A 119,067-nucleotide genomic window follows, 5' to 3' on the forward strand; every position below is an offset into this window, starting at 1 on the left:
CCCCCCACACACACATCATAGCTTCTGATGAAGCCATCATAAGCAGGTTTCCCAAAGACGCCTTTCAAAATAGGCTCTCAGAAAGCTTTTTTCTCAAGCAAGTTTGTCCTCCAACCTCACAGAGCTCATGGGCCACAAGCCTCTGTGTAGAAAGCGTACACATTCTGCATTTTTGTAGTGGGGACACTAGCAGTGGCCAGTGGTAATGTCCTGGCCTGCGTGGCTATGGTCATCTGAATTTGTGCTCCCTTGGCATCACAGTGGCCCTGACATTTCCTAAAAGCACAGACCTATCCCTTCCTTCTTTGGCCTCCGGATGTTGAGTTTGTCAGGCAAGGTGGGCAGGAAACCTTGCCAGTTCATAAATCCTTGGACGGAGCGTGCCCACCAACAGGGGTTACATCTGCCCCCACCTGGAGAAGGCTGTACCTACCCACCCACATCCCCCATCACCGGTGGATTTTCCATGCTTCTTGGCTATTCAGGTAGGACCCTCGCACACCTATGAGAGCTTGGGTGTCTGGGTACGGAGCTCTGCCCAACAGGGGCCACCCAGCCTCTGGCCAAGGACTCCAGACATGAAGCTGCACCCAGCTGCCCTCTTTGTACTTCTGGGTCCCTGTGAGCATATGTTTCAGTTCCCTGTTCTGGGGGAACTCTTCAAGTAGATCCAATTCCCAAGGTTCACCCAAGGCTTTGGAGGTATACAGGGATTTGAGTGAATCTTGAAACTGGTCTAGGGTCACGGAGTACAAGCTTCCCAAGGTGACTTCAGACAGTGGAAATACCCCAAACTCTCCTTCCATATAGTCAGTTTGCTCTGGCTGAGGCGGGAGAGGGAAAGCCACCCCGAAAGCAGGCGGCCAACTGTGGGTTTTTTGTGATCCATCGGGCGGCTAAGTTGACAAGGGGGGCCGACTGTCCTAGTCCACCACCCTGAAGTCGTTCAGGGAGCTGGGGTTTTTGTGACGGAGACCAGGGTGACTGGGACTGGCGGCGAACAGTCACAGCGCCAAGGGCGGCCCGGCGGGGCGAGGGCGGAGCGGGCGCAGCTGCGCTGACGGCCGCGGCAGAAAGGGGGCGGCCGCGCCCATTTCCTCCGCTCAGCCGGGGCCGACAGGATCCGCGTCGGCGAGTGGCGCCTCCGGACTGTGCCGGGCTGGGGCGAGACGGCTCTGGCCGAGCCTGCGGCGGCTGCCACCCCTCCGGACGCTCCGAAGTCCGCCGCGCGGTTCGCGTTCCGGCTGCCCGTATGGACGCGGCGCTGAAGCGGAGCCGCTCGGAGGAGCCCGCGGAGCTCCCGCCGTCGGCCCGGGACTTGGAGGAGGAGGAGGAAGAGGGGATGGAACAGGGGCTGGAGGAAGAAGAAGAGGTGGACCCCCGGATCCAGGTAGGGCGCGCGGGGGGCGCCGCGGAGGCGGGCATCCACACCTACACCCGCCTCTCGGCTCCCAGTGCCTGCGGTCCCGGGCGGTGGTGGCCACGTAGGTCCGGGGGCGAGAAGAGAGGGTCCGGATTCCCAGTTTCACCAGGTTTACGCGGAGGCTGCGGTGCCCGCGTGGATGCGGCCTGACTGTATCGTGGGGAACCCCCGCAGACCCCCGGCAGGATCTGGGGGTCGCCGCAGCGTGCCCAGCGGTTCGGGCGGATGTGCAACAAAGGGAAAAAGGGGGCGGGGGCGCCATGCGGGTGTCGGGGTCCCCCCCGCCAGGCTCGCGGCGCGGCGGGCATCGCGCGGCCTCCGGGCTGGGGGCGGAGGGGGTCGGCCGGGCCGCGTGGGCGCTGGGCACCGTGGGCGTTGTCCGCCCCTGCAGCGTGGGCTGGCACCGGTGCCCGGGTGGCGAGCCCTCACCTGGCGGAGGTGCCCGGCCTGAGCCATCTTCCTCCTCTCGGATTCATTGTTAGCAAAGGGCTTATTGTCACCACTGTCTCAAACCTCCGCTTGGCTTCAGATGGTCGAAAACCCAGCTTTTCCTTGTTATGAGGTCGGGGTGTGAACAGAAACCAGGGACAACTGATGCGCAGAGCTCACGCGGGGAGAAGGCGAGGGGATTGGCCTGGCTTTCTGTGCCTCCATTTCTGAGGGAGATGATTAAAAAACAATTTCTAAGCCAAGATCTAGGAGTGACCCTCTAGGCAAAAAGCACAGCAAATCTCTTTCCAGGACCCGTTTTCCTACCCTTTCCATTAATCATTTTATATATATATATATATACATATATTGCTTTTATCGTGCTCTGCAATTTCTGGAGTCCTAATTGGTTTTTCAGTGCGCAGATCAATTAAAAGCCCGTTTAACTCAGTTGTTGCCATTTAAATGAATTGTTTTGGCAGATTAGCAAGATAAAGATCACGCGGAAAAATCTTTGCATTAGGAATTCTGTTAATTAAAATCACTACTTTAGACTACTAAATCTTGTTTTCCCGGTGCGGGAATTCTGTTTACCAGATCCTTTGTTTGCAGAGTAAAATGAGTTAACTTCTCGCTGGGTACTTTTTAAACAAAATGTCAGCTTATAAATGTTTATTTAAAAGATCAGGATTAGAGCTAGTTTTTGTTTTGTTAAAATAGCTAGGTAAGTTTAATGATGGACAGTTTGAAAGGAAAAGATTTTCATTTCTAGAAAAAGAACTCAACCACTAATGAGTTAATGACAGAATTCTGCCCTTGATTTAAATCATTTCGCTGGGTTTATAGTTTCGGCTTGGCCTTGTTTATTTCATTGTCTTTTCTGCAAAGTTCTTGCTCTAAGGCAGAAGATACTGCTTTAATGTGACTCCTAAACCATTTGTAACAGGTGGGTTTACCTGAAGGCACATACCTGCAATAAATACTTGACCTTCCAAGAAAAAAAATCCCTGGGACCCTAAGGCATTTTTGAAAGGGACACCATCAAGAAAAAATAACTGACATTCATTTGCTCTTCAAGCCAGGGCTCAGCTGTTTTCCTTGAGAATTAATAGTGACTCATCCCTCTGCCTTCAAATTGTGCTGGAGTACTTTTGCCGAGAATGAGCTCCGTCATACTGGAAACAAAAGACGAATCCCTTAAAAGTTTCTTCCCTCTCTCTTCTTCACTAGGGAGAACTGGAGAAGTTAAATCAATCCACGGATGACATCAACAGACGGGAGACTGAACTTGAGGTACTGGAGGCTGGGTCCCTGTTTGGGGAGGTGGTGTCAGTCCTGCTGACACCAGGCTGCTTGATCTTGCTTTAATAGCTGGAGGATGATTGCTGGCGTCCCCTCCATGGAGTTGAGCAACAGCCGCTCTCTGACAGAATGAAATACAGGGCTGAGCCCAGCATGTGGGTGGAACACATGTGGATCCTATTTCACATGTTTTTCATCATGAGTGCTTGGTGGGGCCAAAACCAAGGGCTGTGTGGAGCGAGCACTAAAGTTCATGCGGCTGTGAAAAAGCTTGAAAGGATTGAGGGGAGAATAAGCTGCACTCTATGATGGAGAAGAATGAATGAGTTTACAAAATCTCTCCAATATTTTAGGGTGGCTCCTTACATTTGTACTTGGAAACGTGTATTTGCTTAGACTTCTACCGTTTTTGACTTTCTGTCCTAAAAATTCACCCCCCTTCCGCTTCCCTGCTCATTTCCTTATTGCCTGTTTGCGTGTCATATATAATGATCTTAATGGTAGCAAAAAGCTGTTTAGACTGGAAGGGCTTTCCTACTGGGAAGAGTCTTGGGGGAGACTAGAACTTGATTTGAATTTCATAAGCATCTTCCAACGTGAGTGTAAACAGATGAGCATTCTTCGCAGCTACCAATTAGTCCCCCTCCCTTTTTAGTGGTGGTTGGTTTTACCTTCCATCAGCAAATTTGAACAAGCCCTGCATGGGTCTGAGAGCCTGTGAATGACTCTGTCCGAGAACCGAAGGGCTGCAGGGAGCTCTTGGGAGGACGTGTTTCTGTAGCAGGAGTAGTAGTAGGGAAGGTCACCAAAAAGGGCAGGAAACATCTGGTCCCTAAGAATGAGGGTGTGGGAGATAAGAATAATCTACCGGGAGGACACTGGCAGCCTTGATTTCTGACAGCATGGCTAGGACCTGGAGGCACCAGATCTGAGCGTGGCAAAAAAAAAAAAAAAGATTAAAAGCATGTTTTCTGAGTTGTGTGTGAAGGGTTATCGCTCAGCCCTCTGTTCTCATTGTTTATATCCATGAACACTGGCCGCCCTTCTCCCCCAGGTGAAGTAAAACCTGCATGTTTATTTAAAATTTTTTTTGACTTCTGATGAATCAAGTCTCTTGGGGCAATTGAAATTTCTCAGAATCTCACATTTCTAATATATTAAACAACAAAACCCCTGCCATTTCTATAGGGCTTAAGAGTTTACAAAGTGGGGCGCCTGGGTGGCTCAGTTGGTTAAGCGACTGCCTTCGGCTCAGGTCATGATCCTGGAGTCCCGGGATCGAGTCCCGCATCGGGCTTCCTGCTCAGCAGGGAGTCTGCTTCTCCCTCTGACCCTCTTCCCTCTCGTGCTCTCTATCTCTCATTCTCTCTCTCTCTCAAATAAATAAAATCTTAAAAAAAAAAAGTTTACAAAGTGATTTTTACAAGCTTTATCTCCTGTCAGGGCAGCCTGTGATAGATTGGATAGAACTGTGCTATCCAATATGACAGCCATTGGCCATGTGTGGCTCTTTACCTTTAAATTAATTGAAATAAGATGAGAAATTCAGTAGCCATATTTCAAGAGCCTAGTAGCCACCATGTTGGACAGAGCAGAGAACAGTTCCATCATTGGAGAAAGTTCTGGAGAGCATAGTCGTGGAAAGTAGGGTCTGCCTCTTCTCCAGATGAGGATGTTGGGAGTACAGGGTCTCATGGTTCAGTAATGTGGCAGAACCAGGTCATTTTCCACATCCCTTCTATTCTAGCTCCCGTATTCTGCCATTCCAAACTCTGTGTAGACAATTCAGAAATAGGCTTTTTTTTTCTCTTTGCAAAGGATTGCTTTATTTGACAAATATTTGTATGCCTATACTTGGCTTTTTAGGGCCAAGAAGGCTCCACAGGGTGCTTACCTTCTGAATCTAAAATTGGTTCACCTGATAAACTTTTAGCTTTGATTTCACAGTCTTCTTTCTGAATACACTTAAGTGTGTGTGTGTGTGTGTGTGTGTGTGTGTGTGTCACAGCTGCAGGACAGGTGTTTCTGGCCTTGCTCTGGAGAGCACTAGGCAGCAGTGAAGAGAGGTAGTCAGAGTAGATTTGTGTTGCTGGCTGACCTTTTCTTGGTATTATAACCAAGGTGGACTCACAGCAGGCTACCTAAGTCATGAAAACTTCCCTCATGGCCATATTAAAAAGTAAAAAAGAAACAGCTGAAATTAATTTTAATCTATTTTGTTTGGTCCAGAACGCCCAGCATCGTATAATTTCAACATGAAATGAACATACAAGTAGTTAATGAGATGTTTTATGCGTATTTTTTTACTAAGCCTTCAAATTCTTTTTTTTTTTTAAAGATTTTATTTATTTGACAAAGAGATACACAGTGAGAGAGGGAACACAAGCAGGGGGAGTGGGAGAGGGAGAAGCAGGCTTCCCGCAGAGCAGGGAGCCCGATGCGGGGCTCGATCCCAGGACCCTGGGATCATGACCTGAGCCAAAGGCAGACACTTAACGACTGAGCCACCCAGGCGCCCCTAAGCCCTCAAATTCTTGTGCATATTTTAGGCTTAGAGCACATCTCGACTTGGACCAGCCACGTTTGCGTGCTGAATAGCCACATGTGGCCCCAGGTCTGGTAGACATTTCGTGTCAGACTCGGGGGCAGTGGGATTTCACCCTCAGCGCCAGCGCTGCCCGGGCCCGAGGGGAGGAGGATGTGTGTGCGCCGTGGGCTGTGTTCCTTCCGTCAAGCCCCGGGCACCCACCTTGGGGTGGGCACTGTGTTGGCCACCGCAGATCCGCGGGTGAACAAGACAAAGGCCTTGCCCTCAGGGAGTCTAATTTTAGCTGAGGGTGAGGAACCGAGAGGTAGAGGATAATTGCTGACTGTCATCACGGCAGCCGGAGAGTGAGGTGACAGGGGCTCTGCGGGAGGGGTCACTGGAAGACGCCTGAGCAGAAGCCCGCTGAGCGAGCGAGCGGGAGAGCCCCCGTGCAAAGAGGAGCAGATGTGGTGGAGGGGAGTGTGCCAAAAGATGTGGGACAGAAAACAGCCATTTTAACATAGGGTCGGTTCTCTCGTTATTCGTGGTGACCGTTTTTCTGTGAAGTCGCTGTGAACATTGAATTAGGGAATACTGAACGATTGCAAGGCCTTATATTACGTGTTCCTGTGAGCCTCTGGTCACACTGTTTCCAGCTGCTGCGCAATCTAGTGCCTTGTTCTGTGTGTGTTTCTGTTTGAAAGCCAGTTTATTTCATAGATGTGGTTGATTCATTAGTGTTGGACTTGCAGGCAACAGCCTTGTGGCTCAGGCCCGAGCAAAGCTTGCCTCGCTGACCTGGCCCGTGCTTGGTGAGGCCCATCACAGCTTTCTTGGGCTCAGCAGCGCTGACCAGCACTTCAGCCCTGGGCGCCGCGTCAAACAGCCGACTCCCCAACACAAAGCACAAAAGTGCAAAAAGTGTGGCACTAGCTAGACCGTGAAAGGATACTAATTTACAGCAGAAGAGCTGAAACAAGAAGGCAGAGCATCTCTCTGTCCCACCTCACTGGGAACACGCAGGTCAGGCACTTCAAATTTTGGTCACTCCATGCCAGTCCGTGAGTGACTGGAGAAGCCCCGGGAGTATTGATTTTGGAGCTACACATAAATTTTAGTGAGTATGGAATCTGCAAATAATGAGAATTGACTGGCTGTAACGTCAGAGCCTCTAGGGGAGGGTCGTTTGCTTCTGTGTTTCTTTTCCCTTTGCTTTTTAGTTACGGTCTGGAGGGGCCAGCACCCCTCCTGACCTTGACTCTGATTAAAGCACGTTGGTGATTAGGTTTGTGTTAGCTGCTGCTTCCCTCGGAACGTGGTGCAGTTGGCTCTGGGCAGCCATAGGCCGAGGTGCAGGCCTGGATTCACCTTACGATCCCATCCTTTGTCTCAGTTCTTTAAATCGGAGTCTGCTGAAAGACCTCTGGATGCCAGCCACCTTCCACGTTGTCAGTTGGAATTCTGCCCCTTCCTGCAACCTCGCTTTGCCTCTGCTATTGTTTAAACAATGTCCTATTCCCTTTGCACTGATTTATATCAAGAGGGCCAGTCCTTTAAGACAGGCCGACTGGGGCAGGGGTGGGGGGACCTTTTAACCAGAGAAGCCCTTGGCTAGAAGCCTGATATTTCAAATCAAGAAAATAAATGTATTTTCTCACACATTTGTGGATTAGTCAGCTTTAATCATTGAGTATTTATTGAGCACCTACTGTGTGCTGAGAACCGCAAAGAGTAGAGAGCAGTGGAGAGAATGGGCAGAGAATTATATAATTAATTACACAGTAGGTTACATGGTGATATGCCCTAAGGAGAAAAGGCATGGAGGGGCTAGCGGTGTGCATATTTGGGAGCCAGGAGGATGCAGTGTTACTTGTAGTGGGTTTGAAAGGCTTCTCTGAACGCCTGTTTGGAGAGAGTGCACCTCAGGGCCATGTGGGGGACAAGCATTCCAGCCAGAGGGAATAGTCAGTGCTAAGCTGGGAGTAAGGCCTGGCCTGACTGAGCACCAGCACGGGGGGGCTCAGCATCCTGGGGTTGGGGTGAGCCATGGATAGAGGAGAGGAGAGAGAGAAATGTGTCATCCAGAGTGTAACAACTCTGCCAGATAAGGTAAATGTGCTGATATACTTTTACAATATATGTTCTATAGAGCTAGCTTTTTTTTTAAAGATTTTTTTTTTTTTAAAGATTTTACTTATTTATTTGATAGAGCACAAGCAGGGGAAGCAGCACAAGCAGAGGGAGAAGCTCCCCACGGAGCAGGGAGCCCGATGCGGGGCTCGATCCCAGGACCCTGGGACCATGACCTGAGCCGAAGGCAGACGCTTAACCGACTGAGCCACCCAGGCGCCCCTAGAGCTAGCTTTTTTCAAGTGTTTGTTAAAACGAGATGCGGCACAGAGGATTTCTAAAGCATTTGTAATCAAGATTACAATATTTCCACGCCAGTTACCTATTTTTTACCATGATATGTGGTGTTTTCCTGGTCTCCCTTGCTTGACCGGAAGGCGGGCTATTCCCCGGCCAGGAAATGGTCCAAGAGGAGGGGGAAGGACACGACCAGGGTTAGTTACCCCCATGGACAGCTTTTCTGGCTCCAAGTGGTCAGAAGCTGACTTTTTCAGCCTGCCCTTCCCCAGGGAGGGAAAAGCCGTTAATTGTCAACGCTCAAGCTCTTTCCCTCACTGCTTAGGTGGGGGTGGTGTGAAAAAGCATTTGATTCCGGAGCCAGCTGTGTTCCCCAACCTTGTGTAAGGCCTGCACCCAGAATCTGCCTTTCTCCCCCTCCAGAAAGCAGCAAACACTTTCTCTTTAAAAACAAAAAAAGCAAAAAAAATTGTTTTGTGCTCAGAATCTCAGGCGTGGGAGAGGAAAGGTGGGGGTGATTTGGAAGCCGCCTGGGTGACGTGAGCTGGAGCTGCAGCTACTGCTATCCTCACAATTTTGGCCTGAAGTTTGGCCATCAGAATGGTAGGGCTTAGGGCTTCCTGATTCAGTGATGGTCCCCGTCACTGCTGCTGGGATGTCAAGGGACGGTAACTTTTGACCCGGCAATTGCATGTGAAAAAATTTATCCAAAGGGAATAACTGGGCAAGGATTTAGGTCCAGTAATGTTCATGGCAGCATTGTTTAAAAATGTTGGAAAATTACTAATCCAAATGACTATCAATAGGGGATCTGTAAAATGAATACTGTGGCCAGGAAATGGCTGATAGCCTTGGCCTTAAAATGATGACATGGCTTGTTATTAACCTAGAAAGATGTCTGAATGGAAAACAGATTCCAAAAGAGCACACAGTATGGTCCTATCCTAAAAAAATATGTTTATGTGCATAAAAATGTCTGGAGAAGATTATACACGTTCTATCTGATGAGAGATGAGCAATATTTATTGCCTTTATACTTTCCTGTATTTTTTTTGTGTGTTATTTGCATTGAATTTGTATTACTTTATCATTAGAAGAAAAACCCCAAGCCGAAAGTCACGGGGAAGTAGTGGGTTGAGGGAAGACTTGTCTTGGTATCAGGTGACATGGGTAGAATCTGAGGTCTGCTGACTTTTAGGGGCACTTGGCCCTTTGGAACCTGAGTCAGCTCATCTGTGAATTGGGGTAGTGATTCTTGCCCATGTCCTGGGGTGGCCTGGAGGACAAGAGGGAGTGCTTTGATAGCCATGCAGCCTGGGTGAAGGAGAGGCCTCGTGCATGCAGGGCAGGCAGGGAGCGCCAAGGCCCAAGGGGTGCCAGAAGCAGAGAAGTCTCTGACAGGATGTCCATTGGAGCCAGGCCTCCCACAGTCTCTGGCCATGGCTCTGTTCTCCCCCACACCCCACCATGACATTTCTTTGTCAGGGACTGGCTCTGGGCAAGGGGCCAGAGAGCCGGCTTGTCTAGGTGGGATGGACTTTTTTTTTTTTTTTTAAAGATTTTATTGATTTCTTTGACAGAGAGAGAGTGAGCACAAGCAGGGGGAGCGGCAGGCAGAGGGGGAGGGAGAAGCAGACTCTTGGTCGAGCATAGAGCCTGACATGGTGCTTATTCCCAGAACCCTGGGATCATGAACTGAGCCGAAGGCAGACGCTTAACCGACTGAGCCACCCAGGTGCCCCTAGGTGGGATGGACTTTGAAGTCACTGGAGCAACAGGGCTTTGCCCTGTGGCTGGTCTGCTGGGGTGTGGAGATCAGTTTCCTGGGAAAGCCCTGCTTTGTTGGCGTGTGTCCTCTCCTGGCATCTGTCCGGTAGTTTGTGGTGCCCAGTAGCTGTTTGAGTGGATGAATAACAACAGATTGCCCCTTCATGGCTTTGGGCAAATTACTTAATGTCTCTGGGCCTTGGTTTTCCCATCCCAATGATGGTGCATAGTGAGCCCTTAATAAGTATTATTGCTGCCCCTAATGAAGACTGCAGTGTGGTTTGTACTTGTAGGGAAGACTTAGGTCCATGCTGGGATGTCTTCGCTGCCTGTTTTTGTCTCCTGACTGCTCTTCAGTCACAATGACAGCTAATAATAATAGTGCCTACGATGTGCCAGACCCTGTTCTAAGCACTTTGTGTACATAACTCACTGAGACTTCAGAACAACATTATGTAATAGATATTATCTCCATTTTGCTGATAAAAACGGAGGCATAGAGTTCAAGTGTCCTACTCTAGAGCAATTGCTCAACTTCAGCTCTGTTGACATGGTGGGCTGGAGAATTCTTTGTTGCAGGGGTGGGGGGCATGGGGGCTGCCCTGTGCATTGTAGTAGCATCTGCTCACTAGATGCGAGCAACGGCACCCCTCCCACCCCAAGTTGTGACAGCCTAGCTGCCTCCAGACTTGCAAAGGTCCCCTTGCGGTGCAGAATTGCTCCTGGTTGTGAACCACTCCGAGTATGGCCCTTGCTGCACCAGCTGCTTCAGTGTGACCTAGGACTTTGTTAGAATTGCCAAATCTTTTTCTTTCTTTCATTTTTTTTCTTTTTTAGTTTATTTTTTAGTAATCTCTACACCCAACGTGGCACTCGAACTCACGGTCCCGAGATCAAGAGTTGCATGCTCCTCTGACTGAGCTAGCCAGGTGCCCCAGAATTGCAGAATCTTGGGCCCTGCCCAGACCTAGGGAATCAGAATTTCTGGGGGTGGGGCCCAGGAGCCTGTCTTAATCTGTGCCTGTCTCATGCATATTCATCAGGCTGTATTCGGGGTCATTTATTTACTTGTGTGGCTCCCCCACTCACCTGGGCCCTGGGAGGGAGGGAGGGGCCAGGCCTCCCATCTTTTCCCCCAGCATCCCCTGCAGTGCCTGAACACAGGTACAATGCGTGTCGGGAATGGATGGATGTTAGTTTGTGGCTAGGATCAAACGTCCTTATGGACTCATAGCTCTTGGCATTGTCTTATACAGTGTCCTACAAAACAGGCAGGTCCCCTTTCTCGATTGTTGCCTGCTCTGGAATTGCATTTGTCCCCAGGCTGTCCCTAGGCTGACCCTGGGCGCAGTGTCAACAGTGGTAGCCCACAGCCTGTGTTCTCCTTCCCCTCCCCAAAGTCCCTCACTCAGAGAGGTCTGAGTTCATGAAGGTATAAGATTCTGCCCTACTTGGAGATGCTCCGGGTTGGTTTGTTTTTAATTGAGATACAGTTGATGAACAATATCCTGTTAGTTTTAGGTGGAAGAGTGGCCTTTCACATTAAAAAAGGATGGCATATGTGGATAGAGACAAGAGGCCATGGTCTGTTTAGTGGGAAGAAATTAGGTAATACGAATTAAAGTGTACGTAAAACTATCTGTAGACCATATGTAAAATGATATGTACATACAATAACAGAATCTGTGCATCTGAGAGAAAAAAGGTCTAGTGTGGTCCACAGACTACAAACTGCTTATTACCAATTAAGGTGAAGTAAATATAGAAATTGAGAGTAAGTCTTTGGAAACTTTTTTTAAAATGCAGCTTATTGGGGCACCTGGGTGGCTCAGACATTAAGTGTCTGCCTTCGGCTCACGTCATGATCCCAGGGCCCTGGGATGGAGCCCCACATCGGGCTCCCTGCTCCGCGGGAAGCCTGCTTCTCCCTCTCCCACTCCCCCTGCTTGTGTTCCGGCTCTCGCTTTGTCTCTCTCTGTCAAATAGATAAATAAAATCTTTAAAAAAATTTTAAAAATGCAGCTTATTTTTATTGTATTCTGCAGAAGCATTGATTTACAGCGGGTTGGGGGGGCTAGAAGATCCATTACCATATAGTTTGAGAAGCATGGCTTTAGAAAAATGTACCCACAGATGTGATTACTAATGTTAGTTGCTAAGAATGTGGGTGATTTTTATGTTTCATTTTTTGGTATTTTCTGAATTATTCACAATGACTGTATTTTATCATCACCATAAGCAAGGGATGGGGGTGGAGAATGAAGCACTATTATGAAGAGATGTCTTTATGAGTCCAAGAAATGAATTTCTATGGAAGGAATTTTAGCAACTATGAAGGCTGGTGGGAAAAAATGTTCAGATTGGTAGTCCCTGCCTTAATTGTAGATAAACCCTGATGTTAGTGGGTTTGCTTGGTGAATTACCATCTTGTTAAATGGTCATTGTGGTAATTCTTGGTGGCATGAAAAGCACCGTAAAGGCATTTTAGGATCGTCTATAGCCAAGAAACCCTCATTTATACACTTAACTATAAGACACAAAAATCCCCAAGATATAATAGTGGGAAACATTTCAAGTATTAGGAATATTTAGATATTGAAACTTAGTTATTACATGAATTTGAGTTACTATATGAATTTTAAGTGGATGAGGACTGCGGGCACAGAGAGGCTGTCTTGCACAGTCTCACTCACTGGCGCTCCATTAGCAAACTGCCATTAGTATGGGCTGTTGGCGAGAACACAGAAGTAGCTCATATTGGAATGGACTCTATTGCCTTAAAAAAATCAGATAGGTCTTCCTTTGAAGCTGTGAAGGCCAGTGAGATGATGCATAACTTTGCTGGCCCCTCAGCTGGAACCTGTCATAGGAACGTAGGCATTTGCTGTTATAGAACTTTTCCGTAGTGAATGTGACTGTATCCTCAGGTTTATCCAAGATGCCATCCCTCTGATCTGAGGTGCCACAGAGTGTCCCCACCTCAGAAGACAACAGGCTTTGGGGTTGATGGATTCTTTCCTGCCCCAGTGGTGGACAGAAGCTTCCGGTCACCGAGTTGGCAGAGCAGTGGTCCCCATGGGCTGTTGCCTCTTCATATAGAGCTGCTATTTTTCCCTCTGAGCATTTATTGTAGGGACTTTTAACATAGTGGGGTGTGTATGTGTTTTGGCTGGATGAATTAAACATCCACTGAACCTTATCGTTTGGCAAGTATTCCGGCCCTCTTTGCCCGGCCCTCCTCTTTGAGAGTTACTTAATCTGCTGATCCTCATGTAGCTGTTTCCAGCAGGAAAGACTGTATGGCTTTTATGTGGTGCATCTTCACCCAGGCTCTCGTGATAATTTGCAGAGCACCTCTTCGAGAGCTCAGAGCATCAGCCTCTTTCATTTCCTTAAAAGAAGATGGAAAAAAATTTGGTTCTATTCTTGCCTGATTTTTTTTTTCCTTTGCTGTGGTTTGCCGGATTATCCAAAAGATATTAATGTTTGCTCTGACAGAAAGAAACTGCTAATGGGGAGACAATGAGAGGAACATCCGCTGTTTGTTATAACCTCAGACAAGCCCACTTAATATAAACTCTTCCATTGTTTGGCATTAGACTCAGCTGAGGCATGATGAATGGGGTTTGGTTGTCTTCGTCTACCCTACCCTTTTAGCTAGCATGCAAGGATTCTGCTTCATCCTGCTCGATTTGAAGCCTACAGATTTGAGGTTCTCTTCCCCAGTTTTTGGCTTTCTTGGAAGAAGAGTATAATGGGGGTGTTGTCTGGCCTCATTGTTCTGGTTACTATTTCTACCCAACAAATTACCCCACAACTTCTTTGCTTAGAACAGCTGCTCTCTTTTGCCCATGGTTGTGGGTCAGGAACTTGCAGAAGGCTCAGCTGGGTGGTTCTCCCTTACTGGTTCTCATGCAGTGGCAGTCCAGTGTCAGGGGCTGTGATCATCTGAAGGCTTGACAGGACATCAGAGGAGACCCACTCCAGTATCTGGGAGCTCAGCTGGGGTCCTCAACCAGAGTGCTGAATCTGGCCTTTCTGGCACGATGTCTCAGGCCCTCTGACTTCCTTATGGCGTCTGGCTCCCCTGACTCAGAGCATCCCCACATGACCTGGTGGAAGCATCATGCGTGGCCTTTTCTGTCTAAGCCCTGGGAGTCCCATAGCAGCACTCTGTCACATTCTATGGCCCAAGCAGTCAAGAGCTCACCCTCATTCAAGAGGAGGGGACATAGATTCCATCTCTTGATGGGGAGCAGTGCCCAAGAATCTTGAGCCACATTTTAAAACTGCCATGCTCATGGTGGTGATGTACAGACAGGGACTCATTTTGAGGCCTGCAGGACATTCGTGTGCATTTACTTCATGAACAACCACATTACCTAATGCCTTGTCGAGTTGCTTTAATGGTTAACCAGCCAGCCAAGCAAGGACTTTGGTTAGCATTCTCAGTGACCCTTAAGCCAGCCAGCAACAATAAAACAAAAGGGAACAGTTTTTTTAGCAACGCTCTGGGTCTTGTTTTAGGGAATTCTTTGCCATTGTGCCCATTTCTTAAAAATTTTGTCTGAGAGAAAATGATATGGCTTCAAGTCCTATTAGAAAACATTAGTGGAGCCTAAAGCCAAAAGTGCAGTAGCTAGGCAGACATTTTATAAATTCGGGGATGTGGAGGGTTGGTTCTAGAGCTTCTTGGGCAGCTCTGGACATGGTGCTTTCTTTCCTTGCCCCTGGTTTTTGCTCATGTCCCCACTGGGGAAATAGAATCTCGGTATTGCATGCATTTGCTGGAAATTGGATCCACTCCCCAAGTTGGAACTTGTTAAAGCAAACCACACTTTAATGTAATAAACATAGGGTCAAAAATGAGTAGGAAAACTTGTTTTGGAGTCAATAGATGCTTACTACCTAGCACGTGATGGTGGAAAGCGTGGGCTCTGGAGTTCATGAGGGCTGGATTTGAGTTCTCCCTCTGCCTCTTCATAAGCTGAGCAGTCTTGGCAAGGTTTTTTTTTTGTTTTGTTTGCTTTTCTGGGTTTGATTTTCTTCTCTCTGAAATGGGAAGGGCAATACCTATCTTGCAGGGCTGTTAAGGATTAAATAAGGGATGTTTATAAAGTGCCTGGCTCGGTTCCCTAGCACGTAATATTCAACAAATGTTGGTTCTTTCTACCTTTTGTCATTTATTGAAATAATGGCACCTACATAAAAGGCATAATTTACTGGAAGCTTATTACATGCTCAGTATTGTGGTAAGTGCATTATATAGTTTACCCTAGTCTCGCAACAGCACCTGAGGACATTGAGAAATGGAGGCGCTGAAAGATTGAGCCCCTTCTCCCAGGTCACATGGCCAGTGGGTGGGGGAGCCAAGATTTAAATCCAGGAGTCTGAGGCTGGAGGCCATGCCCTTAAGTAGTTTGGGGATGTGTGTTGTGGATGTGGAGGATGCATATTCTGAGGTCCCCACCAAGACTGTGGGTGAAAGAATGCTGGTGTAGGACTTAGGGGACAAGGTGTTCACCCTCTCCTCTGATTCTCACCGGGTATACATCCTTGGGAGGGGAAACTTTACTTTCTGAGGCTTCAGTTACCTCATCTGTGAAATGGGAGCATCTGAGCCAAATGATCGGCAAAGTCCTGAGATTTTGACTTTAGCCATATGCCAAATGAATTATGAATCCCCCTTAGTCTAGATGATAGGGGAAATACAAAAGCTCTTTGGTCAATCTATGCTGTAATAGACCTAAAATTTTATTTTTATTGAAGCACTACTTGCATATAGGTAAGGAAAAGCCCCTGAGAAGTTTTACTGAGAAATGAAAGTCCTCAGCCTCATTCCTTCCCATCCCCGAGTTCTACTCCCAGAAACAACCACTTTTAATGTTTTTAGCTATTTCTTCTGGTGGATTCTTCTGTATCTCTAAAGTGATGGCAGTGGATTTTGACTTTGGTTCTTTTGCATCCTGTGCCCTCCTTTCTTTCCATTCTGATGAACTGCAGGCAGGAAGAAGGTTATCCAAAGGAGGCAGGATGGCAAGCTTGCCTGGAATGCTGTGGCGGGTGGAATTGTGCCTCCAACAGAGGCTGTACTCCATGATCTCTAGAGCTTTCCAAGGTTACGTGAATTTGCCATATTGCTCTGATTCTAAAACTCGTGCTAACTCTAAAATGGACCTAGTATTGCATTCCAACTTGGGTGTTTGTTGAAACACTACCCCGATACACCTGCATATCAATAGTATAATCCATCCAAAAGGTAATATTTGCAAATTTTTGGAAAAAAGTGGGTCTTGAAGTTGAGCAAATGTATTAAGCGTTTTGGTGTAAACATGGAAATAGTTGACTTGTGGTTGAACTCAAGAAAATGCCATGGTTTCAGCAATTCTGCCTCCTCTTACACCAAGAATCCTGTGGGTTTAAAAACTTATGTTTGGCCGTGAATGGAAAAGCACTGGGGCCTATCAGTCTTTCTAGTGTGTGTGTGTGAGAGAGAGAGAGAGAGAGAGAGAGAATGTAGGGTTGTTATGTAACTTTAATGTTTCCTCCAGGGCTAACTAGAACTGACCCTTGTACCCCAAGATTTGAAGGGCTATGGGTTTTTTTCCTTTGTGGTGCTTAGGACGTTGGGCTATTTAAACGTACTGTTTTATAATTGGTTAAATTCCATTCTGGTGGCTCATGCACATGTAACATCAACAAAAAAGATGAATTGAATGTGAGTCTTTTCCAAGCGGACATTCTACAAAGTAACTGGCTCATATTATTCAAAAATATCAAGGCCATGAAAGACAAACACTGAAGAACTGTTCCAGATTAAAGGAGACTAGAGAAATATGACAACTAACTGCAAGCTGGCAAGCCTGGATTGGATCCTGAAAGATTTTTTTCCTTCACTATGAAAGACAATAGTGAGACGGTTGATACAATTTGAATAACGTCAGAGACCAGATTAATTGGTTGTATCTGTGTTAACGTTCAGATTTTGATCATTGTACTGTGGTTAGTTAAGAGAATGTCCTCATCTTTAGGAACTATGTGCTGAACTCTGTTAGGGTTAAGGGACATCATGTCTGCATCTTAGCTTCCTTTTTTTCCAAATCGGAAATTATTTTAAATTAAAAATTTGAAAGGAAGAGACTTTTCCTCATTCCCAGATCTGCCAGCTGACTTAACTCTGCTTCCAAATGGCAGGACCTCCCTTGGGGATGGGATCTTGACGTTGGCCAGATCTTCAAGGGAAACCACTGGGTCCGGGCTTGTGGGACAGCTCTGGTGGGTTGTGATGTCCTGCAAGGGGGGACTGGGTGCTCACCTGCACGTTTGGAAATGTCGTAGAGTCATATCAGAGCTCTAGAACAGCCTTTCTGTGTAGGAGGAACTTGGTTTTCTTTGGGCCTAAAGAAAATTCTAAGACCTCTGTTAACCTCAGAAGAGGGGAACTTGCATCAGGAAACCATATTGACCACCATCTTTTCTTTCTTTACTTTCCCCCCCCCTCTCGGTGGAAGGAACCTCTTGATAATTCAGAACCAGGGCAGGTGGCGTGGTGCTATGAAAAGGGGAAACAGCACCTGGCCTTGTCACCGAGGCAGTCCAGCTGCATAGGGCCTGCCCCTGGGTCTGGAGCTGGGCAGCGCCCAAGCTGGGATTAGAATCCCCTACACTATGGCCCATAGCCACTCAGACAGCTTTAGTAAAAAGGAGGATTTTCTGAAAGGTTGAAGGAATCTTTCATGGAACCCAAGGGAGGGAAGCACCATAGAGCCTTAAGCATAGAGAGCCCAGACAGACATCCCCGTTGGCCCGACCGTCTTGGTTCACGCCTGTTGTTCTAGCCTAGTTATTAATAGTGCTCCACCTCATGGTCAGAAATGCTTTGGTTTGATGGATAATTTATCTGGCTGTGTAATTGCAAGGTTAGAGTCCGGGACCCAGCTGATCTTCCGCAAGCCTTCCTCCGCTGCCTCCTCTGTTCTCTCCTTGACCTTGGCTCACTCTCCGCCCTCACTTTGTGTCTCCCTGCTCTGGCTTCCTCTCTTGCCTGACAGAGGGTCTTGTAGCAGAAATGTGGCAAGGTCCTGCCGGATGCAGGGGGGAAGAGTCCCCACGGAAGGAACCGGTGGGTTTGGCAGACACCCCAGGAGGCCTCTGCGACTGAAGTCAGAGCTCGAGGTGAAAAAGAAAAGGAGTCAGAAGGGAGGGGTTATGCACCTGGTTCCCAGCAATGACTGACTCCTTCCAGTCGGAAGGCCCAGCCCTTTTCTTCCCCGTTCTCGCATGCATGTTGCCATTCCTTTAGAGCTGTTCTAACCAGGCTCTTCCAGTTGGGATGCCACTCGCTGATATGGAATTGGGCCTGCAGGACGATGGGGAATGTCTGGGGGTGGGATGGAGGGGGTGGGGTGGGGGCTGGCTCCAGCTCCCTGCTGCTCTCCTGCCCTTCCCCCTTCCTTCTCCACTTCTGCTTCCTCTGGGCTCCTGCGTGCTCAAGCCTTGACCTTGCTGGGCTGCCTCTCTAGGCCCTGGCTCTACCCTGGAGCCTTCTTTCCAGTACTGCCTCTACTGCAAAATTCCTGAAGGAAAAATGAGATTGTCCTGTCCCCCCCGCCGACCCCAAGGCTATGAAAGCCACTCCCCATGGAGGCTGGGACAGAGGGAAGGAAAACTGGACAGGGCAAGGAAAGCAGGCCGCTGGAGGGCCCGAGGAGCGCGGCGTGGTCTCTCAGAGTGGAAAAGTGGAGTGAAATCCAGGGTCAGGAGCTAGCCTTGTGCAGTCCCAGGTAGCAACCACGAGCCACATGTGGCTGTTTAAATTATAATTTAAACATTACAATGTAATTAGGAATTGAGGTAGTTGCACTACCCACCCTTCACGTTTTCATTTAGCCACATGTGGCTGGTGGCTTCTCTGTTGGACAGATACAGAACACTTCCTTTCTTGCAGAAAGTTCTGTCAGACGCCCTGGAGAGCTCGTACCCTTTTCACCCGAACACTGCTTCAAGTGTTTTCTTGGTGTGTTTTAATAGCTGCCACAAGTGCTCTTAAAGAATAGATTGGAGGGGTGGGGGAAAAAAAACATGGTATGTAGGAAACGTAAAAACATTCCTGGTACCTTATAACTGGTCAGTAAGTCAGACAGTTTCCAGTGGTGCCTTTTGTCATGGAATTCGAGAATAGTCCTGCCAACGGAGACTTTACATGTCTAACTCTGGTTATTCTTCTGCCACTGTCATAATTTTTGCCGTATCGTAGTTCTGCATGTACTGTTTATTCCATATTTTCCTTTACATTGACTCACATTTTTACTTCACCTTGTTTGAAATGGAGACTTCATGACTGTAAGCGGAAAGCCATCAAAGGGAAAAACGTTTTTTAAAACGAGCTTTTTATTTTATGAAGTTTTCACTTTTAATTCCAGTGTCGTTAACATACAGTGTTAGCTTCAGGTGTGCAATATAGTGCTTCAATAGTTCTATACATTTCTCCGTGCTTATGGTAGTGTACCTTTAAGAAAGCAAGCTTTTTATTGAAGAATTTTACTTACAACGTACGTACAAGTGCCCAACTCAGAAGGGCACAGCTTGGTGATTTGCAAAGCAGTGCTCTTTTGTTTCCAGTGGATTTGTTATTTTGCTTCTCAAATTTTAGCAGGTTCCCTTCTCTGTGGAAGGCTCTGAGCTGGACCAGCTCCCCCTTTCTTAAGGAGGAGATTGGCAAATGTAAAGATGTGGGAAGGTGCCACAGAGACAAGTAGCACCCAACAGGGCCTTCTCCTTGGACAAAAGCAGAAGGATTCAAGAAAGATCTGAGAAGGAACAACTGTTTCACTGGTACTGCAAATACAGTGGTGTTTCTAATTTGCGAGAGGTCTTTTCAGGGCAGGCCCAAGGAGGAAAGTGTGGCTTAGGCTACACAGCAGACTGATGCTTTTGGCCTCAGGTTCTCTTTACACACTTGTAATCCGATCATTGAGGACCCCAGAGAGCTCTGGATTTGTGGGTAATACCTATAATATTTGCTGTGTTAGAAAAGGTAAAAACTTGTTTTATAGTCTTAAAAACTTGTATTCATTAAAAATGAGAATAATAAACCAATTACATGTTGACAGGTATTTGATCAGCAGCAACTATTTTCCCAAACCAAAAAAATTCATAAAAGGAACTTAATCATTTAATAGTTTTTTTTTTTTTAAACAAGTCTCTTGCAAGTCTGGCTTAATAGAAGAGCTGAGTTCTCTGCTTCTGCATTCCATCTCTTGCGATGGCACATGCCAAGTAGTCTCTGGAGAACTCCACTGAACACTCATGAGAGAATGAAGGTGAAAAGGCAAATAAGTCCAGCGTGATAATGAACATGGTTTTGACCTTGCAGACTCCCAGTAAAGGCTCAGGGACCCCCCCCCCCCACTGTCCCCTGGGCCGCACTTTGGGAACCATAGGTGAAGCGAGCCACGTCAGACGAAAAGACTGAAGGTGTGTGCTTTAGTCTGAAGTCTGACACGCACTGGCATGTGGCCTGAGATACCTACAGACTGGGGACTGTCATTCTGCTAAGCCTGTCTTACAGGGTCTTTGTGAAGCTCAGTTAATGCCTGTGAAATCTTTCTACAAGCAGCAGTGTATTTATAAATGGCATTACTAAGGATCTTTTGAAGTATGGCAGCATCTTTAATTTGTAGGACAGGGTTTTTTTTTTGTTTTGTTTTTTTGATAGGAAGTAGGACTTATTGGTGAGCATGAATAGGGAGGCGGCAGCACGGAGGTTCTCATGAGAGCAGAGCCTGCCATTTGTCCAAGGGGCCATGATTAGGGATGTATTTGACCCCACAGCCATGTGGATGAGTCACTTTTCAGCCACCATGTCTTCAAATTCATCCACATTATACTTAGTAAAGCCCCACTTCTTGGAAATGTGGATCTTCCGGTGGCCAGGGAACTTGGCCCTGCATAGAGTCTTGATCACATGCTCCTTGTTCTGTGGCTTGGTACGGAGGGACATAACTTGGCCGATGTGCCCTGGGGCTTTCCAGGGGCACCTCGCATCCCTGTCTGGAGCCTAGATTGGAGATAGCATGAGGTCAGACGTGACTGTCCACTGAGAGGGGTTGTCTGCAAGGTCCCTTATGGCAACCCATACAGTCATCAGGCTGCATACACTACCAAGGAGGCTATTGTTTGCAGCCCTTGCACACTGGGTCCCCGCAGGGAAAGAAAAAGACCGTTATTTTAAAAAACTGATGCCCCGTCTTCAGCTTACTTGGTTCTAGAGGCACCTTTGTGAAGGGGACAGGCCGTCATTCTCAGCTTACAGGCGAGATAACTGAAGTCTAGATGAGTGGACTGGCCAGAGAATAGAGACTCGTCCCCACTGTGGGGACACCAGGCAGGCTGGCGCGGGCCGGTTTGCTTTAGCCGGAGTGCTGACCTGACCCTGGGTGTATTTCTGACACACTGACACATTCAGACAGGGCTCTGTGCCACCCACAGCAGTTCTTTGCTTGAAAAAAATTGCCCTCAGTCTGAGTCACCTGACGGAAATGACACGGTTTTCAGATTTGAAGAGCTGAGGGATCCAAGCAGAGGGAACTCTTAGAACTTCTTCACCTGCTGGTCTAAAAAATCAGCTGGTCAACAGCCCCAGATGGTAAATGACTTGTTTTTCTTGACTGGTGTAAGATCTGCTCGTTCTCAGAGAAGTTTATATGAAAGTGCACGGATTATTTACTGTAGGGCAAACAGCTCGCTCTCCTCCCTGGACGTTCCTGGAAGCAACCCTCCCCTCCGGTCTTGGGAAACACATTTTTCTGTAATTGTAGGTGATAGGACAATCACGGTCAGTTCTTTCCTTGAAGTAGGAACTGAGGCAAAAAGCACAAATTCACTTGTGGCAAGCAGTCTTTAAAGGTGTGGCCGACTGGCATTATGATGGTTTTAAAGAAATGCTTTCTACAGGTTAGGTTGAATTAAAGTTCCAGTTTCTGCTCCATATAAGCATGACTTTGTTGTCGGGGGAAAGAACCTTCAGCGGTTGACCATAGTACAGTGCTTTGCCATGGTATGGACTATAGATTGACCCTCCCCTCCCTGTCTACATTGATACGACTACCTTAAGGCCTCTTTCTCAATTTTTTTTTTAAAGGCTTCATGCAATTGCAAATGACAAATCTATTTTCTTTTCAAAGATTTGATTTATTTGACAAAGACACAGCAAGAGAGGGAACACAAGCAGGGGGAGTAGGAGAGGGAGAAGCAGACTCCCCACTGAGTGGGGAGCTGGATGTGGGGTTCGATCCCAGGACCCTGGGATCACGACCTGAGCCGAAGGCAGATGCTTAACGACTGAGCCACCCAGGCGCCCCGACAGAAATCTATTTTTCCAGCTAGCTTGAACAGATATAAAACAGTGGTGACAGCTGGGTGTGTGTGCGCCGTTTTGGCTCTGGGGAAGGTGGAATATAGGGTTAGACTGTGCAGCATTGCTGGGTCCAGAAGCTCAAAGTGTTGCTGGGACTTCCTACTCTCAGGCTCTTCTCTCACGGTGCCAAGATGGCTGCCATCTGCTCCATGCTTTCATTCCATTCTCGCAGCCATCTCAAAAGAAAACAGTTCCTCTAACAGTTTCAGAAAAGTCCCAGGATGAAGTCTCATTGGTTCTGACGGGTCACATGCCCTCCCTCCACAGTCACCGAGGCTAGGAGTATCCGAATCTGATTGGCCAGACCTGGGTCACATGACCACTTCTGGGCCCTGGGTGAGGCCCAAGAAAATCAGGGCTGTTAACATTGGGCAGGCAGGAGAGAGTTTGGTTTGTGGGCTCGCATGCTCCAATATTTGTGGAGAGTGGTTCCTCAAATGGCTATGATTCTCTGCGGAATGGTAAAACTGGGTCTGCTTTATCTTCTCAAGGAGAAGGCTGGCTTTGTGTTCAGCTTTTAATGCGTCCTGGATGAATAGGCTTGTTGGGGGTTGGACGTGAGCCAGTCGTGCGTCACCGTCCCCGCCAACACAGCCTCATTGATAGAGGGAAACGCTGGTGTCAAATCAAGTCTCTTGGGTGCGATACCCTTTGGTGGCCACACAGTTACCCAGGCTGGTGGTCCCTGAATCTGCCCGCCAGAATCACCTCAGGAGCCCTGTTCACTCTTCGGTAAAACCCAGATCTGATCCGGTCATGCCTCTGCTTAAAAATTCACCATGGTATTTTACCACAATTTTTAAAAAGGGAAAAACAAAACAACCAAAAAACCCCCTGCGTTAGTGACCCATCCTCCTACCCCACTCCTGTTTTTTTCCTCCTTTAGGGGCAGTCTAATCAGTTTAATGTATTTTAGCTGATTAGGTAGTAACTTTTATGACTCTGAATAGTGGGCTTTGTGTGGCTGCTTGTTGATTTGTCAGTTTTAGTTACCATCTGCCAGCATCCCACTTGGAAGATGAGATTTTAATCTCTTTCCTCCCTCTGTCACCCCAGGCGCCCCCCTTTCCAAACACTTCCTTTCCTCCCAACAGAACTATGGTGTAGTCAGTATTCAGTGTTCACGTGATCGCCTCCATGGAAGCGCTTCACAGTGGAGCCTTCCAGTAAACTATCATTACTTTCCTTTTTGTGGTAAAACACGTTCTTCTTCGGTCATTTCTGATGGGGGCATGGGAGGTCAATTGAGACTTACGTATAAATAAATCAATCCACCATGTCTGCCCACTGTGCATGGCATAAAGTTCCAATGCCTTAACTCCACACACCTGCCCCTCCTTGTTCCAACCCCCACCTGCCCCCTGGCCTGCTGTTCTTTGCTCATATGCTCCTCTCTCTGCGGCTAATGCCCCTGCAGCTCTGTCTGGGGAAATGCCCAAATCCCCTTTCTTAGTGGCCTGGCTTGGATGACACTTTGGGTGGCCTTCCCAGTTGTATGTCTGTTGCACCGTGTGTATATCGAGGTCTTAGTATTTCTCACGTGACATTATACTTATTTACTGCTTGAGTTTAAATCTTGGCTCTGTCATTTCCCAGCTCTGTGGCGTCAGGCAGGCTACCTCTGTGCCTCAGTTTTTCTCTTTGTAAAATGCAAATGACAGCAATAGCACCTGCCTGCTAAGGTTGTTAGTGATTGCACAAATTGATGGAATTAAAGCACTTCTAATAGTGTCTGCCACGTAATAAATTGCCATCTGCGCTCTACGTCCGTCTCCCTCACAAAGACAGACTTGGGTGGGTTCTAGTCACCAGAGCCCAGAATAGCTCTTTGGCAAATTAAGTCTCCAGGGGCTGGGCTGGGCACCTAAATAAGAGGTGCAGACCGGGTGTGATTCAAGCATGGGGGTTGTTGGGGCCTGGAAGGGGCAATCTCTTTCTGAAGGGGCATCTCATATTCTACTTCTAGGCGGGTGCCAGGTAGGAATGGGGGCCCAGGGTTGCCAGATTATCAGATTCTTTGCCTTTATGAGAAGTTTTGAGAGTCCACTTTTTTTTTTAATGGGTGTTCCTGGCATTTAGTACACAGTACAGACCAAAGGCACTAAGTTTACTGGCCCATAGGCCGCTGGTTTGGGGACCAATTCACATTTTACAAAAGAGCCCAGAGTGACGACGTGATCTGCCTTGGGTCACACGCCAACTGTTTGGGCCCTCAGTTTTCTCACTGGTCTGGACGGGGTTAGCACTGGTGCTGCCGCCCATGGTGGGGACTTTGAGAATTCAGTCATGCATGTGAGTGCACTTGCAAAGCATCTGCCTACACGGTATAACAGGTTGCTCCTTCTATCATGTCAGCCACGCCTGCCTCAGAGAGACCTCCTTGGTGTTTTTTAAATAGGACGTGGGTCTTTTTTTATGCCAGGTGGTGGGGGTGGATTGTGTGCATTTACCGAGCGTCTGCTGGGTGTCTAGGAACTATTAGTTGTTTTACATTTGCATTCTCCTTTATTCCTTCTAACCGCCCTCCCTATGAGATGTAAAGTAGCTATTGGTGATAAAAATGATTAATAAAGAAGTTAGCTGATTAGGGCCTCAGAGGTTTGGATGGGATTGGGTCTATTTCATATATATATATTTCATGTGAAATATATATATTTTATCTATATTTTATATGTTTATATTTACATGTTTATTTTATATGTATGTTTTATATGTATGTAAAATATATGGAAAAAATTATATATAAAAAATCCCAGGCTTCAGACAACATGCCGCCTCCTACATATTGGAAGTTAAGTCTGAGAGAAGCTCAGTGGGGCCTTGCTAGTCCCCGGGCTGCCTTATGCACCGGTGCCTGGAAGCCAAACCTAGTGGTGTTCTTCATCCTCAGAAGCTGTAGCAGGTGACTGTGGGCCTGGCTAGATAGACGAGAAGGGAGAGAAGAAGATGATGATGATGATGATGACAACAATACAGGACTGGGGCAGAGGACCAAGGCCAGTGTCAGAAGCAGTCTGGGGTTCAGGAGCTGAGAAACTGCCGTACAAGGCAAAGGCAGTATCCTCATATGCTGGGGTGCTGGCCTCATTTTCAAAGCCATCTAGCAAGCCCTGGCGCCATATGAGAGACAGGAATGAAATAGAAGTCAGCAGAGCCTCCTTCACCCCCCATGAGCCATCCCATTGGCCCAAGAGGCCCCTATGATTTGACATTTAGAGATTTCAGAGTGTTCCCTGTGAGGCAGGCCCTCTGCTGCCAGTGGAGCACACACGGGTTCTGCCAGCAGGATGGCTGCTTGGTCTTGGGGCAGCCCTGCGGCTGATGTTCATGTGTTGTTCCTCCTCTGAGTATCCATTTCCCCTCTCAAATGTGAGCCTCTCCCTTCACCCCCCCCCACCTCCCTGTGTGGCTGTGTCACGCAGATGCTAAAGGGAAAAGGAGTATAAAGGGGTGTAGGGTCTGTGTAGTCCTAACGCAGCTCTCCGATAGGTCTTCCTAGACATTGGACTAAAGTCCTTCTTTTTATTTATTTGTTTGTTTGTTTGACAGAGAGAGACTGCGAGAGAAGGAACACAAGCAGGGGGGAGTGGGAGAGGGAGAAGCAGGCTTCCCGCGGAGCAGGGAGCCTGATGCGGGGCTTGATCCCAGGACCCTGGGACCATGACCTGAGCCGAAGGCAGATGTCTAATGACTGAGCCACACAGGCGCCCCCCCCTTTTTTTATTTTTTATATATTTTTATCTGTAAAGTCCTTCTTAATTGTATTTCCTCCTTGGGAAGTCTGTGGATCTGGGTTTGTTGACTTTCACAGCATGGTTAACCCTGGAACGGCCCACCTGCCGGTTCCTCCCTTCCAAACTCTTATCGGAGGCCCAGGTTGCTCTAGCTGTCTCCAGCGTGGGTGGCCACCCTTATCTCTTGCCATTCTCCACATTCCAGACTTCTAGCTTCGTCCAGGTTTATTTTTTTGAAACCCCATGCCTCTCCCTCTCCCCTCTCTGCTGGACATGGCTCCTCCGCTCGGGGCTGGATATTTCCTCTCCCTCCCCCCAAGTGAGCATTTGCACTTCTGGCTTCTGTGTCGATGTTACCCACGAGGCTCCCTCTTGCCACCCCCTCCCACCTTACCTGGCCTGGTGAGGTTCTCTGCTGCTGGGTTCCATGACACTGGTGCCATTCTCATCCTGGCACAGACTTTTCTGGAATGGGCTATAGTGCATGCCTCTCCCACCAGACTGGAAGTGCCCTGGAGACAGGCACCAAGCCCGAGGCTCAGCAGGGTCTGGCATGTGGGAAGTTCCCACACAGTGTTTAGTGTAGACTACGTCATGTGGTTGAGCACTCCATGGGAGTGTAAGGAATGGTGCCACCATTATGGACTGGTGGCCAGGGGTAGCTGGTCTAGACGTCTTCCTCTGAGGACCCAGACAGAATTTTTTTTCTTTTTTTAAGATTTTATTTATTTATTTATTTGACACAGAGAGAGAGAGAGAGAGAGAGAGAGACAGCGAGAGAGGGAACACAGGGGGAGTGGGAGAGGGAGAAGCAGGCTTCCCGTGGAGCAGGGAGCCCGATGTGGAGCTTGATCCCAGGACCCCGGGACCATGACCCGAGCCGAAGGTAGACGCTTAACACCTGAGCCACCCAGGCGCCCCGCAAACAGAGCTTTTAAATCAAATCTAAGGGGGTAACTGGGTGGCTCAGTTGATTAAGCGTCTGCCTTCGGCTCAGGTCATGATCCCAGGATCTTGGGATCAAGCCCCACGTTGGGTTCCCTGCTCAGTGGGGAGCCTGCTTCTCCCTCTCCCTCTGCCTCCCCCCTGCTTGTGCTCTCTCTCTCTTTCTCTCTGTCAAATAAATAAAAAACATTTTAAAAAAACCTGAGTTGTCTACCTTCATATAGTAGTCACTAGCTGTACTTATTTTTAGAATATAAATATATTTAATTAAAATCAAATAAATTAGAAACACTTTTCCTCGGTCTCAGCCAATTTTAAGTGCTCAGTAGCCAAATGTGGCCAGTGGCTACCATACTGGGCAGTGCAGGCGATAGAACGTTTCCAGTATCACAGAATGTTTCGGACAGTGCCACTCTAGACACTGTCTTGTAAAAGTATTTATTTCGGGGCCTGTAGGTTTGTGTGCAGGCCCTCCTCGGTGCTTTTAAGTTAGGGAAAGTGGATTTTCCCGGATGCCTTCTCAAGCCGGAACTGTTTCCTTGTTTTCTCCTTGGTGCAGGATGCTCGTCAGAAATTCCGCTCTGTTCTGGTGGAAGCAACGGTGAGACTGGACGAACTGGTGAAGAAAATTGGCAAAGCCGTGGAAGACTCGAAGCCCTACTGGGAGGCACGCAGGGTGGCGAGGCAGGTAAGGTAGCCCCGCAGACCATCTGCCCTGCCTCTGCCTGCCACCCCAAACCGGGTCTGGGGTGCACCTTCTGACGGCTGTGCCTCCTGCCGAAGTGTAGAAGCATGGTTCCCCGGAGATGCAGAATGCCTGTGACTTTGTAAACAGCTGCATTTGAAGACAGCCTCTTATTTTCCCCTCCCCCCACAAGCTGCTCCATTCCAGCTCTTGATGCTATTAATAGAGTGTGGGTGCTGGCATTTGGATGACCCCGTGAGTGGGTGCCACCTGGACGACGCCGAGTTGGTGCCCAGATCCACTCCCCAGCAGCTGGGCCATCTTGTGTGACATGGGACCTAGTTCTGGCTTCACAGTGTGTCTTCTTTTGTCACCACTGATATGATGCAGTGTTGTGCTTGCATCCCCTCCCAGCCTCTCATAGCCAGGCCCCATGAATGGGGGGTCGGGGTGGGGGCAGGAAAAGAGCCCCCAACACTCAGCAGGCCCCGGAGCTGGGGGCTTTCACAAACCTCCATCCACTCTGGCTTCCCCGTCCGTGTCTCTTCAGTGTGACTTGCCACCCAAAGTAGGCCTAGGCGGGGCGGGGGGGGAGTCCAGAGTTTGGGTCCCGTCCCTCATGTGTGTTTATGTGATGGAAGCTGCGGTCTCTGCTGGTAAGAAAGTGTGAGCGACAGGTATTTGCACACCTACCATGTGCACAGGCAGGTGGAGGTGTGGAAGGGGAGATCATGGGAGGGTGAACCCTTAAGAGATGAAGCCCCAGAAATGGAGGAACATGTTCAGATCAGACCCATTGAGGGTCAGGGGCCAGGAGTTGGGCATTCTTCCCCTTTGCCCTGCCTCCATGCACCTCTCCAGTTTCTCATCAGGGGATCCCCTTGATGGCTGTGGTGGTTCTACCGAGATCCTAGGTATGTTTTTGGGTTTCACACTCTGAACCCTGAGCTGAGCTTTCTGTTTGGAGCCTGCCAGATATGTTGGCTTGTTCCTAGACAGAATAGCTGCCTGAACCCTGTCTCCTTCCCTGGCCAGCTGCATGGCGTTGTACATCAAAGTGCCAATTACTCACTGGTCTCCAGCAAGCTCTGAGCAGCCACCCCCTGCTTTCTACCTTTCTCTGGGCCCCGCCCAGGCCTCTGGCTTTCCAGGGAATGAAGCCTTCTCAAAAGGTGCTGGCCAGTGCCCGGGAGCTCCAGAACCCTGAGGTGCTGTCTCTCGAAAGTACCTGTGTCCCACAGTCTTTCAGGTGCACCCCAAGTTGGGGATGTCTTGTTCCCCCCCCACACCCCACCGCCATGTAGCCCAGAGTAGAAGTATTCTTGGTGTAAAATTGCAGCATGAAGGGTTTGAGAAGAAATTTCTGATAATTAAATGTAAGCACTGAGGAATGCTGAGGAGATTATGAAATCTCTTTTTCTGAAGGTCTTCAATGCTTGAATTTGTTGCCTTCTGCCTCTCTGGAGCCCACAAATATCCGTTAAAACCACCCACATGCCCGTGCCTCAGGATGATTAAGAGTGGTCTGTTAAACCAAGCTCTTGGAGTTATGGCAGACGTTTCCCCACCTGGTCCCTGGAGCTTGGGTTTCGGCACAGAGCTGGCTAAAGGAGCGTTTGTGGTTCAGGGACTGCTGGAGGTTGGTCCATTAGGTCACTGGCCCCAGCTGGTGGGAGGTGTCCACTGTTGGCTGTAGTCCTGTCACCTCAGAGTCTTTGAACTTCCCGGTCCCTCTGCTTGTCATTGATTTAACCCCAGAACTTGCGTGGTCCACTTCCTTGTCTTCAGGTTTCTGTTCCAATGCCACTTTATCAACAAGGCCTTCCTGGGCTACCATTGACGTAACTGCCACTCGCCATCTCTAGCACCCCCATCCCTCGTTCCTTGATTTGCCATTTCTCCGTAGCGCTCTGTCCAGCTGTCTTGTTATGGTTTACTTGTTTATAATAGTGCAGTTCTGCGATGAACGCCTGAACAGATGCATGAACGACGAGTTGGTAGGCCACCAGCAGAGCCCATGCTCTTCCTGGCCCGCCTTTGGCATTCTGAGTGTTTCTTCCATTGCCCTTGACTCCCAACTTACCTGCTACGTGGCCATGTGAGCAGAGGGGTAGGAACACAGCTGGTAAATCCAGCTTTGTCTGGGTTGGGTACATTTAAATCTCATGCTGGGTAGGTCCCCAGTTGTCTGTGACACATCTGGGGTAGGTTTCACACCACTCTCTTCTGTACCCAAATCCTCTCTGATGGGGAAAGTGGTAGGAGGGAGCTGGGTTGGCAGGGTCCCGCTGCTGGGCACCTGTGACCTATGGCATTGCTCCTTCCTCTCATCCCTTCTCTTGGCTGGTATGGACAATGATCGTGACAATTATGGAGTTCTGTGGGTGAGCCACTGAGTCATCAGGTCTCTTGAGATTTTACCCAGACCCTGGGGGTGACTGACTCACTGTCAGCCAGCAGAGGCCAAGATGATTGTTAAAGGAACCCCTGCCTTCTTGCAGGTGGGGCAGGAAGAAGGGTGGGGAAGGCCCAGAGTGACCCCTACCCTTCAACCCCAAGGGACTTTGTTGGTCTGTAGCCGAGGAACTGGAAGGACGCTCAAAGGCTGAGGCTGGGTGCGGATGTCACATTTCATCTGCGCACATGGTGGGCTGTCTGGGCTCGGGCCAGGTGGTGAGTCTGTTTGTGCACCCACATCCTCTGACCTTCCTGATGGTGAAGGGGGTGCGGCGCCCGTCCAGTGGCTGCCAAGTGGGGCTTCCTGTTTTCTTTCTCTCTCTCATCCCCACCCCTTTCCTTTCTATATTTATGGACCCTCTGGCTGTGTACAGCAGGGACGGTCTCAGGAATGCCTTCAAAACATCTGCTTCTAGTGTGTATCAGGAGGCACTATGTTCCCAGGGCCTCTGCATCTTTGTCTATGTGATAGGGTTGGTTACTGGAGCAGCCTTGGCTCTCTCGTGAGGTGGTCTTTAGGATTTAAGTGAGATAACGTGTGTGTTTGACCCCAGAAGCCCTGCATGAGCTTAGGTTTCAGCTCCATTAAAGAAACTTTTTGTTGTAGAAAACTTTGAAAATAAATGAAGAAAATAAGTCTCCATGTCTTCTGTTAATATTTGATGTATATCTCCTATTTTTATTTTTTTTGTGTAAGAGATTATTCTGTAGTGGTGGTTTTCTGCTGTCTGAATGCCCATGTGCATCCATCCAGAGTCCCAGTGGAAAGACTTAAAGAGCTTCGTTTTCCAGAGTTTACAAACGCTTGTAATTATTGGGCCAGCAGAAATTCTATTTGCTTATCAAAAATTTGCATTAACTTTATTGTTCCCGATGTCATGTCAGATCAGGAATGGGTCAGATCCAGTCCTGTGAGGGTGAAAACCCAGCCCAAATTCTGCAGAGAGGAGATAGAACACAGCCCCCCGACGCCCGGCTGGGGTGGGGGCAGGGAACTGGCTTTGATGGATTTGAGGGCTTTTGTCCTTGAGCTGGAGCTTGTCTGTAAGGCTGCTTTGACATATCTGTCAGCTCACGTGGCCTTCAGTGTTTGGCAGGGGATGTTCTGAGTAGAGGGCGGAGCTGTGTGACTCAGTAAAGCCTGAACAGCTGAGAGTGTTTCTGGCTTGCTTCGCTCCCTGGGCTCTAACTTGTCTAGCAGTGACCCTGGGCCTGTCATTTTTAGCGCTGCCGCTCCCCATGCTGCTGCGGCTGCTTATTTATTTATTTATTTTTAAGATTTTATTTATTTGACAGAGGCACAGCGAGAGAGGGAACACAAGCGGGGAATGAGAGAGGGAGAAGCAGGCTTCCTGCTGAGCAGGGAGCCTGATGCGGGGCTCGATCCCAGGACCCTGGGACCATGACCTGAACCAAAGGCAGAGGCTCAACGACTGAGCCACCCAGGCGCCCTTTCTTCTTATTTTTAAAGAGTGAGGAAACTATAGAACATACATTTTGCCATTTGGAAGTGTGTAATCCAGCAGCATTAAGTACATTCATATTGTGGGGCCACGCCCACCACCATCCATCTCCAGAACTTTTTCATCTTCCCAAACTGCAGCTCTGTGCTTATTAGATGCCAGTGCCCCGTTCCTTCCAATCCCCTGCCCTTGGCAACCAGGGTTCTACTTTCTGTCCCTATGAATAAGTACCTGATATAAATGGAATCATGCAGGATTTGTCCTGTGACTGGCTTATCTCTCTTTGCCTAACATCTTCAGGGTTCGTTCATGTTGTAGCATGTGTTAAAATTTCATTCCTTTTTAAGATTGAGTAATATTCTGTTGTATGGATACACCACATTTTGTTCCTTCATCCATTGATGAATACATTTGGGCAGCGCTCATTGTTTTTACATAGTTGCAGTGTGTCAGAAGACTTGGCAAACCTGAAGAGCAACAGACATGCAGAATAGTGAGGGTTATTCGGAAGTTCCCTGTTTTGTGTTTATGGGGCCATGTAAATCTGTGCCCCACACATAAGCTCCTTTGGGGAAGGTAGGCGAGTGGGAAGACATTTAAAGCTTGTGGAGTGACTTAGCTGTAGGACAACTGGCAAAGCCTGGCCTCTGAGCCAGACCTATTGGCTTTGAATCCCAACTTACCGTGGGACTTTGGTGGGTTCCTGAATCTCTGTGCCTCAGTTTCTTCATCTGTAGAATGGAGTCGTGTATGTTAGCATTTGTTGGGACACAAATCACCCCAAACTTAGTGGCCTAAAACACTTATTTAGCTCATGATTTTGCTGGTCAGTTTTTCTGATCTCAGGCTTGGCTGATGGCATGCGTATGTAATCAGCTGGTGGGTTGCCTTGGAGGCTGGCTGATCTCCGATGGCTTTATCTGTCAGGCACTTGGCGGGTGGTCAGCTAAGGCTTCCCTGGTTGACTGGACCACATGCATCTCATCCAGCAGGCCAGCAAGGGCTGCTGCTTGTGGTGTGGAGATTCCAGGAATAAAAAGAACAAGCCCTTTTCAAGCCTCTGCCTACATCGCACTGGTTTAATGTCCTGTTGGGTAGAGAAAGTTCAAACTCAAGAGGTGGGGGAAAAAACTCCACCGCAAAGCACCCGCAAAGTATTGTAGCCATTTATGCAACTTAACAACAGGGGTTGAACTAGTACATGTAAAGATTTGGATCAAAGAAAAAGAATCTAAGTTATTATTCCAGATGTATTTTGCTATCAAATGTTGTGTCTCTATGGTGAATCTGCTGCCTTAACAACAAAAGACCACCATGCTAGAAACTGCTGGATGGCAGAAAGAGTCCTGTGCTGGCTGAGAGGAGATATGTAAAATGTCAAGAATTTGAGGACTGGAGGGTGACCCCAGGTAACTGCTGAGTCGCCTGTGGGGGTAAAGTGTGCCAGAGGATCAAGAGTGATGAGGGGGAATATCTGACTGACTTTTTCACGGATGGCAAGTGCTGTAAGCCCTAGCAGACAATGTGGTGAGGGTCTTGAGTGATGGAGAGTTATGTTTCCCATGAAATGAAACAGCTCAAATGCATCAGATAATCCCTTTAATTCTTATGTTAATCATAGAGGAACAGAGCGTTGTAGTCTTTCTTTGTTGGGAAATTCTAGACATTGGTTTTGTTTGCAGAAGGCCCTCCATAAATGGAGAAGGAGAGGGCTAGGTTCCACAAAGTGGGGACTTAAACTCAAGGATATGTCAGGGATGGGTTATTACTCTTTACTTGTTCGGGTATTTTTTTCCTTTGAATTTATCATTTTCTTTTACTCAACAGATATTTACTAGGTTCCTACCAATGGTCAGGCCCTTGTTTTAGGGACAGAACAGAACAAAGAGCCTAACTGTGGAGCTGGTATTCATTCCACTCTTAGTCTCATAAAAGTATGTGGGGTGGGGTGTTTTGGGCAGAAGTAGAATCTTTTGATCAGACTTAAAGTGTGGGTTCCCCCCCCCCCATTTGAGAACTAGAGCGAGACTGGATTACAGTGGGCTAGTGGATTGGCGAGTAAAAGTGTTTCTCAAAGTATTTTCTCAGCATCTCCCCTTTGTGCTGGCCACTGTGGAGCATAAATGTGGTCCGTATCCTCCAGGAACCCCGTCAATACATATAAGCAAGGTGATTTTAAGGCATACGTTATTACAGTCCATTGTCATTATTTACAATAGTTAGGTTTTCCAAAGTCACTACCAATGCTGAATTAGAGAGGCATCCTATTGAAGCATTGCTCCTAGGGGAAATAGAGGGTCAGGGTCCTGAGAGCCTCTGGTCACATTTTCATCAACTGATCCATACATAACCTTCTTTCATGTATGTGTTTAAAGACACCTTATTTAGGGGCCCCTAGGTGGCTCAGTCGATTAAACGACATATTCTTTTTTATTTTTTTAAGACTTTTTATTTTTTATTAGAGAGCGAGTACAAGCAGGGGGAGCGGCAGGCAGAGGGAGAGGGAGAAACAGGTTCCCCACTGAGCAGGGAGCCCGATGCGGGACTCGATCCCAGGACCCTGGGATCATGACCGGAGTCGAAGGCAGACACTTAACCGTCTGAGCCACCCAGGCGCCCAAAGCGACATATTCTTGATTTCGGCTCAGTTCGTGATCCCAGGGTTGTGAGATCAAGCCCCGTGTCAGGCTCCGTTCCCAGCGTGGAGTCTGCTTCAGACTCTCTTTCCCTCTCCCCACTGTGTGCACATTCTCTCTCTCAAATAAATAAATAAATCTTAAAAAAAAAACAGAGACACCTTATTTAATATATATTTCTTCCAAGTAACTAATTATATACAGTACTTCCTTATAATACTAGCCAAGGAGGTTTGAACATTTTCCCGACCCTAGGTAACATGATCATATATTTATTTGGCTCTCAGCATCACAGTGTTGCTCGCTATGTTTTTTTTAATTGGTCATGATCTCCCATGCTTTGATACCAAATGGAGTCCACAGATTAGCCACTTTTCTGTAGCTTCCTCATGCACTGTGGACTTGACTTTAGCACTTACTGGAGCAGCTTCTTGTGGGGATCTGCAAATTTCCTCTTCCTTTTTCTGGATGTACCGTATTGTTGATTCATTAACATTAAACTCATGGCCAACAGCACCGTGACTCACGCCTGAATGAAGCTTATGTAAAAATGAAGCATATTTTTTCCATAAGGCATCTACGTCGTAGTCTTCTTGCACTTGGGAACACTAGGCAGCACTTCAGCACTAGGCTTGGGGGCCAATTTAAACAGCTGAATCCGACAAAAAGCACAAGTGTGAGAAATGTGGCACTGAGTAGACAGGGTGGACAGTTGTTTACAGCGTGAGAGCTGCAACAAGAAGGCCGAGTGTTGCCTTCCTGGTTAGGCTGCAGCCGGCAAGGCGCATGTGGAGTGACCGAACTGTTTTTGCTACCCTGTGTGCATCCAGATCCTGCAGGTGCTGTAAATATTGATTTTGGGATTACAAATAAGTTTTAGCGAGTAGGCAAATTTGCAAATGTGGAATCTGTGAATAACGGGGACCATTTGTACTCACCCAAGGGAGAGGCTCATTTGTTAGGTAACTGAACCCCACGGCCCAGGTGTAGATATTGTGTCGAAGAAGCCAGTGGGGTGAGGTGTCACTCTAGAGAGTGGGAGTGGGGGGGAAGCCTGAGCAGAAAGGCACACTGGAGCCCCAAAGTGCAAGAGAGAGTCTGGGTAGAAAAGACGAAAGAGTCGAGATCTGAGGGAGAGAAGCCCGTGTGGGCATAACCTGGGGTAAGTGTGTTAGCTGAAGGGCTGTGGAACGGGAGCCTATGGGAGCTGAAGGCCCAGATGGGGAAGGATGGTGGCCAACTGAGGGAGTACCTCCAGACTGGGTTGAGAAGCTGTAGAGAAGCCACCGTGGGCTCTTATGTGTGCGGAGTTAACATTGTTTGAGATGGTAATTAGACAGAGATACTAAATATTGTGTCTTAGGTTAATGGCGGCACCATCTTTTGAGATCTAACTATGTGTTAGGCACCATGTGTACTGCTCTGTGTGTGTGGGGGGGTGGGATGGGGGGGTTGTCATTTATCTTTCCTGTTTGTCCCTGTAGTACAGATGAGGAAACTGGTCTTGGAGCCCAAAGACCATTACTTGGGCCTTTGCATAAACCCTTCTGGTGTCGTGGCTTAATCTGAGAGAATGTGAAGGGAAGCTTTAACAGACTTAGTGGTTAACCAGCGGTCAAGAATGAGTCACAGGGAACTCCAGGGTTTTGACCTGAATAGCTTGAATGCCAGTAGGAAGTGGACAGTGGGGACCCAGCTTTGGGAGAAGGTGGTGAGCTCACCCTCCTGAACGTTACAGCTGTGATGGGGTGTGGCAGTAGGAACGTCACAGGCGAGGACATAGGGCCGGTTGGAGGTGGGGAGCTGGGAGTCAATATGGAGGTGGTGTGGAGTCAATATGGGAGCACGTGTGTGGAGAGAAGGGAGTCAGAGATTCAGGCTGGAGGGAAAGAGGGAGAGGAGAGGAATTTGAGCAGTCTTTGTATACCAGGCACTTTTCTAAATGCTTCACGTGTAGGAGGGAGGTACTTTTTTAAGTTCTGCAGGGCTGGAAAGTGAGGGAGAGAAGTTGAGTTATTCAGGGGGCCCTCTATGTCCTTTCGTATCGAGGATTTACTAGGTCCCCAGGCTTGTGGAGTCATAGGTCCCTTATGTACATTCTCTGGGTCTGCTCAGCAGACTTGAAGGTGGCATTACTGTCATGGTCAGACAGGGGGTACTGAGTGAGACTCGGGGAGGGGAAGCGGCACCCCAGATCACCCACCTGGTGAGGAGAGGAGCGGAGATTTGAACCCACGCATCTGCCTAGTTCTGGCTGCCGCCCAGTGCTTGGCCCTCCTGAGGCATTTCGTGACAATCGGAAAGCCTGAACGGCACACTGACACATCTTAGGGGGCAGGTTGGAGCAATAACAGACGTGGAGGGCTCAAAAGAAGAAGTTGAGCTCATCTGTGCAGTTGTTCCCCTGTCTTTTCTGCCCCGGGGTAACTGTGAGGCTCTTGTTCCAAGCAGTCTGGGGCCCTTTGAAACTCCTTCCCCTCGTGGCATGCCCTCCTAGTTCTGGGACTCGAGCGCAGCTTCATTGTGCCTCCCTTCTTCCCGGTCACTATCATTTCCGCTGGCCTGCCTGGGTGGCAGCTCTCATGTGGGACTCGGGTGAGGAGGTCTGGGTCAGTGACGTCCTTCCCCGTGGCCCTGATCGTGTTCCCACGGGGCGGCCCTAGGCCGGTTCCTGGGAAGCACGTCATCCCTGCTGCCCACGGTAAGGGCAGGCGGTAAACGATGGGGCACCTGTCCCAGAGCAGAGCCCCTGCTGATTTACAGCAAGAGAGGGGAATGGACTATTAACTCCCCCTTGCCTGTAAGACTGTATCCTGCCTTGCAGTCTTGCTTGGAGGTCCTGGCAAAGAAGCAGCTGCATTTTGGAAGCTTAGATGCTTGATCAAGATGGGGTCAGTGAGGGCCAGCGGGGGTGACGGTTTGTGGCAGCTTCTGACCTAGGTCAAAGGCTCCTGACATGGGGGAGGTCTTGAGGCTTAAGTCGGAAGGGCTCACCTCGCTGGAGCCTCTGCACCTCCTGCTTGGCTGGCTCTGCAGTAGGCATCCTCTACTGGGGCTGGAGCAGGAGTGTTGCTGATCTTGAGGTTTTCTCTTCGTGTGGTGCAATGGGCCACTTGCTTTGACCCTTTCCTGCCTGGCCATCTGTGGGGGACTGGTTGCAATAGGGTGTGAGCCAAGCAATATGAAGCTGGAGGTATTACCCCCCCATTACCTTGTAAGTTGGGGGTTTTGTCAGGGGCCGTGCCCTGTCCCTTGTCCCCTTTGCCTTTGATGCCCAGTAAGTGCCACTTCGTGGGCAGCATGCTGCCTGAAGCCGACAGAGGTGGTTTGTCAAGGCAGTTTAGCGGTTAGTGGGGGATGTGGAGTTTTGTACTGTATTTGAAATCATGAGGCTCCTTGGATATGTCTCTTCTTTTCTCTCCTTCCGTCTTCAATAAAATGATTGCGTTAAGAATCGTCCCTTCCTTCCCCCTCTGTAAACCAGTCGTGTTCCCTGGAAGGGGTGGCAGGGTGACCGATTTCTCAGCTGAAGGAGATTCGAGTATGGGATGTATTTTTGCCACGAGTGTTGTCAACATGGATAGGCCTTTTTATGCTGTCAGGTAACGAGGTTTGGTCCCGGACAGATGATGATGTTTCTCTTGAGCACTTTTGGCTTACGTCTCCATTCCCTTTCCTCACCTTGGGGATCCACCCTCTGCCCACTCTGCTTTCCTTCTTTTCTCTTCCATTTCCCCCTCCCCTGCCCTCCCAGGGTGACTTCATATTCTCACCCTTTCCCTCTGTGAACATCTACCCCGAAGAATCGGATGGCCTTATTCACACTAAGTAGATGTGTGATAAGGCTTAAGTATTTATGGACTCTGGACCTTTGAGTACTTCTGCTTTAGAAACCTTCCGCTGTCTTGGGATAATCTGCTTCCCATTGTGGAGTGCGGATTCCCAGCTCGGTGTTTGTGGCCCAGTAGGAGCTTCTCGACAGGTGTGTGAAGGGACCACATTCATCCCCGTAAGGGAAGTGCAGGCTGTAGCCAGGGTGTTCATGTGTGTGTGGTGGGATGTCCTTGTGGGGTGTAAAGCAGAGGTAGGGGCAGCAGATGGAATACAGGATGTTCAGTGAAATTTGAATTTCCAATCCCTTTTTTTTTTTTTTTAGGATATCTCTTGTTTCATGTGATATTTGGGACTTATGTAAAACTAAAAAAATTGTCATGCACCTGAAAATCAAATTTAACTGGGAGTCCTATATTTTTATTTGCTAAATCTAGCAGCCCTACAAAGGAGGGGAGCTGTGTTGAGTCATCAGCCAGATGGATAAAGTTGTTTTGGAGTCAGCCACCCCCTCTCAGGTTCCTGAATTTATAGCATGTGTTGTTGTGGAGGGAAGGATTCTGGTCCCGCTGTGCTGTTCTGTTCCTTAGCCTGCAGCCTTGGGCAGGTACAAGTGAATGAATATGCAGGAGTGTTCAGTACAACTGAGAGTATCAACATCTCACACTACAGTTCTATACTCCTAAGCCTAGTGTTTCCAGGAAGAAATGGAATTTCTTTTTCTTTTTCTTTTTTTTTTTTTTTAAGATTTTACTTATTTTAGAAAGCGCAAGAAGGGGAGGGGCAGAGCGGGGAGGGAGAAGAAGACGGAAAGAATCTCAAGCAGACTCGTGCCGAGTGTGGAGCCCGACGCCAGGCTTGATCGCACGACCCCGAGACCATGACCTGAGTGTAAACCAGGAGTCAGACGCTCAACCGACTGAGCCACCCAGGCGCTGAAATGGGGTTTCTGAGAAAAGTGGCTGAGTCTATGAACACTGCCCCCCTTGACCTTACCATCTTGATGGCAAAGAGCTGGTCGGCTCCAGACAGAACTCTGAACGGCTCCATGGACAGTCCACATGAACTAGGTCTCTTCTGAAGGATCTTCCCGAATGTGGGTCCCTCAGCCACTCTTTGCCCTGACTTATCCAGGCACTACCTGGTGTCTGCCTCCCTCGAACTTCTCCTCTTCCCCCCATTCTTGAGTGTCTTTATTAGTTACTTTGATCATTTACTCATGTTTGTTTATTTAGTTTTCAGTTTCAGGCTTTGCCAGGCACCAGGGAGCTTGCATTCTCCCAGGGGAAAGAGTGCCTCTTTGCTGCACTTAGGGCAATGATCAGCTTTGTTTAGGAAGCCTCACTTTGTATACTTCACTTTGAAGAAGTGGGGTAAATGGAAGTACAACGAGGATACCATTTGTTTATTAGTTCGTACCAGCCTCAAGCGCCTTCCCCAGCCCTTTGGCAAAGCACCATAGTGCAGAGAAGATGCTGGACCTTTTTTATTTCTAAAAGTCATGGTGCATCGATCTCCTAAGGTTCTCTCATTCTTTGAATTTAAGTCTCTTGATCTCAGAGTCAGGCTAAGTGAAGATTCACTTTACACAGAGGACACGGGGAGGTCTGTTTTTATACTGACCTGAGCACTCAACCAAGGTGGTTGAAGGTATCTGTAGTGGGTTCTTAAAGAGCAGTTGGAAGGAAATCATAAGATGAAGGCACTATATTGAGTTTCTGTACATTCCTCTTCTGTCTGGCCTCATGCCAGCCCCTAAGTTCTATAGCCTGAAATCATGAAATTTACATCGCCTTATGCACAGAAAGCGGCCTCTTCTTACAAGAACCAGGAATTGCATTTGGTTGCAAACAATCAAGGACTCAAAAACAATGGCCTGCACACACTAGGATATGTTCTCTCACCTGGAAGAAGACCTGAAGCAAGCAGTCTAGTGTAGTCTGGTGCTGTGACTCCATGGTTATCTGAGACCCAGTGACCTATGTATTGCTCAGTCCTATGTGTCCATCTCAAATCCACCTCATGGCCCAAGATAGCTCCGGGAGCTCCAGCTGTCACATCTGCATTTCGGAACAAAAGGGATAAAAGAGGAATGGGGAAGGGAAGTATTCCCCTTCTATTTTAAAGAGTCTACTGAGAATTCTCAGACAACACCCTGCTTCCGTTTCATTGCTGGAACCTAGTCACATAGTCGTGGGTAGCTGCACGGGTGGCTTGGCTTAGTTTTTTTGGCTAGCAGGGTTGTTTCTAAGGATGGAGGGGAGGGTAGATATTGGGAGGCAGCTAACTGTGCCATGTCTGGGCTCTAGTTTACCTATCTTCCAGTAAGGCTCTGGGTTGGACAGAGTTAGAGGAGGGCAGGTGTGACCCACAGAGCAGGCCAAGGACTCCTCAGAGTAGGGAAATGCAGTCAACCCTGTTTCTCTCTGCTGGGTCACTTCCCTCCCTTTATGGTGTGTGAAAAAACTTCCTGTCCTTTATATTGTGTTGGAGACCTATGAGGAAATTGTAGCTTCCCATGAAGGTGTAATTGTGTTTTGTGTGTTGTGTCAAGTCACAGAATCCATTCATACTTTCTTTTAACAAATGCTAATTAAATGACTCATTTCCCATTTCCACCTCTCTGGTAGAAGCCCTGACGTCTGACCTGGATGACTGAAATGGCCTTCCACTCGTATTCCTGCCTTCTAGTGCCCTGGTCATCTGTCCCCACTGCCCCCCAACTGAATCTTGCCAGATTCAGTTCTGATAGTTCTCCGAAAACTTTAGTGCATGTGATAGTTAATTTTATGTGTCAGCTTAGCTGGGTCACACAGTGCCCGGGTGTGTGGTCAAATATTATTCTGAATGTTTCTGTGGGGGCTTTTATTGGATGAGACTTACGTTTAAACCGGTGGGATCTGAGGAAAGCAGATTGCCCTCCATAATGTGGGTGGGCCTCATACAGTCAGTTGAAGGCCTGAATGGAGCAAAAGAGTGACATCCTCCGAACAAGAGGGAATTCTTTTTTTTTTTTCCTAAAGATTTATTTATTTATCTGAAAGAGCAAGTGAGTGGGAGGAGGGGGTAGAGGGAGAGGGAGAGAATCTCAAGCAGACTCCCCGATGAGCATGGAGCTTGGCATGGGGCTTGATCTCACGACCCTGAGATCATGACCTGCTTGACCCGAAACCGAGGGTTGGACGCTCAACTGACTGAGCCACCCAGGTGCCCCTCACAGAGAATTCTGTAGCAGATGGCCTTTGGACTTGGAAGTATCAGCTGTTCTCTGAGTCTTGGGCCTATTGGCCCACCCTTGCAGATCTTGGACTTGCCAGCCCCATGACTGCATGAGCTGATTACTTAACATAAATCTCTTCCTCTGTAAACAGACCTACCTTGGGGATATTGCAGGTTTGGTTCCAGACCACTGCAGTAAAGCGAATGTCACAATAAAGTAAGTCAAGTGAATTCTTTTGTTTCCCTCTGCATATAAAATCTGTTTACCATAAACTGTAGTCTATTAAATGTGCAATAGCATTATGTCTAAAAAGGTACATGCCATAATTAAGGAATACTTCATTGCTAAAAAAAAAAAAAAGTGCTCACTATCATCTGAGCTTTGAGCAAGTGGTAATCTTTTTGCTGGGAGGGTCTTGCCTTGATGATGATGGCTGCTGACTGATCAGGGTGGTGGTTGCCGGCGGCTGGGGCAATTTCTTAAAAAAGGACAACAGTGAAGTTTGCCACATTGGTTGACTCTTCCTTTCATGAACAGTTTCTCTGCAGCATGTGATGCTGTTTGATAGCATTTTACCCACAGTAGAACTTCTTTCAAATTGGAGTTGATTTCTCTCAAACCCTGCCGCTGTTTTATCAACTAAGTTTATGAAATATTCCAAATCCTTTGTCATCATATCAGCCATGTTCCTAGCCTTTGCACCAGGAGTAGATGCCATCTCAAGAAACTGCTGTCTTTGCTCATCCCTAAGAAGCAACTCCTCACTGGTTCAAATTTGATCATGAGATTGTAGCAATTCAATATAATAAAAATGAAAACGTTTGAAATATGGAGAATTAACAAAATGTGATAGAGTCATGGAGTGAACAGATGCTGTGGAAAAATGGCACCAGTGGACTTGCTTGATGCAGGGTTGGCACAAACCTTCAATTTGTAAAAAAACAACAAAAACAAAAACGCAGTATCTTTGAAGCGCAGTAAAGTGCAGCGCCATAGAACGAGATCTGCCTGAGTACACGTCCTTTGGGCTCTGTTTTCTCTGGAGAACCCTGACACAGCACGTCTGTGTCCAGTGTCCAGCCCAGATCTAAGTGCAGCTCGCAGGGCTTTTCCATCTGGCCTGGCGCTCATTCTCTGGCCCCTGTGTGTTCTGTACTGTGCCACTGCGCGCCCCCTCCCTCGCCCCACCGCCACCCCCAGGTGCTGGGTACATGTTATTGCTGTGCTCCCAGCTTCTGGATACGTCATGGAGTGTTTTGCGTTGTTGCACATTCTGTTCTCTGTTCTCTGCCTGCAATGTTTCCCTCCCCACCCTGACTAGCTCTGTGATGTTCAGAATGGCAGCCATTGGCCACATGGGGCTACTTAGAGACCAAGTTCTAAAATCGATAAAATTAAAAGTTCTTCCGTCTCCCTAGCCACAGCTTCAAGTGCCCAGTAGCCACACGTGGCTGATGGCTATATTTTGGGACAGCGTACATAGAGAACATTTCTGTCATTGCAGGGAGTTCTCTTGGGCAGGGCTACTTGGCTCTTACCCTTTGCTTGGTTAAAGTGAGGGCACGGGGCCGTGTAACTCCTGCACTTGCCCTGTGGTCCCCCCACCTCACTGAGCTTTCCTTCAGCTTTGCTTCTGGGAGAATTTGAGGAAAGCTATGGACATCATCCTCTGAAAACCTGGGCGCGTGGGTGCATAAATCATAAACACAATCCGAAGGTATTCATCAGCTTCCCTTCAAGGTCACCCATGTCCTGTGGGTTAATAACTATGAGCGAATAATGCTTGTACTGCTTGCTTATGGAACAGCTAACCCTTCTGTACGGCCTACTATGTGCCTGGTCTAAGCACTTTGCCTGTGTTAGCTCGCTCCTCAGAGTAACCCCACAAGGTACCTTGCAGACATTGTCTGCATTTTGCAGATGAGGAAACTGAGGCACAGAGAATTAAAGTGCTTAGGGTCACCCAGCCAGTGAGTGGCCTGGCCAGGATTTGACCCAGGCTGTCCGAGTTCCAAGTCTGTGTTTCTCACCTCTATACCAAGGGCTAAGAACCCTGCCCTAGAAACCTGAGCTCCTTGAGGACAGAAAATGCTTATCCTTTGCAGATCTTCATGGCTCACAATAAAGGTGAAATGAATGCTTGATGGAGGGAGGGATGCTTGGGATTGAGTTACACAGGCTTAAGGCATAATCGTCTTGGCTCCTGGGGACGTTTGGATCCTTCAACTGGGTGTCTTATGCTTTTTCTTTCTTATTTTTATTGGCCACAATTTGTTCCTGGCCCCTTAGAGCTGGGAGAGGTCCCTAGTCCTCCGAGAAGGTTTGCTTGGCAATACCGGGTGGGAAGGGGAGGGGGTTTGCCAGAGCCCTGGCTCCCTTGGAGCACCCCTGCCATGCCAGTGGGTGCTGCCCTTGCCTCCTTGGGCTGGGCACCCAGCTGCTGCTGAGGCCCTGTCACAAGACCATCCCTGTCTTTTCCAGAGATCCCTAGGTGACTCGAAGTGACACGGGCTCCAGTGGCCCGAGGGGTCACTCTTCCTGACAGCCTGCTCCTGCAGGGTCTGCTGGCCGTGGCCTCATGAACATCTTTGCCTTGTTTCGCAGCGGACCCCAGCTTTTTCAAATACTGAGCTAAGCAGGGAGCCATGTTGTGCTAACTCTTATTTATGTGACGCCCTCCTTCCCGTCTGTGTCCCCCTGACCTTGAATTCCTTGGAAGATCTTACTGCAGGTAGAAGTTAAGATTAAGCCAAGTCATGTGGCCCCAGAGACAGAAGATGGGCTGGAGGAGGGGGTTTGACATTTCAGTGAATCCGTTGTTCCTCCGGCTGTGCTTACATGGGCCTGGCAGCGAATAGTGCCAAGTGACCCAGGGAAGCCTGGAACTCAAAGAAGGTGGGAAGGGGCAGCCAAGGTCTTTGGCTCAAGGAGGGCTTGGAATTGTCCCCGTTTCTAAGTGCACATTCTTCCCTGTCCTGGTGGTAGTGACTCCCAGATGTACAGAACGTGGTCGCCGTCTTCAGGGAGTTTGTAATCTCATCGAGAAGACCAAGTGAAGAGCAAAATAATTCAAGACACGTGTCATCCATATGTTCAAATGTTGGGCAGGTTTCAAAGTGTTTTTCCACATCCATTATCTTATAATGTGGCAGACGGCTGAAATAAGTATAGAAACTTGGTTCTGTGAATTCAGAGAGGGTAAAATTTCACCCAGGAACACATTTTCTGAAGACCTTCTGGGACCTGGGTTATATATCTTTTAGCTTGGAGGAGACAAGGTAGAGTGGAAGGGGCATTATTTAGGTCTTGAGAGAATGGCATTCATGCCACACAATTTAGTGTCGACAGTAGACAGGTCATTATTCAAGTGAGTTTTCACATCATGTAAACGGGCATTTCCAAGGACAGTTGTGCCCAGAGAGAGATTAATCTGTGTGAGCCACAGAAGAAAAAAAAAAATCACAGGGCGCATTAAAAAAATTGACCACAGGGGAGTTGTTTGTAGCTTATCATCGGTACCCCAGCTTGTGTACCTTAAACACATATTCCTTAAACAACTGCAGTCACGGGCCACTAGGCTAGGTTTTGGGAATTGAAAAATTGAGTAACACAGTCTCCGCTCTTCTAAGGCTTCCTGGGTCACTGGTGATGCTGCTGTCGAGGTCATAGAAATCCCCTGCACTGTGCAGAAAGGAGACGCCGCGGTTCCTGGCTCTTTTCTGCTGTCGCACCGACTCCAGGGGCCCTGGGTCTGGAGGACTGGCCAGGTGTCTCTCATCACGTAGCACGTGGTGGTGGCTCTGTGCTGACCTGTCCTGCTCTTTGCTCGCCTCCCTCATGTCCCTTCAGGGCCCCTCGCTGGGTTTCTCCCAGGCTTCCAGACCAAGAGCAGAAAGCTCTGAGGACCTTTTTCCCAAGCATCCATTCCAGGTTGCCGAGTGAGTTAGTGTTAACGGAGGTCAATTCATCTCGAATGAGTGTGTCTTCTGCCTGGGTTCACTCATGGGAGTGTGTGGGGTGCTGGCTGATGGGAGACCAGTGCTGGCCGATAGAAGGAAGCTCTTCAACTGGGAACTTCTTTTTATGGATCCCAGCTGGGGGTGGGGGGGGAAGGGGCCATCAACAGATGCTCCCATTTCTTTTATTTCGTGTCTCGGGGGTAGGAGGGATGTTAAGGACTTTGAACCCATTTATGTTAGTGGTTTTAGAAAGCAGCCTCCACGTGGAGACAGGCGGAGCACAGGTAGCCTGTGGAAGTTTGGCCCGTGGTATGCGCAGCAGGCAGGCAGGTGGTGAGGAGGACGGGTGAAGCTCTGGCCAGCTCTGGAATCCAGAGTTCGCCTCCCTGTGGTGAGCTAACGGTGTCTCTCTGTCATAGGTTGTGCACGTCACCTTAGATTCGCTTCTGAATGTCATTTGAATTAGTTCTGAATGTGATTTGCAGGAATTGGAGCCATTATTGTTTTGGGGATGGTAGGTATTTCCTGAACCAATCAACCGGAGACTTGAGAAAATGGGGGAAACCTGTAAGTCCTAGAAGAATAGAACTGTTCACTCCAAGGAGGAGGCTCAGGGATGACAAGAACTTTTTTTTTTTTTTTTGGACCTATGAAGTGTCCTAAGAAAGAAGGTCTGATTGTTTAACAAATGGGTCCAGCATGCTGTAGGGAAAAAAGAATTCACAGAAGATGGGGTATTTGAGATGGGTTTTAAGGGATGTGTAGGAGTTCCCTTGGTGGAGACAAGGAGGAAGGGCGTGTGTTGCTGGCAGAGGGAATGGGACATAAAAAAGTGAGGAGTGTTGAAGGAACGGTGAGGGGTTGGGCCTCACTGGGTGGGTGGGAAGTGAGAACGTGGGCTGTGGCCTGATTTTGTTGGGGGTGGGGAGAGTGTTAGGGAGTGATGTCATCAGCTGTGCACTTCAGAAAGATTACCGGGTGTCCTAAATGCAATTGTGTGAGACTAAATCAGTACCAGGTGGAGTTTCAGTTGGCTCTGTGATATTGGAAGCTAGGAGACGAGTTGGAAAGTTTGTAAAATAATCTGGGTAAGAACCGAAGCTGGAAGCGTCTGCCGAGGTTTCCTTAGGGCACATTTGTTCCTCGGTGCAGAACTGGGGGTGCTGGGGGGGCGGTGCCTGGGCAGGGCTTGTCAAGCCTTTGGATGCTCTACAGAGAAAACCTCTTGGCCACAGGGCTTGGCAGAGTGGGTGTGCAGATGGCGTGGTGGAGATTGTTTACCAAACGGAGGGTGGCCCAGAGGGTCCTGTAATTTCTCATCCAGATCTAGGGAATCTGTTTTGTAAGCTTTACCACTGGAGAAGTGGAACGGTATGGGACTCTCTGTGTGTGCTTTTCCTCCCCAGGTCACTGGAATCAGAGGGCTTGGGTTTGAGTCTCCTAACCTTTCTTTCTAGCGTGTGGCCTTGGACCAGTTCCTTAACCTCCATTTCTTTGGATGTAAAATGGGTACAATAATAACTTAACCCAGCAGGGCTGTGGGCTATAGTCCTGGGTGTGGGGGCACCTGGAACACCGTAGGATTTAATAAACACGCCTGCCCCAGTTCCTTTGTCCTTCCTCTCTCGAGGCAGTGGAAGTGGGGGGCAGGGAGGGGCAGGATTTAGCCAGGTCCCTGCAGTTGGGTTTCAGCCCGCCTTGCAAGTGCTTTGTGGCAAGTTAGTATATGTATTTTTTTCTTCTCTGTCTCTGCCAGAAACTGAGAAAGAGCTGAGGGCGTTAAGTCATAGCGGAAAAAGATGTGGAACTTGTGGACAGCTGGAGTGGTTTGGCCACTAACAGGGTGTTGGGACCCCCCACGTTTTGATGCAGCTCAAATATGGGCAGGGTGGGCTCTGAGAGCTTGGGCACCCTTCCAGTCTTGGAGACCTGTTCTTGCTTAGACAGCATGCTGACTCTTAACTTTCCCTCCTCGGCAATCTCACTGGTATTTCTTTGATTTATTATTTTGCTTAAATTCTGCCTTTAGTGAGGACAACTTTTGACAGATACCTTTGGTTTCTCCGTGTTTTCAGTGAGTAGCATTTTCTTGAGTTTTGTGATTTTGCGGCAGGTAAATAGGTCCTTCAAAAAACATTTCTTGGCCACTTTATATGATGGAATTTTGCAAGTATATAGCAAGGCAGAGAGAATAATCAGCGACCTCTCTGTACCCATCACCAGCATCAGCAACCAACATCTTGCCAATCACATCTTCTCTCCTCTCTTGTGTTCTTATTTTAAAACTATTCAGATACCATATAACTTCAACCATAAATACTTAGTATTTTATCTCTCATAGATAAAAACCTCTAAGAGATCACATTTTCACACCTGAGAAAATTAAAGTTCTTGTAATATCCTCCAGTACCCAATCCTCCTTCAGATTTGCCCAGCTGTATTAAAAATGTGTTTCTTACTATTGGTTTAAAGCATTTGACCTGACACAGCTGTTCTATGTTGACTTGACAGTGTGGGCTTCCCCTTTGCCCTTGCATTATGCTATTGCCCAACCCAGGGATATGGTTTTGAGTTTACAGAAAGAACTCTGGTAGACAAAGAGCAAAATGATAGCTGACTGAGAAGCGCCTCAAGAAGCAATTTTATTAACTTCATATTTTGGAAGGTTTGCAAACATACACAATAAAAATGCTGATGGCAGAAGCGAAATAGCTCAGTGGTTAACTCGTCTGCTGCCTGACTGCACCTGTTGAAGCCAGACACCACGTTCCGGAATGACCTTGTGAGCCCTGCTATAATTATGTATCCTCAGTGCTGAAAGCAAGGCTCCCTGGGAGTTAGCAGAGGCCTTGGCATTCCAGTCTGAGAAGTCTAATGACTTATTCAAGGTTGTAGACCCAAGACAGTGGCCATGGTGGGTGCTAGGAATAGACCCTGTTGCTCCCCGTTCTCTGGACGTAGTGCGCTGCTTCGCTGTGGCCCAGCTGTGCTGTGCAATCAGCTCCGGACTGTGCAGGACTCCGCAGGGTTTCTTTTGTTGGCAGTGTGGTCTGTTAAGAGCTGGGGTCCCCGGAGGTTGGAGAGCTGCAAGGGCAGACCTGGTTGTGCACCTGGTGTTGGAGGCGCATCTCTGGGCAGAGCGGCCCCTGGAGTTGCTGGTGGCTCTGCGCATGGTTGCCGGTAGAGAGGGCGGTGCCTGCAGGGGCAGAGTGCGGCGGCGCGAGGGCGAGGGCCAGCCATCGGCTCCTCCCCTGGAGGGGAAGGCGAGAAGTTGGAGATCAGAGTTTTGCTCCAGGGGCGCCTCATGGCTGCTGGCCTTTGACTCCCCGGCTGTAGCCGAGGGGAGGGAGATGCTGTCCCCGGTTCGGGCAGCCCCGTTCCTCCGCCCACCTCTTGGCTTCCCCATCCTCCCCACAGGAAACAGCGGCTCCTGACTGACGCAAAGAACTGTCAAGAGAGGGGTGCCTGGGTGGCTCAGTCGCTAAGCCTCTGCCTTCGGCTTGGGTCATGGTCCCAGGGTCCTGGGATCGAGCCCTGCATGGAGCCCCGCATCGGGCTCCCTACTCGGCAGGAAGCCTGCTTCTCCCTCTCCCACTCCCCCTGCTTGTGTTCCCTCTCTCGCTGTGTCTCTCTCTGTCAAATAAATAAAATCTTAAAAAAAAAAAAAAAAACTGTCGAGAGATGTAGTTACAGAGTCCGTGGGTTCCCCCCAGGTGCGCTCTTCTGGCCCCCTTGCCTCCCCACCGCCCTGCAGCGTGAAGCAGCACTCTCCACCCGCTCAAGATGCAGGGCGATGATCGGGCCCTGTGTCGTGGCCTGTCGGGCCCGGGTCCACCTTGTGTTTCCCTGGAAAGGATGCACTGGCTTCCGTGGTTGGTGTGTGTGTCTCTCTCGCCTTCAGACTGGGCGATGTCGATGCTTTGTGTGTCCTGGGAATGACGGTGGGGTGGGGGGGACAAGGCAGAGAGGGAGATACATTTGGATGAACTTGCAGAGAGGAAGGTTGAGCCGTGCTGAATTTGGGGAAACCCTCCACAGCAGAGGAACTCCGCATTCGCACATGTTCAAAGAATTTAAGAGATGGGGTATGTGTCTTATGCCCTTGAGCGGGCCATCTTACTTGTTAGGCTCTTGATTTTTCTTGCACGAAGGAACACAATTGGTTTACGTTGCTTCCATCTCCTTGGGCCCGAAGACTCGGTGACTTGATTCTGTGGAGCAGGGATCCAGGTGTGGTGGTGGCGCCTGGGATCTGTTGGGTCACACGGGCCTCAACATTGGGCATTGCTGCTATCCCCTGCCTCAGGCTCTGCCTCAAGCCCGGCCCCAAACTCCTGCCCGCTGGTTGTTCTGTAGCCAGCAGATGCTGCGCCCAGCCAGCATGTGTATGTGAGAACAAGAGGAAGCCCAAGGAGGAAGTGGGTGTTATCCTTCTAGCTGGGGTGGGTGGGGAAGGCTGGACACCTGTCGCGTCCCTGCAGCAACAGAAAGGATTTGATTTGGGGGCCTGCCAGGGTGTGCCGTTCATGGCTGACAGGCCGTGTAGGCCACTGATAGTTGAATGGGGTAGGACTGTGTGGCGGGATTAAACACCTGCCCTTGGGGACAGGCTCTGACATGCTGATTTGGACTAAGTAGCCCCTGGTGCCCTGGGGAGGTACAAGGCCTGTGCCTTTCTCCTGCCAGAAGCTTTGGCCGAACTGGGGAGATTTGGTAGGGTGACAAATGTGCCAACCTAAAGCAGGGGGACAAGTGGCCCATGAGTGGATCGGGACACCCTTGGGTCTGATGCGGATGTGTATGCTTGCGTCCAGAGGTGAGTTACAGGCTGATGTCTGGCACGGAAGACAAGCCAAGGTGGACTCCATCCTGGATGAACCTCCCCAAAGCCCCCAGCTGAAACCCTGGAGTTAGACCCCTGGTCAGTGTGAGGCCCTGGATGACCATGGGGAGTGGGAGGTGGTCCTGCCAGAAACAGGGTCACAGCATCCTATTGGGTGCCTGGGCCTTCCTCACATCCAAGGTCTTGCCACAGTGTATCTTCCAGGTTCCTTTATGATGGGTTTTTAAATGTATGATTATTAATCATCTAAGCAGGAATGCAGATGCTGTTTTAAGGAGCACAGCAAGTTCAAGACTATGGGTGGTAGCTGAGATCTTTTGTTGCCCTTCATTTCAGGGTTGCACGGTATCTAGGCCACTGCTGTCCAGTAGGACTTTCCGTGACGTTGGAAACATTCTGTATCCGCACTGTCCAGTACGGGAGCCACGAGCCACATGTGGCCACGGAGCACTTGAAATGTGGCTAAGGTGACTGAGAAACTGACATTTTAATTTATTGCATTGTAATGAATTTAAATGTAAATAAACACATGTGGTTAGTGCCTCCTGTATTAGACAGTGCAGTTCTAGAAAACCCTGAGTGGGTACTTGCAAATGATAACATTTGTTTTCTTTTTTACTTTGTATTATAGAAGCTTTCAAATACAAAGCTGGAGTGAATAATGTAACAGAGCCCCGTATATTCTTCGTCCATCTTCGTCCAGCTTCTACGGTGATTAAGCCTTGGCCAATCTTACCCCCCACCCTCCCAGCTCTCCTCTCTGGCTATGTTGTTTTGAACATAGATAATAGCTTTTTAATTTTATATTTTTAAACAGCTCATATTTAACCTCAGGACAGAGCTTGATCTGATCTTGATTTTTCTAATCCTTTGAGGCTCCTTTGACCCCGGGATCTCTTAAAGAGCTTTGTGGCCTGTCCTCTGAAACAGCCTTGGGCCCTACGTTCTGTCTCAGAACCACGCCCAGTCTTCTCATGATTTTCACGGATACACACCATGGACCTTTTATTTAATTAGAATCTGTATCATTTACTCTATCCTGTATTCAGCTTACTGTTAACTGATAACGGCTCATCCTGTACATGGTACCAGTTGGGACTGAATGAAAATTGTCCCGTATGCTCAGCAGATTTTTAGGTGTGTACAGAATTGCTCCAGGAAAATTGAGTTTGAGAGAAATAATGAAAAGCTCCATGGCACGAGCTGTAATTAGTAAAGTGTGATATGGATGCAACTGTTCAGTGAATCAAATCTATTGAAGTAGAAAAGAACGGATTCTAATAAAAATAACTTTGACTAAAGAAAAATGAAAAAAAATTAGAAACGCTGGAGATGAAAAATGATCAAGGAACTGAATGGGCCTAATGGAATTTTCTGTAGAAAATGCTTTCAAATGAAAATGTATCTACTCTGGGGTGATTTTGATTAAAATATTTGTATCCAAAACATTCTCGGGAGCCAAACGGCCTTGTCAAAATGGCTGGCTCCTATCTCCAGCCACCCTTCGGTTAACCTCAGACAGAAGTTTGAAGGGGGTGTGGGAGGATTGGAAGCGTTCAGTATCGAGAGGCTCAGGCTGTCTGGCGGTGGCTGATGATTGGATTGCCCCGAATACACGCAAAAAACTAGAGCTTGAGTCACACGGAGAACGGATACCCCTGTCTGTTGTCCCCTTTGATGTTCATCCCGGACATGCCTCCCTCATGGAGCCCAGCGGGGGGTTTGAGCGTGCCTGAAAGGTTTTGGTTTCCTCGGATGGCCCAGAGAGGAGTCTGGGCCTTTTCTTCATGAGCTTCTGGCTGGAAGATGCATTCTTTCCAGCAGCACAGTCAACATTCCCTTTATTATAAAGAGGCAAGGACAAAATTGTATCCAGTTTACAAAGAGAAAAGCGAAAAAGCAAGGACAGAGGGTTCCCTGCCAACAGTTGCTCAGTGCGGGGACCGTGTCCTGACGCCCATGGGTTTCGGGGCCAGCCCAGCCCGAGCACTGACCCAGCAGGAGAAGTCGGGCCTCCCTTTCCTCAGTTCCCTGCAGCCCCATGTTCGTGGAAGGGTTGTCGCTGACCTCCTGCTCTGGGCAGCCTCTGCTTCCCCCCAGGCAGGCGTCTTTCCCACCGTCTTTAGAAGAAAGTGGGGCACCCCCATGTCTTCCTTTTCACACACGAGCATCCAGGGGTTTCTGGAAGACCGGTTGCTCTCTAATTGCTTCCACTCCCAGGAGGGCCTGCACCTGGAATGGGTGTGTGATTTTGACAGATGCTTCCCTATGTCTCTTTCATCCTCCTCGCTCCTCTATGAGAGGGACCCAAGTTGTTCCCAAGAGTAGATAAGGAAACAGTGTTGGGCTGTAGGAGAAGCTGAGCTCGGAAGCCTTCAGGATCAGCTTCGGGATCCTGCTGTCCTCACGCTGGCTCCTCACTGTGAGTGCCCTGCTCGGATGGCAGTGGCCCGCTCCTTGCATGCGCTCCGCGAGGAGCCGCTGGTGTCCTTGTGGTTGACCTCTCTTCTCCCTGCACGCCCCCTGCCTATTTGGATCTGTGTAGCAGTGGCCCGCGTGGCCTTGATTCGGGTGCAGGGGTAAGACCGAACTTAGCTTGACCTCTTTGTGAGGAGTTTGTAGCCCCAGCAGGTGGTATTTAATAGAAATCGACAACGAAGTCTCAGGCTTTGAGCCTCGACTTCACCTTTGTTAACTGTGTGATTGGGGGCAATTTATTTAACCTTTCTGAGTGTTGGTCTCCTTTATAAAGTAGGGATGATAATTGGACTGAGCTCATAGCGGAATTTTGAGATTGAAATGAAATGAGGCACTGTACTCAGAACACCTCTCATAACGTTATCTGACTCTGGATAAATGCTCAAACGGTAACTGCTATCATTACTGTCTTATAACCATCTGTCTCCATCCTTAGGGGTTTGCTAGTATCCAGGTACAAGACTGGTCTCATCGTGGGGCTGTTCTCCATGACCTGGAGCCACCCCCAGCTGGAGCATGGCTTTGGGAAGCCATGTGTGACAAGACTCCTTTCCAGTTTCCTTAGCTGCCTAGCTGGTATGTCAGTGCCCCCTGCATGAGCCACAGGTGGGAGGCAGCAGTCCCACACACACTTTTTGAATTCGCATCTCATCTTTGGCCCTCCAGGCAGCTCTTCTTGCTGTGTAGTAGTTACAGGTAGACTGTCCAATCGCCCAGTGCTTATGTCCTTGCCAAAGTTATGCAGGTTGGAGGTAGAGTGGTGGTAAGTGATGGAGAGATACCATCTGGTTTCCATGGGTCAGAGGTAGACTGAAGCCTCATATTAGAGGTAGAGCAGAAATAGCCACGTTTAGGGGTCAGCGGCTCTGGTTTCCTGGCTGTGGCCAGGCACTAAATAGCTGGGTGACATTCAGCAAGTTGTCTTGCGTTTCTGCGTCACCTTTTGAAAAATGAAGGCCTTGAACTGGTTGGTCTGGAAAGTTCTGGAAAGTTCCTTTTACCCCGACCCTTTGTTGCAACCAGTGCAAATGTCCAGATACTCTTCCTTCCTGAGCCCAAACATGGGCTGGGCCGGAAGTCTAGTGGACAGCCGGGATTGTGGCCTCTCCTTTCTGGCAGCCTTGACAATGGCGGACCTCTCCATTCCATTCCCCCCTCCCCTCGTTGATGACACTGTGGAACAGTCACACGTGTGAGGCCTTCATAGTCACAGCTGGCCGCAGGCCAGAGTCTAATGAAAGTCACTTAACAAATTCATTCATGAACAGCCTTTTAAAATTCTTTCCAGAGAGCTGTTTCCATGAAAGTCGTTAGTATCCATGAGTCATGAAGATGTTCGAAGTTTTTCTGTGTTGCTAAAAGTAGAGCTAAAACCCAGCTCCCCCAACATTTACCTCGTCAATACTCTTCTAAGCAGACCCTCAGCCCTTCAGTTTGCTAACTGGGTTTCTCTGCCTGATTTGTGCACGCCAGGAGTAATATATTAATACTAGGGCTTGGGTCCTTTTTTAGAGTTTGAGGGTAAAACTTGTTGGCATTGGTTGTGCCCAAGATTTCTGGGTGTCCTCCTTCATGCAGCAGTGAGACCCGGCTAGCCAGCCCCTGTTGGAATTGCTAAGTCAGCTTCTGATTTTGGGGTCACGCGTCCCATTATGACACTGAGAAGCAATCTCGGAGTTAACCCTCCCCAGTTAGATGTGTGTGTAAACTCACAGATGCCTCCTGTGTTTCCATGACCTAGCCTGGTGCTGACATCCTCTCCTTTGCCAGGTCTTCCCTGGGAAAACTTTGACAAATCATTCTCTCTTCCCTACAGTCCCACAGCACTTTACACCTCTGTTGCTGTCAGAATCTATCTCGTATCGAACATGTCTATTCTCCCGACTGAATTGGAACCCCTAATTTTGGGGTGGGCCCCTCCCCTCCAGAGATTAGTCTCCAGGAAGTTCCTGGAGCAAGGGTACAATAGAATGCTCCCTCCCCTGTGTGTACACCAGCCTGGTCCTTCCTTGTGAGGGACCAGGTTTTAGAAAACGTTTGATGAAATGCCTTACGAAGAGGCCATGAGCTCTGGGATTATTTAGGAATCTCCAAAAGGTTGGTTCCTCAGGTTTATTAGTAGTAAAACGGGCTGAGAGCAGCCAGAAAGAAGTTGAGGGAGATTCAGGGCACCTGGGTGGCTCAGTTGTTGGGTGTCTGCCTTCGGTTTGGGTCATGATCCTGGGGTCCTGGGATTGGGCCCCTCGTTGGGCTCCCTGCTCGGCAGGAGGCCTGCTTCTCCCCCTCCCACTTCCCCTGCTTGTGTTCCCTCTCCTGCTCTCTCTCTCTATCAAATAAATAAAATCTTAAAAAAAAAAAAAAAAAAGTTGAGGGAGATTCGACCAGTCTGTGCTAGTCGCTGTAGTCACTTCTGTCAGGTTTGTAGAATAGTTCAGCTGTAGAGAGGGGAAGATGTATTATCATTTAGGTTTAGATTTGGCTGAATTTAACAGGAAACTGGCTTAAACGTGAGCCTTTATTTTTTCTGTCATTTAAAAATTCCAGAGGTAGACAATCCTAACTTACTTTTCCTCTATCCTTAGGAGGGTTGCCTCATGACCCAAAATGGCTGTTGAAGCACCAGCCATTGTGTTAATACCACAGATGGAAAGACAAAGGAGTCTTCTTGGAAGGCTCACTCAATGTCCATTTATATCTCATTAGCTGGAAGTTAGAAGGGCACTAGCTATCTTCACAGCTGGGAAGTAGGGTCTTTAGCTCGCACATTGCCTCACCCTGAAACATACAGGCTCTCTTCCCAGGAAAGATGAAGAGAACAGACAGTAGTGCTGAAGAGCCCCCAACACTTACTTGAATGAATGAGTACATGGGCAAGTGATGGAGAGATGCCATCTGGTTTCTGTGGGTCAAAGGTTGACCAAAGCCTCATATTATATCTTGATATGACAAGGCAGGCACCTTTCTGATACTACCATACAGGAGTGAAGGAGCCTTGTGGAAAATTCAGAAACTCAACAGACCTGACAGAGAGCATGTTCTTCTAAAGGCCCCTTCAGATTGGCCTCCTTTACCCCCCTCTTTGTAGAAACCTCTGGCTTCCTTATATGAACTCATCAGGCAGAGGTAGCAGGTGAAAAGGTGCTGGGTCTGTGGTAGAGCAACCACATCTCAGCTCTTTCTTTCGTTTGAAGAAAGAAAAGCTTCCTAATTCAAGTGGGGAGACCTGGGGGTAGAGAGTTTACCCTTAAATGTTGCTGAATTGAAATACTAAAATTTTCTAAAAAACATAAATACACACCCCACCTTGGGAAATGTTAGAATCCTGTGGGATTAATTGTTTATTGTCTGCTGGTGTCGGTTCGAAGCTGGTAAGTGGTCTGTGGGGCAGGTAGGGGGCAGCTTAGAAGTGACAAGTGCCCATGCCGCCCCACTTGCCCCGGGGAGTGCAGCCGGGCAGACAGAGGGCCCCACTTGGGCTGTCCTCTTACGGGACATCCACAGGCTGGCCTGGAGGCCTGGGGACTGGAGCGGCATGTCGTGCTGTCTTGTTACCGCGCGGCGGGGTGGCAGTTCTGTAGGGCCAGGCTCCATGTCATGGAGGTGCATTTGCATGGCCCTGTGGCCCGGGGCCACAGAGCGGTCCACTGCAGGCAGGCAGGACCTTGGGCTGCTGGTTGAAGCATTAGCCTGGTGTTCATTCAGCCCCCCACTCTTGATTCTTTTTTTTTTAATGGCAATATACATATTTTTATTTTTTATTTTATTCTATTTTTAATTCTAGTGTAGTTAACCTACAGTGTTATTTTAGTTTCAGGTGTACAATATAAAGATTCAACAATTCCATGCATTACTCAGTGCTCATCCTCTATCTTTTTGGAAACTTTGATCCTCGTCTTTGTCAAGGTCTCCTGCAGATACTGCGGTTCTCGAGGCTGCTTCCTCCTGGCCCCCCACCAGCCCTGCATTTTTCAGGTCATCTTGTCCTTCAGTCCTCCATTCCAGATCATCCCCTTTTCAGAAGTAGCCCTGGATTCCCTCTCCTGGAAATAATCTGTCCTGCACACCCTCCTACTGTCCGTATCTCCCTCTCTCCTACGGCGCTCTGGGGCACAGCTCTGTGGGACAGACTCTGGATGTCCTCTCCATGCCTGTGTCTGTTCCCTGAGCAGATTGTCCTCCCCGAGGGTTGGACGCAGCATGTGTCCGCTGTTCCCGAGGGTGGAGAGTGGCACCCATGCTGTTCCTTGCCTTGGGGGCTGGTGTGTTCCGAGTCTGTTTTGTTCCCCTTAACCGTCTTTGGTGGTTCTCCAAGACTTCCTGTAAGTCATGTGAGACTCACTCGGGCAGGGTGGGGCTCCTGTTGTTCCCCTCTCTCCTGAGTCCCAGGGGCTACCCCGTGAATGTCCCTGGGGCTGTGTGACTGCTCTGCTTGACCGAGGGTGGGTGGGTGGGAAGATGCAGCGGGCCAGCGCTGTGCTCTGCTGGGAAGTTCAGAGTGGGGGCCGGAGGGTTTTGTTGCGGGTTCCTGATGCAATCTCATAGGCCACTCTTGGGGGAGATGTGTTTACTGTCCAGAAGAAGTAGAATGTGAGCCAGCTATGTCATTTTAAATTTTCTGGTAGTTACAGTAAAAAAAAAAAAAAAAAAAAAAAATCAAAAGAAACAGGTGAAATTAATTTTATTAAGATGGTCTCTTTAACCAAGTACATCCAAAATCCTATCATTTCCTCATGTAATGTTATGAAAATTGAGATTGTTAACAGTTCTACTAAGTCTTTAAAATCTGGGGTGCTCTACACTCAGTGTGGATTAAGGACCTTTCCAATGCTTGCTAGCCACACGTGACTGGTGGCAGTCTAACGTATGGTCTGCTTTGATTTCTGGGCCTTCTCCCACTTGACATTCCTCGAAAGCGGGGGCTGTGTCATGACTGTTCAGTCCTTCCCCATCGCTGTTGGTGAGTGTGAATTGGGCGAGGGCCTGGCTGGCAGAGTGATAGCACGCTTAGTGGGACTTGCAGCGCCTGGTGTCCGGTCACAGCTCGGCTTCTCGCCAGCTCTGTGTGGCCTGGCTGGGTCCCTCAGAGCCACTTGTAGAATGAAGCCGTTGGACTGATCTCCGGGGGCCCTTCTGGTTCTGACATGCTTGCACTGAGCCATGGATCCAGGCAGGGACGGCATTGGGGACCACTGTATCTGTCCACCATAGCCTCATTAGCAAATTAGAGCTCTGTGAAAGGCCACGGGTGGCCATAGCTGTGGCTTGCCGTCTCCAGCTCTGACCAAGAGCTGGTATATTTATCTGGGCTCTTGGGTCCTGGACTGTGAAAATTATCTACTCGCCTACCTGGCGTGTGTCCCCTTGTCCAGCATTTACAAGGCCCTGCAGGTACCAGGCCTGTTCCCACTTGGAAAGGCAGAGATGGAATGGGCAGGTCCGCACCCTCAGGAAGCTCATCTTTTGGAGGGTGTGATGGGCCCAGAGGGGGCCCCTGTCATTTCCTGAGGCCTCACCAGGGTTCTTTCTTGCACAGGCTCAGCTGGAAGCTCAGAAAGCCACTCAGGACTTTCAGAGGGCCACGGAGGTGCTCCGTGCCGCCAAGGAAACCATCTCTCTGGCTGAGCAGCGGCTGCTGGAGGATGACAAGCGGCAGTTCGACTCAGCCTGGCAGGAGATGCTGAATCACGCCACCCAGAGGGTATGAGTCACTCCCTGGCGGGCCTGTGCGGGGGGCAGTGTGCCTGGGTCTCGAGCATGCGTCTGTGTCTGCAGGTGTCTGCGTGTGTGTGGGCATCGACACTGGGGGCCTCCCCCTTGTGGGTGGGGTGTGGGAGCCTCCTTCACACTTCCCCTTGTCCGTGTGATCCAGACTACCCTCCTGGTCCTGATGAGCTCTGGGTGCCGTCCCCAAGCAGAGGAGACAGATTCCCAGGCTTGTTGCCTAGAAACGCTCGCTGAGTGTCGCAGGTTGTCTCTCCATGCGGTCTCTGCTGGCCTGGTACTAAGCCGTACTCAGAGTGACAGTCCCCCTCAAACCCCATTTGAGGTTTGTCTGGTTCAGATCATCCCTGAAGGTCTTGACTGTGGATTGGGCTTCCCGGAGGGATCAGGTTATTTTCCAGTGCCTGTTCCCACTGAGTTCCAGGCGGAATGGCTGAGTTTAGAATCCCAGATGGAAGACCTTGATTAACAACCCCAAACCACGTGCGGCCTGGACTCAGGGAAAGTGTGCTGTTAGTGGGAGGGTAGGGGCCATGATAGATGAGACCAGAATCCAGTGGGCACTCAAGTCTGGCCTTCGGGCTGGGCTGGGATTCAAGTAGCCAGCATGGGAACGGGAAGTGGGCCGTGTATGATCTTTACCCCGATTTGACTTCTAGGTTTTGTGCCATTATTGTTTGGCTTTTTACCAGCTCCCATGACCTGCTCTCTGACCACATTGTTCAGAATCAAGACAGCTGCTTGACTCAGCTGGAGTTGTTACCTCTACCTAACTCCACTGGGTTCTAGGAGTCACACAGAATATTCTTGATACCTATCCCCTTCTGCAGGCTGATTTGCTGCAGGGTGATTGGGAGAGCTGACACGTGGCTTCGGCAGCTCCAACGAAGGCCTTAGATGGAGAGTTTGCAACCCCCCGGGTCTTGCCACCTGTGGGGCTAGAATAGAAAAGTCAGGAGTTAATGCCAGCAGCCTCTCCCTTTTCAGAGTCACCTGCCACAGTGGCTCAAGTCCTAGGGGATCTGATAATTAAAGATGGCCTTATGCTTCCCTAAATAGAAAGCCTGACACACAAATGACTGAAGTCAAATCTTTGTACCACCTTCCCCTGAAGCCTGAGATACGTGGCCTGGCTCTGTGTGGCTTTGGGCCTCCTGCCCCCTAGTGGACGTGATGCTCAGAGAGTCAAACATGGGGGGGGAAATAGCTTCTCTGGGTCACCCAGTGAAAAACCAAAGTAGAAGCTGGAAATTTACAAGCCACAATTTGACAGATGTGGAAAGGACCCCCCCCCACCAAAAAAAGTACATCCTTCCAAGAAATTAAGTCCTGCTCTTCCTTTTTTCCTCCCTCCACCACAACTGGAGATCTAAATCAGCCTTAAGAAATCATTTCAGGGGCGCCTGGGTGGCTCAGTTGGTTAAGCGACTGCCTTCGGCTCAGGTCATAATCCTGGAGTCCCGGGATCGAGTCCCGCATCGGGCTCCCTGCTCAGCAAGGAGTCTGCTTCTCCCTCTGACTCTCTTCCCTCTCATGCTCTCTCTCTATCTCATTCTCTCTCTCAAATAAATAAAATAAAATCTATAAAAAAAAAATAAAAATAAAAAAATCATTTCAGAAACTCTTTATTCTTTTTTTTTAAGATTTAATTTATTAGAGAAAGAGAAAGCACGAGCAGGGGGAGGGGCAGAGGGAGAAGCAGGCTCCCCACTGAGCAGGGAGCCCGATGTGGGGCTCCATCCCAGGACCCCTGGATCATGACCCCAGCTGAAGGCAGATGCTTAACATCTTAACACCCAGGCTCCCCTGATCTATTCTTTAAAAAAGAACAAAACATGTCTATGCCTTTTTTTAATCTATTTTGTAAGTTCCAGGGCCCTAGTGTGGCTGGTGAGTGGTTGGTCAAGAAGAGGTTGTCCCCGGGACCTCCACACTGTACAACTCTTAGGAGCACCATTCATACCATCCTCTTTGAGAGAGATGCTTTTTGGGGTGGTGCAGTGCACAACTTGTGGGGCTGTGCAAGATGGCCCTGGGCCTCCTGAGATCACATGGGCTCCAAAGGGCCTGGGGAGGGTCTTCTGATGTGTGCCCTCACTGAGGTCACAGGAGGTTTCTTGGTCGTGGGCATAACCACGTGTTCTGGGTCACAGGCCAGGATTTCCACCCTGGGGCTCCTGTTCTCTTCCCCACATTCCTGCATGGTTGCATAGGTTTGAACTGTTGAGGGAGAAGCAAAGTTGGAAACAGACACCAGCAAGAGACAGAGCTGGTGGCAGAGCCTTCCCCAGCCTTGTCCCGGCATTATTGAGAAACTTAGCCCAGAAGGGGGCGCACTGAATCTGATGGATGGTACAGACCCTCCTTTTGGGCTTGGCCGTGGATCTTCCTCTGGATTTAGCGTTTCCCCAAATGGGGCTCATGTTGCCTGCTCCCCACACCTCATGGGGCTGGCACACTCAGCCAGCTGAGTGCTGGCTGATGAAGACAAGGAGGGGTACAGACACTCTCTCCTGCCTTGTCTGACAACTGGATACTCCAGGAAGCACGTTTCTTCAGAAGGGAGCTAGCTTCATCTCACCCTCTTCTTCCATAAAAAGCACCGCTTAACGATCTGGTCAGAGACCCAGAGCTCAGGAAGGTCCAGGCCGTCTTAAGGAAGCAGCAGTGGTTTGGGCTGCGAGATTCCCTCCCCCACCCCCCACCCCCCACGCCCCGCCCCCGGAGACGGTTGAGGAATACTGCAGTGAGTACCCTTGTTCCTTGCCCAAGGCTGTTGGTGTGTCCCCTTTGTTGCCTTCAGGCTTCTTATGGGGACGTTGGGCAGCCACACCCTAAATCCATGGCTGACGCCAGCATTCAAGGAAACGGAAAGCAATGCCAGGAGTCCCAGTGTCCTCTGTCAGGCCACATGTAATGCCACAGACAGGGACAAAGGGACAGTTCTCCACTCGGTGCTGGGGTCAAGGAGGGCCTTAGAAGCCGCAGGACGTGAGGCAGAGTGGCCGAGCAGGCTGAGCCTGCACTTGAGGGGCCTCCAGGGTACACAGGGCCTGGGGTCCCTGCTGCTCACTGCTTGGGGGCTTGGGCAGCAGAGGCCCCTCCAGCCTCGGCCATTTTGGCCTTGAAGCAGCCTTTGTGGGAAGGTGATCGCTTTTCATCAGATGGGAGAGGAGACGTGGCATCTGAGGGGAGAGGAATCAGCTCTTCTGATACCTGCTGAAGGAGAGCAGAGGGAGAAGGAACTGGGGCTTGGAAATGGGGAGGCGTTACCTGTTCACGAACAGGCAGCAGGCGGCCTCTGGAGAGGAAAGGGCACGGAGCCAGCCTCTCGTCCTGGGTGCGGGGATCCAAGGCCTGCTGCCGAGGCCAGCTTCCCTGACACTGCTGGCTATGTGCCACCTGCCTCCCGCATGGCGGTGAGAAACCACCTCGGGGGGCCCCCTCGCCCAGGTGCAGCAGACTCCGAAAACAGCCTGAGCCAGTGACTGAGGTTCTGAGGAGACCACGAAACCGCCTTCCCTGGGGACAGGAGGGCCCCGATCTCGGCTCTGGGACATTGAGGATGGTGGAGCAAGCGGGGAATGCCTCGGGGTTTGCAGAGGAGTTGGGAAAGCTGGAACCCAAGGCTGCAAGGAGCCATGCCGGGTGGATGTGTTCTGGCCAGTGCCGGTGATTCTGCTGGCCTGGGGCCCGGCCAGGAGGTTGTGCCAGCCCAACCGGCACGCCCCTTCAGTGCCTGCGCATATCCAGGCAGGACAGCCCCACTGTTGGGGCATCTACTGTATGCTGCTGAGAGCAGGGTCCCCTGGGCTTTCAGGAGGTGGCTGGGCTGGCACTCCTGGACCCACATTTCTCTCTGTCCTGCTGACCCAGGAGGAGGGGCAGAGACCTGTGTCTTTCCCCGGATCCTGAGTACAGGCTGCTGCTGGCCTGCATGTGCCTCCTCCAGGGCCCACTGCCCACTTGCTGGCCTGGGCTTGATGCCGTGGCTATCCTGCGGCCGACCCCTCCGGTGCTGCCACTGGCTGCTCAGGTCAGGCAGGCCTCAAACCTTGCCATCGGGCCCCGGCCGGCAGGTCAGCTCCAGGATGGGGCCCTCTCTGGGGAGAAGGTTCTCAGCCATCCTGACGGAGTCCAGGACTCTGTTCCTGTTGGACGTGGTCATCTCCTTTGGGAGCCCTCTAGCTCCAGGGAAGGAGGCGGGAAGCTGAGCCCTGCCGGTCTTCCTTTGTTGAGTCCTGCACGCTCATCCCACCAAGGGTGGCAGATGGGGCTCTGGGACGCACGGATGCAGGGAAGGCCTGCAGCCTCTGCAGATAAAGCCCCTTTCAGCCAGCCATGCTTCCTCCCTTCATGTCTGTTACTCTGGCTGCCCACCCTGAAGAGCCCGCCCACGTGCCACCTCTGCTGTCAAGCCCTCCCAACAGCCCCAACCCCATGCCGCCTTGAGTGGCGACCACGGATGCTGGCTACCTCTGTGCCCGGGGGCATCACCAGGGTGCCCTGTGCACACCGCAGGTGCTCACTGTGGGTGACGATGATGGTGGGGACAAAGAAAAGCCCGTTGCAGAGATTGGAGTCTGGACCAGACAGCAATCAAGCCAGGCCTGGAGGAGGGCAGGGGTGGCCCCGGGAGGCCCAGGGTGATGGCACTGTGTACCCAGTTCTGAGTTGCTCCTGCCGGTTTGGCTGCTTAGCCCAGCCTGTGGCTACCCTGAGGCACTACAGGGACTTCCTTGTTGCTTTCTTCTGTGGCCTACCGGTGTTCTTTGTAGCTTTAGCCTTTCTGGGCTGCCCTGCCCTCCCTGCTCTCCCTTTCCCCACTACTGCTTGTGCCTGATGCTGGGCTTCAGATGGGGGTGCTCCCTGGTTACCATGCAACCACGGTGGCAGCCTCAGTGACTTTCTCCCTGCAGGAGGAAAGAGGGATTGGGGGTTGAGGAGGGGGTTTCTTTTCCAAGAGCTGGGAGTTGTGTATATGTGGGGGTGCAGATTGAGATGGGAGATGGCCAACGTGGCCTGATAGGGGTGAAGCAGGGGACAGTGACAGGTGCGCCGCTGCCTCCTGGGTCTTCACTGGCAAGATTGCCAAGTGCTTGGAGCTTCCTGAGTGTTAATTTCAGACAGACTTGGCTTCTTTCTGCAGACTAGGGGCTGAGATAGACGAGGGCCTTTGTGCAGCTGGTGTGGATCCTGCTTCTTGTGGGGACTCTTCCTGTTCCGTAGTCACGAATCACAGCTTTTTATGAACCGGTCTATTTAAAATGCTTTCACACCACTCCTTAAAGAGGAGCCCTGTGTCACATCCGATCGTAATGCAACAGTTCACCAATAGGCAGCTTTCGTCAGTCCCATAAAGGGGTTTTGAGTTTTCAGGGTCACGCCAGCAAATCCTTAATGCTTAAGATTTAAGACACAACTGAAGAGTTACTGCTGTTTCCCTAAGTGTCCAAGTATGGGATGGTTTTTGTATACTTCATTTCAAAATTGTGAAATCTTCTGTGTTTGAAGCAGAGGGAGAGGGTTTCTTAGCCCCTTGGGCTTGGCTGAGAAGTCACTTCAGCAAGCACGTCACCTCACATCGGCTTAGATCCATTCTGTCATACTTCCCTTCTGTGACACGGTTTTAATTCTGTTGTTTAAAAGTATCTCAGGCATCGAAGCCTTTGCTGAGATATATATATTCTTAAAAAGGTAAAAGCATAACTGATACAAATAACATTTGGAATGTTTTATATTTATATTTATATATTTAACTCCCTAATTAAGGAGGAGACTAGTAAGATGTTGTAATTATTTCAAAGGAGAGTTAAAGCAGAGAATGAGGAATGCGACATGAATTTGCAAGCCTGTAGAATTGGTCAGTGTTTACAGGGCAGTCATTCACAGAACCCCTCTCCGCTGGGGTGCAGTTTCTCGTCACTTCTAGAAGAATCATCATCTGCAGTACTGCTTGTGTTCTAACACATACAGGCTTGTAAAACAGCTCCAAGACAGTGAAAGCCCAAGATGACCAGAAAGGGCACACTAGCCAGGACACCCAGCAGGTTTTGATGCTCATTTGAGTCTTTCACCATTTTCCCTGACACTTCAAAAAAAAAAAAAATCCTTCTTACAAGTAAGTGCATAAATAAGTTCTCTCAGGGCCAACTGGCTATTGACTGGAGGGAACGGGAAGGCATCAGCTGCCCCAAGCTAAAGGCATGGCAGTGCCTCCTGTTGGCGTCTGAGGGAGTGACCTCTGAGCTGGGGACCCTCAGGGCTCCTCCCTGGTGCTAGCCCGGCCTCGCCCCTGCCTCTCCAGTTCATCTGGTAACACGAGTGTGAGCTGTCACTAGAAGACGGGAAAGAACTGGTGAGCTGGTTACGTGGCCCAAACTGTCGTTTGTCTCCTTCCTCCTCTCTCCTCAATGCAGGCCTTTTTCTGCTACTTTCTTTACATGAGGGACGAAAGGACCATGATTTCCATGTGTCAGGGAACGCGCCTTTCAGCTGCCCCATCGATGGCCCCTGATTGTTGGTTATAAACTCATTTTTATCAACAGGCTCAACAAAATGTGCCCACCAGAATTTCCTTCCAGAACGCTGATGGGCCTCCTGGTCACGCATGTCTGTGAACCTCAGAATCTGATCCGAATGACTTGATATTCATGTGTTTAAATGGAAAGTTTGCCCTTCTGGATCCTGGATTCTTTTGTGTCCCCCTGGCTAATGCAGGGTGTTTGGGAAAAGGCCAACAAGCTGACGTGGGGATTGCCTTGCCTTTCCGATGCAGTCAGGCCTGGTTGTGCTAACTAGGTCTCCCCATTCCTCGATGTCCCTGCTGGTGCTGTTGGCCCATTTACGTGCCCATCAGCCCCTGTGCCAAGTCAGGAGCCAAGGAGCCCACAGTGGCTACTTCATGCCAGGAGGCCTGAGCAGAAGGAAGTGGACATCGATTGGAATCAGAGAATGTTTAATTTTCTCTGATTTTTGCTTTTCCTTGTTTTCCTTCCCAGGCATCGCCACGGGAGGCTTGGCGGTTTCCTCTCACCTGACGAGACTTTTCCAAAACAGCTTAACAGAGAAAAGTGCTCCTCTTCTAGTTGGAATTTAGTCTAATTTTAGTCTGTCCTCTGATTTTTCTCAAAGAGTATTTTTTTTTTTAAGATCTTATTTATTTGTTTGACAGACACAGCGAGAGAGGGAACACAAGCAGGGGGAGTGGGAGAGGGAGAAGGAGGCCTCCCGCCGAGCAGGGAGCCCAATGAGGGGTTCGATCCCAGGACCCTGGGACCATGACCTGAGCCGAAGGCAGACGCTTAACGACTGAGCCACCCAGGTGCCCCACAAAGAGTATTTTTAAAAGTGATATAAGAAATACCCCAGGGTACCTGGGTGGCTCAGTCGGTTAAGGGACTGCCTTCAGCTCGGGTCATGATCCTGGAGTCCCGGGATCGAGTCCCACATCGGGCTCCCTGCTCGGCGGAGAGTCTGCTTCTCCCTCTGACTCTCCCCCGTCTTGTGCTCTTTCTCATTCTCTCTCTCAAATAAATAATCTTTAAAAAGAAAAAAAGAAAGAAAGAAAGAAATACCCCAGCAAGGGACTGTCCAGCCAGGCTGACGTCTGCTGTTGTTTGAAGGTCATGGAGGCGGAGCAGACCAAGACGAGGAGCGAGCTGGTGCACAAGGAGACAGCGGCTGGGTACACCGCGGCCATGGGCCGCATGCGGCAGCTGGAGAAGAAACTCAAGAGAGCCATCAGCAAGTCCAAGTGAGTCTGGGCGTGTGGGCCCCCAGGGCCCTGTGTGATGGTTCCCCTCTGGCGCATCTGCTCCACCCCTTATGTGCCATGCGCTCAGGGACCCGCCTCCTCAGAGGCCCCCACGTTGTGTATAACCCCCAGATGCAGGAAGGGTGGCTCCAGCTGTGCCGGACCTGGGAGACACAGAAAAAGGAATTTCAAAAGCACACCATCAGCTTGGCTCGTTGGCTGGGGCCTGGGGCTGGGCTTTGGGAAACTCTGTGCCCTTGGCTCTGTGGTGGACAGGATGGATGAGCCGTGTCCTTCAGCTTAGCTGTCAGCATAATGGGGATGAGCTGTGTGCACAGTACACATTCTCTGTGGACCAAGAGCCGATGAAATGGTGCAAGACTGGTTTTAATGGAGGTTTTTGCAAGCTTTTCTCACGACTGGTATATATTTTTACACAGTAATGATCTTGGGGACAAGCCCCCTGCTTCATTCACAGTTGCTGGGCCTCCGAGCTTTCGAAGAGCTTCACAGGGAGTGAACAGCCCAAGACTGAAGCACTGGTCTATTCTTAATGCTCGACACCAAGGTTCCTAAAAAGAGCCAGGGGCTTTTGACTGCCCCGGAACGCGGGGACCAGTACAATGTTGGCATTTGTCCTCTTTCTTGCCCATGACCTGGCTGGGTCTGCAGACTGATAGCTGTGGTCCTGGACAGAATCCAAGAGGACCAGTCTGAGCCCCCATCCTTTCGGTGAGGGAGGAATGGTGCTTCGCCCTTCCCCAGGTGACCCCAGCAGAGGAGGGTGTGTCTGGAGGCAGCCCCTTCTCCAGCCTCCTCTGTTCTTCATTCTTGAGGGAGCCGATCTCCTCCTTGGGAGAAGGGGATCCGGGCTGCCTTGGCTGCTGGCCTTGAACAGCCTCCTAGAGAGGAAAGTGAACCAGGGTACAAGGACACCGGAATAAGTGTTCACGTGTGTGGGTTCTGCAGATCTTGAGATGGGCTGCCCTTTGTCAGCTCAGCTCTGACTGGCACCGGTATCCATCAGGCTCCAGAGCTTCGGGTATCCGCTTCATCTCATGGCCTTGTCAGACCTTACTGCCTCCTGGACGGATGGCCTGCCAGCCATACCTTGTGCCCCTGGTACGCCCTGTGGTGTCCACTGGGGTCATTGTATTCGATCACCCTTACCGTTTTTCCTTGTGTCTTCCACAGGCCTTATTTTGAACTCAAGGCAAAGTACTACGTGCAGCTTGAGGTATGTGTGGCTTTCTGTGGCTTTGCTGTTGGTGGGATTTTTCTGCAAAGTCCCACTTTATGTGGTAGCGGGCTTGCACATGGCATATTTGTACAAGAAGAGAATGGAGAGAGAAACACATTCTTTACTGAGTTTTCAGGCCTCAAAATGGTCTTGGTGGGGTCTTCAGTGGTCTCTGCAGTACAGAAAGTTCAGCCCCTTTCTGTGCTGTACTGGGGCAGTGGTTCTTGGGGGTTCCTAAGACCAGCATCAGCATCGCCTAGGAAGTGCAGATTCCCCAAGCCTCCCCCCCGCCCCCGCCCCAATCTACTGAATTAGAAACTGCAGGTGCAAGCCCAGCCATCTGTTTTCAAGAGGCCTCCAGGGGATTCTGATGCACGGTCATGTTTGAGAACCACAGTACAAGGGACCAAATGGCTAGAAAGTGGGACTTGTTTGTGAGTTTGACACCCGTTCTTGTTTCTCTGATGGGGTTTATTCTGCCAGTGGTAGTTTCTGGTTGTTAGCTTCAGTTTGTCACCTGGATGGGAGTTGGGGCTGGTGGTGGCTGCTTTTTTTATCTGGTGTGTGGATAGCGGATAAGAGAAATCAGGCCATCGGTCATGTCTTGGGGAAGTCTTTGGAGTGGAGTGATGGGCAGAAACTGTGCTTGGACTTGTCATTCAAAAGCCTTGCAAGGCCGGTAGGGGTTGCCTCCACTTACGGGCCTCTTGTTCTCCTGACCAGCAACTGAAGAAGACCGTGGATGACCTGCAGGCCAAACTGGCCCTGGCGAAAGGCGAGTACAAGACGGCCCTGAAGAACCTGGAGATGATCTCAGACGAGATCCACGAGCGGCGGCGCTCCAGCGCCATGGGGCCTCGGGGCTGCGGTGTGGGGGCTGAGGGCAGTGGCACATCTGTGGAGGACCTGTCAGGGAGCAAGCCTGAGCCAGATGCTGTTTCTGGTGAGTTCTGGGGGTTGGTGTGCAAGTGGGAGATGACGCAGCTTGTGTGCTTTGCTTCCAGGGCTGTCTCGCCATCATGGAAGGGTCTCAGAGTTGGGCAGGCCAGATAGGTGGCTATTTTCTCGTGGCTTCCCACATTTTGTGGAACACTGTATTCATCAAGGTGCTAGTTGAGTGTTCCTCAGAGTCAGGATTCTGTGGTGGATGAGTTTGGAAAATGTTACACTTCCATCCTGGCATTCAGAGTACATATGAGAACATTCAGGGCTCTGAGAAGTACTGCAGGAAGGGAGAGTTGCCTATGAATAGGGACTGTGCACACAGATTTGATTCAAATCCTGGCTCCCCCATAGTACATGATGTGGGCAAGGGCTCAGCTGCTTCTTCACCTGTAAAGTGGGGAGTATGAGCACGTAATATCCACTGTGTAGAGGGGAGGTTGAGATTAAATGAAATAATGGCAGGCACCCAGAAGGTCCGAAAATGGTGGCGCTCTCTGGTGTCTAACTGTGGAGACCTTTTTTCCCAGGGCCACCCCTTGGGAAATGGCTATGTTTGCTGTGAGCCCTGCCTTTATAATTTTATTTTTTTCATCATGGTAAATATACTCTTTAATCCCCACCCCCTATGTCCTCTATCCCCCCACCCCCTCCCCTCTGGTCACCATCAGTTCTCTGTAGTTAAGTCTGTTTTTTGGGGTTTTGTTTTTTTTCCTTTGCTTATTTGTTTCTTAAATTCCACATGAGGGAAATCATATGGTATTTGTCTTTCTCTGACTTATTTTGCTTAGCATAATACTCTCTAGCTCCGTCCACGTCATTGCCAATGGCAGGATTTCATTCTTTTTGATGGCTGTGTAATATTCCATTATATATATAATATCTCACATCTTCTTTATCCATTCATCCATTGGTGGACACTCGGGCTGCTTCCATATCTTGGCTGCTGTAAATAATGCTGCTATAAACATAGGGGTGCATATATCCCTTTGAATTAGTGTTTTTGTGTTTGGGGGGATAAATACCCAGCAGTATAATTCTTGGATCATAGAGTAGGTCTGTTTTTAATTTTTTGAGGAACCTCCATACTGTTTTCCACAGTGGCCGCACCAGTTTGCATTCCCACCAACAGTGCACGAGTGCTCCTTTTTCTCCACATCCTTGACAACACTTGTTTTTTGTGTTTTTGATTTTAGCCATTCTGACAGGTGTGAGATGATACCTCATTACGGTTTTCATTCATTATTTCCCTGGTGATGAGTGACATTGAGCATCTTTTCATGTGTCTGTTGGCCATCTGTCTTTGCATGTCTTTGACCCATTTTTAATTGGACTATTTGTTTTTGTGTTGACTTGTATAAATTCTTTATATATTTTGGATACTAACCCTTAATTGGTTATTTCATTTGCAAATATCTTCTCCCATTCTGTAGGTTGCCTTAGTTTTGTTGACTGTTTCCTTCACTGGGCAGGAGCTTTTTATTTTGATGTAGTCCCAATAGTTTATTGCTTTGGTTTTCTTTGCCTCAGGAGACCTATCTCGAAAAATGCTGCTTTAATCGATGTCAGAGAATTACTGCCTGTGCTCTCACCTAGGATTTTTATGGTTTCAGGTCTCACATTTAGGTCTTTAATCCATTTTGAGTTTTTCTTTGTGTATGGTGAAAGAAAATGGTCCAGTTTTCCCTTTAGGTTAATCAAAACCTTTCTAGCACTGTCTTTGCATACTTCCTTTATTCCCTTTTCTGTGGAATAATCCCTGTTGGTGCTCTCCCAAGGTCCTTCCTCCGGAGTTTTGAAATTCACTCAACAAATGTTTAAGTGCCAGGCCCAAAGTAAAGGAAACTAAAATTTGTCAGTAATGTGTGAGGTACTCTAATATCCATCCTCTCATATGCAGGGGAACATGAAGCTCAGAGAGGTTAAGTAACCTGACCAAGGCTGCACAGATAGTGGAGACAGGATCTGAATTCAGATATGAGCCCGTTTTCTGTCTTCAACATTCCAGTACTTTTTACTTACGGTAGTCCTCTAGGGGACGCTACCAAGGCTGTTTTAAAGATGAGGGAGGAGGGAAGGAGAGTAGAATAGGGAAGGTCTAATAAGCCGTCTTGTGTGCAGGCTGAGGGGGACATAAAGTGGCTTTCCAACCACAAGAATGACCTGTCCTCTGGGCCTTGGTTATTCTGATCCACAAGCTAAGAGTATTGTAAAGGAATTTTGTCCTTTTGCAGCAAATGGTGTGTCTTTCATGTGATCGAAAGTTACCTGGAGATCACAGAATGCCAACAGATATTGCACACAGGACTGTTTCTTCTAGCACCTCCTGCTTCTGCATGGAAGCAGCTGTTACATCTGATTGGCTTTGTTCAGTGTGCATCACAAAGGGCCACTCTCTTCCTTTGTACCAGTGGATCTGCCTGGAGGCCTGGGGTGCAGAAAAGCCCCTGACTTGGGGCGGATTCATCCTCCACCTTTAGGTAGTCGAACACCGCCTTCTGGGGCAGGAGTTAGAAAGTTATCGTAAGGACACTGCATATCCGTGGGACCAACTGCTTCCCTTCAGGTTGCTGGCCAGTGTGGCCATGCAGACTTGAGAGGGTCAGAGTCCTTGTATCGGGTGCACATGGTGGCAAGCCTGCAGTCCCCAGGCCGTGTCCCCCTGCTGGCCAGCAGCACACACTTCCGGACAGGCGTAAGGGACGGGGGCTGCTCCCCGTCAGAACCTCTGACCGGTGTTTTCTCTCCTCCTAGTGGCCTCCGAGGCCTTTGAAGACGACAACTGCAGCAACTTCGTCTCTGAAGACGACTCGGAAACCCAGTCGGTGTCCAGCTTTAGTTCGGGGCCAACGAGCCCATCCGAGATGCCTGACCAGTTCCCCACCGCTGTGAGGCCTGGCAGCCTGGACCTGCCCAGCCCCGTGTCTCTGTCGGAGTTTGGGCTGATGTTCCCGGTATTGGGCCCTCGCAGTGAATGCAGTGGAGCCTCCTCCCCCGAATGTGAGGTAGAACGAGGTGAGTTACAGCCCTCTCACCAGTAGTGCCTGGGCCAGATGACTCACGGCAGGTCCGACATACAGCCGGAGCTCTGCGCCATTCTGGACCTTCGCTGGGTCTCGGCACCCCCGGGGCTGCGTCACTGGGCCTCTGTGCATGTGCGGTCAGTGTTGATCACGGAGACGCCGGCTGCTGTGCATGGGGCTCCTGGCTCCGCTCCTGAACGTGTCTTCAAAGGGCAGCTTGGCTTCTGGGTCTTTCATCACCAGCAGTCCTCTTGACAAGCCTGTGCTAGCGAGGCTGGCTTCCCGGCTCTGAGGGCAGGAGCAGTCCTCTCTACAGATGGGGAATATGTAAAATGCCTTGACCAGTAAAAGCAGTGTGTCCTCATGTGCTGGAGCAGGCTCTGTGACAGGCACGGTCGGGCAACACGGGGAGCTTCTGGAGGCCTGCGTTGGCTTGGGGGCCCAGGGACTCACTTAATGATCTTTACGTTTCTCTAGGAGACAGGGCAGAAGGGGCAGAGAATAAAACGAGTGACAAAGCCAACAACAACCGAGGCCTCGGCAGCGGCGGCGGCAAGAGCCAGGGTAGCACCGCCCGTGAGGGCCAGGCCCTGGAGAACAGGATGAAGCAGCTCTCCCTGCAATGCTCAAAGGGAAGAGACGGGGTTATTGCTGACATACAGATGGTGCAGATTGGTTGATCCCTGCAAAGCCCTGGCCCAAGTGCAGAGCAGTATTTATACACGAAGCTGTATGGAGAACATTGTGCCAATAATCAGTTACTATATGCCAAATCTTAAGCGTTTACTCTAAACTGCACTAATGACGTTGTGACCTGGAGGGCTGAAGAGCTTTCTTCTGGGAAAGAGCTCATGGGCTGGTTTGTTTTTCAGAGCAGAGGCGTTGTTGGAGCGGACTGTGACCAGGGTCACAGCCTTTGTGGAATATTCCCCATAACAGTGTTATGGAAGCAATAACTAGTTCCTGTGAAAGAACCCGAGCCAGGAAAGGGGCTGGGAAGCTGAGCCAAACGGGGGTCAACAGCTTGCTTCTCTTTCCCTTCTCTTAACCTCAATTTGGGAAAATGGAGATGGTGTCTCCTTTATATCCCAGGGGATCGACATGAAAAAACACAAGAACAAACTCGAATATTCAGAACACACCTATTTGACCCAGTGAAGGCTTAAAAAAAAAAAAAAAAAAAAAAACCCAAGAACACAGTTCCTTTTCATCAATTCTGGTATTCAGAAGGGGCTTTTTTTAAAAAAGCCTATATGCTGGAATACCCATTAGAACCATTTTCTATGAAGGTTGCCATGAACTGCACTTTTTGGGGTGGGAAAGGTGAATGCCAACGTGGGGATGGGAGGGATGGAGGGTAGCAGGGACGTACCATAGAAAGTGGATTTATGGCTGTGGGGGAGGAGAAGTCTGTAGCATAAACCTTATCCCACCAGCCACGGGACTTAAAAATTAAAAGTGCATGTGAAGAATGGTTGCCATTGTTCTATCTAGATTGACAAGGTGTCAATTTCTCTGTAGGTTGTGACTTTAAAAATAACTTATTTAAGGGTTATGCTGCATTAGTATTTCTTAGAGGGAATTGTTCCTTAAAGCTAGGAAAGGGAGTAGGCATGTGTCGGCACAGGCTGTTAAATAGAAGCAATGAAATCTGTTATGCTAATAGTAGTACGTGTTAAGATTGCTTTTCTTTAACGTTTTCATGGTTACACATATTTAGAGCACTGTATTTTATTTGTCCTTTTTTGTTAAGAAAACTTAGCATTTCTAAAAGAAAAGCAACCCCATTTCAAGTCGTCTGTTAATTCCGACACAGCTTGTATATTTTAGTCATTTGTAAATCTCTTCAGACTGTAGTGTTTTCTCCTTTTTTAAGGACTGATACAGTATCCTAATTACAAGGTTATTTTGTACTTGTCTTAATTCCTTGAGTGTAATAAAAATGGCTTAAGAAAATGTTTACCCTTGTGTGTCTTCAAATAAGAAACCCTGATGTTGCCTAAATCTTCCATTCTAGGCAACCTTGCCACAAGGAAGAGCCTGGAATGCAGTGGTCGGTCATCTGTTCTAACTTCCAGTTAAGGTCCTGGATCCCAGTAATTTAAGCCCCAAATTACCAGAGTTGAGTTAGAATTCGGCTGCCGCCACTAACGCTGAGCAGTAAGGAGACACAGCATAAGGAAAATGAAGACAAGGTGATTATGTCGGAGGAGTGTTTCCCAACCTCTGCTGTACTGGAATCTCCGGGGAAGCTTGCTTGAAGAATGCGGCTGTTCTCTGGTCCTAGAGCCTGAGATCATTTGGGGTACACTTGAGGTACTAAACTTTTAAAAGCTCCCCCAGGTGATTCTAATGTGCACCTAGCTGACATTCAGACTGTTGTTTTTCTATCCGTAGCACCGTATCTGGAGCTCTGTTGTAATAGAATTCATATTAAACTGTTCATATGTAGGTCTCCATTGGGTTTTTGAGGGCAGAAATTAGGTCTTACTTGTTTGCATCCTGTACAGTATCTTTAATATAAAAGGTTCCAATCATGTGTTTAAATTTTTCTTTAAAGGGCCACAGAAAATCCACCTAAAAGGGAAAGCACTAAATATTTACCAAAGTGGAATCACTATCCTGAATATGAAACAGATTTGCTGAAGCCTGAATTGTCATGTAAATAATGAGTTCTTTTAGATGCAACATACTAGATGAAGCCCTTTAATAATCTCTCTAGGTTAAACTATGCAGTTTCCATAAGTATAAAGATTTTATTTCAAATAAAGGTAGCAGAAATACAAAAGCTGTGGTAATTATAAAGTAGAGACAATGAAAAATTCCACCTTATTTTTGGATGTTTAAAATCCTGAGCGTCATTCTGCTCTCATCATTCTCTCTCCAGAAATCTCTGGATTTCTATGTAAACTGGGAATTTATACATGGCAATAGTCTCTTGGCAGTTTCTCCAAATACAACCCCAATTACATCTGAAAATTTAATATATGGTATTTTGTTTTTCAGTGTTACCAGAAGAGCAATTTTTAAAAGACTAAACAAACGACTCTGTCTTCAGTGTCTCAGATTACTACCTTCATTGAGCCTGATAAATAAGAATTGCAATAGTGAATATATCTCAGTTCTCTTTACATGAGTTAATGGGAGACAGGTACCTAAGTTCAACAACCTTCATTGTTAACTAAGTTAAAATATTTCTTAAAGCTTTATTCTTTCATAACATCTGGGCAACAAACATTAAAAATCATAACGCAATTAAAAATCTGTTATGGTGACATGATTCATTTGGTAATTAGCTGCCCAAGATGTACAGTAGAATCACAATACAAGCAGGTTTAACTTACAACATGCTCTGCCAAAAGACAAATATAAATATTTCAGAATATTATGCCAGCCTACTGTTCCACCCAGTGAGTGGATGAGTCATGTCCCCTATCTGGTCTCTATTCTCTTTTAGCAAAGGCTTCGTACTGAGCCTAGCCTTTAATCCTCCACAATCTGTTTATACGATGTGGCCCCTCAACGCACACCAACTCCTTATACACACAAAACCGTGTAAATAGTACTTGAGTGATTTAGGGTAATTCTGACTATATACACTTCTAAACACTCTGACTTGAGCACCAGATCCCACAGTAACCTTTTTAGAGATTTAATTCTGTTCAGTGTCCTGAGGATTTCCGTCCTCATTCGAAGAGCTGATGTCTGGTAAGGGTAAAATCCAGTAAATGCTGAAAAGCTGCATCACTGAAGTTGTGTTGTCTTGAGGGGGATAATACTATTGAAGTCCAAGAAAAAAGGTCCTTCTTGTTTAGGCAAAAAAGTACTAGGAATGATATTGTAGATCCCCGCAGGTATATTTTCTAATTCCAGGTAGCAAAACCCACACCTATATGCAGGAAAAATGAGAACAAAGTTTACAGAAAATGATGCCACAAAAAGTAAAGTATAAATTAGATGTAGTCAAAATGCTAACATTACCTATAGTCACCACTAGACTTCCTCTGAAAGCCATGGGGACCGGGATCTCCCACCATGGACACTGTTACAACCTCAAATCCAACACTATATTGCCTAACAAAAAAAAAACACAAAACCAATTATTGTCGTTCTTAAGTAGACTCAAAAGTGCAGTCTTTAAAGTGCAGATACCCTATTAAACCAAGTATATTGCTTTCTAAAGCTTTAGGAGGAAAACACTCTGAAACACATGCATATACTATTTTTACTCTTAATTATACAAGATGTACCATTTATATTTTTAAATTGAAGCTATGAAGATTTAGTACTAAACTTACTTTAGAAGAAATTATATTTTTACCACAGGCTCTCAGAGAATACTGTTACATTTAAATGATAAAATACTGTCTTTACAGAAAAAGTGGAAGGAGAGAGAAAACCCTGAAATAAAATCTGAATTTATAGAAGTAATTAGCATATGGTAGACATGACATTCCAAATTAGTAGGGAAAGGATTATTTAAGATGGTGATGAGGTGACAAATTTAGGAAAAAGAACTTACACTGTAGTCACACCAAATATAAAAATACATTCCATATAGATATAAAAAGTAAACCACAAAAGAACTAGAAAAAAATATGGTACAAATTTGATACTGGGGTGAGATTTCCTGCCCATAGCAAAATAAACCTGAAAAGACAGATTTGATTACTTTAAAATGAAAATTTTTCTCTGTGGAAAAAAAAAATTGATCTGGGAAAAATGCTTGGAAATATGTGATACAGATCCCTATTCATGCTTACAGTTAAGAAAACCATGACAATTCCAAGAGAAAAATGGGCAAAAGACATGAATAGGCAAAGCAAAAGCTACACATTGTCAAACATTTTTACATCAAATACTTTTACTTCAATCTACGAATTAAATACAAAAGAGCAACTAGATACCTTATTTCACCTATCAAACTGTAGAAAACTAGCTTAACCGTATCTAAAGGATTCTTAGTTTTTGAAAGTTTGTAAAAAGGCAAAACTAAGTCTAGTTTTATTTAAAAGTACTATTTTTAAGTTGAGAAACAGAACACCATGTACACAGAACATACAGCCTACATGTAAAGTGAACACAAGGGTTGTCACTACCTAGACCAACACAACTCTCAGCGCCGTAGAAGTCCCTGTTTGTGCCTTTCTTATTACAGCTCCCGTCCCCACAGAGCTAACATTTAACGTTTTCTTGCCTTTCTTTAAAAAGTGTATTGACATACGACGTTATGTTAGTTTCACCGTGATAACGACAGTTCTCTACGTTATGCTCACCACAGTGAGTGCACCCACCGTACGTTGCAACAATATTATTGACTGTATTTTCTGTTGTACTTTTCATCCTTCTGACTTACAACTGGAAGTTTGTACCTCTTAATCCCCTTCACCTATTTCACCCACTTCCCAAACCCCTCCCCTACTTTCTTGCTTTTATATAGTCTGACAACCTAAGCATGCATCTTTAAATAATAGTTTCATTTTGCCTGCTCCTCACTTCGTATAAGTGGAATCACACAGTTGACGTTATGGCTTCTGCTCAGCATTAAGACTTATCCATCATGTTCCGGGTAGTTCTAATTTACTTTCATTGTTATGCAGGACTCAATGACTATTTTATAATCTTCAATGCCGCTGATGAACACTTGGGTTGTTATAAATATTTGGCTCTTACAATAGTTTATTAGCCATTTTGGATTGTCCCTCTCATGACATGCCTATCCAAGCTTTTATTTTTTAAATGGTGGACTCTTTTTTTTATATAACTAACGTAGCATATTTACAAATCTTTCTATGTGCTTTGTGTCTTAAACTTTTCTTTATCCTGAAGTCATTAAGATATTTCTTTTATTAGTAACCCAACTGCAAAGTTTTTTAGATTTGATGTGAGACAGTGGTCTAATTACCTTTTTGGCTCATGGATACTCAATTATTCCAGCACATTTATTCGACAGACTATCCTTTCCCCGCTCCTCTGCAATGCCATCTTTTTCATTAATCAAGTGCCTGTACATGCATAGGTCTGTTTCAAAACCCTATTCTGTTCCATTAAACTCATTTTTAATATATTAATTTAAGAAAGTTACTTAATCACAAACCTTGGTCCTCTTAGCTCTATCAGTAATGGCCCGGTCTTTTCTATATGGAATTGGTAGATGGGGTTATTTTTGTGAGTTTCTTGGAAATTTCCACATCCTCCAGCACTCTGGCCACTCCACTTTCCATTAATCTTTAATAAAACAAAGTTTTTGTATTAACAAAACTTCCCATTCTCCAATTCTACTTTAAAGACTTAAAAAGGGAATGGCGTCACCAAGGTGGCAACAGGTTTCTCCTGCTTTGCTCCCGTTCACAAGGCCAATTATAATAGCTATTCCAGAAGAGGATAGCACTGAGAAAATCCTAAACATGGGGGTGAGGCAGAAGCACCCTCCTGCACCATAGAGACCAAGAGAGATGGCATCAGAAGGACAAGCGAGGCAGCGACATGTTGACCGCACTGTCTCTAGGCCAGCAAAGCACCAAGTGGAGATGTCTCCCCTGAGGTTCTGATTCTTCCAGTAAACAACAAGCTTCCCCCAAGCATTGTGGCTTGTTTTGCAGAAACCCCTACCTGATCTCGCAACATGAGGATTACAGGGGAATCTGTGACAGAGAAGAGGGTGGAGCTTGCGACAACCAGCACATGGACCTCGGCAGACTGAATTCATACCTGCAGTGCCCAAGTAGTAATCCCAACCAGTGGCTTTGCTTATCTGCAGAACCAAGATAGGGCACGCTTTGACCCAGGAACTTGGCAGGATGCAGATCTGCCTGATTTGGATACTCAAATGAGTTTTGCCAGCCCTACAGCCTGGATTGCCCACACCCAGGCAAGAAGCTGAGTCACAGCCCCAACTGCTGTAGAGAGTGCCTTTCAGCCCCATCTGACCAGAGGGCTGGTGACAACTACTGGATGCTGTGCATTCCAGTGGCACTTTAGCCAAGAGGCAAGCAGAACCAATAGTTTACAGAGCAAAGCCAGTGGCCGTTTGGTTACAGAACTTGGGGTGTAGGTGGGCTTGTGTCAAGACAACGAAGAGATGCGTCTCCTGCTGAGCCCAAGTAGGGAATCTGATTTGTAGGCCTGCTCATCACTGAATACTAGCCTTCAGCCTCTCTGACCAGGGAACCAAACCACAGCACATGGGAAGCTGCATAACCTAACAGGCCTTTTATAGTGGCGCTTGAACGAAAAGCACAGCTTGTGGGTTTGCCCCGTCAGCAGAGCAAAACTGGTGCCCCACCTGACTAGGGAATTCAGTGCAGGCCCCCACATAGTGAGTTGCACAATCCCTGGGTCCTATCCTGTTGCCCTACCAAAGCAGGGAAACTAGTTCATAGCCCCATCTGCTACTGGTCATAGTACCATGTCCTGACCACGTAGTAAGTCTGACCAGAGAATCTAAGCAACTGTGGAGCCTGTTCCACAGCTTCATTTGGGTAGGACTGAGCCGGCAGTCCTCCCCAACTGCTCTCAGCTCATGGCACAACCACCATCTCCAACCTCAGAGTCTAACAGTTGCCTTGCCCAAAAACAGACCATCATGGCAGGCCCCGTCTGCCCAAAGACACATCCAGAAACCCGAACTAAGCTAACTGGTGGAAAACTGGCCCCGCCACAGTGAAGCTGGAAAGTGAGCCTCATCACTCAAATGTGCAGATTTACAAACCTAAAAAAACTAAGGATCACAAAAAATCAGGTAAACAACATCACCAAAAAAAACAAAAAACAAAAACGAATTAACACTCCAATAACCCTAACAAAAATGGAGACCTATGAACTGTCAAAGAATGCAGAACAATCCTTAAGGAAGCTTAATAAACTATATGAAAACACAGACATCCCCAGGGATGCAAGGACGGTTCAACATATGCTAATCAGTGATATGTCAAAATAGAATGAAAGAATCTTACAATCATCTCACAGACAGAAAAAGCATCTGACAAAATCCAACATCCATTCATGATAGAAACTCTTCCCTAAGAAATGAGGGAAATTATGTATCTCAACATAACAAAGGCCACATATGACAAGCTTACAGTTAACATCATACACAGTGATGAAAGGTTGAAAGCTTCTTCTCTAAGATCAGGAACAAGACAAGGATGTCCACTCTCAGCACTCTTATTCAACATATTCTGGGAAGTCCTAGCTAGTGTAATCAGACAAGAGAAAGAAAATGTATTGAATTGGAAAGGAAGAAATAAAATTGTCTTTATCTGCAGATGACATGATTTTATATATAGAAAAACCCTAAAGACTCAACCAAAAAAGTGTTAGATCTAATCAAAAAATTCAGTTAAGCTGCAGGATACAAAATTAACATACAGATATCAGTAGCATTTCTCTGTTAACAATGAGTTTTCTGAAAACCCATTTATAGTAACATCAAAAACAGATACTTAGGAATAAATTTAAGGGGGTAAAAGAGCTGTCATCTGAAAACTTATTACACACTAATCAAAGAAATTGAAAATGACACAATAAATGGAAAGATATCCTATGTTCATGGGCTGAGTTAATATTGTTAAAATGTCAATACATCAAAAGCCATCTATAAATTCAATCCCTATCAGGACTCCAATGACTTTTTTTTTTTTTCTTTTTAACACAAGAAGAAAAAAACTCTTAAAATTTACATGGACCCACAGAAGACCCTGAATAGCCAAAGAATTCCTGAGAAAGAACAAAGCAGGAGATAACACTTCCTGATTTCAAGCTGTAGTTATCAAAACAATACAGTACTAACATAAAAACAACATATAGGCCAACAGAATAAAGAGCCCAGAAATAAACCCAAGCATATATGGTCAATTAATATTTGACAAGGGAGCCAAGAATTTTCCCTCAAATCTTCCTCTACACATCTAGCCCACCCTGCAAAACCAGTCTCTAATTCTACTTTCAAAGTTCATCTACGGGGCGCCTAGGTGGCTCAGTCGGTTAAGCTTCTGCTTTCAGTTTGGGTCATTATCCCAGGGTCCTGGGATGGAGCCCCGTGGCAGGCTCCCTGCTCAGCAGGGAGTCTACTTCTCTCTCTGCCACTGCCCCCCCCTCATGCTTGTGCGCTCTCTCTGAAATAATCTTTTAAAAAAATAAATAAAAAATAAAGGTTCATCTACATGACGAACCCTTCCCTAATGACCAAAGTCTGCATAATCTTCTTTCTTTGAGTTTTATTTCTTCCCACAGAATCACTAAATGTTGTTCATTGAAGATCTTGTATTCCAACACAGACTGGAGACCACTTATATTTTCCTTGTATTACTGTCAAGTCCAGAATGTTTTTATTTTGTAAAAAGTTGTTAAATGTGAATAAAATAAGGAGAAAAAAACCAAGAGAATTCTAAGATTTCTCTGATATTATAACCCAGAGAATTCTTACCTGTTTTGATAAGGTGTACGGTGAAGGAATCTTTGAAAAAGTAAAGCTGCAGGCTGAATATACCTAGATTTAAAACAAAATTTATTGTACTGATAAAAGTTTATGATTATAAAAACTCCAAAGTGATAAAAGAATATACTGGAAGACTAAAAAGTTAGTTGGCATACATAAAAGTCATTATTCTGTACACAGGTTTAATGAACTGGGAATTGAGCAGCTAGGGATCTTGTTCTGGCTTTCTCTGCTACTGTGTGTGACTCAGGGCAATCTCCCTAGGCCTTGGTTTCTGCATCTGAAGAATAAAGGGGGTGGAAGCAGCCTCCCAATGTCCCTTTCAACACTAAAAATCTATTCAAATTGAGCTCCCTTACTGATGGGAAAAAAACCTATGCAGAACAAAATTACAATAACCTCCCCCCACCCACCCAACCTGCCCAGCTTATAAGAGAGCAATATGTTTACAGGCAATTGATTTCCTTTCAGAGTTCAAAGTTGTGTTAAGTCAATTAAAGTATTACATAGGATAAAGGAGTTCTTAACTGCTTGTTCTGAAATAGAATTTATTAGTCCAACATATCACATTACCTCAGGACTAAACTATTATTCTGAAAACTAAAATGGTCATTCAATATGTCATTCAAAATAAAAACATTACTTTTCAAAAGCATTACTTTCTGTGGGAAGCATAATACTGAATTAATATAAACACACACACAAAATATAGAGAACAATTTTCAGAAATAAATTTTTTCCATAGCTAATCCCACTTATGAAGCAGAGTACATTATGTACTTTATATTATTGTGTTCTGTCACTATATGTTGGTTTACTCACCCGGACAGTATAATGGATTGTATTCTGTTTTTCATACTGAGAAACCACTAATGTAAAGGTATGGGTCCCAGGTGTGGTCAGCTTTATCTTAGTCAAATAATGAGGGCTGTTAATTCGAATGCCATCAATGTATGGAGGCGGGTCACCTACAAACAAGTAGGTTTACAAAAAAGGATAGTTTAGTTTCTGTAGTTTTTAAGTTTTATAGGTCGTGACAGGAAAAAAAATTGATGGACATCCTTACCCCCCTTGATTCTATCTTTAAAATATAACAGTACTAAGGAATTTCAATTTCAACTTAAAACTTTATAATTAAGCAAAAAATTTAAATAATTTCTAATAAGTAAATGCAATCTTTTGGAATACATTCAATGAGGTATAATTCCTATTAGCCCTATGTTGAATTTTCTCCAACAGAGGATTTTAAAATCAAGATTGACGTTTTTTTATTTTGAGGAAATTTTTTAAGATACAAAGTAGTATATAAAAATGTATCTATATTCCCCACCATTCAGAACTAAATTAACATTTCTGGGAGTCATACTCTCTTCCTTATAAAATAAAGTCCCTTTTAACACCACCCTTAGTCTTATTCATTTCCACTCTGATGGATTAATGGGCATCTTTCCAGAATTTCACACACACACATCCCTAAAAATGAATGGTTATTTCTATGGGCATTTATCTAAAAAAAGGACAGCATATGTCTTATTTTAAAGCTTTTTTCACTCAACATGTTTTTAAGATTCACGTTCTATATCGATATGGTTTATTCCTTTTAAAACTGCCTATATGATATTCCATCACATGAATATGACTTATTTATACCCCCATTGTCTGAATAACTATTCAATCTGACAGATTATTTCCAATATTTTGCTATTACAAACAATGCTACGTGAATATATTATCTGATGTCTCATTGCAATCAAGGCCAATACAATAAAATTATTTCATGCATGTCAATTACTACATGTCATTTAAAATCAATGCTATATCATTTAGCTTATTTAGGAACACCGAATACTTATATCTATTGAAAAAACTAAACATTTCAGTATCTCAAACAGGTAATAAGTCTCTAATGCTTAGAGTGGTGTCATCTAGTGTGAAGAGAAAAAGGGCATATCTGTGATCTTGGACAAGATTTTTAAACTTTCTGTGCCTCCGTTTTACTCTCCTGTCAAATAGGGAATGATAGAAGAGTGTTTTTTAAATTCACCTCAGAGTGTTGTGATGAAAATAAAACTGTAAACCAGAAAGTACTTTTTTCTGAAAAGGCATTATCATTATATGTAAGAGGGAGCATCATTTAAAAAAAAAAATCCAAATAAAAAGTGTAACAAAAATATTGTTGAAGTTCAAAAGCCATATAAACATCTTAATGCTAGGAATATATACTCACAATATTTGTGTTTTTTTGGTTGTATAGTGGCCAACATATGAAAAATGGGAAATTTGGCTAATTTATCTTTAATCCTTGGAATACTATGTGCCATGCCCATTCTGGAGTATCAAGGGATACTGACCGATAGGAATCAGGGCCTGTTGTCTCCCTGTGCTCGCCACCCCCCCGCCCCGGTTTAAGGGGGATGAATACCATATTTTCCTCTGATTAAATAAAACAAGTCTTAATGAAACCACTTTCTTTGCACAGCCGTCTTGAAAGAACTGTCAATAATTGATTCCTTACCTCCTAGTCTTTCCTCAATCCAACCCAACTGGGCTTCTAGGCCCACCTCTCCACCAACTCTGTTCTTGTTAAGGTCAACAATGACTGCAGGACACTAAATCCAATTGTTTCTTCTCTAACCTAATCTTACCTCTAAAATAGCAACAGATGCAGCTGCCCACTCTCTCCCTCATGAAACACTGTCTTCCCTTTGGTCATGTAAATCTTACTCTATTTCCTCAGGTACTCTGTTCTAATTTTTCTGCAGTAACTTTCCTCTGCTCAACCTTAAGATGTCTGAATCCAAGGGTCAGTTTCTGGGTGTTCATCTCTGTACCTATAACTCTCTCCACCAGCAGTATATACAGTCCTATCTTCAAAAGGCATCTATATGCCCCTGATTCTTCAATTTGTATCTATAATCCTAACCGTATCTCAGAGCTCTACCCAAAAACCCAACTGTTTCCTTGGTTTCTACACTTGGATATCTAATAGGTATTTTAAATAACTAACAAAACCAAAAATTAACTTTGTGCTTTTACTCCACAACAAAACTGCTCCCCCCGCCAACTCTTACCCATCTCAGTAAATGTCATAGCAGCTTTTTATGAAGTAAGCCAAAAAGACAGAAATCATCCTTGATCCCTCTTTGCCCCCTACATCAACTCAGGTCCTGACAATCCTACTGAAACCCAAATGTGCCCACTCTTCCTCATCTCTACTCCACTACTACTATGCTAAGTTCTTTGTCAAAACCACTGATTTGGTTCTCTTCCATATTTTGCCCCTGCCAATATAATTCTTCAAATAGTCTTTTTTTTTTTTTTTAAGATTTTATTTTAGAGAGAGAGAGAGAGAAAGCATATGAGAGGGGGGAGGGTCAGAGGGAGAAGCAGACTCCCTGCTGAGCAGGGAGCCCTATGCGGTACTCGATCCTGGGACTCCATCCTGGGACTCCAGGATCATGACCTGAGCCAAAGGCAGTCACTTAACCAAGTGAGCCACCCAGACGCCCCAAAGAATGGTCTTTAAAAAAAAATTTGTATCGTCATTTTCCTGATCAAGGCTCTCTAAAGATTTCCTGTCACACTTAGAACAAAATCCAAACCCTGGTGTGGCTTACAGGACATCATGTAATCTGAGCCTACATACCTTCTGACCTCTTGATACCATACCACCAAGGCCTACTGGCCTTTTTTCTGTTTCTAAGAAACACTCTTTTTTCTCATTTTAGAGTCCTTGCACTTGTTCCCTCTGCCTGTAATGCTTTTCCCTCTATTTCTTTGCAGGACTGGTTCCTTTTTGTCATTCAGAGTTCCTCTTATCCCTTCTCAAAGAGGCCTTCCATGGCCACCCAACCAAAGCAACCCATCAGTCACAAACACGTGACCTTACTTATTTCTTTACACATACATCACTATCTGGTATTTTCCTTATTTCTGTCTCTCCCAACAAGAACATAAACTAACAGTTCCTATCGCTTAATATGTGATAAACTTTTTTTTTTTTAATGTGAAAGCAAAGTGATTTCAATATAGTATGTTAAATGCCTCAGGAGCCCTGCAGAAGGAAAGATTCTCTTTGCCTGGCAGAAAGGTTATCACAGAGGAAATAACATATAAGCTGGATCTTAACCATGTTCATTACACAGAATAGGGTAAGAGGAGTAAGTGGGTAGAGGACAGGGATGAGAGAGATACTTGGGAGAAGAAACTGTATGGAAAGAGGGGAAGGAAGGGCATGGGGTGTTCAGTAGTCAGTACCTCACTGAGGGTAATATGAAAAGCTGGGGCCTGAGATAAAAGGCAACAGGAAGGTTAAGGTCAGAATATCAAAAGTCTTACAAATCATGCCAAAGAGCTTAGCTTTTATCCAGGAGTCCACAGAAAACCATAGAATTTTTGATGAGAGAAAAAGGATTTAAGTTTTAGAAATAAAACTCTGACAGCAATATGCAAGAATATAGGAATCCCAAATTCCTGAGGTCTCTAAATTAAAAACAAATCAAAACAACACAAAAGTAGCAAAAATACCAGCATGTCTGTTCGAATGGTTCTTTATTAGCCTATCAGCATTATTTCTGCATATATCTACATTAAGCTTGTCATTTTAATCAGGCAAATAAAATTTTAATGTTTGTTTGAATGTATACTAAACATACCTGGGTAATAAACTTTTTTCCCATCAGTCTTATATACAACCATTGTGATAAATTCTCGATTATTTGCAAAATCATCCTGAAAGTACAAAGAATCCAATGTAGTTAGGAAAATGGGCTCAAAATGCTCTTAAGTAGGGAAAAAAATTCCAATTTTAAGAGCATTTCAGCTACTTAGTACTATAAAAACCGCTTTTCTGAATTAAATTCATTTCAATGGATGACCACATTGTATAAAATAATACATTAAATAAGACCCTGAGGCTATTAAGATTATGGTTATGCTTTACAGAATCAGGCCTAATGATTTAACATCTCCAAACCCCCTTCAGAGTATTTTAATGTTAATATTCTTAAGACCTAAAGCATATATAATCAAGCTCAAAACCCTCACTGACAAGCATAAATTCACATTTTTCTTCAGGATTTTAAGTATATAAATTTCCTTAGAGGAAAATACTCATTTATGTAATACAAAACTATCTTCAAGCCACCTGTATAAATGAAACAGGCTGGTAACCAAATTAAGTATCTTCTTCACAATGGTCTAACTGTATTTTTTAAAGTTTCTGTATGGGATATATAAGAGATCAGTACCTTGTCTGTTATGTGTCTACTAAGCAAAACCCAAACTGCAGCGCCCCCTTGTGGACACTGCACCTCCAGTTTGTACTGGGGGTTGTTGGCCAGGCTATAGGCATCTTTCACAGGTCCTTGCTTAGCATCCCAAGTACTAAAAGATAAAGTCAACAAAGAAAGCAGTAATTAAGTGTCTCATTGAGCTAAAATAGAAGACTATTTTTAAAAGTTTTGTGTTTCTAATATAACTAAGTTATCAGGATTTTTGTTTTATTGCTTAAAAAATTTCTGGCATAACCAGAATAGCATATAAACAAAATAACTATTACATGGCAGTCATCTGTGGGCATGACAAAAAGAATGCTAGTCTTCATAAATTAATTCTTATATTTTACATGAAAAAAGTGGAGACTACTATAAAGCATATTCTGAAATATGCAAAAAGTTACCTGTGAATACATGTTGATTCTTTAAAAAGACCTGGATTCCAACTCAAATAAATCACATCATAATACTGACAGAGATCATCCCATGAAATCCAAAATATTCCTGAAAATTAGATGTCTGTTAATCTATAAAATATCTTAATGACAAATGACTTCAGTTAATACATTTCATAATATTATGTTATTTAAAGATCGAATGGTATTAAAATTAAAAAGATATATTTACCATTGTCTATTTTCTGAGCTGTTCGAGGATCAAAGTTTAAATATTTTTGTAACTCCGGGGTCCAGTTTTTTACATCATTTTCACTGTATCTTCCTTTCCAACGTAAATGACTCCAAGGATTTTTCAGTTGGATAAATCGCAGCCCCTATTAAAAAAAAAAAACAGAAGATAAAGTTGCAAAAACAGTTTTACCAAATTTTTATGTTATATCATGCATTTTCTAAGAGAGGATGCATTTTGAATACTGATCAATACTTTTCCTTCCAAATCAAGTTACAATATTCTTTAATCAACATTTTCACTAGGTCACATATCTGATCAAAAACTAAATGCCTACCTATTCCCAAGAGCTATGCTGTCCATGGTAGTCACTACCCACAGGTGATAATTAAAATTAAAATATTTTAAAATAAAAAATTAAAAATCAGTTCCTTAGTCACACTAGCAACATTTCAAGCGTTCAAGGACCACGTATAGCTAGCAGCTAATGCACAGCACAGCACAGCCATGGAACATTTCCATTACAGTAGGAAGTTCTTTTGGACAGTGCTGCCTTAGAGCATCAAGAATTTCCCACCTTTTTTCTTCTTTTTTTTCCCAAAGATTTTATTTATTTGAGAGAGAGAGAGAGAGAGCACAAGAGGGGGGAGGGTCAGAGGGAGAAGCAGACTCCCTGCTAAGCAGGGAGCCCGACGTGGGACTCGATCCCCGGACTCCAGGATCATGACCTGAGCCGAAGGCAGTCGCTTAACCAACTGAGCCACCCAGGTGCCCAAGAATTTCCCACCCTTTCAAAGCCTACTCTGCTCTGGCCCCACTTTATTTTCCAGTACTCATACTGCAAGTATCTTTGGCTCTAATTTAGTCTTTTCTCTCATCATCCCCACAAATAATCCTTATTCAGTTTTACCTCTAACAGCATTTACCCAGGCTGTCCCCCTTTCCTGGAAAGCCCTCTCTGATCCCTTTTAAGCACGCTCCTCCCTTCAGATCCTTTCAGATCCTCCTTAGCTCTTTCCTCCACTCATCTCTCAGTGAAGACTGAAGCAGTGAAGAAGAGAAACAGAACATGAACTTTAGAGTCAGAAATGAAATGTGACCAAATGCCAGCTCTACTATTAATTAGCTTTATGGACCTTGGGTGGGTCATTTACTCTCTGATCATTTGTTTACTCACACATAAAATGAAGATCATAATGTCTCCTAGAACACTGTTGTGAAGATTAAATGAAGTAATATGTGCAAAATATTTAGCAATTAATAATTGTCTTCTTTTAATTACTACCTCTTCTCTAAACTTTATAGTGCTAACATTCTGTATTACTTTAGTTCAAAACAAATATCCTATCTTGTTTCCTACTTGTGCAAATGTATGAGTCTTGTCACCCCAATGAGACTGTAAACTCCTTGAAATGGTAACACTACTGTCCTTTCTCAGAAGTCTCCACTGAGTTTATAAAACAGAGTGTTAAGGTTACTAAGTGCTCACTAAGTGTGTCTATAGAACTCATTACTCGGACTCAGAAAACCAAAAGAGCTTGTAAATACAAGTATTTGTCTTATCTCAAGCAGTCAAATTAGGAAATTGTATTCATTTTCTAATGTCAAACTGTCAAAATGATGTCTTTTCTGAAAGACACATTCCTCAGCTATTTTAAATGTGGCAAATCATGGCCTGGGAAAGATGTGATTTCTGGACATAAGACTCATTCCTCTCAGGAATCTTCAAATTCCTTTTTTCAATTTCTTCTTACCAGTTATCCACTCCTACCCCTGCCACACAGATATTTAACTCTATTTTTTTTTTTTTTCATAAAACCTAGCTCTACATAAGCAGGAAATCTGCCTTATTTCAGAACTCTTAACACTTCTTAAAGAAGGACTATAAAGGCGAGAAAATTGCTAAGTTCTTTTGGGGCAGGTTCCAGGCATCACTGACATTTAAGGACACTAAGAAGGAGCTGTAGATTTTGTTTGGATAGAGAGCCTGTAATTCAGAGGCCCTGAATAGGCGAAGAAATGTTAGACTAAAAAAGGATCTGGTTTATGATGAAACATCCCATTTTCAAAGTTATTTCCAAGTGGCAGCAAATGAAAAGACTTGAATAGATTCAAAAATCCCTTGGTAAGACTTGCTGGACTTAGAGACAGCAACTTGAAACTGAGATGTGGCTTCACAATAGACTATGGAATATAACCTCAAGGAGGAGACAACAAAATGACCCAAAAGGACTGCTGAGACTAAAAGTGAAGATCTTAGAATACGCAAGGTGGTTAGAGGCAAACAAAAAAGATAACATTTTCACATAAGTATTAATAAAATCTTATTAAGTGAAGAAATTCACAAATGTAGAAGACTGGCAGTACCTTTAGTCTAAGATTAGGTCTATCTGCACAACAGAGGTTCTACAGATAAAAGCCTAATAAGATAAATATTTTTGGAAATATTTTTAAATTCAAGTCAGAACTAAGGAACTCTCTCAAAATACAGACAGCAAAAATAAGATAAAAAATGAACCCGGGGCACCTAGGTGGCTCAGTCGGTTAAGCGTCTGCTTTCAGCTCAGATCATGATCCTAGGGTCCTGGGATTGAGCCCCACAGCCATCAAGCTCCCTGCTCAGCGGAGAGCCTGCAAACCTGCTTCTCCCTCTCCCTTGTGCTTCCCCCTCGCTTGTGCTCTCTCTCTCAAAATAAAATCTTTAAGAAAAGAATGATGAACCCAGGGAACTCCTCAAGTATATAACTAATCAAAGATACTGGTGAAAACCCTTATAAATTTTAACACATGAAGAAGCCTTTAGATAAAGATCAACCCTGACTACAAAGTTCGGGTAAGCAAAAGGAAACTGGGGTCAGCTCCACAATGTGAGATGTCTGCTCAAGCTGGATAATGCTGCTTCAGTGACTTGCACAGAATTAAGATAGGAACAGAAAGCATACATATGAACAGAGAGCATTACACCACAGTGAAGAAACCTGTCTCGGGGTCACAGTTTACTTCAACTATACATGCTCTAAAATGCCTTCATCTCTACAGAATAACTCCCATGTGGAATTAAAACTACGTAAATAGTGCTTTCTGATTTTTAACTAAAATGGCTGTTATTTAAAATTCTTAATTTACTGACATTCAGCAAATTTTTAAATGTTTTGTTTTTAGGTCAAACCACAGGTGCCTATTTCTCTCATAAACATGTTATTTGTATAGTTTCCTCTGAACATCAGAACAAATAGCATTATTCAAAGTAAATGATACAATCTTCACAGAAAATTTCCTCAAATTCAAGCTTACTTTTATACTGACTTTATCTAAATTTAATTATCTTGTTATTAACTCACTTGATCACCTCCCAGGATGGTTTTTAATTAACATTTTTTTTTTTTTAAGATTTTATTTGTCAGAGAGAGAGAGACAAAGAGAGAGAGTGAGCACAAGCAGAGCGAGTGGCAGGCAGAGGGAGAAGCAGGTTCCCTGCTGAGCAAGGAGACCGATGTGGGACTCAATCCCAGGACCCTGGGATCATGACCTGAGCCGAAGGCAGACGCTTAACCAACTGAGCCACCCAGGCATCCTGGTCACCTACCAGGATATTTTAACAATAAAATAACATACACATAGTACTAAATAACAGCAACTGTTATGGCCAATGTTTTGACTCATGTTTGTGGAAAATCACATTTCTAAAACAAACAAATCTCTCAGCTTATTCAATTTTACGTATGTTTTTATTTTTTTGCTTTAAGTAATCAATTTTTATGCTTTTTTTTAAGGTTTTATTTATTTATTTGAGAGAGAGAGAGTGAGAAAGAGTGCACGAGAGGGGATAGGGTCAGAGGGAGAAGCAGACTCCCCACCGAGCAGGGAGTCCGACGCAGGACGAGATCCCAGGACTCCAGGATCATGACCTGAGCCAAAGGCAGTCGCTTAACCAACTGAGCCACCCAGGCGCCCTTTATGCTACTTTTAAAGGAACACACTATTCTATACACAATGGTGAGGGATACAATAGTGGTTGATTTAGAAAGCCTTGAGACATATAAATTGATGTTGCAGCAGGTCCCTACTGCCTTCATAATTCATATAATTCTACGTGCCATATAAGAAAATCAATCTAGTTAATACACAGTGGAACATTGTCATTGCTGATTGATCACTACTTCCTTCTGTAAGTTTAAGCAGAGGAAACTGGAACATGTGGCTAAACTTTCCAGTGACTACACAGCTTAGGTACTCTATATCATTAGAGAAAAAGAATCCTACCGTAACAATCTCTGTATTTTCTAATCCATAGAACAGATCTATTTTTCAGTTAAAAAGAGCTAATCAATAACCTGAGAAGTAGTAAGTCAACCATTCCAACACCTGAGCAGAGAAAGAGTCTGAAATGTCTAACAGCATGTGAGGGCTGCTAGGAAGAGAAACATTTGCAAACCCACCGGCATGTTTCTTATTCACAGATATTCTCTTATTTTTTGTCCTTTCATAAATATTTACTGAATGTCTACCATGCTCTAGAGCCTAACACTATGATTGCCCCCAACACCAGCAAATAGCCCAGAACCTTGAGGGCTGTGTGTTTACCTCAACCCTTTACTTTTATGAAAAAGAGGCAAAAGCCATTTCTGTTTTGTCATCAACATCTGCACGTCACTGTCATTACATTTCCCATCTTTTTATTTCATAATTTCCAATGGTTGAGGTCACATTATTTAATGTAATAGGTAGAATGATTTTTAAAACTTCATCTAAAACTGACTTGTCAGTATTCTGAAGACTATTACACTACTGATGAGCACTGGGTGTTTTATGTAAGTGATGAATCACTGAATTCTACTCCAGAAACCAATACTGCACCTAAAATTTAAATTAAAAAAAAAAAAAAAGGTCTATTATACTATTTGGGATCCTTGCAATGTCTTACTATCAGATATGAGAAAGAAAAAAACGTAAAGCAAAACCTTAAACTCTCTAATATCCAAAACAGCATATGCATGTGTGGGAACCAGACCCCACTTCTCTCCTTCAGCTTCAGTCATCATTCCAGTTGATGCAGTGATGAGGACATCCCCTTTGTGAAACCTGGAATGACCCCAACAGACAAATAATTAAAAGAAAACACATTTATACCATCAGATCACACTATCTTTCCTTTAGTCTCAAGAGTTAATATGAAAATTTCCACAAATTTGACAACTTTTCTAAAACGGGCTATTCTCAACACTCCTCAGAGAACAAGGTACATTTCTGTTTCACAATGCATCAGATAAATTATCACATTACCCCACCCTCCTCCAGTTTTAGATAATCAGGTAGAAACTTATCAGTGAAGGAAAGCAAATGCTAAGTTTTCAAATGATTTACAAATAAAGTTGAAGATGTCAAATACATTTTGTCAAATCTTTGAAATTTTCTAGTTTCACTACTGAATGTGTATTATTGCACAATTTTCCCATCTCTACCTGTGGATTATTCATTTAAGGCTTAAAAGCTACCTTCCTCTTTATATTCTCAGATTTCTCTTTTTCCACCTTCCCTCAAATTGGTAAGTACTTGGGAAGTATAAAACAATTTGTCCATATGACATATTCCAAATTCCAATGTTTTGGATTATTTACAATCTGGATTAATTGTAACAAGCAGTGAGGATAACTGAGGGCCGGCCATAGCAAGTACATAAAGTGAAGTCCATTTTAAAAACACAATTTCCTGGGGGTGCCTAGCTGACTAAGTGGGTGGAGCACGTGGGGGTCATGGAGTTTGAGCCCCGTGTTGGGCACAGAGATTACTTATACAAAAACAAAACTGAAAACAAAATAAATGAAACCAGAATTTCTCTAAATAACTAAAAATGCAGGCTTTGCAATTTCTTCTAAATAGACATGAATTTTAAAAGCCTCTTTTACTACCAAAGAGAGAGAGAGAGAGAGAGAGAGAGAGAGAGAGAGAGAGAGAGAGAGAAAATGTTTACCTTTGATAAAGCATTCTGAAAGAATTATCCTTACTGAAAGTTTGGCTATCTGAATGCATAGCTATCCTTTCTGGTATCCACCCAGTCAGTGCATGAAGATCAATATTCTGCAACATAAACACATTTTCAGGACTGTCAATATTGTTTTCAAGCTCTTTAATGAATCCACATGGTAGCTATTAAATCTCATTGATTTGATGTAATGATTGATAGAATAAATCACAGGGTAGTAAGCTGTTTTCGACCAGTAATAGATTTCATTTTAAATTCAAATTCCTACCTGGATTTGAGTACAAGTTTATCTATTCCTTATAATCTCCGTTGTTTTTCCTGAATGCAACAATTGTTTTACTGGTAAATATGATGAAAACTCAAAACATCTTACAGATAAAAGCTGCTTTAATAATGATGATGACAGTCACCATTTAGTGAGTTCTTAGGACAGCCACTTTTCTAAAGTCTTACATATATTCTCATTCCTTCTCTACGTTGCACTAGGTAAATTAAAAGGCACTGAATTAGAAACTAAACTATAAAAATATTTGAGGAACAGAACAATTGAGCACGTAGGCCAAGAAGAAATTTTAATATCCTACTGCACTTAACTATGACCTATACATTCTTTGCCTAACATAAGAACCAGAAGAGTGAAGGAGGCCTGGTATTAGGTGGGAAAACTAACCAGCTATGAACCATGGATGACTTGCATACATTACTTCATTTAATCTTTGCAACTCTGAGAGGTGGGTATTATCCTCATATTACAGACAAGCAAAGAGGTTAAGAATGGCTACATACCTTTTTTAAGGCCACAGGCTGGTTATTGTCATAATTCAAAGTTATACTAATCTAATTTCTGGCATAAGCCCAGTCTACCTCATCCAACTAAAGGACACTGGCACACACCTTGAGTTTGTAGGTTAAGCAGTGTTAAGATGGGGAAAAACTAAAAAACAAACTCCTTGAACCTTTATTTACGAATCAAAAAACATACATAAGGATGACAATAATGACACATCCCTCTGATCTGAAGAGACTTCTTTGGAAAGGTACATGGTATCTAACTGGTCTTGTATCTCAGCATGACAGCAGACATACATTTTAGGCTTCCCTGATTCCTTTACAATGCACTATCCGTAAAAGAAAACAGTTTTCCTTAACAAGGTGACCGATCAACATTTTTCAGGGGTTCATACTGTTTTATTTTCCTTTAAACAAAAATATCATCTATAATCTCTCAAATTTAAAATAGTCATTAGATAGCATAAGTCTGTGTGTCTGGATCATCCTGATACTTGCCGAATTGGATCCTGGGAAATCATATCCTCCCATGACCTTCATATATGCTTTTTCTATGAGAGAAACCCATAATTCACTTTTGTTGTTAGAGTAAGAACAGAGCAATTCTCCCTTATGATCAACAGGTAATTGATCATCAATTATCACCTGGAGAAAGAAAACATTAATTACCTTAGGTGGTACAAAATATCTTAAAATCCTTCCTATCAAGGAAAAAAATACCTTTCATACAGATGAAATAAAAGGCACAATGTGACTATTATTAAGGTAATGATAGCTTCGTATTTCTAGAATCTGATCAATTATAAAATATTATACAATGTCTTTATTCCATTTAATAGGCTAATCTCCCTGTCACCTGATAACCTTGAGCCAACTGGTTAAATGGATCTATACCATCAAAATTATTACAGATTCTAGAAATGTACATTATATCTAAAATAATTATAAAAGGGCCTCACTATTAAGGTAAATAACAATATTACTACATGTAATTTTAACCTAAACCTGCAAAAAGACTCATGTTATGTACAGTTGAGAAGTAGAACATTATGGCCAAAAGATATATTTAAGTAACAGAGGAAGTGATCACCACAAAGACACAGTTTCTAAGTCGCATTTATAAAGTGATCTGGGAATCGAGGACAGGAAAATTTCTGATCTAACACTATTAGGAGGATCATGCAACTACATTTTCAAAGATTCTTTAAACAAGGGGTTATTTAAAGACTACAGTTCAGAAAAACCATTCTCAATGATTTTGCTCAATTTTTAAGTAATTAGCTAGAGCAGCGGTTCTCAAAGGGTTTTCTTAGCAGCACCAGCATTATCTGGGAACTTGTTAGAAATGCAAATCATGGCCCCACCCCACAAATTCTAAACCGGAAACTCTGGGGGGGGGGGCGGTGCAGGGCAGCAATTTGTGTTTTAAGCCCTCCACGTGATTTTATACATAACCAAAATTTGAGTATTACTGAGCCACTGAGCAACTTCTCAGACTGAAAGCATCAGGGAATTTGTTTAAATGCAGATTCTGATTCAGTAGGTTCAGGGTAAGGCCTAAAATTTCACAATTCTAACAAGTTCTCGGTAAATGCTAATGTTGATCCATGGTCCTCTGAGTAGACAAGAGCTAGAGAATCCCAACAATGCCAGGCCATTACACAATTCATAGTTCTTAAAGAAAGCAGTGTAATTTCAGACTATATATATTTCACAAAGAAAAACATAACTTTAAAGGCTTCTTAGGTTTGAAGTTATGAATATATATAAACTCTTGTGACCTAATAGATTTAGTTTGCCTGATTTCCTTTTCCTTTTAATCAATTAAGAGCTATCAGATTAAAGTTTAAGCATTAGTAATCATTAGCTCAATGTTACTTTTTGAAACTTTCTATAAATTTCCCAAAGCCACTTTTTAAAAACTTTCTTAATTTTTATTTTTAATTATTAACATATGATGTTATTGGTAGCAATATGCATAACACCAGACTCAAAATCTTTTTAAATGTTTACACAAATAACATTTCTTAATGATTCTATTCAATATCCAAAGATGGGGAAGAGAGAGAGAGAGAAGGGGTTGGGGTGGGGAGAGGTATTATTCACCTTTCTTGGGACACCATTGAGGTGAAGTTTTACCATATACTTTCCACATGGATTGTATTCTGGCTCACCATCCTTATTCTGAGGGTAAATTATGCTTTTGTAAGGAAAATAAATATTGAAATACCAAATTAATATTCAATATAAACTACTATGCAGGATATTATATTTTATTTAGACATATGCTATTGTCTTGGCAATTTTATAAAAATAAACATGAGAATATTTTTCTATGATAGGCCTAGGAAAAGAATTTCACCCTAATCAAAGTGCTTATTTAATATAAAGAAAATATCTTATGAGATCATAGAACACGGCACAAACTTCACAATACTCCGAAAAATACTAAGTTTTAAATTATATACTCTAATAAATTTTCTATTAAGTGGATATATTTGCCAGCTGAAATAATCTCTCACTGATTCAAGAAGAGACCATTTCAATTAACAAGAACTAAGGCAAGTGACTACAACTGTGACAGAGATAAACACAATTCTGATAAAGTTACACAAAATTATCTAGTAAGACATTTGTTACCAGTATCAATTTTCTTCTACACTACATATTATTTACTTATAATGATCTATTTATCCAAGATGGCAAATAGCTTGAAACTAAGGTCTGTGTTTAATTTACCTTTGTAATCTCAGGACTTACACAAAAACCACTCAGGAAAAGATGCATGAAAAATTATAATGCTTAATTTTTACAATGAATTATCTTTAGTAATAAGACTTTAAAAAATTGAGAGAAAAGCTATTTCAGTAACATTCTGGTACATTCTAAAGCAGTTCTAGCCACAAGAAATATTTTATATTTTCCAGTTGCCATATTAAAAGTTAAAAAGGTGAGATTTTAATTTTTATTTAACCAAACTTATCCAAAATCATATTTCAATGTGTAATCACTATAAAAATTTGAGATATCTTCCAATTTTGTATTTTTTTGTACTTAGTTTTCAAAATCTGATGCATTTTACACTTATAGCCCATTTTGATTCAGACCAGCCCTCTTTAAGTATACAATAGCTACATGTGGCTAGTGGCTACTGTATACTATAATTATAAATATGATTTTACTTTGACCGATTTTATTTCAAAACATACCAATTTCATATATATTAATACATGTGCATACGTTCTTAGACTATTTTAGGAAATCTTTCCACATTCACAAATCATCTGTTTAACATACAGGGCCACAATATTCTAAGTGATATGGCTTCTTCACTTTCTACGCAGACAAGACCTAAGCTGTTAGTTTCTAGTCAAGAGATAATTGTATGAAAAGGGCTAAAGGGACAAATACAAAATTTTACCTGGTAATCAACTTCTTATTAAATCGTCTTTCATAAGCTGCACTGATAGCCAGTGATGCCACAAAGGAACAATCTGATACTATTGTCTGTTAATAAGAATTTATTAACATATTAACTAATTCATTAATGTAATTTCAACATTACACAATATTTAAGCACTACACCTACGCAGCCAACTTTTCATACTGAGTTACCTGTTGTTGAATACCAAAATAATAAACAGAAATTCTATACTGCCAACTCAATACATATTTTCTTCAGACAAATCCTAGAAAAACTGATTAAAACATTTCAATAAATTCAAAATAAATATGGATGGATACATTTCTTACATGGATAAAAGCATACTTACTGAACCCACAAGTTTTTAATGATAATTTAAAGGCATTTTTTAAAGTTTATTATAATATGACCAACTAAACTGAATAGGCACATCAAAAGATTCTTGATCATAGTATTTCAGGACCATTATTTTTATACTAACTGGGAGACATCTGTAATTCAATGCAAAACTTAACTGAATAAAGTTTGCAATAAAACCATACTGTTGTTACACCACTGAAGTGTTTTAAATAAGGCTAATAGCTTCCTTTTTTAAAAATATCTATTCTCAGGGTGCCTGGGTGGCTCAGTTGGTTAAGCCTCCGACTCTTGGTTTCAGCTCAGGTCATGAGATTGAGCCCCATGTCAGGCTCCATGCTCAGCATGGAGTCTGCTTGAAATATCCCCTCTCCCTCTACACCTCCCTCTCCTCCCCCACTTGTGCGCTCTCTCTCAAATAAAATCTTTAAAAAGAAAATCTATTCTCTTATCAAGGTGAGGCTGAGATCCTCAACCTTCTCATCTGCAAGAACATATTGATAAACAGGGTCTATATAAAAATCTGTAATTGCTCAAACCAGTTATTCATACTCATATTATCTCAGTATGTCTAAGTTAAAGTGTGCAGAATAATTTTTCCAATTATACTCATGCACCTAAATATATAAAACAAAAAAAATCCCCAAATCTATATTCAAATTACTTCAAAATGTTAGCTTTCATATAAAATTATATAAAATGTTTACCTGCTTTATGCTAAAACTGGACACAGTATAAATCATTGTAGGATTGTTGGTGAGGTCTTCTGGTCGTACCCATTTGGAAAATGTAGTTTTTTGTTTAGGTGATAATGGTAGCTTGCCCCATCTATCACTGAGGTAATAATAAAAATTAAATACTACTACTACTACTACTACTAAAATTAATCTTTAAAAATGACACAAAAACAAAATTAAATTTCCTAGAGATTTTATTTTTTTGGTATAATGATCATAGCTATTATATCATCCTAAAATAATGCTCTGGTCAAATCTGGCTCTTTACACTGAACCCTGAATCCAGTCAATGTGCTCATCCCTCTCAATTAAAAAAATATAAATTTATAACTACAACAGGAAAGCAACTTAAATTCACTTATATTTACTTTAAGAATATAATTTAAAAGTTTACATCAGCATCATTATATTCAAGAAATTCAGTTTCAATAAAATGGAACCATTAACAATAATACAAGCTGATTCAATTCAAAAAGATCTAGGAAGCTACAGATCCTTACGATGGCTCTTGACAAACTCTTCTCTGCAAGGCAAACAATGAGAGTAGCTAATTATTAATAACCATATGCCAGACATCATGCTGAAGTATTTTATACACACGATTCATTTAATCCTTAAAACAATTCCATTAAAGCAAATATTTCTGGAAAAGGCTTAAAAGTGATTTAATAACTTGCCAAGGTCACAGAGCTAAAAAGTGGCAGTAGTGGCATTTGAATCCAGGTCTCGGGTGCCAGATCCACCATTCTTATCCATTACCCTCTGACTGCATGTTGGGAATATGCTGTGTGGTATTTCTCTAAGACTGATGTATAGCACAAAATAAAAAACATCTATCTTTCCTCAAACCTCTTCTAGAACAAGGGTAACAGCCTTCAGGTTTTGTAAGATTTCTAGGATAATACAAAGTTTATGGTATGCAAACTGAGGCAAATATAACATGTTTTTTTTTTTAAATATTAACAGTAGGAGAAAGGTGCTTTTGTGGTCATTTGTGATCTACAAACTCCTACATTTTCTTCATTAGAGGACATCTGTAAATGTTTAATAAACCACGGTTTATGTAAATTTCTTAGACTATTGTATATAACACTTCTCAAACTTTTTGATGATCATCTCATAGAACTACTAGTGTTCTGGTGACACTTTGGTACCTGTGTAGGAACAGTAGCTGATTTGTAAATAGAAAGTGAGCCGAACAAATTTAGAAGAATTTAAATTTTAAAAAATTTTAGGGGACAAAAAAGTTAATTCAAATCTGTAATTTAATTACTTTGTATTATTAACCTGCCATATGAGAATACAGAGTAAATCCAAGATTCCTTAATATCTGTTCTCTCAAAAGTCACCACTAAGTTATCAAATTCAGTGTTTTCTTATAAAAATATTAAACATATTTTATAAATATAATTTATATTCAATATGCTTACTTTAAGATTTAAAAATACATGAGCTGAATAGAAAAAAAATGTTTAAAAATCACTCAATCTTTCTAACCAAAGATTCATAAATTGTGGAGCCCTTTTTCATCAGTCTGTTAACCTTTGAATTTTGAAATATTTACAGTTACTTTTTCTTCTGACTATTCTACTGTAAAATAATCTAGAAAACAAGAATGGAAAAATCTTGCTAGAGTAACCTAGTATTTATTCTTGATTTTTCTCCAAATTTAATTAATTCAGCAAGTACTTACTGAGTATCTACTAGATGCCAGACATTGCACTAGGCACAGGAGCATAATTAAAAGAGACATGGTCTCTGTCCTTATGAAACATAATCCAGTATGGAGCACTGGCACTAAGTAATCTTATACAAAATATGTAAAATTCCAACTGTCACAAGTGCTATGCCTAAATTCAGGGAGTTTGCATGGTATCGTATTTTACTGTTTTAATTATATTGTAAGCATTTTCCCATGTTATTTAATTTCTTGAAAACTTGACTGTTCGTGGTTGTATAGTATTATTCTTATAGATGTTCTGTTGTATGAGCACTAAAAACATGATTTATCTTATTACACAAAGATTGGAACTACAAGTTTATATCCCTATTCAGATATAACCATTTAAGAATGTATTAGAATAACTGATTCACACTTTCACAACTGCAATATTGATGAGTATCTTTTATATAAATCTTTGACTACATCTATGAACACTTTTTCAAACTGGTCTCCTGAAGTGAAATTACTGGTCAAAGGGATAAACTTTTTGTTTGCTTGCTTATTTTAAACATTTTGAAGTATCTGAAATGTACAACCAAACTTTGTAATATAATTTAGAATTTAACAAAAATAATTATTTTTCTAAGTTAACCCTTATTAAATAACAATATAACAAGCACTATTAAGTGCTTTATATTTTAACGAATTTAATGATCACAGTAACACTATGAGCTAGATTCTATTCTTATTTTAAAATCTGAGACAGATTTAACAACTTGCCCAGCATCATACAGCATATAAAACTGGACAGTTTGGCTCTAGAATCTGTGTCCTTAATATTGATTAATGATATAGAGCTTCTCAGATATAAAAATTTCTTAGACTCCAATCAGTGACTAGCATCACATGGTTGCCTGGGTGAAAAAAATTAGGTTGATAACTCAATGGCTAGATGTTGAACTTTTGCCCATCTAAGAACAGCAAAACACTAGAAAATGGAAAAGCAGCTCTTCTGTTCTTTACAGAGCCTTTTATACAATTGGCATGTAATAAAGATCAACTCTGATTTTTTTCTAATAGAACATGCTCATTGCAAAATTTCTGAAAAATTTTAAAAAGTTAAATCACCCAGTTTTGCTATCTAGAGATAACCACTGTAAATATCTGACATGTACCTTTACATCATTTTTTCTACTTATCTATAAATACATGAAATGAAAGAAAAATATACATATAACATCCAAATTTTCTATTTTTAAATTTACTATATTGAAATCATTTTCCCTACATCTTTCAAAGATGTATTTTTTATTGGTAGCATAAGCAGTTACTATAATAACATAGATATGCCATTCTTTAATCATTCTCATATTGTTGGATATTTAGTTTGTTTCTGTAACAGATGCTTTGATGAATACTCTTATTAACCACATCTTTAGTCAAATTTTTATTTCCTCAGAATCAGTAGAAGCTGGGAGTCATGAACCAAACAACATTTTTAAGGCTCTTAACACAAGCTGCCACTGTTCCAGAAGACTGTGTTAACCAACATTTTCATAATTAACCCTTTTTTGAACTGGATTTTTTTTTAGTAAATAACGACACTGTCATCATTCTATTCCACTTTCCATTCCATTCTTTCTTTACTGACTTTGCTGTTGTGATTCAAACACCAATTTGACAAACATTTACTTCGTGCCAGGTACTGTGCTAGTTTGATTGTAGGCGAAAGGAGATCCATATGTGCCCATCACCAGGCAAATGACCACACAGATACTCTTGCTATGTTGCCTTATCTTTTCCCACAGCTGTACCTCTCTTCCAAACTTTTTTATTACAAATTTTAATTTCAAGGCTATGAGCTAAATTGGATTTCAGAGTATGGAAAAACTACTGAAAAATTAAAATCATCTCAGAAGTAAAAAGTACAACAGTGCTTACTTACCAGAAAGGCATTGGATAGGCAAAACGTTCCCTCAGATCAATACTCATGAAAGGAACATATTCTATACCATTTATTTTTGATGTTGTCCTACAAAACACAAGGAAAAAAATCTAAAGTAAATGTTCAAGTTTACCTTAACTACCAATCTTATTTAAAACTGATATCACAAAGCATGGCACTTTAATAAAATTAAAATGATAACCTCATGTTATCTTTAATAAAATTTTCACAAAATCGTTGAATACCAAAAAATAAATGATTCAATTCTGTAAGACTTATTCTTTTAAGACTTACATCCTTCACAACTAAACTATGGTCTCAAGATAAGCCTGCACTAAAGGTATTGACACCTGATACCGAAACACAAAATGAATGACTGTGTATCCTCATTTCTGAGAGGATGAGAACTTTTCACCTGTATGAAGGACAGCTGAATTCTGTTAGGTAGAAATATTATTTTTTTGTTGTAGCATGAAATTCAAAGGTGTGTAGAAAGGAGCACATGGATGCTGAGTAGCCTCAGTGTTGGACTGTTACTGTCTCTCAGCTCCAAAGCCACCCTTTGTCTTGCTGTGTGTTGTGGTGGTTCATATGCAATTTTTCCAGGCAAGATGAGACACATTAGAAGAATTAAAATCTTCAGTAGGAAAAAAAAAAAAGAAAACTGCCTTCAGGTGGCTGCTCCAAACAGAGGAACCGTTTCAGCGCAATTTTAGGAAATTACAAGTGAGCAACTACATGACTTGCACAGCTCTCAGCAGCTTGGAGCTCTTCCAGTTGAAGAGCAGCCACTCTGGCTCAGAGATATAGCCCAGCTACACGGGCTCAGAATACAAGCACAAGGATTTCCTCATCTTTGTTGTCTGCATTTTTAATATCCCCTGAGGCTGCCTCCAGACCCTGAGTTGGCAAATGTTTTCTGTAAAAAGGACCAGACAGTACATCGTTTTGGCTTTGCAATGAGGTCTCTGTCACATATTCTTCTCTTGTTTTCTTTTTTATAACCCTTTAAAGAAATGTAAAAACTATTCACCACTTCAGGCTTTCCTTTGCTGACCCAGACCTATACTATTTCAAGGTAACGGTTTTCTCCCCATCAGGGCTCTGGTTACTAGCTGCATAGATGATGAGTGGTCTGCCATGGCTCTATTCTGCTGTTTGACCTTTAGTGCTCGATTTTAAAGTATGCTAGGATTTTTAGGAAAACATATGTCTAGTAGAAATGCTAACACTAAAATATAACACATTTTAACTATTTCAAGTTGGGGCTATATGACAATATAATTTATAATTTCATAATAAAAGCACAACACACTATAACATGTGATTACAACTCAGCAAACCTAATGAAAATTAAATTACCTGTGTTATGTTAACAAAATTATTCATTACAATGAGTCATAAACTGATTTACCTGAGAACTTCTATTTCTTCTGCTGTATATCTCTGTCCTTGTGCATCACACGACTGTGGACTTATAAAGGGTTGAGGTCTTTCAAGGAAAGGACTAGTCCCTAGTGGGAAATGTGCTCTCGTCGGAGGTGGCTTTGGTTTGTTATTTGTTGACTTGATTTTGCATAATGGTTTTGTTAAAGGCTCACTCAATGCTTCTGCTCTGTAATAGAAAGAGGTACAGAAAAACGTTTTTCTTCTCACATTTAAGCTTTCCAGAAAATAAAATTTACTTCAAGAACCAGTCAAGCATTCCTAATGTAAAATTAGTAGATAAGATTCATACATCAGTCAGCAGTTCACTTCTTAAGCTACTTCCAAAAATAAGTATTTCATAACTGATATACATTGATACTATTGCTATATCAATTGCAATTATTGATCACTTACTGCATGTCAGATACTACGCAAGGTAAGGGGGATACAAGAAAATATAAAATGCAATCTCTGCTTTTAAGGTGTTCACAGTTTTGTGGGGGAAAGAAAGACAGCTGCATCCAAAATGACAGATGCTATAAGTATTGTATGTGAGTGAACACACGGCAGAAGATATTAACTTAATGACCAAGAAAAGACAGTGAGTCGGGGGAGGTTATTCTGAATTGATGTTTGAGCTGCGGAGAACTCCACCTGGGGAGTGAGGGAGCATTCTAAGTAGAGAAAAGCATGTGCAGAAGTATGAAATAGCGTAGCGAGTTAAGATAACTTCCAAAAAAATAGATGAAGTCCCTATGAAAAGTTAAAAACAAGAGGCGGAAGGAGAGGAGACCAGGGGCAAAAGTTAATCATGGAATGTCTCACATGATATTCAAGGGAATTTTGGCTTTGTTTTGTCAAAGGTTCAGCGAGCTAAAAAACAGAAGTTCTTAACTTGAGGTCCACATATGAGCTCCAGGAATCTTGTAAACACTCTGAAATTACATGAAAAATTTTATGTACATTTCTCCTAGAAAGAGGATCCACAATTTTGAACAGACCCTCAAAGAAGCCAATGACTGACCCACCCCTCTGTGCTTAGGGTGCACTCAGAGGATACTGGAGGGGTTATCTAAACATCACCTCTGATACTGACTCGTGAAAAAAGTGAAAATGGAGAAGATAACTATGTGTCAAGTGCCCATATCCTCATGACTCAGGAGAGACAAACTAAATGTTAGATGATGACAATGAAAAGGAAGGATGACCGTTATACCTCAATTAAAAAAAAGAAGGGCGGGGGTGGTATTGGTACTAAGTCAGACCCTCAAAAGGAGGTAATTTTATTAATTCATGCTGTAACTAAAAATGCAATTTCCATCCTTTTCCTTCATCTATAACACTCTTTAAGAGGTATAATTCTCTTGTGCAAATCTGTTCATTCTCAGATACCTACTGAGCACATACTGTATGTCTGGCACTCTGCTAGGTGGTTACAGCATTGAACAAAACAGACAAAATTCTCTGCACTCACAGAGTTTACATGGAGGGTTAGGGGGCTCAAAGGAACACGGACATTAATAACAAACATGATAAACTGGTAACTTTCATATGCCTTAGAAAGTGGTTAAGAGCTTTGGGAAAGAATATTAGAATAGAGTAAGCAGGAGGAAAATACTGGAGGAAGTTCCATTTTAAATAAAATGGTTAGGGCAGGCTTTTTTGAAAAGTTGACATTTGAACAAAGAGCTGAAGGAGTTACACACCCTATATAATTTGGGATATGTGAATGGTTATAGGCCAGCTCGTTCTCAATTTCTCTACTTTTAATAGTAGCTCTGGAAGGCTCTCTGGAAGTTCTCCCCAGAAATCTGGTGTTACACAACAGAAGAAAGTCTTCCACTTCAAACATCATAATCATTGTTTCACACATAGCAAAAACTAAATAAAACAGGTCTTGGCTGATTTGTTATTTCTTAAGTTTAAAGTAGGGAACTAGAGAGGAATAAATTCACCCAGAGGAAGAAGGTAGACTTGCTCTAGATCTCAGCTTAAAGATGGAGGTTTGTTACTACAAACTCTGTGACATATTTAGAGAAATTTGTCAAATTTAAGAAACATAGTTCACTGCTATCCATGGATAAGAACTTGAGTGACCAAAACTCACCTATCTAGTGCCTGTCGAGCCAACTGTTTCAGTTTATTTTGCAGAGTTTTATCAGCGGTTTCATAAGACTTAAGAGAAAGAAAGACAGACATTCTGAAGCATAATTTTTTTTCTTTGCTTGATTCATATTTCTAAGCAAAAAACTTATAATGCAATATATTTTATATATAATATATGCAAATAATGAGAGAATAAACAAAGATGACAATTTGTTTTCATCCTTAAAGGTATATTTATTTTTTTTTAATTTTTTATTGTTATGTTAATCACCATATATTACATAATTTGTTTTGGTGTAGTGTTCCATGATTCATTGTTTGTTCATAACACCCACTGCTCCATGCAGAATGTGCCCTCTTTAATACCCATCACCAGGCTAACCCATCCCCCTCCCCTCCTCTCCTCCAGAAACCTCAGTTTGTTTTTCAGAGTCCATCATCTCTCCTGGTTCGTCTCCCCCTCTGACTTACTCCCCTTCATTCTTCCTCTCCTGCTATCTTCTTCTTTTTCTTTTTTCTTGAAATATGTTGCGTTATTTGTTTCAGATCTGTGATTCCCTTAAAGGTATATTTAAAATAGTGTTGAAAACCTGACAATGAGGTAAACCTGAAGACCACTTCATGTGGTAAATGAACCACAACTGTAAGGACATGGTGCCATGGAAACTGAGCAGCAGGAAACTGAGGAGACTAGCACTTACCTCCAGAAATCAGGCAAGATGGTTTGTCTGAAAAAAAAGGCAGTCCTCTGACAATACTAAGAATACCACTCTCTATCATTTCACTTCACGTTCCTGTCAAATGCACTGCTCTTCTGCACTAGAGCCCCTAAACTTAGCTGTTCCAACCAGGGTCCTCAGGAAGCAGTAAAAACCACTCAGCATATAGATTTTACACTGCAAATCAATAAAGCTCTCCCAAAACACCACCTTATTTTTAAATGTAAGAAATTTTTTAAGAAGGGGGAGGTTTATTTTAAATTCATGGATTTGTAATGAGTTCTTCCTGTAATGAGTTAATTTTAGGTATATGGGTTTAAACATGTTAAAAAAATAATACCTATAATTAAAAAAACCATTCCCTAATGACTCAATCTTACTACTGTCAATTTTTTAACAAGAGGTATAAAACCCATCATTAGTTTTCTGTTCTTCATCTTTTAATGAACAGTAACAATTATATTTATAATGATACAGTAATTATTTTTTTTAAGGAATTGTTAAATAAAATTCACTACTAAGAGAAATTTCTTAGCATAATTCCACCAAACTTAACTAGTAGCTATACATACAGTTTTCAGACAGAGATCTACGGCTTCAGTATACAATTCTATAGCATCTTCAACATTCCCTTTTTCATCTTCATCAAAAGCTTGAGTAACAAGGAAATGAGCACGTTCTAAGTCCAACTGATGTTTTGATTTCAAAGGATCAGCACTCTTTGACTGAACTAGGACAGGAAGAAAGCCATATAGATGAAATTATTACCTATATATGTACTTATATATCCAGGATACAACACACCATTTTAATACATTTAAGATACTCTTTATAAAAACTTTATAATTTTTCATTTAAAAAACTTAGCAAGGTCAAAAAATAATCCTTAAAAAATGACTTTCAGTCTGAATTTGAAGGCCTAAAACAGAGTCCCCACTTGTCTGACTCATCTCACAATGCACACCTGAGACCAAAAATACCAAAAATGTATTATTTATTAAAAAAAAATTTCCCCTGATTTTCTCTCTCCTTACCAGCACTTTCTTCATTTAAAAAAATAAAACACCAGTCCTACTCCTTACATAACCCTGGCCCCACTCCCAAAAACAAAACAAAAAAAACTTAGAAAATGTTAAGCCTAAAGAAACTCAATTATGTTTTAAGGTAATTTAAAAAAAATTTTTTTCAGTACAGACAACCGTGTAATACAATATCCTAGGCCCTGATGATAAAGTTCCTGCTGTTTCCCATTCATCTGAGTCCAGATTAAATAATCACATATTTTTACTGTTCTTTAAGAATTTGTTTTTAATATAAAGGTATGTATCAACAAGGGACCTGTATCAAGATTATATACAAAGATCTCTTACAAGTAAACAATAAAAAGACAATTCCAATTTTGAAAATGAGTGTGGTGAGTAATCATGTCAACTTGTGTCAACTTTACTGGGTACCCAGATACTTGGCCAGACATGATTTCTAGGTATGTCTAAGAGAGTGATTCTGAATGAAATTAACCTTTGAATTGGTAGTAAAAGCAGACTGTCCTCCCCGATGTGGGTGGGCATCACCTAATCCACGGAGGGACTGAACAGAACAAAAAGGCAGAGGAAGGAATTTGCCTTCTCTGCCAGACTGCCTTTTCTTTGGTCTTTTCCTGCCCTTGGGACTGGGTCTTACACCATCAACTCCCCTGCTTCTCAGACCTTTGGACTTGGACTAAATAAACTATACCACTGGTTTTCTTGGGTCATTCCTGCTTGCAGACTGCAGAGTGTGGGACTTCTTAGCCTCCATAATGAGGTTCCATTATGAGCCAATTCCTTATATAAAATCTCTTTATATATATTCTACTGGTTCTTTTTCTCTGGAGGACCTGACTTACATAATGGGCAAAGGGTCTGTATAACCATTTTTCCAAAGAAGATATTCAAATGGCCAAATGGCCCATGAGAAGATGCTCAACAACATTAGCCAGCAGGGAAATGCATATCAAAACCCAAGATGCCACCTTTACAACCACTTGGGTGGCTAAAATTACAAAAGACAGAAAATAACAAATGTTGATAAGGATGTGAAGGAAATGAAACCCTCATATATTGCTGATGGAAATGTAAAATGGGGTTGCCACTTCGGAAAACAGTTCAGCAGTTCCTCGAAAAATTAAACATCAAGCTACCACATGACCCAGCAATTTCACTCCTGGGCATGTATTAATGAGAACTAAAAACACATGTCCATATAAAAACATATATACAAACGTTCAAAGCAGTATTATTCATTAACAGCCAAAAGGTGGAAACAAGCCAATGTCCATCAACTGATGAATGGATAAACAACATATGGTATATTGATATGATGGCATTATTATTCAGCCATAAAAAAGAATGAAGTATTGATACATACTACAACATGGATAAATCTTGAAAACATTATGTTAAATGAAAACAGCCAAACCCCAAAGGTCACAAATTAGATAATTCTATTTACATGAAATGTCCAAAATAGGCAACTCCAGGGAGACAGAAAATAGGTTAGTGGCTGTTAAGAGGATAGAGGGATAATGGATAAGAGGTTTCTTTTGGGGCAACAAAAATGTTCTAAAATTAGATAGTGGTGATGGTAGCACAACTCTGGAAACATACTAAAAACTACTGAATTGTATACTCTAGTAAGGTGAATTTTATGGTACATGAATTATATCTCTATAAAGCTGTTATTAAAAAAATAAAAGCTTTATATTTTGTCTCTTAAAGGTATGGTGGTGACCTTTTAGAACTTTAACTCCCAGAAACACCTCTCTGAAGTATGTGCTAATCTACCATTTACAAAATGAAGACACGAAAGCTCAAAAACATTAAAATATATAGCCCAGGGTTTCTCAGCCTCATACTACTGACATGTTCAGCTGGATAATTCTTTGCTGTAGACTGACCTGTGCATTGGAGGATTTTTAATAAGATCCTTGGCCTCTACCCAACTGGATGCCACAGTATACTCCCTACTTCTCCCTAATCTAAAAACCAAAAATCTTCCGAGGTGCACAACTGTTCCCAGTTGAGAATGACTGATCTAGCCTAGGTTCTGTAGCTACAAGCTACAATTTAGATCTTGAAATTCTAGGTCTTAAGCTCTTTATACTACACTGGTGAATTTCAAACTAGGTTACCCTTCCCCACCCAGAAATCAACTTAACTCTCAAGAGTCTATCAGCAAAATTTGCTTTAAACGTTGTCTGAAATGCTAATTAAAGAAACCATTTAATTCTCTAGGGATTACATTCCATAGGTTGAATATAATGGGTCAAAAAGCTGGCAATACAATTAAGGTATGCTATGCTTTAAAAATCCTTCTTGAACTTTATTTCTGTTTCACTGACAAGTCTCTATTCCTCAAGAGCTTAGAGCTGTCACGTTACGTGCCTAAATATCACCTTTATAAATATATTTATAAATGTATTTGGGAAAATGGAGCTGCTTTGAATTACATGGTATTTTGGATACCTGAATCAATATAACTTTCTATCAGTTGAGGCCCTGCTACACAGGCAGTTCACTTTTCAATACATCCAATTTCTGGGCACTGTCTTAAACTAAACTATCCCATCCTTGAGGGTATTGTCCTAACAAGAAATCCAATGGTGGAATCTACTTTTTCCTAATCATGTACTTATAACTGCTCTTATCTACTCAGAATGAGTGGTAAAAAGTAACACAAAGTCCATTAGGCAATGCTGAATAAAGAGTCCTCTAAGTTGCTTGTGGCTTTATTATATAGCCACAGAAAAAAGGGGTTAAAAAGAAATCAGTGAGAAAAATGCATTTCTAAAACAAAATGCCAGTAGGTGATCATTTTCTTTTCTACCCATGTCAAGAGCAGATTTTCACAGCAGCCACATACCTCTAACAAAACCGTGATCACTAAGCCTGTGTACTTGTTTCATGACATTTGCCATGCTGTTTACAAAAATAAATACAAGTTGTTCCAGGTCTCTACTTACATGTTGCTTTCCAAGATATGGTTTACAAAAAGAGTTTAGCTAAGGTCTTGAGGTTGAGGATACGGATACAGAAGAGACCATGAACATACTGCTGAAGTCGTTAACACTAAAGGGAAGTAAAGACGGCTCTTGAACAATGTGGGGACTTAGGGGCACTGACAGAAATCTGCATATTAACTTTTGACTCCCCCAAAACTTAACTACTAATAGCCTACTGGAAGCCTTACCAATAACTTAAGTTGATTAACACATATCTTCTATGTGTGTTATATATTATATTCTTATGATAAAGTAAGCTAGACAAAAGAAAATATTAAGAAAATCATAAAGAAGAAAAAATACATTTACAGTACTGTAAAAAAATCTGCATGTAGGAGCGCCTGGGTGGCTCAGTTGGTTAAGTGTCTGCCTTTGGTTCACATCATGATTCTGGGGTCCTGGGATGGAGCCCTACTATGGTGGGCTCCCTGCTCAGCAGGGAGTCTCCTTGTCTTTCTCCATCTGCCCCTCTACCGCCTCGTGTTCTCTCCCTCTCTCGCAAATAAATAAAATCTTCAAAAAAAATCTGCTGGTAAGTGGACCTGCACAGCTCAAATCACTGTTGTTCAAGGGTCAACTGTAGTCATTTAACCTTAATATCAGGAGACAGAATTTGACAGATATTTAAAAAGTAGACTTTAACAGGGTCCTAATCCTGACTCTGACAATGATACAGTTTGAATGTATATAATTCACTATCTCTGTACCCCTGGGAAATTAGGAGATTAGACTATATTATTCGTAAGTTTCCTAATCACAGATCACTTATTTCCACACTATGACTTTTTTTTTAAATTTTATTGTTATGTTAATCACCATACATTACATCATTAGTTTTTGATGTAGTGTTCCATGATTGTTTGTGTATAACACCCAGTGCTCCATTCAGTATGTGCCCCCTTTAATACCCATCACCAGGCTAACCCATCCCCCCGCCCCCCTCCCCTCTAGAACTTTCAGTTTGTTTCTCAGAGTCCATAGTCTTTCATGGTTCATCTCCCCCTTCGATTTCCGCCCCCCTTCATTTTTCCCTTCCTGCCACACTATGACTTTTAAAGACATGATTACCAAAAAAGGAATGAGCAGCAAGAGTGAAGATCAAGATCTAAAGATGAAAAGGAAAAGGAAAGAGAAACACTAGGGACTAATATAACACCGTATGTCAACTATATTTCAATAATAAAAATTAAAAAAAAAGAGAAACATGGGGGAAAGGATGTGATGAGAGAGAAGAAAAAAAATGGTAAGTTTAGTAGTCCTTTACTAACCTGCTGAATGCAAAGCCTGAACTCTTTCCAGATACTCATTTATTTTTTCTTGAATATGTTCTAGGCCTGATCCTGCCATCTCAGCATAAATTAAGGCTTGTGCAGCTTCCTAAAAAAAGAAAAAAAAATCAAAGGAATCTAACAAATGAATTACAATCTGAATTTTCTCTACCACTTTGTAACTCACTATTGCTGTCTATGAACTATAAAATAAGAATGTCTTTAAGACAGTACCAAGTGGGTTACATAACCCTCCAACACCTTTTCTTCAGTTCCCAATACTCTCAATTTTCTCATACTGTTGAAAATTTACAAACTCAAATACAAGAGATTATAAACATTTTCTTAGAATAGCTTTAGCTCACATGTCTTTTGCTTTCCTTTTTCTTTATGCAATAGGTCAGACTTAAAATCATATACCTTGAAAATATGAATTGAGCCTGAAAAGCATAAGGACAGGTATATAATAATAATACTCGTTACTACTGGTTAATAATAATAAAAATAGTCAATTGGTTAATGATAACAAGTAAAATAAAATTAAATGTCAAAGGAAGATTATAAGAAATTATAAAGGTCAAGGTGCCTAGCTGGCTTAGTAGAGTATGCGACTCTTGATCTCAAGATTTTAAGTTTGAGCCCCATGTTGAGTGTAGAGATTACTTAAAAACAAAATTAAAGGGCGCCTGGGTGGCTCAGTTGGTTAAGCGACTGCCTTCGGCTCAGGTCATGATCCTGGAGTCCTGGGATCGAGTCCCACGTCGGGCTCCCTGCTCAGCAGGGGGTCTGCTTCTCCCTCTGACCCTCTTCCCTCTCATGCTGTCTCTCATTCTCTCTCTCACAAATAAATAAAATCTTTAAAAAAAAATAAAATTAAAAAAAATTATAAAGATTAAATATCTCACAGTGGAAAGAAAATCTTTTTCTCCATAGAAAATACTGCCAAAGGGTGACACATTTTAAAGCAGATTTCAGTTGTATGAAATCAACTTACTTTAATTAAGAAAACCTGGATTCATCATCCAGTTTTTCTAATACTCCCACAGCCAGTTATGCTGTGGCTAGTGAGGAAGAAAGAGCCCCACTCTCCCCATCACCATTCTAGGATAACAGGTTACCAATGTTACTGCGAGAAGGACCACTGAGAGATTTCTCCAAATTAACAACACCTTCTCAGCAATAACCTAAGCATGTGCACTTCACAGAGGCTGATGCCTGTCTGGATCCAAAGAAGCCAGCCATTTACTGAATATCCAACGTTTTGAATTCAGTTGTTGGAGCAGGAGTTGTTTCACTGAACTTAACAAAATCAGTAAAAAGAGTCTGAAATTGAATGAAATGAAATGAAAATTCACTGAAAGGCTGTAGGAATAAGAAAGAGGATATTGTCAGATTCTGTAACTCAGACATTTCATGGGAGGAAAATATAACTTTACATGTAAACATTTTTTAAAAATATTTTTTATTTGAATATAGTTGACACACAATGTTACATTAGTTTCAGGTACATACAACATAGTGATTCATTTTTTCTTATTATGTTATGTTAATCACCATACATTACATCATTAGTTTTTGATGGAGTGTTCCATGTAAACATTAAATATTTTATATTATGTACTATTATTATCTAAATACTAATAGTATATATATATTTCACATCTCCAATTACCTTGATGTAAACACTGACATTCAAATAATTATCTTGCTTAAAAGAAATAAAGCCAACTAAATAATTGCTGGTATCAATCTTATTTTACTCATTTAATTTATATTTGAAAATGACAATTAAAGAAAACCTCATAGAACAGTAATGAAGACGAAAAAATGCTAAAGATCTGGTAAATTTTATATAAACAGTTCCTAGAAGCACAACTTTTCCGACTTTCTCAAGGATAAAAAAATTCTTCATAATCACATGCATGCAAATGCACAGCAAAACAAGAGGCACTGCGTAGTATTTTCTTTTGCTTTACACAAAGCTATTTTATGTGGCACTATTTTAATCTATGAATATTTGTCAGTTATTTCACAAAACTCAAACACATAGAATTTTACTTTTAAAGAAATACTACCTTCACGAAACTTTCCTCAAAAAGTCCAAAAGAAATGATTCTGAAACACATCAAAAGTCTCTATAGATTATAAAATGAAGGCAATATAATAATCTGAGAAATACAAATCATACATTTACTGATCGCATTACTACTCAGCTATTATCAAAGCCTGACATTCTTTTCTTTTTTTTAAAAAAAAGGGGGGGACAATATCACGAGGATACAGCTACCTCCACAAGGAAGCAAAGAGCATAGTTAGAGCTGGAGGGGTGTATGTGCAAATCCGCAGGACTGGAGAGCAGAGTGGACTGTGGAAGATCATATTCTTTAATAATTCCGCCCCCAGTAACTTAGCCAAAAGAAAGAGCCAAGAAATGTGTAAAGCATTCGCTATAAAGATTATCAACTGCACCATGACTTAAGATGCTGAAAAATCAGAATGAACCTAAATGCCCATTAGTTTGTAAATAAATTATGGTACATTCACATAATGGAATACTATGCATCTGTCATTAATAAGACTATCTTAAGCAACTTTAATGAGTTTTTAAAAGCTCAAATACAAAGAACAGGTTAAAAATAGTATAAACGGTACAATCCAAGTTTGTCTTACGTATAGAGAAGTTGAATCACTATGTTGTTCCCTTGAAACTAACGTAACATTCTATGTCAATTACACTCAAATGTTTTCAAAGCTGCGAATGTAAATACGCGTAGAAAAAGCAGCACAGATATATTAAATGCCAAGATGAGACGTGTTATTCTTTTTTAAAACCTTATTTTCTTCAACAAACGTGCATTATTTTAGTGTGTATCAGAGACCACTTCCCACAAGCCATAAATCAGAGCCAAGTGACAGCGAGAATTAGCCACTTAACTACCCATACCTAACTACTGCTGCCATAAGTAGCTCAGCGGTGGACATTTGCCATTGAAGACTGTAACCAGAGAAGTGGTGGCTCCCAAGCCGCGACCAAACCTCCCCACAGTGGCAGCAGCCGGGTCGCCTCTCCCCTGAAAAGGAGAGCAGCAGAGCAGGAAGAGGGCAAAGCAAAGCCCAGGCCTGGCCGCCGCCGCACTTTCACCCGCCCCCTGGCCTCTCCTGGTGCGGCGGTCCTCTGCCCTACCTTGTAGTAAAACACCGCCTCGGAATAGCGACCTTCTTGGTCGCGCTGCACCGCCAGCCGGGCGAACTGCACGGCGTCCCGCTCCAGCGCCGTGGCGTCCATGGCGCCGAGGCCCCGCACAGGCGGAGGGAAGGAGGGAAGCCCTGACGCACAAAAGCTCTTCGCCGACAGCGGCACCGCCGGGAGGCGGACCCCAGAACGCCCCGAAAAGAGCAGCAAAGTTTATTTTCGATGGCTGAGGGAAGGTAGTCGGCCTTCCCGGCCAGGGCCCGCTGCAACGCCGCGCCTCCTAAGCGCGGCTCCAGCTCCCGGCCTGAGTGGCTACCCCACATCCCGGCAACCGCATTTCCCCGCCCCGCCCACCGGCTCCACTGCGCAGTCGCAGCCCGGTGCTCGGGAGTTTCTCCGGAGATGGGGCTGCAAAGGTCGGGCTCGTGGGAGTACGTGTGTGATGGGCGGGGCCTGGCCTGCTGGGTGCCGGCGCGCGCGTGACCGCCATGGCTCCCGGGATTGGGTAGGCGAAAAGCGAGTCAGGTCCGGGCAGCGGACTTCTCCGCGGTTTGCGCGGAGGTGGCAATGCCTACGGCAGCTGTTGCTCACAACACTTGGTGGGGGCGGCGCATGCGCCTTACGGAGCCTTTTTCTCTACGGTGTGTAAAGGGGAGGTATAAAGGGCTATGGAATAACACTTTACATCTGGACTGACTTTTTTTTTTAAAAAGTAGGGACGTAAAATAAGGACATAGGATTCTTTTAAGATACGCTTTAATAACATTTATTTTCCACAAACTCGATCGTAATCTTATATACCCCTGCCCCCCATGTATGATCTTGGTTGAATTGTCAACAAGGTAATATATCCTCACTTGTACTTATCCTTTGGTCAACTTAATGCTGTTGTAATTAACCACTTAATTGGATGATTATTTGATTAATATCTTTCTCTCTTAAAACTCTGAATTCAACAATAATAAAAATAAACTAGTGATAGGCACAATATGGCTGAAACTCAAAATTGAATCATGATAATTAAAAGCAGAAAGACACAGTACATACTGCGTAATTCTGTTTATAAGAAACACTATTAAAGACAAATCTAATCAGTAATGTTAGAAATGAGATCAATGGTTGAGGGGGGATACAAGAGACACTTTTGGGGTAATAGAAATGTTTTATGTCTTGGTAATGACACCAAAATATGTACATTTGTGGAAACCCATTAAACGCTACGTTTTATTTTTTTAATTTTTAATTGAATTTTATGAAGATTTTTTTTTAATTTATTTGAGAGAGAGAGCACGGTGTGAGGGGGAAGAGAAGAGGGAGCCAGAGCTTGTTCTCATGCCCCCCCCCAGATCATGACCCCAGCAGAAAGCAAGAGTCAGTGTGGCCCAACTGACCAGCCTCCCAGGTGCCCCTAAACTCTACATTTTAAATGTGTGATTTAATTTTTTTCTTAATGGTACCTTAATAAAATTTATTTTAGTCGTGGTCTGTATTTAAATGGGAGTCTCGTTTTTTTAGTTTCTTTAACCCCTCACATTTAGTGAAACTAATAACATCTAACTGAGCTGTTGTAAAAACAAAAACAAAAACACACAAGAAGTGGACTTAGTGCCTGGTACAAAGATAGTTTTCATCATTAGCTAATGACAGTTTTATAACTGAAGCTGGGATGGTTTCTGTCTTTACCAGTTCTATGCTAGTATTGAACGCAAGCCTTGGTCCAGAGCAGGTGTTCAGTATTTTATTTTTTTAAATTTTTATTTATTTGATTTTATTTATTTGACAGAGAGAGAGACAGCAACAGAGGGAACACAAGCAGGCGCAGAGGGAGAAGCAGGCTCTCTGCTGAACAGGGAGCCTGATGCAGGGCTCGATCCCAGAACCCTGGGATCATGACCTGAGCAGAAGGCAGACGCTTAATAACTGAGCCACCCAGGCACCCCTGTGTTCAGTATTTTAAAACATGAATGAGGGGCGCCTGGGTGGCTCAGTTGGTAAAGTGACTGCCTTCAGCTCAGGTCATGATCCTGGAGTCCCGGGATCGAGTCCCACATCGGGCTCCCTGCTCAGCGGGGGGTCTGCTTCTCCCTCTGACCCTCTTCCCTCTCGTGCTCTCTCTCATTCTCTCTCTCTCAAATAAATAAAATCTTTAAAAAAAAAATAAAACACGAATGAGGGAACCCCCCTACTAAATATATTCAATGTGCCCTCCCCCCTCTCCGTTCTGAAGAATGAGATAGAAATTCCTTAGCACAGATTAGAAGGTCCTCAGAACATGAGCTCAGGCCATATCCCCAAGGCATTTATAGTCACTGTCTCCCACAAACCGACCACAAGCTAATGCAGACAAATGCAGTTTTCTCATAGGATTTCTATGTCTAATGTTCCTCCTTTCATTACAGCTTATAGAATTCCTAGTCCATCTTTAAGGAAGTCTTTTCTAGCGCTCCTAGGTAGTTTTGATTACTTTCCACGCTTACTCATTTATTCCCTATATATTTAATCCTTATTCATTTACTCAATGAACACTGGACACCTACTTGGTGCCAGGCACAGAGCTACACATTGAAGACACAAACATAAGAGAGAGTGAGATAAGGCAAGGTAAAAGCAAGTTGAAGCTTCAAAATATCTGCCGCCTCACAAAATGGAGTTTTATGGAGTTTTCTAATGCATGAACACAGTAAATCTCTTCCTGGGTTCTAGTCTTTATCTCAGCAGTGTTGTATAGTGCACAGATCTTGCACATCGTTGAATACATTTATCCCTAAGCATTTCATATTTTTATGCTATTCTAAATTCCATTGTCCAGTTACAATTGTTTTTGGTAATATATAGGAATAAAATTGATATTTATATACTGACCTTGTATTGGGTAATCACAAAATATCCAGAAAATCTTTTTTGTTTGTTTTTATTTTTATTTTAATTCAATTAATTAATACACAATGTATTATTGGTTTCAGAGGTACAGGTCTGTGATTCATCAGTCTTATATGATATCCAGTGCTCATTATACCACATGCCTGCCTTAATGTCCATCACCCAGTCACCCTATCCCCCCACCCACCTCCCCTCCAACAACCCTCAGTTTGTTTCCTGTGATTAAGAGTCTCTTATGGTTTGTCTCCCTCTCTGGTTTCATCTTACTTTATTTTTTCCCCTCTTCACCTATGATCCTCTGTTTTGTTTCTTAAATTCCACATATCAGTGAGACCATACGATAATTGTCTTTCTCTGATTGGCTTATTTCGCTTAGCATAATGCCCTCTAGTTCCATCCATGCCATTGCAAAAGTGAAGATTTCTCTTTTTTGATGGCTGTGTAATATTCCATTACATACAGATATCACATCTTTTTTATCCATTCAACTGTCAATGGACATCTGGGCTCTTTCCATAGTTCGGCTATTGTGGACATTGCTGCTATAAACATTGGGGTGCAGGTGCCCCTTCAGATCCCTACATTTGTATCATTGGGGTAAATACCCAGTAGTGAAATTGCTGGTTCGTAGGGTAGCTCTATTTTCAACTTTTTGAGGACCTTCCATACTGTTTTTCAGAGTGGCTGCACCAGCATGCATTCCCACCAATGGTATAAGAAGGTTCCCATTTCTCTGCATCCTTGCCAACATCTGTCATTTCCTGACGTGTTAATTTTAGCCATTCTGACTGGTGTGAGGTGGTATCTCATTGAGGTTTTGATTTGTATTTCCCTGATGCCAAGTGACGTTGAGCATTTTTTCATGTGTCTGTTGGTCATTTGGATGTGTTCTTTGGAGAAATGTCTGTGTCTTCTGACCATATCTTGATTGGATTATTTGTTTTTTGGGTATTGAGTTTGCTAAGTTCTTTATAGATCTTGGATACTAGCCCTTTATCTGATATGTCATTGGCAAATATCTTCTCCCATTCTGTAGGTTGCCTTTTAGTTTTGTTGACTATTTCCTTTGCTGTGCAAAAGCTTTTTAACTTGATGAAGTCCCAATAGTTCGTTTTTGCTTTTGTTTCCCTTGCCCTTGGAGACGTGTACAGCAAGAAGTTGTTGTGGCTGAGGTCAAAGAGCTTGCGCCTGTGTTCTCCTCTAGGATTTTGATGGATTATTGTCTCACATGTAGGTCTTTCAACCATTTTGAGTCTATTTTTGTCTATGGTATAAGAAAATGGTCCAGGTTCATTCTTCTGCATGTGGCTGTCCAATTTTCCCAACATCTTTTGTTGAAGAGACTTTTTTCCATTGGATATTCTTTCTTGCTTTGTCAAAGATTAGTTGACCATAGAGTTGAGGGTCCATTTCTGGGTCTTCTATTCTGTTCCATTGATCGATGTGTCTGTTTTTGTGCCAGTACCATACTGTCTTGATGATTACAGCTTTGTAATAGAGCTTGAAGTCTGGAATTGTGATGCCTCCAGCCTTGGTTTTCTTTTTCAACATTCCTCTGGCTATTTGGGGTCTTTTCTGGTTCCATACAAATTTTAGGATTATTTGTTCCAGTTCTGTGAAAAAAGTGGATGGTATTTTGATAGAGATTGCATTGAATTTGTAGACTGCTCTAGATGACATAGATATTTTAACAATATTTGTTCTTCCAATCCAAGAGCATGGAACGTTTTTCCATTTCTTTGTGTCTTCCTCAATTTCTTTCATGAGTATTCTATAGTTTTCTGAGTACAGATCCTTTGCATCTTTGGATAGGTTTATTTCTAGGTATCTTATGGTTTTGGGTGCAATTGTAAATGGGATCAACTCCTTAATTTCTCTTTCTTATGTCTCATTGTTAGTGTATAGAAACGCAACTGATTTCTGTGCATCAATTTTATATCCTGTCACTTTGCTAAATTCCTGTATAAGTTCTAGCAATTTGGGGGTGGAGTCTTTTGGGTTTTCCACATAGAGTATCATGTCATCAGC

At 44.2% G+C, this 119,067-nt stretch overlaps 3 protein-coding genes and 1 non-coding gene across 5 annotated transcripts; 1 reads left to right on the forward strand and 3 right to left on the reverse strand.

Moving 5' to 3' along the window:
• The first annotated feature begins 885 nt into the window (after positions 1 to 885).
• Positions 886 to 73,126, forward strand: SH3BP5 (SH3 domain binding protein 5). The gene is made up of 9 exons (XM_027585497.2): positions 886 to 1,390; positions 3,083 to 3,145; positions 27,472 to 27,600; positions 58,018 to 58,182; positions 65,831 to 65,961; positions 67,156 to 67,198; positions 67,925 to 68,144; positions 70,898 to 71,158; positions 71,644 to 73,126. The coding sequence occupies exons 1-9, from the start codon at positions 1,253 to 1,255 to the stop codon at positions 71,844 to 71,846; spliced, it is 1,353 nt and encodes a 450-aa protein (XP_027441298.1). The 5' UTR covers positions 886 to 1,252; the 3' UTR covers positions 71,847 to 73,126.
• LOC113917611 (vasodilator-stimulated phosphoprotein-like) lies at positions 1,445 to 2,944 on the reverse strand. The gene has a single exon (XM_027585498.1). The coding sequence runs from the start codon at positions 1,877 to 1,879 to the stop codon at positions 1,535 to 1,537; it is 345 nt and encodes a 114-aa protein (XP_027441299.1). The 5' UTR covers positions 1,880 to 2,944; the 3' UTR covers positions 1,445 to 1,534.
• LOC113919095 lies at positions 20,922 to 21,058 on the reverse strand. Its single transcript, XR_003518826.1, has one exon. It is a non-coding gene; the product is annotated as a small nucleolar RNA SNORA70 (small nucleolar RNA).
• Positions 73,127 to 74,228: 1,102 nt separating the features above from the next.
• On the reverse strand, positions 74,229 to 114,500 carry CAPN7 (calpain 7). Of its 2 annotated transcripts, XM_027585496.1 has the most exons (21): positions 114,151 to 114,500; positions 110,967 to 111,075; positions 106,232 to 106,389; positions 104,942 to 105,009; positions 102,821 to 103,021; positions 101,407 to 101,493; positions 97,769 to 97,895; positions 96,702 to 96,787; positions 95,387 to 95,480; positions 93,779 to 93,925; positions 92,480 to 92,586; positions 91,470 to 91,590; positions 86,509 to 86,653; positions 86,286 to 86,385; positions 85,855 to 85,990; positions 85,261 to 85,336; positions 81,428 to 81,573; positions 80,594 to 80,656; positions 77,264 to 77,394; positions 75,148 to 75,240; positions 74,229 to 75,055 (listed from the first exon to the last, which is right to left on the reverse strand). In XM_027585496.1, the coding sequence occupies exons 1-21, from the start codon at positions 114,250 to 114,252 to the stop codon at positions 74,911 to 74,913; spliced, it is 2,442 nt and encodes an 813-aa protein (XP_027441297.1). In that variant the 5' UTR covers positions 114,253 to 114,500; the 3' UTR covers positions 74,229 to 74,910. The 2 variants fall into 2 exon arrangements, with proteins under 2 accessions (XP_027441297.1, XP_035585107.1); XM_035729214.1 differs by lacking the exons at positions 81,428 to 81,573; positions 85,855 to 85,990.
• Positions 114,501 to 119,067: the final 4,567 nt, after the last annotated feature.

Source organism: Zalophus californianus, chromosome 1, assembly GCF_009762305.2.
Source record: "Zalophus californianus isolate mZalCal1 chromosome 1, mZalCal1.pri.v2, whole genome shotgun sequence".
Taxonomy (NCBI): domain Eukaryota; kingdom Metazoa; phylum Chordata; class Mammalia; order Carnivora; family Otariidae; genus Zalophus; species Zalophus californianus.

Bases quoted from the DNA above. Each gene is read 5' to 3' on its own strand.
- SH3BP5 (XM_027585497.2), top strand. From the start codon at position 1,253: ATGGACGCGGCGCTGAAGCGGAGCCGCTCGGAGGAGCCCGCGGAGCTC. The intron at 1,391-3,082 runs GTAGGGCGCGCG...CTTCTTCACTAG, and splicing joins AGGTGGACCCCCGGATCCAG to GGAGAACTGGAGAAGTTAAA. The intron at 3,146-27,471 runs GTACTGGAGGCT...TCCTTGGTGCAG, and splicing joins GACGGGAGACTGAACTTGAG to GATGCTCGTCAGAAATTCCG.
- LOC113917611 (XM_027585498.1), bottom strand. From the start codon at position 1,879: ATGGCTCAGGCCGGGCACCTCCGCCAGGTGAGGGCTCGCCACCCGGGC.
- CAPN7 (XM_027585496.1), bottom strand. From the start codon at position 114,252: ATGGACGCCACGGCGCTGGAGCGGGACGCCGTGCAGTTCGCCCGGCTG. The intron at 103,022-104,941 runs GTGAGTTTTGGT...TTTCTATTACAG, and splicing joins GCTCGACAGGCACTAGATAG to AGCAGAAGCATTGAGTGAGC. The intron at 85,991-86,285 runs GTAACTTTTTGC...TTTATCTTTTAG, and splicing joins GAATCAACATGTATTCACAG to TACTTGGGATGCTAAGCAAG.